The 144179-nt window shown below is 44.1% G+C and overlaps 1 long non-coding RNA gene across 1 annotated transcript; it reads left to right on the top strand.

The window, feature by feature from the left end:
- The first annotated feature begins 25290 nt into the window (after positions 1–25290).
- On the top strand, positions 25291–101555 carry LOC121143205. The gene is made up of 3 exons (XR_005880386.1): positions 25291–25539; positions 99006–99295; positions 100513–101555. It is a non-coding gene; the product is annotated as an uncharacterized LOC121143205 (long non-coding RNA).
- The last annotated feature ends 42624 nt before the right edge of the window (positions 101556–144179 follow it).

The following is a 144179-nucleotide window of genomic DNA, read 5'->3' as shown; positions in this document are numbered from 1 at the left end:
AGAAGCCCGTTTTTAATCTGATTGGCTTTTAATCAATGGGGCCACTGGTAAGGGATCTATCTCAGGGGTCTGGACCAAGGATGGGCTTTGCATTGGTGGAGATGAAGACTGTAGCTCATGGAGATTATAGGCTGGAGTCTCCAGTGTTCCACCTTGTACCCTTGTGGTACATGATGACACATCTCATCAATGGATCCTTCTTTTTATTTATTTATTTATTTATTTTTCAGTTTAAATTTAGATAAGAAACAAGGTTGCTTCACAAGTCAGTTCCAGGTCCCTCTCCCTTTCCCTCCCCTCCTTCTGTGCCCTCCCCCAACCCCCTATTATCCCCTCATTCCCCCAGGGAGGGTGAGGCCCTCCATGGGGGTGTCCATAGTCTGTCATTTCATATAGGGCAGGGCCTAGACCCTTCCCCAAGAGTTCAGGGTGAGAGTGCACCTCACATTGTTCTATGGGAGTCCAAAGTCCGTGTGTATACTTGGGATGGGTACTGATCTGCTGCCCAAGGCTCAATAGATTACCTAGGCCTCCTCACTGACACCCAGATTCAGGGGGTCTTGATCAGTCCCATGCTGGACTCCCAGGCTGATGCCTGGGTTTCAAGAGTTAACCTTTGTCTAGTCAGCTGTTTCTGGGGGTTAAACCAGCCCAATCTTAATCCCTTTGGTCATCAGTCCTCGTCTCTGTTACTGGCTTTCTTGAGTTCAGCTCAGTACTTAACCAAGGGAGTCTGCCTCTTCTTTGATCAGCCACTAAATGAAGTTTCTGTTTCCCAGACTCTCTGGCCATAGGATTGTAGGCTGGCACTCCCCAGATCTATGTCTAAAATCCATATATGAGAGAGTACATGCCATGTTTCTCTTTTTGTGACTGGGTTAGCTCACTCAGGATGGTTTCTTCTAGTGTCATCCATTTGCCTGCAAATCTCAGGATTCCATTGTTTTTTTCTCTGCTGAATAGTACTCCATTGTGTAAATGTACCACATTTTCTCTATCCACTCTTCGGTTGAGGGACATCTAGGTTGCTTCCAAGTTCTGGCTATTACAAATAATGCTGCTATGAACATAGTGGAACAGACATCTTTGTTGTATGAATGGGCATCTTTTGGATATATGCCTAAGAGTGGAGTTGCTGGGTCTCGTAGTAGGTTTATTCCCATTTTTCTGAGGAATCTCCATACTGATTTCCAAAGTGGCTGAACCAGTTGGCACTCCCACCAGCAATGGAGGAGTGTCCCCCTTTCACCACATCCTCTCCAGCATAAATTGTTGGTGGTGTTTTTGATTTTAGCCATTCTGACAGGAGTGAGATGGTATCTCAGAGTTGTTTTGATTTGCATTTCCCGGATGGCTAAGGATGTGGAGCACTTTCTCAAGTGCCTCTCAGCCATTTTAGACTCCTCTATTGAAAACTCTCTATTTAGTTCTGCAGCCCACTTTTTAATTGGGTCCTTTGATGTTTTGGAGACTTGCTTCTTGAGTTCTTTGTAAATTTTGGAGATCAACCCTCTGTCAGATGTGGGATTAGTGAATATTTTTTCCCATTCTGTGGGCTGCCTTTTTGTCTTGCTGACTGTGTCCTTTGCCTTACAGAAGCTTCTCAGTTTCAGTAGGTCCCATTTATTAATTGTTGATCTCACTGTCTGTGCTACTGGTGTTATGTTCAGGAAGCTGTCTCCTGTACCAATTCGTTCAAGGGTACCACCCACTTTCTCTTCTAAGAGGTTCAGTGTGGCTGGATTTATGTTGAGGTCTTTGATCCATTTGGACTTAAGTTTTGTGCATGGCGATAAACATGGATCGATCCGCATTCTTCTACATGCCAGCCTCCAGTTATGCCAGCACCATTTGTTGAAGATGCTTTCTTTATTCCATTGTATATTTTTAGCTTCTTTGTCAAAGATCAGATGTTCATACGTGTGTGGGTTAACATCCGGGTTTTCAATTCTGTTCCATTGGTCTACCTGTCTATTTTTGTGCCAATACCAAGCTGTTTTCAGGACTATAGCTCTATAATAGAGCTTGAGGTCAGGGATGGTGATGCCTCCAGACGTTGCCTTGTTGAACAGGGTTGTTCTGGCTTTCCTGAGTCTTTTGTTTTTCCATACAAAATTGATTATTGTTCTTTCAAGGTCTGTGAAGAATTGTGCTGGGATTTTAATGGGGATTGCATTGAATCAATGGATCCTTCTTGTACATCTGTTTATCAGAGAAACCACAGACCTGATATTAACTTGCAGGTTAAATGAGGAATAGATATTTGGGCACATGTATATGTGTATTATGTAGTTGTGAGAACTTACCACTAAAACTCCCTCATCTGATAGGAGGTGTCACGGCATGTTGATCACTAAAGTAGCCCAAAACTAACCACTCCTATTTTCCTCTAGATTTCTCATTCCTTCACTTTGTAGAAAAAGAAGGATGAGTAATTTATAAAGGAATTAGAGAGATGGCTCAGCAGGTAAGAGCTCTGGCTGTTTCAGGAGAGGACCAGAGATCACATCCCAGCATCTGTATCCATGACCAGTGACTCACAACCATCTGTAACTCCAGCTCTAGGGGATCTGATGCTCTCTTCTGGCTGGTGGGGGCACTGCACTGCGCGCGCGCGCACACACACACACACACACACACACACACAGGAGTAAATTCTAAGTAACTCACCCACTGCCATTTTTCTTCCCTTCTTTAGCTGTACTTGGGTTATTTATTAATTTGGAATTCAATGTATTTGTAAAAACTAACACAGCCTGTTCATCACTTTCAACAAAGTAATGATAAAATCCCACTTTTCTGCATCTGCTGAAGCTTCTGTCAACAGTGTGAAAACTGTGATGATGCCCTCCTTGCTGGCACTGGGTTAGGGAGACCGGAAGTGTTTGGATGAGTCCTGCTAGCACTTCCATTGAAGGGCAGGTCATAGCTTTCCAATTGGCAGCAGTGGTGATCCTGGGAATGGTAGAGAGATGTTCAGGAATTTGCCTAACATGGAACATAAATGGCCCTGTTGTGGCTTCAAAGTAGCTGGATTTGACTAATGTCTCATGTAGGGCACAGCCTGGGAAGCCTTATGCCCTTGTGTTTTCTTGTTTTTGGAGTAAACTGAAAGCATTCCTTCAAAATGAAAAGCTCCTAATTAGTGTATTTTCCATATATTCCCATTTTTGTTCACATAAAACACAGTTCTCAGTTTGACTTCCCAATCAAATTGCTCCAAATTTCAACTGATTTCACAGAAGCAGGATTTAAAGTTTGTCCACCTGTTACCTGTGGGAAGCTGATCGATGAGTGATCTAAACTGGGTGGGGAGTAAGCTTGTGTTCCAAGACAGTGTCTTCCCTACAGATGTCATAGTCTGCCCATTGTAGTACACATCCTCAAGTGCTGAGCAAAGGCCATGTTCCCACACAGATGGTTCCTGATGAATTCAGCCTCCCGGCCATTCCCACCAAAGTACATGACCCAGAAGTGAACTGTTCTGGACCCTTTCTACAAGTTAAGACACCAGAGGACTACCAACAAATTATCTGCATGATGCTGATGGGACAATCACCCAGCTGAGCCCTGCCCATGTGACAGATAGAACTGTGAGAGGTGAAATACCACTACTCTAAACCAGAAAGTCTGAAAATAAATTGGAAATGGATAGGCCGAGAGGATTTTGGTACCAGAAGAGAAGGTGAGATTTCTGAAGACTCAAAGTGTGAGGTAGTTAGGTATTCATATATTTGAGGGAACAGCTTGTGGTCTAAAGCATCTGAAAATGTGTGTGTTTGTGTGTGTGTGTGTGTGTGTGTGTGTGTGTGTGTGTGTGTGTATAGGTGGAAGTTTCTTATCCCTACCACCAGTTCCCAAATAACTGCTCTAAGGCTTAATATTAATTATAATTACCTGGCCAATGGCTCAGGCTTATTACTGACTAGCTCTCACAATTAAATTAACTCATTTCTATTAGTTATATTTTACCATGGGACTCATGGTTTGTTACCACTGGTCTCAGCATTGGATGCTTCTATGCCTGTTACCAATGGTGCGGACCAGAGATGAGTTCCCCCTTGTACGGGGGTTTATATACAATTCCATTCCCAAGACATTGCCACATAGATATGATCATTTTCATTGTGTAGTTGAAGATGAAGAGGCTCAGACTTCACGGGATTTGACTGAAGCCACAAGGCTCGTTAGTACCAGAGACCAGAGTTGTGAAGTCTGAACACTGGCTTTGATGGGATTCGACTTGGTTTCCTTGGAGGATGTCTCTGAGAGACACTGGCGGGCACAGACTGAGACAAAGACAGGCAGGAAGAACTTGGGGTGTGGGGGTGTAGGTGTGGGTGGGTGTCTATTGGGCCATGACCATGCTGGGTGGCAGGAGCTTAGACCTTGGGATCTCAGAGTCTTACCTAAACAGCAAAGTGAGGAGACTCAGCAGCTGCAGGCAGAGGCTGCTTATTCCTAAGGATTTCTGGGTAGTTTCACAGTGTGCAGTGGGCTCAGGCAGGCCCTGGCACTGGAAATCCAGCCAGGATTAAGGTGACAGAATTTGGGGCCCAGCAACATATGCTGTACCCCGCTTGCTTATGTCTTACAACAAAAGTCTTCACAGAGATGGGGAGGGGGGCATGCCTCTGCTGTTCAAGTGCTTGCTGTCTAAGCAGGACACTCAGGCTCAGTGAAAGGTTCTGTCTCAAAAAAGAGTGTGGGAAGTGGGAGGTAGTGGCGCACGCCTTTAATCCCAGCACTCAGAGGCAGAGACAGGTGGACCTCTGAGTTTGAAGCCAGCCTGGTCTACAGGCAGGTTCTAAAACAGCTAGGACTGTTACAGAGAAACCCTGTCCCCCCAAAAAACAACAAAATAGTGTGAGTAACGACTGAAGAGGACACCAGGTGGTGACCTTTGGCCTCCACATGTGCCCCCCACAAACACACACACACACACACACACACACACACACTATACCCACATACAGATTCCTCAGAAAGATGATTTTCTCTTAGTTTTTATGCATTGAATCAAATACAATTGCAGAGTTAGCTGAAAGATCCACAGGGTGCTTTGCTGCTGCTCAGATGTTTGAAGAATGACATCTAGGGTCTACCCTTAGCAGCACGAAGATTTTCTTCCTCTGCGTCCTCCAGCAGCATTGTCTTCACACACTGCTTTCTGTTTTCTAAACTTACTGTTCATTGCTACTTCCCCTGCGGCTACTAGTCCAACAGGATGGTTCTGCTACATCACATTCGCATGGAGATGCTGCTTATCCAGGTGGAGAAGTACAGCCTACAGAGCCCAGGGGGAGGGATGCTTCGGCGTGCTAATGAAACTGGGTTATTTAATGGCTGCTTGGGACTTCCTTGGGTTGTATTAGCGCTTCAGAAATATGCGTTAAAAGCTGTACTGCCCGACTTTGAGACAGATGCGGATTAGTTGATAGTGAGGCAACTGGGGTGAAATTAGACAGCAAATGACTACCATCAGGAGGAAGGTGATGCGGGGACTGGAGGGATGGCTCAGTGGTTAAGAGCACTAACTGCTCTTCCAAAGGACCCGGGTTTAATTTAATTTCCAGCACCCATTTGGCAGCGCACAACTATCTGTAACTCCAGTTCCAGAGCACCTTATCAAATAAATAAATAAATAAATAATAAGCAGAAAAAGATTATAGGTGATGTGCTGATGGGCCGTTTTCTGATGATCTTAAAAGTGTGGGTCATACAAAACGGCATTGAATTTGTGCCTTCGTGTCCTATATCCTATAACCCATAACAGAAACTATATTCAGAATGAGACTGATGACTGAAAATTGATCTTGGACCCTTGGCTACATATTAAACACGTTATTGGAAGTAATGAGGGAGATGTGGGGCTGGGTACTATATGACCATATAGACTGTGAGTGTCAGTCAGCTTCCTGTCACTGTGACAGTGTTCTAGACCATATAGACTGTGAGTGTCAGTCAGCTTCCTGTCACTGTGACAGTGTTCTAGACCATATAGACTGTGAGTGTCAGTCAGCTTCCTGTCACTGTGACACTGTTCTAGAGATAAGCTCGCAGTCAGTTTTGGCTCCCAGTTTTGGAAATTTCAGACCATGGTCTCTTAGCCTCAGTGCATTTGGGAGATCATGACAGAGCAAAAATCCACTCACCTCAAGGCTGATTCATGAAGGAGAGAGAAGCAAGAGGCCCAAGGATCCCAGTGGGCCGGCCACTTGGAAGCCAGATGACTCTTAACTCGGTCTTGTGTGGTGACTTGAATGAGAAATGTCCCCATAGGTTCACATTTCTGAACACTTGATCCCTGCTGCTTAGGGGTTGTGGAGCTTTCGAAGGTAGAGCCTTCCTAGAGGAAGTAGATCACGGGAGGAGGGGGTGAGCTTTGAAAGTTTATAACCTCATCCGACATCTTGTTCCCTGTCTGTTTCCTGTGTGCGAATGGGGATGTGGTGATTGGTCTACCCGCCTTCCTGGTTTTAGGACCATTCTTAAGCTTCTCTAGCTTTTATTCTTCCTCTGAGCGTTTCCTATTACCAAAACGAGCAGTTAGAATAGTGGTTTGTTTTAATGTAGTCTGCTAGCCTGATCTGACCTCAAACTTGTGAATTTCTAGCCTGTACTGCCTAAATGTTGAGAATATAGGTGTGTATTGACAGACCTGGCTAAAATGTATTTGTAAGTTGATTTTTATCATTAGGTCTGAGCTTCATTTTAAAAATGGTTATAACTGATATAAAATTGATGTTGTGTCATTGAGAGTGGTGGAAACTTTCTCAGCTCATGGGTTGACTTAGTTCAGGAGTTAGGTTCCTTTGGGTTCTTGTGACTTTGGAAATTCATGGACCACAGAGGGTGAGTTTTAGGAAGCTTAATAGGAAGAGGGAGAGGGAGAGCAGAGCTTCTGTTTTGCAGGAGGAATCCAAGGGAGTAGTATACCATAGAGCTGCTAGTGGGGATTTTAATTTTTAAAAAAATTATAATTATATCTCTTATGATTATATAGTTTCTCCTCTTCCCTTTTCCCTTAAATCCCTTCCATGCATCCCCCCTTCTTGTTCCTCTCAAATTCATGACCTCTTTTTTTTTAATTGGTGATATATATACGTGTGTGCACGCGCGTGTGTGTTTAGGGATATATCTATATCCCTAAATATATAAATACAACCTGCACAATTCTTACAATGTTACCTGTATGCACATGATCTCAGGCTGACCCCTTGGTATTGAGGAACCAATTGTGGGCTCTTCACTGGGGAAGACTATTTCTCCATGCACAGAATTCCCACTGCCCGTAGTCCTTTCTTTAGGGCTGAAGCTTTTTGGGCTTTCACTCTTCCATGATAGCATGTCCATTGCTGTAGGTGTTGTTCAAGTCTTGCTTAGGCAGCCATATTGATAAGACTTCATGGTGTATCCTTCTTGATATTTCTAGGAGATACACTCTTACAGTAAACTTCCTGTCACTCTGGCTCTTACACTCTTTCATTTCTATAATGAGCGTGAGCCTTAGGGGCAGGAGTTGTGTTGTAGAGGTATCATTTGGGACTGGGTACCACACTGTCTCCTGTTCTTTGCATTTTGATGGCTTGTGGTTTTCCATAATGGTCTATGTGCAGAGAGAAGCTTATTTGCTGAGGGTTAGAACTACACCTACATCTGGGAAAAGGGATAAGTATTTGAAGGGTATTTAGGGATTATGTTGGTTTAGGAAAGTGGAGGTTGTAGTTTCTGCTGGGTTTCTAGTACCAGGCATGATTTCCCTCTTTTTCAGCAGTTCTTAGTTCTAGCTAGAGAGCTGTTGGTTACAGCCAACGTATGCATGCCACTATTGCACCCCTATGACTATCGTGCCATGTGGGTTGTTTGTGGTTCATATTGTATCATAGCTGGGTAGGACTATTGTTTGCTTTCCTCCCTTGGAAGCTTGCATGATGCCTTCTGGTACTATGAGAGCTAGTCCTCGGGGGTGGAAGCTTTCAGGTCAGATTGGTCTGGGGGCTTTTTAAAGAACTCGGGGCAGACACTGGGTGAGATATGGGGAGGGGGATTAGCTCATCGGTCTGGTGGCCCAATCAGAGGCATTCACGTGCCTCCCTTCAGTTTTAGCAAGTATTCATGAACAGCTTCTAGGCAGGGGCACTCATTAGGAGCTCAAAAAGGAGAAGCCTCAGTTCTTGGCATTCCTGCCTCCAGCCAGGACATTCTCAGAATTTCCCCTTGGGGTCCTTGCCCTGCCTGGTCAGTTCCTATCTCCTGTTCTCATCACTACACTGTGAGTTGTTAGTAGAGGAATATTCAACCAATAGCAGTCAGTCTGTGTGGAGAGTCTCCTCCCATCCCCTGCCCATTGTTGTTCTTTGACTTTCACCCAACAGTCAACACTGCTTTGTAATGTTAGTACTTCATATTATTTGTAATGTTAGTACTTCATATTATTTTCTTCTTGTTTTTACTAGAAGAAATTCCCTCTGAGTGTGGCAACCATATCTGTAAAACTCACAAAATACAGCCCAACAAACGTAATACATTGCGATCCACACATACTTATGGATTAGTCCAGAGCAAATATACTTGAAAAATAATTGCATTTTAAAATTCATTTTTAATTTAATGCTTAATACTTCATTTTATGTGTGTGTGTGCATGTGTGTGTGCACCTGTGTGTAGGCAGTTTTGCCATACTGGCATCCACTTCCAAATAACCACTCTGAGGATTATATTGATTGTGAATGTTCAGCCAATGGCTAAGTCTTATTACTAACTAGCTCTTACACTTAAACTAACCCATATTCCTAATTTATTCTCTGCCACATGGTAGTACCTTTATTAACATTGCACGTTCATATCCTGTTTCCTCCGCATCTGCCGGAGACTCCTCTGACTCCACCCTTCTTCTTCCCATCATCAGTTTGGCTTTCTCGCATAACTATGAGTGGAAAGCTTTCTCACCTAACTGTAAGTGCAAAGAGCCCAACTGTGAAAAGTAAATGCTGTTATGGAAATAGCATGGAGGGGTCTCAAACACATTGTGTTAAGTGAAAGAAGCCATCCTCCAAAGGCTGTATTGCATCAATCCACGAATGCAGAAAGAATTATGGGACCAGAAAACAGTTGTTGCCTGATGCTGTGGTGTGGGGGGGCATTGACTCCAGGGCAGTGGGTATACTTTGGAAATGGGACCTTTCTCTATCTTGTAAGAGTCAAAGTTATCTGTAAACCCCCCTTGCCCAAGGACAGATAACTTCCTGGAATGTTGGGGCCTGTGATCCTTGGGGAATACAAGTCCCATGTTTTGCTCCCCTAACAAGTTTGTTTGCACCAGATATGCTTGATCAGATGCAGGCAGGATATACATTAGGATGTATGCTTGCTCCTGATTGGATCTGATAGGAAATATGGTAGCTGTGTGGGGCTGCCTTCTTAATCCCCTTCAAAATATGACTCAAGACCATTTCCTGGGAACCCACAAGTGGACCTGACCAAAGTCCATCTTCCTGACCAGAATTTAATTAAAGCTTGCTTCAAATTTGGTTCAAACTTTGTGTTATAAAAAGTTATGTTCTCGTATGCATTCATCAAAAGCTCACAGAACGTACATTACAAAGGAAGAATGTGATGTGCTAGTTCTACTTTACCATAAAGGAATTTTCCTATGGAGTGAATCATGTAAGCCGTGCGTGAGCAGGGGCAGGCAGCAGGACGCGTTTGTAGTGAGCTCTAACTGTATCCTAGGGTGCCAGAGAGAGGCTCACCATGGAGGAAAACCTTCCTCAAAGTTAGATGCTTGAGGGAGAGGGAGCAGACACTCCTGAAACATAGCCACCAACTTGGCAAAGGAGCCGCTCGCCCAACAAACAGGCAATGGTGGCTTTCTAGGCAGGGAACGGGTTAAATTTTGTTTATTTGAAGAAAGATCATGGCATTCTGGGAATCAGGCAAGTTGGCCGTTTTCCTTGGCTACCACCAACCATACAGACCTTCTTGCAGGGGCTTGGCTATCTATATACACCGTGACCAGGAGGGCACACCCTGCTTTAGCCCCAGGCAGAGAGATAATAACAGCATGCTAGCCTGGCAGTCTGTGTGCTTGGAAGGGTTTATGAGGAGGAAGTCCGCAATTACATATTTCTGGGCAAACATTAACCAAGATTGAAACCTAGATTTGAAGAGAAATAGCAGGCTGGAATCTTAAGCTGCTCTTGGTAGCTGTTCTGCGGATTGTGAACAGTGGTTAGATGCTACTATTCTTGCTCTGAAAGCTAGAGGGAAAAGACGAGCAGCTGCAATCTGGTGAGAACCTTTTATCACACCTGTCCCCAGCATGTGGCTATAACACACAGCCACTTTTGATAAGCAACGATGGGAAACTATTGCCAGTCCCATAACCAAGGGGAAGCCACCACACAGGGCCCATTGTTGCCCTCATACTGATGACCGAATCCATTCATCCCTGTGGCTTCCCAGCTGCCACTGTGCACTGAGAGAGGCCCCTTTTGGCAACGCCACCAAGAACATCTCAATCACTTCCTACCACCCTCTGAACAATTTTGGTTCAATTCTGTGGTTTTGTAATTTCTATTTTTAAAACTTCTTAGACCGAACCCTGATGTACCCAGTTGGGCTAGGCAAACTTAGAAAGAAACCAGGGAACTAAAATTAGCTCAACATCAAGATGGCACAGCTCATGTTCTTCCTATTTCAGACAAACCACAGTCATTACATGGAAGGCATCCTGTGTCTTGCTCTTACCACACACTTTAGGGAGCCGATGAAGGGCCAGGGTCAGCCATTAAATAAAGAAGCCAGTGTCATCCCAGACAAATGGCCCTAAATCCTCATAGCTTAAGTCAGTGCAGGGGATGGTCTCAGGGCAGCCATTGATCCTACAGTCCTTACCAGATGATCAAGCGTGATGGGACCTTCTTTCAAGGTTAGGCTTGGTGACCCAGAGTTTAACTTCTGTCACCACAAAGCCTCCTCTTATTGTGTCTTCACCAGGAACTCCTACGTGCATGGATCCAATGAGGAAAAAACCCTACTCACCACACAGGATGAAGGGGGTTTTGATGAAGGCAGAAGGTCAGAGTTCTAATTCAGTTGCAGTCTGTAGCTGGTTGTGTGGTTTCACCCATTGAATGCAGAGGTTTGAACTCGGATTCTACAGCTGAAAGTTCTGTCATTGCTCAACTCTTCTGAAGCAAGAGAATCATCGTCACTCTCATTGTACACCAAGTAGAAAGAAAGCCTCCTCAGAACCTTGGAGAAACAGTATTTTGACTTTTTTTCAATTCTGGAATATTATGAGTGAAACTACTATGGGGATAAATCTTGTGAGACAACATACTAATCATCTTCAAGGTACTTGATTTTGAACTTACAGGCCATAGAGTTATGGATGCTTTGCGCATCGAGTCAAAATTTCCAGAGGGAAACATAAACAGTATCTATCCCCCTCCATACCCTAGGTCTCAGTGACCAAGGGAGGCAAGATTCCACCAGAGTTCAATCTGGGGGACCTGTGAGTTTATCGGAATTCTTCATAGAACATAGCTGAAGGATTACTTACAGGAATGTGGATCTCCTCCCCCAGAAGGCTGCACCTATAAAATTCTACCCGGCAGGAATAAGGGTCTTCCTTTGGCCGTATAGATGGAGGCCCCACTCTAGTCTTCCCTGGCCTATGTACCCTAGGCCCTCCCCAAGGCCATGCGAAATTAAGGAGCGTTGCACATACCATGTGGAAGAGAGCACCTGGATACCCTGGTTAGGGTCTTGTAACCCTTCCTAGTTCTCCACAAAAGGGTGTAAACAGTCAATAAGTCCATTTGGGATAATTATTTTACAAGGGGACATAGTTGAATTCCCCAATATGGAGGCTTCACCTGTTAACCCTTCATTAGCTTGATTGGGATGGTAGGCAGGGCAGTCATAAGCCTATTTGATGTCAGGCTGTATAGTAACCTTTAGGTGTGTCATGGGGAAGCTCCATGGATTGTGTCATCTAAACTGGAAGTACAAGGTTCCTTCCAATCCCTGCTGCTAACTTCTAGGTGTGTCATTATATTCTTTTTATTACCGTTTCCCCGGAACATTCATTGTGTGTTCACTAGGAAGGGAAGACCTATGGACAGAGAGCTCTGTTACTTTGTCTGGATGACCTGTCTATTAGTGACAATGGAGACTGAGAGGTGGCTTACTGAGGGTGAAGAAACTTCAGGACACGTGAAACTGGAATTCTCTGAATTTCTCCACTGTCTGTTGTAATTTTGCCCTTTTAGTCTCCAATTTTATCAATTTGGATTTTCCTCCCTCTCTGCATTTTGATCAATTTGGCTAGAAGTTTGTCAATCTTGCTGATTTGCACAAAGAACCACTTCTTCGTTTCATTGATTTCTCTCTCTCTCTCTCTCTCTCTCTCTCTCTCTCTCTCTCTCTGTGTGTGTGTGTGTGTGTGTGTGTTGTTTCTATTTTGCTGACTTCAGCCTTGAGTTTGACCACTTCTTCCCTTTGGGGGAATTATCTCTGGTTTTTCTGGAGCTTTCAGGTGTGTGCCTCAGTTACTAAAATAAGATCTCTCCAATCTTTTGATGTAGGCATCTAATGCTGTGAACCTGTCTTTTAGCATCACCTTCATTGTGTTCCATAGTTTGGAGTATGTTGTGTTTTCATTTTCATCCAATTCCAGAAAGGTTTAAATTTCTGTCTTAGTCCAATTCTCATGCAATAGTGAGTTGTTCAGCTTTCATGAGTTTATATACTTTCTGCTGTTTCTATTGCTGATATCTAGCTTTAATCCATGATGGCCAGATAGAAGGCATATTGTCTTGGTTGTTTATGCTTGTGTTTGGAGCTGGGATCTGGAGTTATGATGTTAGAAGTATTTCTTGGTGTAGATTTCTGGTCTTTCTTTTATTGGGTAGGTGTTCCATTTTTTGGTTGCTGTTGCTCATTCTAGGCCCTTGCCAAATGTGGCGACTGTAGGGTTCCTGAGTCCCAAGCAAGTATGGTGGCTGTGAGTCCTTAGTAGATAGAGATCCGATCTGTGAGCTGTCGGGGAGTCACAAAGGAGTGGGTACAAGGAATGGCTAAAAGGGTAAGCAAGGAAGAATCAGGGTGCCCTGGATGCTGGGTTTACACCAAGAGGATCCCAAGTTCTTTTTCTTCTTTAATTTTCCTTTTCTTTGTCTCTCCGTTTATCTCTGTCTCTATGTCTCTCTCTTTCTCTGTGTAGGCCAGAGGTCAATTACAGGTGTCATTCTCCAGGTGCCTTGTTTTTTGAAACAGGATCTCTCACTGACTTGTAACTTGCCATGTAGGCCAGACTAGCTGACCACCAAGCCCCACGTTCCAGAAATCAAACTCAGGTCTTCACCAAAGGAGCTATCTCCCCAGCCCTAATTATAGTTTAATAACACTGGGCTCAAAAGCCAGTAATGTGTTAATTCTAGTTTTTTTGTTTTGTTTTGTTTCCCCCTCACTTGATTTATGGTCAACATTTTATAAACACACCACAAATTCCTGTAGAGCAGGTGTAACGAGCTCTAAGCTCTCTTACATTTAAGTTCATCAACTCTACAGAACCCAAATTTCATTCATCCTTTGTTTTAGCTAATGCTTGTCCAGTTGATTTTTGCTTTTAAAAATGTTTATTTTCTTATTTATTGTGCTTTGTAGGGGGAGGTACATGTATGTGGGAGGAAGAATGTGTGCCTTGTTGTGTAACTTGTAAGACTTGATTCTCTCTACTTAACACATGGGTCCCAGGGGCTGAACTCAGGTTCCCTATCTCGGTGGCAGGTGCCTTTACCTGCTGAGCTATCTCTTTAGCCCCAACTGGTTCTTTACACACTAATGGTTACAGGTCTTCTGGCCTTCTACTGTGTATCTTCATCCTGTCTGTGTGCTGTAGATTTTACTATAACTATTTTGAGCATCAGGGCAGGTATAATCTCACTATGATTTTCTTTTCCCTCCCTCTGCTTACCTCCTTCCCTTTCTGTCCCTCCTTCATTCCTGCTCTTCCTCCCCCCTCTCCCTCCCCCTTTCCTCTTTACAGTGCTGGTGTTCTGCCCCTGAGCCCCATCCCAGCTCAAGGAGTGCAACTATAACCTTTCTCACAAACTTTCCCTAATGATTTTGCTTGTTCAACAATAACACTGTGACCAACATTTTTGGTGATGTTAGGTGTAAAAATTGAGAGTTAGATGGACAAAGAAAAGGCACTACCCATAAAACATACTGTTGGTCACCTTTTTTTTTTTGTTAACCTCTAAGGCTAGCTTTCAATAAAAGCCATTACTGGGGTAGGAAGGCAGGGGGCTGCATTCCAGGTTCAGTCCTGGTATCCCAAAGGCTTCTGGATTGGCTTCCTTGGTCAGAGCTCTGATGTTCAAATCCCCTCCCCTTCTGGCGTCGCTCAATCAGACTGTGCCCTATGAGTTGGTTGACCTGTCACCTGGGGACCTATGCTGGTACTCCTCCATCCCTCTGTGGCCACTTATCAGTGGCTTCCTATGCTCTGGCCTTGTTCTGAGAGCTGTGCATATTTTGAGGTCTCTCTTTTCTGATACTAGGTCTCTGTTTCATTAGACTTCTTAGGTCTTTTGGGTTCTCCAAAGTGTCCAGAGTTCTTCTGGGACCCCAAGCTCATGGGCCTAGCCCTTTCCTTTGGTTAACCTATGCTGCCCATTTTTCCCCAGGCCATGTGACTTATTTCTAAAGGGATGAGAATGATCCACGAGAGTGTGAGCCTCTGCAAGCCAAGGACCATCCCAGGCCACAATGTTCTTAGGCTCCACGCTGACCAGCCTGTCTTTTGGTTCGGCCCTTTCCTTGTTCCTTTAAAAACTGGGGCTTTGGTAGATAATTTGTGCTTCAAATCAGAGACGAATCTAGAGCTCGTGTCAAAGCATGACGTCATCCTAACACCTTTCCTTCACCAAGTGTTGCCCGCAGTTACCTGTGCTGCTGATCACATCCTGTTGATTGTATCTTTAGGATGTGCCCTGGCTCCATCTGCTTCTTGTCTCCACCCTTCCTAACAGGAGCGCCAGCTTGTTTTGTTTGGATTTCCACAGGACTTTCCAGATTTATCTCCCTGACGCCTATCTCCTTGACAGCTGAGTGATTATTTAAAAATGTAAATGAGATCATGTATATTTGCAAGACCCAGCAAACCTCTTCACATGGGAATTAATACTGGCCATGTCTCCCCACTCTGCATGGTCTGTTGTTTTAGTCAGCCTTCTCCTTCTCAACCCCTCTCTTCCTCTCATTGTATAGCCGAACCACACTGACACTCTCTCTGCTCAGGAACAATGCACGTTTCGAACCAGGCTATCATGTAGCCCAGGCTAGCTTCTAGTTTGCTACATAGACAAGGATGGCCTTGAGCCCTCAATCCCTTTGCCACCATCTTCTGAGAGTGAGAATGGCAGTCACTTCTGGCATCACTGGTGTCTTACAGTACTGGAGATCAAAGCTTCATGCTAAGCAAGCACTCTACCGAGTCCCATAGCCAGCACGCACAGTACCACTCAGTTTCAACAACAGCACACGTGATTCCCTGATTAATCATGTTACTATATTTGTTTGCCTCTGCTTGAGAATGATGAATAAAGTGCCTGAATGTTTACATGTGCTGCTAAGCATGTGTAAATATGTTTAGATTTAGTATGCTTTTTAATTGCAGTCACAATCACCATAGTAACGCAAGGCAACCCCATTCCTCAGTCCCTGGCCTGCGGCCCTTCTCATGGATTAGGTCTTTAATCTTCAGGGCAGTCTTATGAGGTCGGGACTGTTATTATCCATATTTTATTGTTGACAGAATCAAACAAAGACTTACAATGACTTTTCCGGGTCCAAACCAGCTATTAGGTGGTAAAGGGATCTGTGTTCAGGTGAACTAAAGTCGGACACTGGGGGGGTTCCATGTACAGACTGAGCAGGGACAGACTCTTCAATGCTTAACTGTTGCGTAGACAGGCAAGTGAAAGAAAAGTCATATCCAAAAAGCAGAAAGGGTTAGCAGAGTGTAGGAACAGGGAACCTTATTTCACTATTTACAAGTCTCTTGCTATTCAAATGAGAAAATACTGAGTGGTCCTCGAATGCGCTTCTGTTTTTTGCGAAGGTGAATATTTGGCGTCATGTCTGTGCAAAGCAGGGAAGCGGCAGGTGAGGTGGTTTCATTATAAAATGTCCTGAAGGCTGGGGATTTGGGTCAGCTACTAGACTGCTTGCCTAGAATAAAACTCTGGGGTCCTGGTCACTGTTCCATTGCTGTGAAGAGACTCCATAACCATGCCAACTCTTACAAAAAGAAAGCATTTAATTGGAGCTCGCTTAAGTTTCAGAGGTCTAGTCCGTTGTCATTGTGGCAGGGAGTATGGTGGTATTCAGGCAGTCATGGTGCTGGAGAAATCCATGGGCATCAGGAAAAGAGTGACACTGGACCAGTTTGGGCTTTTGAAAGCTCAATGTCCGCCCATAGGGACACAATTCCTCCAACAAAGCCACTCCAATTAGGTCGTATCTCCTAATCTTTCTCAAGTAGTGTCACTCCCTGATGATTGAGCATTCAAATTTACAAGCCTATGGAGACCATTCTTATTCAAGTCACCACACAAGGATTCAGTCTCCAGCACAGCATAAACCTGGCCTGACGGTACATGCCTGCAATCCTGGCACTTGGGAGGTAGAGGCAGGAGGAACAGAGGCCTGAAATCATCCTTGGCGACATAGCTAAATCAAAGCTAGCCTGGGCTACATCAGAGCCTGTCTCAAAACCAAAACCAAACCAAACAGTGAAGAAAGTCTGTAGAGATGGATTTTTTTCCCCTGATATGATTTTTGTGGTTAGGCTCAGTTTTTTTTTTAATAGTAATTATGAGAAAGAATATTTAAAGGTGGTTTGCGGAGGACTGAAAAGTGAACCCAATGACCTGGAGAAAGCTGTGACCCGTTGACTTTGAAAACTCACTTTGAAATAATAAGACATGCCATGTCAGAGTGTGGGACCATGCAAGTGTGCAATTCCCATAGCCAAAGTGCCAATCTGACTCCAGGTCCACCAAGCCTCTGTGACACACCATGCGGAGATAGAGTAATAAATACGATGGCGTCATGGCTGCCATTCCCAGCATACTCTTCAATCCAGACAGGTGAGGTGGGTTTTGAGAGCACGGAGTCTTTTTCTGCTTCCAGTGAACTTAACTCAGGAAATTTGAGTGTTGGACAATCAGTGGTCACCAAAGCTGTCCGAAGCCAGGGGCTTCTGAGTCCATTGTCTCCCATAGGAGCAGAAAAATGAGACCTGGACAAGAAGTGAACAGTGTGATTTTAAGTCTGGTAAAGAAAAAAAGAGAGCTGTCTCTCCAACCCCACGGCTGGTCATTTTTGATTCAGGAAGTGGCTGCTATTCTCCCTTGCCTGACCTCTCCACTGAGTCAGAGATGCCATCGTCTCTTAACCCTCCTGTTAGCATTCAGATTTTTACACTGGCCTGCCCTTGGGGACCTAGCAGGACATAGCAGCAGCAGCAGCACCAAGACGAGACACTGTGACTACTGTAGCCATTGAACAGTACGCTCCCCATGCTCAGGGGCTATATCCCCTTATAAAAGGCCAGCCCTTCCCTTCTCTCTTACTTCCTTCAGCTCCTGCTCATAGGCCACCTCTGCAACCCTCCTCCCCCAATAAACCTCCATGTGATCTCTGTTACTTGGTGTGGTTTTGTGGTGCTCCTTGGCTCCAAGCCACCAAGGATACCTTTCACTGTTAAACTATTTACACTTCCAAACGGGAGAGAGGGATGGGCAGTGTCACCTTGATGCACTTACTCCCAACTTGTTTCTCTTATTGTGTAGGCTACTGATTAACTCACTTTTTACACCATCAACTCATGACCTGCTCACATTAGCTCATAGGTCCTGCGTTTCCAACCTGGGAGCTAGCTCCTGCTCCATTAGACACCAACCTGAGACCCTTCCAGGGATCATTGTATTTCATCCTCATAGCAGGCGTAGGTGTTATGATCCCTGGTGGGGGCTGTCCTTATGTACATATTTTCTCTTATTGGTTGATGAATAAAACACTGATTGGCCAGTAGCCAAGCAGGAAGTATAGGAGAGGCTATAAGACAAGGAGAATGCTGGGCAGAGGGAGGCAGAGAGAAGCCACCAGAGGAGACACCATGTAGTGGTTGGGAAGATAGGACACCGGATGTTCTCTGTAGGATAAGACCACATAGAAATACATAGATTAGCAGTTATAGGTTAATAATGAAGAGAAAGCTAGCCAATAAGAAGCCTGAGCCACTGGCCAAACAGTTTCTAATTAATAAAAGTCTTTGTGTGTTTATTTGGGGCAAAGCAGCTGTGTGACCAGGCCGGAAAGAAACTCCGTCCACAGATCCCAGTTGAGGAAATTGATACCAGAAAGGTTAAACAATCTGCCCCATCAACAAATAGCCTCACACTGGCAGAGCTTGAATTTGAACCCAGCCATACGCATGCATAAAACAAGAAAACGACAAGTGGAGTGACTGTCTAGCATCAGACGCTCCATGTGTCTGTCCCACTTAGTCTTCATGAGTTTAGCATTAGAGTCTTATCACAAGAAGCAAGGGCTCAGGTAGGACTGAGGAATCTTCCCTGTCTGACTCCAAAGTCTATATGTAGTAGTAACTCATTAAACAGTTAGCCAATGGGGTGCTATAATGGATTTTTCATAATTACTTTCACAGCTCCGCTCCATGTTCTTTCTCTGTGGTCCTTGGGTCTCATTCTTTGTGTTATCAGAAATTTGTGGGAGTCCCCTTTTGGTCACCAGATGACACTGGGGAGCTTAGTGTCCCCTTGTGACAGGACAAGACAGTGCAGAGGTTCCTTTATCTCGTATTCTTGCTGAAGCCGTGTTATGTTTAACTAGAATTTGGTGCCCTTGATGGAGAATCCAGTGGAAACTTTCCAAACTCTATTCTAGCAGCTTAAGGCCAAGACACCCCAGCTAAGTTACATTGGCTTCTGTTAAAATATTTGCTTGTGCAAGCCCTGCCTCCAGCTAACTACTTACACACACACACACACACACACACACACACACACACACACACACACACCCTGCTTAGTGACATACCAGGGTGTGGGCTTTGCCTTTAAAAGCCTTTTGCCCTGAACACTTGGTGCTACGCTTGGGTCCTGAATACCAAATGCAGTCCCTGCTGCTTGGAATAAAGACTTTCAATTGATCATTCGTCTTTGGTGGGTTCCCAGTAATACCCTCTTGAGGTTTTCAGTCTCATTAATAATTTAAGAATGAGCTCAAATGGAAGCATGAAGGATAATTTTATTTATAATAGAGTTTTTAAAACCTCAGGGCAGGCAAGCTGTAAATATTTTAGCCCATAGGAGGAGAATAGAGAAGAGAAGGAAAAAGTCTTGCTGTTTGTGTTAAGGCAACATGGAGGTCAGGTAGCTTGAAGTTTCATGGTGAGGGAGAGGAACCTACCTGTGCTTTTCCTGGTACTGAGGTTCTGGCCTGAGTATAAAAGAACGATAGAAAAAAGAAAAAAGAAAAGACCCTACTTTTTAAGTCAAAGAAGTGAGCAGATCCAATGGACCAAATGGTGCCTCCTAAGGTCTACATTAAGGAGTGGGAATTCTGGGAAGGAAAAGTACATTATCTCATTAAACAGCTAATTATTCCACCCATCTCTCTCCCTTTTTTTTTGAGACAGGGTTTCTTTGTATTGCTTTGGAGGCTGTCCTGGAACTCACTCTGTAGACCAGGCTGGTCTCAAACTCACAGAGATCCGCCTGCCTCTGCCTCCCGAGTGCTGGGATTAAAGGTGTGCGCCACCAACGCTTGGCTTCCACCCATCTCTTTAGTATGGTTTAAAGTAAGCCTTCCTTCCTTGGGTCCCTTAGGCAGGCCAGATAGAATGTTCAATTCTTCGCCCACAACAGAGATTTTATCCTCCAAGGAGGTGACCCTACAATCATTTAGGAGATGAGTTGAAATTGGGGAATAGATATAATCCATTTTTTAACCATGAAAATCTGGAGATTAGTTCTAAGTGTCTACCACAAGGGCTCAGGGTCTGGGCTAAAGTTCTAGTCTCCATCCCCTGTTCAGCCTTGAGGAGGAGGTAGGAAACCAGACCTCCCTTCTGGCATTCTGACCAGAGAAACAAATACATCGTGGGGTGGGAGCTGTTCTTATCTTTTGTGCTTTTATTATGCTAATATGTTCATGACATAAAATCAGCTGGCATTTACAGAGACCAGGTTGTGCTCTGGGGCACTATACTAAAGTCATTCATTATTCATTTCATTGAATCCTCCCAGCATCCTGTGCCACAGGTACAGTCACAGCACCTTTTCATGGAGGCGACAACAGAGGAAGAAAAAGGTACTCTAGTCAGTGGCTTGATGAAGCCCTTGTCGCAATTTTCTGGACAGAAGAAGGGATATTTTCAAGCCTCTTTGTCTTCCCCTGTGCTGGGAATATACGAACTGCAATCAGATATTTTTAAAAAATTGAATAGTAAAAAAATATGCTATCTAATTTTAAAATGGTTTTCTTTTGGGAGGAGTGAGTAGGTTGGAGTTGCTTGGTTAGTGAGGTAATTCTCCAAAAGGTCTGCAAGGCTAATCTGGTTAATTCCGGATACTTCCTCTTCCAGTCTTTCTGTGGCTTTCTTCTGTTCTCAGGACAGCCCCCATTAACATGTGTCTCCGGAAGGACTGAGTGGGGGGGGGCAGGGTGTTGGGTCCCTGAGCAACTCATTTGCATACCTCTCGTTACAAAGGCGGCCGCATCCTGGTTAAGACAATGCGCTGTCTGATAAACAGCGTCTGCTGGGCCTGCGCCAGTGTGTGGCCGCCTTTGATCCAGGTGCTGTTTATTCTTCCTGGAAGTCCGAGGACAGGACAAACTGTTACAGGACCTAGGGTCACAGCCTGTGCCCCAGTGAACCAGGTTTGGCAGCCGCTGGCCCCCAAGACACCAACTGAAAGAGCCAAATTAATAACGAAAAGCAGAAAAAGCAGACTTATTCCGTGCAGCTACATGGGGAAGGGCAGGGGAATCCAGGACTCCCCCTCCTCAACCTATCTTTTGGAGTCCTGACAGGAGGGTGAGTTTTAAATAGGAAGCAAGAGACTCGTGTAACTAAGCAGTCTGGCCAAGGTGTGGTCTATCTTTGTCTCAGCTTCAAGTCTGTCCAGCAAGGCCCCGGATGAGTTGTAACTCTCCTGGAGACAACTTTCCTTTGACTGTCCATAGGCTCCAGTATTTTCTTTTCCCCAGGAGGAGATCCCTGGGGCGATTCCTCTGGGTCAAGTGGGAGGGACACAGGCAGGCGGGTCACACACACATCCAGCAAAAGGAACCTCTTACCCCTCCCTTCTCTGGCAGAAATTCCTTGGGTCAAAAAGGTTTCTTAGTATCGGATTATGGGGGAAACATTGGAATTCCCCACAGATGCTGCCTAGCTTGGTGGAGAGGTTATAAATAAAAAGGTTTTGTCCTCTCCAGCTATAAATATCTTGGGGTTCGGGGAAATCAGGAAAACAGTGCAAGGGAGACGTACTGATCAAGGTTTGCCAAGCTTTTGTTGATAAACATTTATTTCCACATCTGTTTTCTGCATGTTCTCCTTCCCCCATCCTCTTTCCCAGCCCAGCACACACAGATAAAGGAAATGGAAGTTTAAACAATTAACTGGGACAGAAAACTTGCTGCCTCAGAATCCAGATAAAGTGGACCAGACCCGAGAGATGGCTCACCCGTCAAGGGCACCACTTGCAGAGGACCAGGGCTCTGGTCCCAGCACCAACATGGTGGTTTATGACTGTTTGTAACTCCAGTTCCAGAGGAGCACGCACTGGCTGCACATAGATACAGGGAAACACCATACACATAAAAAACGAACAAACTGAAAAGAATCTGGGTAGTGAAGAAATATTTCTGTCTTTTTCCCTACACACAGTGACTCCGAAACCCCATCCATTTATGTCAGTGAAGGTAAGAAATCTCTCAGTTCAGCTCAGCATTTCCTGTTCTACTCACAAGACATTCAAATATAAATGTGACATAGTTTAAGGCCCGTTTCAACCAAAAATTTGATCAGTAACTGTCACCCCTGAAAGAAGGGGATTGTGTGACACTGGGATTAATTAATCTCATCCAGTCAATAATCCTTACAAACCTGCATTTCCTCCAGGGACAGATGGCGCAGTGACTTCCTTTCCACACATACAGTGTCCCAAGCAACAGTCCCTGGATTCATCTGAGTCCAGTCATGCATGAGCAGGGGCCCTGCTGCCTCGAAGCTTCTGTGGAGAGCGTGAGGACAATTTGAGACAGGCGCCAGCTGGTCCTCTGAAGGAAGTCTCGTGCCTTAGGGCTGCTGAGGAACAGTGGTGGGTTGGAAGTGGAGCACTGTAGGGTGTAGGTGCTAGGCCGGGAGGATGAGAGGCTGTGAGGGAGGTCTGTGATGAAACCACGTGGAGAGTGGCCAGCATTGCAGGTAGTGTCCAGTCCTCTGCCACACCTGCTGGCTGCTGCTGCTGGCTTTGCATCTTTCAGACTGGCCTTGCCGGTGCCAGGCGAGACCTTGCAGGGGCAACTACCCCTGCTTCCAGGAGAGAAAAGCCTCTGCCTTTTAAGTAGCTGCAGACACTCACCTGGGTCATTCTCTTTTTTGTTTCAAGCAAGTCCCTCCAGAGAAACTAACTGTAAGAGCAGTTCAACTCCTGTGACTGGGACTCATTGTTTTTAGGTGACAGAAAGTAAACTTTGTTATTGCCAGACTAAATTTTCCTCTCAGAGGTGGTCCTAGTTGGCATTTTGGGGCCATGTAACCCATGAGCCAATCTGAGAATACTGAAGAAATATTTCCAGTTGGACACGTGATGTGGAAAGGCACCCTGTGTAAACTCCTTGCTTTCCTACTTAGGCCTTGCTTTGGAAAGTCTCTCCAGTGACCCTTTCAGGGGGAGAAACCTTCACATTGCTGACATCATTGAATAAATGAAAAAGAAAACTACCAGAGTCTAGCACTCATTGCTAATCTAGAAAAGCTGATGTCGCTTGACAGGCAGTGGCCACTTTGTCAGAAAAGCAAATCCTGCGTGTGTGCCATGTGTTGACTGACTGGAAGCTGGGGTCTGTAGCAGGACTTGACATACATTATTTTGTCTCATGATACAAATCAAGTGATTTTGCCCATCTACTCAGAAACAGCCGGAAGACGGTCTTAGTCACCTTTCTGTTGCGGTGATGTGATGAAACAGCGTACCAAGGCAGCTTACAGACAGAAGAGATTATTTGGGGCTCACAGTCCCAGATGGCTAGAATTCACCACCATCTTCATGGCAGGGAGCTTGGCAGCAGGCAGGGAGGCATGCACGGCCTTAGAGCTGCTGCTGAGATCCCACGGTGGTTCCACGAGCAAGCTGGAAGTAGAGAGAGTACTCTGGGTGGGAAGGTTTAGAGACCTCAAGCCTGTTCCAGCAACACACCTCCTCTGACAAGTCCACACCTCAGTCCTTCCCCAACAGCCACCAACTGGGAGCCAAAAATTCAAATGAGGAGACTCATTCCAATAGTACAACGACGGTCACCCCCCACTTGGAGGATTTCACTCTGTTCTTCCAGCTTCTGCTCTCTCTAACCCATTATCTTGGTGTGTTCTTCATGAATTTCTGTTTCAAGGACTATGAGAATGAAGAACAGGGCTGTCCTGTCTTCTGATATCTGATGTTATGACACCCTCTCCTCTGGTCCACTGCTTCAAGCCCCACTCTGGTTGTAGCCCAGCTGCTCTTGGGGGAAGCTATGTTCTGGTCCTCTGCTTCCCCGGGGCTCTCTCTCTGGCTATCTCTTGATTATCTGAAGAGAACAGTGTGACTCTGCTTGGAGCCACCATCTCAGAGCAGAGACATGATACAAAGGACAGAACTCAATCAGTGCGGGCTGCCCTTGACAGCATCTCTGTCCATGACTGCATAGGAGGAGAAGGAAGGTTTCCATAGCCATTTGGCCCATTTCCCAAAGGTTTTACTAGCAGGTGTTTGAAGACAGGAAGTGGCTAGGGTGTGGTCCAACCCTGGGCTTGTCTCATCAAAGAAGCTGGGAAGAAATCTGTAGGTCTTTGTAGGTCATTCACAGATTTGAAAGAGGCCTGGCATTCGTGCAGGGTTTGCAGGCCAAGCACATGTTTTTGTAAGGTCGAACACAGCACCTGGTTGGTCGGTTCCGGATGTTTTTTATTTAAGTTCTTTGACATTCAGGGCCTGGGAAAAAGTATATAGTTTTGGTTGGTGCTCCCTGGCCCTCCAGTTGGGTTCTCTTTTTTTTTCTTCTTCTTCCCCTTTCTTGAAGGTTTAGTTTTTCTTTTTTCTTTTCTCTCTTCCTTTTCTTCTTCTTTTTAAACCGCTGGATCTAATTTAATTGTGGTTCTCTTTTTTTTAGTGTACCCAGAGCTTTTGGGGTTATTGGTAAACTTTGAATAACACCACTGGGAATGCACACATACATAATTTATGAACCAATCATGACTGAAGCCCATGAAGCCCTTTGGAGAGGTCTTGCTTGGAAGGGATTCTAATTAACAAGGACAGTTTCTGGTCTCTGTCCTGCATGCTTTGTTAATAATAGTGTTCCTAATCAGGTAGAATCTCTTCCTCTGTGACTTAATCTCTCCCCACTCTGTTTCTCAACAGCCAATTCTACTGCCGTTACCTTTAATAAAAGCTGGGGTTAGCTTATGATAACAAAAGCTGACATGTCAGAGATAAGAGTGGTTGGACTCTTAGAATATTCCAGATGTTCTTATGTTCCTTTATAACAAATTCAGTGAAAATGAATTGCAGAGAAGCCTCGTTAAACGGCACTTGTTTATTCAAAAGAATTCTACAATTTAAAGAACACGCTCTTCTCCTCGTTAGTTGGGGCTCCTTCTTATTTATTTTTGTAATAAGGATACCGGGTAGCTGGCCTGGCTATTCAGAACAATTTATTTTTTCCTGTCATGTGAATTCCGGCTTGGGATGGTTTAATTCTTTTAAGTGGTAAAGAGATGAACGCTCAGATGAAACCCCGGGAATTTACGGCCACAGTGGATAGGAGTGGTGAGGGGGTGTGGGGGTGGGGCGCTAAAATTTCGTATTCATAAAGTATGATGACTTGGCTCTTTATTTGTGACCACATAAAAGGGCCGGTGAGGGTAGGGAGGGAGTGTGTCATGAGGTGCGTGTGTGCAGAGCCTCTTGACACACAAGTGTTAAAGTTTGTAGCTGACAATTTCTGACTGGGGAGTCACTCCGGAAGAACTATATAGATAATTGACTTCCTTAGTTGCTCATATCTTGCTATCAGTTAAGCAGCTGATGTTTCTTGGAGCTATTTTATGCTATGGCCTGGAAACGAAGGCATTCTCATTCAAGACAGCAGGGGCCAACGGCACCAGTGGGACAGCTCCAGGGAGACCCATGGAGGCTCCAAGGAACAAGTCAGCAGCAAAGGGTGAGTCTGCAAAGCTCGTAGAATCTCCAGAACAACTAAAAATAGGCAGGTCTCACGGGAAGATGCTTGTAAAAAGTGGTCTCATGAAATTCCAAGAAAAGATGGTGGAGCAGAGCCTGGAGAGGGGGAGAGAAGCATGCCAGGGATGAGGTGGCAAGGGTGGTATGGAACCGCTGCTGTAGCAGACAAAGGAGTGTATTGCTGCTGAGCATTGCTGGTCCTTGGTCCTTAAGGAGGCACAGCCCAGCTGGCCCAGTCTGCAGCATGGAGCAGCCACTGCTGCAGCTCTGATTGCTGGCCCTGCCTGGGGGAGGAAAGGGCAGGCCATAGTGCGGTCCTTGGGCTGCAAGTGCAATGGTTGTACCCCTAGAGCTGGCAGGGCAGATGGCACCAAGGGCAGACAGGTGTGCAGTGGCCTGGAGTTCTTGTGGATCCTGCCCCCAGATGCTCTGCCTGGCTGCAAGATCACCCTGACTCCGGGCAACAGCGGGATATCCAAGCGGAGTCTCAGCAGGAGTCCAGTATTTATGGTGCTTCAGAAACCTTGAATCAGACAAATGAGTCGCTGCAGTAAGCATTTTCATGTAAAGCTGTTTGGGCAAATGTACCGTGTAGCGCACAGCAGCTTGCAATGCTGCGTCAATCAACAGAGGTGATGGAGAGGTGGGAGAGATGGCGGGTTGCAGCAGCACCCGAGGTGGAGGGGGTGAAACTATAGACCGTGGCAATACATGTGGGAGGCCGCAGAGATGTGGCTGAGCTCTCAGTGCCCATCCACACCATCATCCTGGTGTTTGTCCGAGACGGAGAACGGTTCAGTTTCTGGGTTGGGCCTCCTGTATGGTCCATGCTGCTGCTGGAGGCCATGTTGATGTTTGTGGTCCAAGTTACCTCCAGAGACCATGTGGATGTCCGCGGTGTGTGCTGGTGGCGGCCCATGCTGCTGGTGGAAACCATGTGGGAATTCATGATCTGTTCGGTCACTGGCTGTTATAGGCAAAGAAGCTTCTTTTGCAGTGGTATCGATGATGGCACACTCATAATTGAGAATGAGACACTGAAGGCTTCTGGGTGTCCCTGCCCCTATCCCCCCACACCCTGCAAAAAGGAAAGAAAGAGTCCAGACTGAAGGCTACGGAAGAGAGTCCTTAAAAACTGTGACAAAGATGCAGGTGATGGCTTCTGGCAGGGGTGGGGGTGGGGAGGGACTTCTAAAGGGCTCTAAAGGGCTGGTCACTGAGAGTTTGACCATGCTCCAGTGAGTACATGGGGAACATAAAATTGGACTTGATGTTCTCTCTCTCTCTCTTTCTCTTTGGGGAGTATCAGCACAAAAGTGGGAGGGTAGACCTGGGAGGAATGGGAAGTGTGATGTGTGTATTGTATGAAATTTCCAAATAACCAATGAGAATATTATGTTGAAAACACACAGACACACACACACACACACACACACACACACACACACACACACACGCATTGGGGTGTTGGGGGTGGGTAGTATTAGTTATCAATTTGACAGAACCTAGAATTACCTAAGAACCTGGCTTCTGGACATGCCTGTGGGGAATTGTCTGGATAAGGTTAGCCTTTGGCCATGCATGTGGGGAATTACCTATTTTGTTGTTATTTTTCATTAGTTTGTTTGTTTTCAGTGCATCTTTGAATATTTACTGTAAGTCAGCCTGCACTAGGTCTCTGGTGAGTGAGCTCCAGTGCCTGCCAGGATGGGCATTTCCCCAGGGAAGACTCTCCAGGCACTGGCTATTTGGAAAAGTTAACGATACTTTGAGAGTAGTGCCTTGATGGAAGAAGAGGATTACTGTGAGTGGACTGTAAGATTTATAGCCCCACCCACCTGTCCCCTGTCTGGTCTCTGCTTCCTAATCTGTGGGAACATAACAAGCAAAGCCTCAGGCTGGGATGTCCTAGCCTTGTTCTTCCCAACACTGAGTCTATGCTAAAATTAACCCTTCCTTCTCTGAGTTGCTCCTTGTTGGTACTGGATGCAGTGACTGAGGCAGTAACACAGTGGCATTGACTGTTGTGGAATCACCTGTTGGTACTTCCTTGTCAAGGGGTCTTCTTACACCTCCAGCCCTGTGTGAGAAACCCTGGTCTGAGAAATCTAGCTATAACTGTTTATGGCAAGGCGTTATGAAAACAGGCTTGACCTTTAACCTGTGGTCTCTGTGGCCTTGGGCAAGTCCACTGTTTTATAAGGCTCATTTCCCTGTAATTCAGAGTGTGTTGGGACATAACTCTCCCCCTCTGGCCCACAAGAATAGCTTCTTCCTTCCCCCAGGGCTCAGTTCCTTGAGCTGTAATGAAAGTAATTCATGTTAGGGAATGGTTGTGAGAACTAACTTTGTGTTGATTAGGACTGGATTGGGTAATAATGCAATGAAAAAACCAAACCAAACCAAACCAAAACAAAACAAAACAAAACAAAAAAAACCCAGATCTTCCCATCTTGAAGCTAGAAACAGACACACTATGTCTATTCTTAAGGGCTTTATCTGCCAGACTTTTACCATCTAACAAACAGCTCCCTGGGGCAGCAAGATGGAGGTGGTGTTAGTCCCACTGAATGAGAATACCACTATCACAATTTTTGAGCCAGTTTTGAGGCAAATTTTATTAAATACCGGTTAGGACCATGGCAACTGACCAGGTCCATACCCAGGATTCCCAGAGTATGGTGCCAAATTACATTAGACAGGGGCTTATAAAGGCAAAACCAACAGGCCGTTTCCCACCATCATCCAATCAGGTGCAGGCATACATCCTGACTTCTGCCTACACGTTTTCCACCTATGTAGGATCAAGCATATATCCTGTGCCATTGGGGCAACCATGCTTGTTTATAGGAGCGAAAACATGAGTGTTGTGCCCAAATTCTGAACCCCAAAATCACCAAGAGGCCCATTACGATGCAAAAGCAAAGAGTCTTTTATTGTAGATGTTTAATGAGCTAACCCTGTTAGCTTGGGCCCTTCACCCCCCACCCCCCCAACCCCCCCACCCCCGCCCACCATGGTGAATGGCTGGAGAAAGACCCCAAGCAACCTCGAGGCAGGGATCTTAAAGGGCAGCGTAAGGGGCGTGTCTAGGGGTATGAAACAGTCTCAGGATTGGTGTGCTTCCAGGTTTGGGTGACCCATCCTGTGTTGATTGGTCAACTGGTTGCTGTGGCCCATAGGCCCTCCCAGGGCAGTTGCTATGTTCTGCACATCACTGTTGTGCACTGTCTGTAAAGCACACCCAGAGCTGTAAAGCACAGCCCGCCAGCTAACTTCTGATTGGTTCCTTGCCACGAGGGCATCTGACCTTAGTGACCAGGGCAGGAGCGGCAAGGTCACACAAGCACATGTTAGCCTGTAATGGCGGCTAAAATGGGGGACTGGTCACTACATGATTCCAGGAAATTAACTGTCCTTGGGCAAGTGGGACTTACAGGTTAGAGGCATTTTTGCTTTATAGGTCTCTTAGGTATAGTAAACTAAACTTAAAACGTAAGCTATCACAGTGGATCAGAGCCATCTTACAGCATACTCAGATACCAATGGTGGCCACACCACACCCTATGTCCCCTACTGTGCTCATATGCTGCCTGGAACAATAGTCAGTCCAGGCTGTCCAAGGTTATTCTGTCTTGTGACAAACTGACATTTACAACTAACCATATATACCTGGCCGTTTTCCTCCTGGTGCTGGGAGCAAGCTAGGTCTCCAACCCTGGGACCTGTATTTTGCTCAGGAAAATTATAGGTAGAATGCACCTAATGGATCAAAAAACCAGGATGAGGTCTCTAAAAGGGTCTGGCCACCCCTGCTTCATTTCCCTGGAAATGGACACCATGGACTTGGGGGCATTAGAAGAACCTGCTGTTGTTTATCTAGTATGCATTATTTTGAGACAAATTCTCTCTGTGTAAAAAGAATGGCCTCTCTCAAACCTCCTGGCTCCGCCTCCTGAATATTAGGATTACTGGCATCCACCATTGTGCCGAGCCAGGAAACCACTCTTTAAAAGTTTTGTCTGTTCTTTTGTAGGGCTATAGTGAAAGGCAGGGATTTATTTCTCATCGGTCTTAACCAACAGTGTGTGTGTATTGGGGGGAGACTCAAGCAGCACATTTTGGAACTCGGCCCAGCCTGGCCTCAGGAATAGGCCTGGACGCAACCCACCTGGCTTTCCAGCCCGTGCTGGAAGGGGTTGTTGCTACTGATTCGTTTTCAGCTGAGAGTGAACCACCTAGCGTGGGACCTGTTTTTAGCATCTCACCTGCCTTTGCTTTTTATGCTAGACCCTTACATTGTTTTAATAGTAAAGTTAGCAAACATAGATGGACAGAAAGAAAGAAAAAAAAAGCAAGCACCATAAAAGGAAGAATTACTCAGAAGAAAAGCATCGTGTTTCCCCTCTTGGGTTAATAGCTTTTAAGAATGCCAGACACTCTTTCATGACTGAGCGGATGTCCCTCATAGCATAGATCAATTAGCACGCTGTGTTATACTTTCTGTCACTACTTTGTAAATTTACAGATAGTAAATTTACATCATAAGCTTGGCCTGATGTTTTCAAAGAAATTCCTCCTTATTAAACAAATTTTAAACAATACATAACAACTGTCTTTCTCCGACTTAGAATTACAAACCCCAGATGCAAGCCGGCTTTTTAAGAGTCAGGAAAAGAAATCTTTAAGTAAACACCATGAAGTGGGCCACAAGTAAAGCCTTTCCGTGAGGCAGGAAGGGAGAGAGACATTCCTGAAAGCCAAGACACTCAGAGAGAAATGTGCCAAGGGGACGCTGACGGGATGCCAGCTTTGGAAGAAGCAGTTCTGTTGCTCTCCAAGCATTCCAAGGACTTGAGAAGCCGGTGTCCACATTCCAGGGAGCCACCACCTTCATGCATGTGTCGTTTTGCTCTGTTTGGTTCTCGCAATACTAAGTGCAGAACCCAGAGCCTCACAAATGCTTGACAAGTACTGAACCATTGAGCTACATTATACCGTACTGTGGAACTAGCCCTCTAATAGAGCTACCGCCTTGCAGGGGACAAACCATCTGCTCCGACTCCAGACTCCTTTCTCTTCTGGGTCACCTGTGCCCGACAATGACAAGGGTAGAGAGCTTCTAGCAAATGCTATCTCTATGTCTGGTTTATCAAAGTTTTTTTTTCCTCTCAGTACTTTCCAGAATCAAAATTAAGATCCAGATAAAGCAGGGTGGTGGTGGCACATGCCTTTAATCCCAGCACTTGGGAGGCAGTATGATCTGCAGAGCAAGTTCCAGGACAACCAAGGCTACACAGAGAAACCCTGTCTCAGACAAACAAACAAACAACAAACAATCAAGATGGAGAAGATCTGGCTAAAACCAGACTAACACCATCAGAATCCTATTGGTTTAGCACAAAGGGAAATGAGATCTAATAGCTTTGAGTATATGCCTTCCCTGAACTCATTCTCTTCTGCAACACAGGGGCACCAGCCTGGGTTTGCAACTGACAATAAAGGATATTTGTGTTTCACACAGCGTCTACTGCTTAGATATTAATGTCTCCAGGCCTATATTGAGGGGAGTCCAGGTATGGGAAATACAGATGGTTAGACCAGCTTTCTGGGGAAGAGTGGAATTTGCCTCTAAATGGTTCATTCCTTTAAATGGTTCTGGAATCTCTAGCTCAGAACCCAGATTGATAAAATCAAGTGGATGATTTTCTGCATCTCTGCTTGCCTGGAGTCAGGGGAGCCAGGCTTACTGTTGACTACCTGTCCCCTTGCAGCTGCTGTCCATAGGTGAGGTTCTGATGTCCCTGGGAAGAGTGAAAGAGGCCAAGCTAGGGCCCCAAAAGACGGAGCTGGTGGGGTACCTTTCCTGTAGACCAGAGTTCATTCTCTATAGTGGCTTTCTCTACACACTCCAGCTCATGGCCTAGGCATGTTTACAGATCTGCGTTTGCACACAGCTCTATCCCTGGCTGCCACAGAGCTTGACCAGAGGGATCTGCTTTGCAAGTGCCTTGTCTTGAAGTAACTGGTTACTGCATTAGGATGGAGACAGATCTTGTGGCTTAAAGCACATTGCCTGTTTGAGTGTGGATCCAAGGAGCCTTGCTGAAAGAGCGGTTGTTCTCACTTTATGTGAGTGATCTAAGCTTAATCTCTTTTGACTCTTCTTGGCTTCATTTCCCAGAGGCTCCACTTGCAAGTGCCCGGGGTACATCTCCTCCTGCTAGAGGAAGAATGTACAGGTACCTTCTGCCCCCATGCCCTGTCTGGAGGGAAAACCAATCTTCAGAAATTAAAATAGCAGTCCTTTTTTCAAGGCAATGAATATAACAGCATTGACAGTAACACTGAGGGTTTGTTCAGTGTAGCAGGCAAAGGAGGCTACCACACAGGAAAACAAAGTTCTTTGGTCTGGGAGGGGATCCTGGAAATAGGCATTATTCACTTGTAAAGCATGGTACTGCTAACCTGTCCCTGACTTCTTTCTTTCTTTCTTTCTTTCTTTCTTTCTTTCTTTCTTTCTTTCTTTCTGTCTTTCTTTCTTTCTTTCTTTCCTTCTCTCTCTCTCTCTCTCTCTCTCTCTCTCTCTCTCTCTCCCTCTCTTCCTTCCTTTTTTTTGTTTTCTTAATTTGGAGGTAGTTACCGATTTTAAATCACTTACTTTGTGCATAACCAAGCCCCAAACAAAACTAGGATAAAAAAAAAAAGATAAGTGCACAAAACTGGAATTATTGTTTTTTGAGCGCCCAGGACAAGAGAGAAGAAAGCTACTGGTTGTTTTGATGGAAGATGCTGCGCTTTAAAATTGAGATGAGGGTTTCTCCAGGAGGGTGCTTTTCCTCTCTGAAGAGCGGGTGTAGAGAGGGCTTTGCGAGCTGCTGCCGCCTGAGTGGAATTGCTAAGGGGTCCTCTCTGGGCCACAAGCTTGACACCAGGCTTCATTTGACTGAGCCAGAAAAGGGTCCTTTTGTTGCTGATTTTTTTTTCTTTCTTTCTTTTCCTCCCTAGTGTCATCTCTCATGGTTGCCTGGGCAACCAGTGTGTATCCTTTCAGCATAGGTTACTGGGCCCCAGGAAGGAAGTGCTCCAGCGCTGGCCTGCTATTTTTATAGAACCGTTACATAATGCAGTCTATTAGAGACTCCCTCTTGGCGTTTTATCGCACAAAGGGGAAATTAAGTTTGATGATTCCTAAATGTTGAATGGAGGATGTCAGGTGACTCTGGGATTATTTGGCTTAGGCTGTATAGCAACAATATTCCCATAAGCAATCCTAGGAGGACTGATATTCATTCGAGACCTTGGCAATGATCCCGTTAGAGGAAGCAGGACTCTCTCTCTCTCTCTCTGTCTCTCTCTGTCTCTCTGTCTCTCTGTCTCTCTGTCTCTCTGTCTCTCTCTGTCTCTCTGTCTCTGTCTCTGTCTCTGTCTCTGTCTCTGTCTCTGTCTCTCTCTCTCTCTCTCTCTCTCTCTCTCTCTCTCATAGTGCAGCCACAGACAGCCAGGCACTCTTCTCTGCTGACGCAGTGGGAAGCTTTTTTTTTCCTGAGACAGGGATTCTCTGTGTAGCCTTGGCTGTCCTGGAACTCACTTTGTAGACCAGGCTGGTTTTGAACTCAGAGAGCCACCAGCCTCTGCCTCCCGAGTACTGGGGTTAAAGGCGTGGGCCACACGGGGGTCTTTTAAAAAGACACAGCTCATACATCTTTTCTGCAGCTGAGTGATCACTGGCAAAAAGAATGGGGTTCAAAGACTGGGCTAGGTTGCCTCCCAAATACTGTTGAGGCATGGCCTGGAAGCTCCGGTCAGTTTTGCCTCCTCCGGGTAGCTCTGAAGTAGTCCTGAGGAGACAGGGCTTGGGAGGGGGACAGATTAAACAAGGAGTCTCTAGCAGACTCATCAGGCCTTTGCCGGGAGACCTGAGGTTTGACTCAACAAGAAGTGGAAACTGTCATCTCTGTTCTTCCCGAAGGACTGCCTGCAGTTTGGCAGCAACCTGAAATAAGGAAGTTCCATCGCAGAGTAGACACAAGCCACTTTGTCCACAGGGAGCCTTAAGACTAAAAGGGCCTGGGGTACTCTCCTTTCTATAGCCTCCTGGCCACTTTGGGGCTTCCCAGCATGCACTGGGGTCTGCCAGGACCTGTAGGCTGTTTTCCTTCTTTCTACTGCTTGGTAGAGGTCCTTGTTTACCGTTGTCTCACCACATATTGATAAACAGACTTAAACATTCTTACTTTTTCTTACGTTCCACCTCAGCAATGCTTACACCACATTTTTGCATTTTTTTCTTTCACATCAACCATTTCTCAGCAGACAGCTGGGTGATAGGTGTCTTACAGTCTAGTTTGAATCTAGCTGCTGCCTAGAGATGAGAATACCTTAGGTGAAGGCCTCGCTCTCCCGTGCTAGAGGCCACTTTTAGGTGGCAGGTCCTACTTCAGCCACAACTTCTGTCTGACCTTGCTACAAATCAGAGGTTTCCAGGGCTCTCTGCTGAGGTCTGGCAGTTTGAAAGGATGGCTGGCAGAGCACCAAATTCTCACCAGTGTGGGTATCTACCTCAGGCTCCACCCATTTCTAGAACTTACTCATGTAAACTCGGGTGTGGCTGGAAGGGGATCCTGTTTTTTTTTTTTTCCCTTCGGTTTTTTGAGACAGGGTTTCTCTGTATTGTTTTGGAGGTTTTGGAGGCTGTCCTGGAATACACTCTGTAGACAGGCTGGCCTGGAACTCACAGAGATCCGCCTGCCTCTGCGTCCGGAGTGCTGGGATTAAAGGCGTGCGCCACCACCGCCCGGCAGGGATTCTTATGAGATGGCAAACAAGCACTCTGTGAAGAGGGACACAGGAAAGTCCAGAGAGTTCCAGGCCCAGTGGCTTCTATCCTCACAGCTTACACAGCAGCTTCTGACTGAATTCCTTCCTGGAAGCAGGATTGTTTAGGTACATGCAATTTAATCATTGGAGTTGGCCCTCAAGTCAACTCTGACATCAACTCCCTTTCTAGGAGACCTGGGTGAGCCTGTTGGTTCCCATCCTCTGAGTGGTTGGCATGCTTTCCACTGTTAAAGGAATTTGCTAGGGGGAGCTGAAGATATCCCCACCACAGTATCGGTCTTTATTTCCACTAACCCATATGAAATGCCATTTTTTTTTGCTGCCCCTTCAGTGACTCTACTGGCTCCCTCATGTTTGAAAATAACTGAATGCAGATACCGAGTTTGGATGACCACCCGCACCTTCATCTCATAGCTATAGAAAATGGGCCTAAAGAAGTTAGGTGGTTGTTCTAAGTTACTTACACACTGGGAGCAGAGGAAAGTGCTCATCGAAAGAGTTCTCACTCTCTCCTCCTTGCCCCATCCAGGCTTAATGGGCTGGCTCTGCCCCCTAAGACTGCTGGGACATGTGCTTACACCAATAGAAAGTATTAGCCAGCTGGTGACCACACCAGGTGTTTGAGACTCCAGTGTAGCCCTGAGCCTTTCTTAGGGTGAACTTTTAAGCACAAAAACCATGTTCTGGATTGGCACATTTCAGTTAACAAGGATAGTTAGCCAGAAACTGCATGGAACTACAGAGACCAAAAAGGAAGGTTAATTTCTGTCTCAGACGGGAACTAGCCCCAACCGTCATCCTGTAGAACCTTGTGTGGACATTCCATGAAGATTTGCAGTTTAAGCATCACATTGGGTGTTTACACCATGCTCAAGTGGCAACAATAGAGGAGACAGTCCTTGCTGTCTTGGAGTTTATGAAGTGAAGGAGGGAGGTGCCACATAAAAATTACATGGCTATTAAAAATGCAATTACACAAAGAGTCAATTAATCACCAACTCGAAGAGCTGTGAAACAACCCAAAGTATGTTAGGGTGGTCATCAGCGGGGAGTGGAGACGAGAGTGGCAGTCAGTGGAGATGAGGATGTAGCGAGACTCCTGAGCCTCCAAGCCTAAAGAGATAGACTGGGGGAGGGGAGGAAGGGTAAGGCCACCGGGGCAGAAGGAACACAGACGTGAGAGCCAAGAGGAAGCTCAAGGTTTCCTGTGACCGAGGAAAGGCTGGGCTGTCCGGCATGAGGCCTGGGGGTGGGTTACAGAACTGTGTGTTGTTACTCTTGTCCTCGAAGCTGGGACATGAGCAGCTGTGACAGAAGACCAGAAGTGGGGAGAGGGCTCACAGTGTGAGGGAACAACCTGTAATGGTGGGGAAAGCGGGCGGCTGAGGTGGCTCATCTTCCGGTGACAGCAGCTGGTAGCAGCTGGTCTCTGGTGGCAGCAGATAACATGGGTGGAGATAGGCTGGCCTGTGGCCCTCAAGAACTGCTCTAGTGATCTATTCCATATTCCCAAAATAGTGTCACCAGCTGTGGGACAAGTGTTCAAGCCCGGGAGCCTGTGTTGGACATTGCTTACATATTTTAACCATGTGTGTACAATTAAACACACACACACACACACACACACATATATATATATATATTTACTGTATGTATCTATGTGAGTGTATGCAGGTACCCAGGGAGGGCACCCGAGCCCCTGAGGCTTTCATAGGTAGTTGTGATCTGCTAGACATGGGTGCTGGGAATCGAACTTGGGTCCCCTGGAAGAACAGAAAATGCTCTTAATGGCTGAGCTCCTCTCCAGCTCCTGCATGCTGTTTTGTTTTGTTTTCTCTCTTGAAGGAAGTCCAGCAGGATGGTACCCCATGTTTCCATCAGCTTTCTGTTTTTCACTCTGCAACATTCTCAGGTCAGTTTCCCACGTGTGGAGCAGGAGGACTATTATGGTATACAGTGGCTTCTTCCTACCCACTAGCCTTGGAAAGAGCTCTAGAGGCACCCCACTCTTTCTTCTTATTTTAGAGCACCCCTCTTTCCCTCTTTCCTTTTTCAGAGCTGAGGGTAAGGCAAGGGCCTATCATCATCAGAGTGAGGTAAGCCACAGGCTCTGGCTTCCCGAGAGTCAGTGCTCGGCTGCCAACCTAGTGGGCAGCAGTCATCTTCACGACCAAGGGGGCTCTTCCGTGGAAGTGTGGCAGGAGCCGGAAGTACTTCCCACTTCAGCATCCTGAGAAAAGATGCTGCTGGCCCTCCTTCTGCCCTAGCAGTAATTCTCTATGCACCAAATCTTGAACTAAACACTGAGTGGTGCCTTCTGAGGGTGCGAGATCACTGCAGTCTCTTGTTGGTGTTTTACTGTGACCCACCCACTACTTCTCTGTGGCTTCAGTAAGGACAGAAGTTCCCTCTTTTGCTAACAAGCAGAAAAATGTTTCATTTTTCAAGGCTTTGGATCCTGAAGGAGGCATTTGGCTGGTTGGACCAGACTCGGTTATTTGGTAGAAGTAGAACAAGAAGAAAGAGGGATAATGAGAGTTACTTACCCTGATACACATTAGTGAAAGAAAGCCCCTCAGATATGGTAGAGTTACGACGGCTTGTTTTTACTGGGAGAAGAAAGAGCTTTGTATTGGTGGACAGTTCTTCATGTGAGGGGAAGACCGTTTGTCTCAGGGCAACAGAGCAGAACACACACATCCACACATCCACCGTTCACACGCAAGGCTCTTGTCAGCGACCTTGGATTCTAAATGGCTGGGGACTTGCACTTGTCCTTAGAGCCTCTTGGTGGAGGGTTGATGCTGCTAAGAATGAGGTTTCTTCACAGCTTCTCGATTTTGTGAGGCTCCTGAGTGCTGCGGAAGCTGTTGCAGCAGAGATGGGAGGTGACACATAGTGGATATTCTGTGTGTGTGTATGTTCATGTCTATGCAGGTGCACAGCATGTGGAGATTAGAAGTCAACATTAGGTGTCATTTCTTAGGATCCATCCATCCATCTTGTCTTTTGAGGCAGGAACCTGGGACCAGGGTTGCTGGCCTCACTGTCTTCACAGTGTGGGGATCACAAGTACATTCCTGGCGTTCCACCTGGGTGCTTGGGATCAAAACCAGGTCACCATTCTTTCATGGCACATACTTTACTAGCTGGACCATCTCCCCAGCCCTGACATCATACACTCTATCTCTGCCTGCTTCTTTGTAGATTATTCAAGACTAATAATTCTACAGATTTTTTTGCTTTATTATCCATTAAAATGTGTGATTTTCCTAAGGCCTCATACTACAAACTACTTAAAGATTCACAGACTATGATTATTGGTGTTTTTTTTTTTTAATGTTGGCCAATCAAGACGATACAGGGATGTTAGCCATCTTGAATTCCAGCCAAATCCACAGTTTCTAAGAGGTTCATGCTTTATTCTGGGTCTCTGGAAACTTTTGATTAATTATTACTTTTCTCTATTCTATTTTATTCTCTGTAACTATAATGCTCTTCAATGATGACTTTTAAAAATCCCTAAAAAAAACCATCCATTCTTCAGGAGGTACTTAATATTCAGTATCATAATAGAAGGTTGCTACGAAGAAAATCTTTCGGTAAAGTTGATTCTTAGACTTCAGTTTGCCAAAATATCCCAAGAAATATTGTGGAGGATTTGCACTGCGGCAGTGTCTTTGAAGTTTGGTTGCCTGCCTTTAATTTTGCAGCAAGCCCTAATCTCATTAGATTTCATACAGTCAGTGTTTGTACTGGCACAAAAGCTGTCCAAACAAAGCCAAAATGTTGACACCACCATCCTCTGATGGCGTTTAGAATGAATACATTAAACACACTTGTGATAGCATTGCATTAAGCTAAGGAACAAAATTTTGAACTTTGGACTCAGCAGGATTAAAAAAAAGCTTTGCTTGATAGCTGAGCAATTGTGTTGTGGTGTTGTAGAGGAATCCACTGTGCTGTTGCAAGGGTCCAAACAGGCCAGCGTTCACGTCATGCGGCAGGTGCTGTGTAATTAAAGACTCCAAGCATCCATTAGACCTCAGATCCAGTTGTGAGGGGAAGGGAAATTAGGCTGGTGCGTTCACTCTGAAATCCTCGGAATAAGCTTCGATTAAATTCATTCCGAAACCATACCTCCTAGTTAGGTTGTGCTGCCGAGTCTGTCTTCAAGCTACATTGCTGGTTTACATATTTAGAAATTTTCTTTACAAACCTGCTAGTCATCTTCCTACTGGTGGGATGGAAGCTGAGAAGTCTCAAGATCCAATGGTGGGAGGTTTCTCTGTGGCTTCCCATGAAAGGTAGGCAGCCACAATTCTAGAAATGAGCATCAACTAAATCTAATGGCTAGAGCTGTTTATGGCTCCTATATATACCATGTAAAATAAAAATATTTTACCCATAACATGTGCATTGACCTACATGCTTAGAATGTGACTATTAGGAAGCCTGTACCTATATATGGCCTTCCATTGGGGAAAATGTTGACCATAAGCCCATGTGCTAAAATCTGTGCATGTTACCATAGGAGCCTTGTAACCCTCAGTCTGCCCACTTCCAGTCTTTTGATGCTATTTGCTTGCACTTGCTTTCAGCTCGCCCTGAAGGCATCCTAAGGCATCTTTTTAGAATCTGTCACACAGCGGTGGCCAAAGTAATACTGAGGGCATGATCTACGGAGTCCCTTTTTTATGACTGCCATGAAACGCATTCTTTTAGGTCTTCATGTCAAGAAAGGTAGTAGGTTTTCAGAATAGCTGGCCTGTTTTTATTTATGTCTTATGATCCTGTAACTAATTGTCAACTCTTTTATCTTTGTGTTTTGTTTTCTAGGAACCTTAGAGTGCTATTTCCTAATGCTAGTAATTAGGGAGGGCTATGGGGGATGTAGGCTGTGTGTATTATTTTCCCATTGTTTAAATGCTCCCCCAGATCAGTGTCTTTTTAACTGTATAATTTTTTTAAAGCTGCTTTTAACCCTTTTTGGAAAGGCATAGAATTGCAGGTATCCATAAATTCATACAAACACACCCCAATTCATGTTTGCTTACCACAGGAATGGGTGTATTCTGGGCTAGAGATATGCACATCTATAAATTCATACATAAATGCACCCCAACTCACACTTGCATGTGGCCGTATGAGTGTATGTTTTCTAAAACTGTAGCAAAGGAGAAACCACAAATTAGGAGTATGATGTTATCTTTAGAAGGGACAATGAGAATGTCAGCTGACACCACAGCCCAGCAGCTCCAACAAGGACCTTGGGAACTATCATAACGACAAGTGTGTGATCACAGCAAGGGCAGCTGCTGGAAGCCAGCTCAAGCAGGGCCAAGGAACCATTCTCATCTTTGCAATCAAAAGTTTGGTAACTGACTGCAAGCAGGCAATGTTCTGGACACTTCAGCGTGTGGGACCTCAGCACTCCACAGACTTTGTCCAACAAGCCGTGCTCTGCTTATTACCAGTTAAAATTAGGAACCTCCCCCAAACTCAACTGTAGGTATCAGAGCACTGGGTTAGCAGAGGGAAACCCTTACCTTCTCACCAAGGCCAAATTGACATCCTTAGAAAAGAAATTGGGCGGGGGAGAGGGGAAAGGGGGGAGAAGCTGCAGTATCACTGGGCTTGAGGTTGCCACGTGGCTTCTGAAGAGCTGGCAGGTGTGGGCATGAGGATGGTCTGCTTTTCCGTTTTACTTGAGCTCAGCTGGTGTCAAGATCTTCAGCGGATTCTCAAGGGCAAAGATAAGATGTATCTTCCATGGACAAGGACTAGTGGTCATGGGCTAAGTGGAAATTTGTTTCAGAATAAGGGATAGTAATATTATGTGATGGGGAACTAATGACTCCCTGTTCTCCATTGGTTCTGGCCTGCATGAGGAGGGTGCTCATCAGGGAGAGGGATTAACCTAGACAATGGGACCCTTACCTGAGTCAGTCTGGCACACAGCCTAAAGGCAAACCCAGTATAAGTCCTAGCTTTAAGACTCTGCCCTGCTGACGTGCAGCTCTCTGATCTTAGGCAAGCTACTTGATATCTTTGGGTTTTAGTTTTGCTGTCTTGGAGATGGCGTTAACACGAAATCGTATGTGAGAGTTCATTGTGTTTCCAATGAATACTTACGACTGTGGTGACTGTATTAACATTATATAAATCGCAAAGATTACATTCATCATTAAATATACTGATGTCAGAAGAAGGAAGAAGCCAATTCAATTTCTAAGGCAATGTGTATGTTCAATCGCTTGAGACAGGCAGCCCTGGGACTCCATATATAGTCCAGACTGGCCTTGAATTCACAGAGATCTGCCTGCTTCTATCTTCTGAGTGCTAGATTAAAGGTGTGTGCCAACCATACCCTGCTCCTTTTCTTGATATTGTATTAAACTTATCCTTACATTAAATTTAATTTGCAGATAAATTATTTTTGAGTATCCTTCCTTTGGTATTTTTACACATCCTAAAATATATAAGTGGGAAAAGGGTTTAGGAAAAACAGATTTGTGTCTTGACAGTTAAAGTTTCGGAATCTACTGAGAATTATTATATAGGAGAGGGAGTGTGGCTCAGTGGGTAGAATGTTTTTGTAGCGTGTATGAAGCCCTGGTCCAGTCCCCAGCACTGCATAAACCAAGCCTAGCCGTGTGGGCCTGGAATCCCAGCAATAGGTCGGTGGAAGCAAGAGGATCAGGAATTCAAGATAATCTTTGGCTACATAGAAATTTGGAAGTTAATCTAGGCTATATGAGATCTTGCCTGAAAACTAAAACAAAACAATTTTATGGCCCGGATTCTAGGCCTCCCATTTTAAAAAGACTTACTTTAAACACAGCTTCAATTCAATTAAAAAAGTTTCATAACAGCAACACTTCAGAACCAAGTCTCCTTATTAAACAAAACAATCACCCACGTGGAGTAACTGTGTGGTGTGTTTATACAAAACACCACTACCTTCACAGAAGCCTCATGTGGTGTGTTAGACTAGCCTTTTTTGGTAGGGCTGCATGCATTTATTTTAACAGTGCTTATTATACATGTCTTTCTGTAATACATAATGAATGCTTATTTAAGATGCTCAAACTATTGCCATGAACATTTCCTGGCACATTGTCTTCCAGTCCTCATGGAGAGCAAATTTGGACACCTTCATAGCTTCCCTGCCACTGTAGCTGGGACCAGGGTGTCTTTTGTGATGTGCAATGGGCATACTTGTGTTCCATCTTCTCACTCAGAATGGTCTTTGGAAGTTGGTATTGTGACTATCTTTCTAATACACATAAACAGGAAGACGGTAACAGCCAACTCTCATCAGATTACATGACTATCACATATGTTGCCAGCCTTGCCTTCTTGTGTCTTTGCTCGCTCTGGTGGAAGCTTGCCAAAGCAATTGCCATGTCCTCTCTAAATACTTGGGTGTGAGTCTATACGGAATAAAGTAATTTTACCATGTAACTATCATAATGTTATCAGGATCAGCAAAATTAACCCCTAACTTCAGTCATGGTCAAAGTTCTAGAGGACTCATGTGATCCAAATCCATACATTGCCTGTGGTTGTCTATCTCTTCAACCTTTTCAACCTAAACGTCACCTAATATGGTAACCCCTGGCTACCAGTTAATTTTAAAACTGAAATTGGACAGGATGAAGAAAATCAGATGTGGTCACACTTGTCCCCTTTGTAGAGATCAGTGTGACTGTTGTGTTGACAGGGCAGGCACGGGGGCTTTACTCTTACACTGGTTAGATTTTGTCAACTTGACACAAGTTAGGGCCATCTAGGAAGAGGGAGCCATTGAGAAAATGCCTTTATAAGATTGGTTTATGGGGCATTTTCTTCATTGATGATTGATGTGGAAGGACCCAACTCACTGTTGGTAATGCTACCCCTGGTTGGGTGGTCCTGGATTGTGTGATAAAGGGGGGGGGCAAGTCACGGAGAGCAAGGCAGGAAGCAGCTTTCTTCCACAGCGTTTGCCTGTCTGCACGCTCCTGCCTTGCGTTTCTGCCCCGACTTCCATCAATGATGGAGTGTCACATAGAAGCATAAGCCAAATAAACCCTTTGGCCAGAGTGTTTAGTCAAGCAATAGAAAGCAAATTTGGCTACTTCTTCATAGGAGGTTCACTGCTTTGGGATAGGCAATGGCTCCTTCCTCACTGTTACTGTTTGGATGTAAAGTGTCCCCTGAAGGGTTCATATGTTGAAGGCTGCTTGTCAGTGGGGCATGAAGAAGGCAGTGGCTTCATCAATGGCTAATCTATTGATAGACTCATAAGTTGATAATGTTGTTGGGAGGTGGTGGAAACTCTTGGAGGTGGGGCTTCCTTGGAGGGAATAAATACCTGGGTTGTTCTTATTCTGCCAGCCTCTTGTCTTTCTGGCTGCATTTCTGAGCAGCTCTACCACCAGTGTCTTCTCTGCCACCTGGTTCTTTCCATAAGCTACAGGAATGAAGCTGTCACATGGCATGGTCTGAGAAATGAGCCCAAATTAAGTTGCCTTTCTCAGGTATTTTGTCACAGCAATTTAAAAATAAATGTGCCACCACACCTATTTCTCCTTGATTACTAGGTAGATGGGGCTTCAGTTCTGAGGACTCCTTATTCATGCACAGGTTAAATGTTGTTTCTTTCATTTTTATTAAAAATGTGACTAAAATTCACATTTAAAAAAGGTTTATTTTGTAATTTCTCTCTTTCTCCTTTTTCTTTCTTTCTTTTTTTCTTCTTCCCCAGAGCTGAGGCCTGAACTCAGGGCCTCGTGCTTGCTAGTCAATGCTCTACCACTGAGCTACATAAATCTCCAACATCCCAAGAAAATTTATTTTGTTTTGATGTGTGTGTGTGTGTGTGTGTGTGTGTGGGCGCGCACATGAGTGTTTGGGTACCTGTGAAAGCCAGAAGAGGCTACTAGATTCCATGGAGTTACAGGAGGTTGTGAGCCACCCTATACATTGGTGCTGGGAACTGAAGTCATACCCACCTGGAGAGCAGCAAAAGCTCTTAACTGCTGAGCCATTTCTCCAGCCCCTAAAGTCCAACCCAGAACCTATTTCTAGAGGAGCAGAGATGTGTGCCTGTGCCTGCCTGTACTTAACCAGCATTTTCACTCTCGCTTGGCATTTCATTGAGTCTGCTATTGGATGCTTGCTATGCTCCCATTCATTCACCTGACATCCCATCTTGTCACAGTGCCCCTGTGAGTAGTTTCCTGAAGAACCCCCGTAGACACCAGTGAAAGGAGGGGCCAGCTTTACCACACCTCCCAGCATCAAGCATCTTGGAAATGCCTATGTCCTTCAATTTAATACTTCCCTGCAATTTGAATAATCTTTTCTTTCATTTGTTCTCACTTCTTCACGTGCAGGGTTTGCTGTGCCAGCAAGGCCTTGCTGCAAACAAGAGAAGTTTCTATTGTCTTGGGCTTGCAAGGAGGATGTGAGGCAGCTTACTCAAGGCCTTCCTGCCTAGCTCCTTCAAGCCTAATAATCCATCTTTTCCCACTATGATTCATGCTGGGCTTAGTGGTTAATCTTCTATTTCTAGTTTTATGTCTGCTCCTCCCTCTTGCCTGGATCTGAGGCATCCTTTCCTTCAACAGTTCAAATGTCTTGCCTATTCATTTTCCCTTTTGGTTTGGAAGGCTTTAGTTGTCAACTCTATTCCCTTGTCAGCAACTGGTTTTATTCTTACTGGCTTAGTCAGTCTGTCTGCCTTGGCTTTCTTTATAAGCGTTCATGGGTGGAATGTTTGCCTCCTAGGACGCCCACTGTAACACGGCACCATTAAGTGACAATGTATGAGGTGCCAGGTCTTTATGAGAAATTTATGACTACTTGCAAGATTTATAACCGAGAGATGAAATCGAAGAGAACCAAATGCTCAGGTTCTATGATATTAATAATAATACTGCTCACATTATTGTTTAACAGTTACTTGAAGCACAGCACATGAACGTGTGAGTGGTGGCTGTGTGCTGTCCAGCACAGCTCCATTTGTGCTGCGTTCCTTCCCTATGTCCTAACCTCCTCTGCCTTCTATACCCTCTTCAGTTTGGATTTTCCAGCCTGCTGGTCTTGGGCCCTGCTTTGACTCTTCTTTAGTCTCTTGCACATTCACAACAGGAGTGAGGTCAGAACCTGACTCATTCTACATGAAACCAATGTGCAAGGTGCTAACGAGTTCAAGCAATATCTGTCACAGGAGAGTTGGAATTGCAGAGAGAGACTTAGTTTTGTTTTCCTGCCCATCTGACTCTTGGTTATTTGACATAATATTCATATTTGGATTGAAAGGAAAAAATAGGGTTGAGGTGGAAAGGAATTAGTCAACAAGGAAACACAAAAGCCCGCAGCAACTATCTTAGCCTGTGATAGAGGAGGGCCATAGAACAGTACAAGTCACAAAGAGTGCCCTGTTGGTGTTTGCAGCAAGGTCATGGGGGATGTCTTCTGTATACTTTGAATATATGTTTCTCCTATTGGTTGATGAATAAATGCTGACTGGCCAGTAGCTCAATGCCATTTGTGGATGGAAGTTTCTGTCCTGCCTGGTCCTGCAGCAGTTCAGTCCCAAATAAACACATAGAGGCTTATATTAATTATAAACTATTTGGTCTATGGCTCAGGCTTCTTATTGGCTAATTCTCTCTTAATTATTAGCCCATTTCTATTAATCTCCATATAGTCCTGACTTACTGGGGTGCCTGGGCCTCTTTCTTCCGTGGCAGCTACATGGCATCTCCCCTGTGACTTCTCTCCGCTTTTCCTTTTCCCAGCATTCTCCTAGTCTGGTAGCTCCACCTATACTTCCTGCCTGGCTACTGGATACTGTATGTTATTGTGTTGTCTTTGAATTATTTGATTGCTGAGGAAGGAACAACAGCTGCTAAAACACATTTAATTATAAATGCTGCTGGTTTAATCCAACATATATGTTTTAAAAATGCCTTGGCTTCAAAATTTAAGTCTAAGGACATGTTACTTTGGAGAAGAGGTTCTGTTTTTGTTTCCACAGAAGATGAAAAGCTATGGATTCCTTCCAGACTAATATGATTTGATCAAGCAAGACCAACTGAAATAGTAGCCCAGGGGATTCAACATACAAAACAGCTGAGATGATGCAGCCTCTAAGACTACTACAGCCAGGATTTGGCCATGCTTCTGGGTTTTTTTTTCAGGATTCCTATGGAATTGACAGCTCCCTGAAACAGCAGGAAGCATTTTGGAGAAAACTATGCCCACATTCCCAAATATTGTTTATAAATGTTTGTTTTCATTTAAATGGGCTTGGTTATAAATGGTTAATAATCACAGTCAATATATTTCTAAAGAAAAAAGGGAATATGATATAGAAATGAATACTTTGCATTGGTATGGATTTTGGTTTATTGATACAAATTTAAGGTCAATTTTGTTAATGTATATTGCTACTCATGTTTAGGTATTGTGTTTATACAGCTCATCTAAAAATGTAATGTATACATACAGATTACAGATAGTCACTTCTAATAATCAAAACTTATGTCAGTTAGGTTTTCTAGATATACAGAGATATAGTTCAAATGGATAGGTATTCTTTAAAACCTTTCAAAGACCTTCAGAATATGGCATTTAAGATGGTTTATTAGGATCTTTCATGACAATAAGACACATTTGCTCCTGGCAGCACCAATCTGCATCAGTGAAGATGATGGGCATCGAAGAAACTCCACTTGGAGTTTACTTTCTTTGTGGAAAAAGTAACCACTGGGAAAGAAAGTGCCTTTGCCTTGAACTGCTGATGGTATGCTGTCCAAATTGGGTAAACATGACACCAAAGAAAGTGACTGCAAAACCTTGCCAAGACAAGGTGGGACAGCCCTTCAGAAAATCCTGCTTCACAAAAAAGTCTGTCAGAGATGCTAGGCTTATGGGCTAAAGATGGATGCCCCAACATTGCAGAGGAACTTTGAGTAACTGTCCAGGCAGTGAGATGTCTCTGTTAGTTCTAGAGTTTATATATTATCCTTATAAGGAGTTGAAGACAGATATAGTTATGGTTTTCCTTAGTTATGATAAAAGATAAGTTACATAAAAGACTTTAGATTCACAAAGATAGGAGATGTGCTAAAATATTTTCTTTACATTTTGCCAAATGTTAGTGGACTAAATATTGTTAGCTATAGCTCTTGCTTGATAACTGTTTTGTTATATATAATTTTACTATGTTAAATTAAAAACTTTCCTTTTTTATTTAGACAGAAAAGAGGAGATTATGAGGGAGGTTCTTCTGTATGCTGTGGATATATATTTTTCTTACTGGATGATGAATAAATGCTGATTGGCCAGTAGCCAGGAAGGAAGTATAGGTGGGGCTACCAGACCAGGAGAATGCTGGGGAGAGGAAAGGCAGAGAGGAATCATGGGAGAGACGCCACTTAGCTGCTGATGAAGAAAGAGAACCAGGCATCATGAATAAGCCAAGACTATATGGAAATAGTCTATAAATTAATAGAAATGGGTTAATAATTAAGAGAGAACTAGCCAATAAGAAGCCTGAGCCATTGGCCAAACAGTTTATAATTAATATAAGTCTCTGTGTGTTTATTTGGGACTGAACTGCTGCGGGACCAGGTGAGACAGAAGCTTCCATCCACAGCAAGGAATGGGCTTTATCCTACAAAGTGACTTCTGCATTCTTCTTCATTGCCTTGATCAGCAGGGTGCAATGGGGGTGGAGCCCACGGGAACCTAAAGTGGTGGGACAAGAGATACAGAGGATGGACAGCAAGACAGACTTTCTGATAGAGCTGCATTTAATGAGAGTTTTGTGCAGGCTTACATAGAGGGATGTGGCAGTGGCCTTGGGGCAGAGGTTGTTAGATGGAAGATGCTGGGGGGGGCTGTTAGGAGCAGGGAGAATTTGATAAGTGATGAACAGGAGATCTCATCAGGGAGTGCAGGTTTTAGGGAAGCATTGTTAAGCCAGGGGTCATCTCTATGGCGCCAGGCCATCTGTGGGAAGGTCCTGAGTTTTGGGAAGTGCCTTGGGGGGAGAAATAGAGATTTACAGTGACCTGATCCTCAACACTTCATTGTATGGCAGTTTAAGGTTTGTTTTCCATTTCCCCAGAGCATGTAAGTAAGCCTGTGGAAAGTTATATGCATTTAAAAAATAAACAGTTAGATTGGTCCTCTGTATACACAACTCTGTAACTTATTTTCTCTTCAAGAATGTATCTCCACACCATCTGGATAAGTGTAAAAACACTGAACAACCCCACTAGAAAAGCAAAAGAGTTTTATGATTCTAGGATGAACCAGTTCCTCCCAAGGCTTATTGGGCAACAAATGAGAGCAATCATGGTGAATAAAGCTGAACAGGCGATAGGATGACATACAACTCTTCTATAGTATTCTAGAATCCCTCTTCCTTCCCTTCAACCTAAGGCCTTGCACATGTTAAGCAAGTACTCCACCCAGAGCTACACCCCCAGTTCTCTCTCTCTCTCTCTCTCTCTCTCTCTCTCTCTCTCTCTCTCTCTCTCTCTCTCTCTCTCTCTCTCTCTCTCTGTGTGTTTGTGTGTGTGTGATGTGCACATGTGTATGCACATGCTCATGGAACTCAGACGTTGACACTGGGATGTCTTCCTTAATTACTTACTTCTGTGCCTTAGTTCTTGAGGCAGAGCCTCTCCCCGAATCTGGAGCCTGCTATTTCTGCTAGACTAGCTGTCCACTGAGCTTCTGGGTTGTCCAGTCCTGGGGTTACTGTCAGGTCTGCCTTTTATATGAATGTTGGGTAGCAGAATTCAGGTCCTCACTCTAGCACATCAAATGCCCATGGAGCAGGCTCCCAGGGCTCTTGATAGTCTTAATTCAGAATCCAATGCCCCAGATTAAGTTGCCAGAGTCTAGTATGAGATCACACTACTTCCTACAGAATTCAAGAAAGACTCTGCCATTTCACGATACTGAAATGATTGCAAAATATAAATACATAAAACTATTACTTCATCTAACACAGAAGGCTATCACTTTTGACCTGGAGATTCCTTCTTGATGGCCCACATTTCTGGGCATCTTTTTAATATGTTTTAAACATGTTTTATGGAGAGATGTCTCGGCTTTACTTAGTTCCTCACTTTCAACTGTATCAGTCAATAAGAAAGAGGAAGCAGTTAGCCTGCCCAAAGGTCAATTCCCCGGCACTGGAGAAAATTAAAGAAACGAGTAAGAATAGCAAGGGTAAGAAACATACATGGCAATGGATTCATTATGACACTTTCACACCTTCTCAAGAGGTAAACAGGTGGGATTAGTCTGTATCGGGGTGTCAAGCCCAAGGCGTGCCAGAGAAATTTCACTTGATGTCATTTAAATATATACGTATATACTACTTTTTATTAATCTTGAAGAACGGCATACATATGACAGAAGTATTTTGATCATGTTTGCCGCCCCCTTTTCTCCCCTAGTCCTCCACCTCACAACTTCATGTCCTTTCTTTTATAAAACTGAGGCAAGCTCACAAAATAGAGGAAAATACGCACTGCAGCCCCATTCCAAGTGAAAGCCTCTCATCCCTGACTGCTGGGAAGACAAGTCATGGAGAAGTGGTCTGTGTCAGAGAAACTCAGCCGAAGAGCCCGGTCTGCTCTTGTGGTGGGTATGAGAGCTGCCCCCAGTGGCTCCTGTGTCTGAGCACCTGGGTTCCTGCTTGGTGGCTGTTTGGTGTCTGGGAGGTGCAACCTTGCAGGAGGAATTGTGCCACTGGGGGTGGGGTCTGAGTGCTCTCAGCCTTGAGGACTCTCAGTTTGCTGGATTCCTGCTGCCTCTGCCAAGCCTGCTTGCCCCAATGGACTCCAATGCCTCTGGAACCCGAGGCCAAAACAAACTCTCCCTTTCCTACATTGCGTTTGGTCACAGTGTTTTTTGTCACAACAACAGAAAAGTCATAGGGTCTCTGACAGCAGGAGCTAGAGCAAACAATGGTATGCTTGCTCTGGGGACATGAATAATAGAACTGAGACCTAAATGTCACCTGAGACATACTCCTGCCATGCCCCTGTCACCCTGAGGCCTGCCTGTGTCACCCTGAGACTTTACCTTGTCACCACCTTGTCATCCTGAGACTTACCCCTGCCACCCTAAGACCTGTCCCTGTCACCCTGAGACCTGCCCCTATCCCCCTGAGACCTGCCCCTGTCACCCCGAGACATGATTTTATCACCCTGAGTTCCTCCCCTGTTCTCCTCAGACTTGCTTTTGTCACCTGAGACTTGCCCCTATTACCCCCTAGACCTGCCCCTGTCATCCTGAGACCTGACCCTGTCACCCTGAGATCTGCTCCTGTCATCCCAAGAATTATAAGCAGGCCCTGCCCTTGTCTGGCTCTCAGGTGTCGCTGGGATGTTGCTGAGCACAGGCGAGCACATGCACCTTTTACTCTTAGAAACCGAATGAACCCTGAAATTAAAGAAGCAACAGATGCCTCTGTGAAGCTCATTTCTAGTCAGTGTGACTTCTCCTTACGGAATATGTGCCACTGCCCTTGTGAACACATGTAGGAAGAGAGGAAAGGAGGAAGGAAGGAGGAGAGAAAAGGAAATTGGGGTAGGAAGGACAATAGGAAGAAAGGAGGAAGGAAGGAAGAAAGGAAGGAAGAGGGAGGGAGGAAGGAAACAAAAAGAAGGAAGTTGGGAAGCTTGGAAGGAAGAATGAAGGAAAGAGGAAGAAAGGGAGGAAGAAAGGAGGGAGTAAGGGAGGAGGAGAGGAGAAAAGGAGGAGGAAGGGAGGAGGAAGGGAGGAGGAAGGGAGGAGGAAAAGAGGAGGAGGGAGGAGGAAGGGAGGAGGAAGGGAAGAGGAAGGGAGGAAGAAAGGAGGAGGAAGGGAGGAGGAAAAGAGGAGTAAGGGAGGAGGAAGGGAGGAGGAAGGGAAGAAGAAGGGAGGAGGAAGGGAGGAGGAAGGGAGGAGGAAGGGAGGAGGAAGGGAGGAGGAAAAGAGGAGGGAGGAGGAAGGGAGGAGGAAGGGAGGAGGAAGGGAGGAAGAAAGGAGGAGGAAGGGAGGAGGAAAAGAGGAGGAGGGAGGAGGAAAAGAGGAGGAGGGAGGAGGATAAGAGGAGGAGGGAGGAGGAAGGGAGGAGGAAGGGAGGAGGAAGGGAGGAGGAAGGGAAGAGGAAGGGAGGAGGAAGGGAGGAGGAAGGGAGGAAGAAAGGAGGAGGAAGGGAGGAGGAAGGGAGGAAGAAAGGAGGAGGAAGGGAGGAGGAAGGGAGGAAGAAAGGAGGAGGAAGGGAGGAGGAAGGGAGGAAGAAAGGAGGAGGAAGGGAGGAGGAAGGGACGAGGAAGGGACGAGGAAGGGACGAGGAAGGGACGAGGAAGGGCCAATGGAGGGAGGAAGGAGAAATGTGCTCTTGAACTTCCTGCTGTGTTTTGCTCATCCTGCGCCTGCTTAGCCCGATCTGGAATTGAAATGTGGTAGTTGATGGCACCAGAGGCTGAGCTTGTGGTTTTTATTTCCTGCTCCAGCTGGAACCCAGACATCCCTGAAGTGGGTGTTTGGGATCTGGGACACAGCCTCTCTGCAGAAGAGCCTTGGACTGCAGGATCTGCTCACATGTAGCTATTTTCACAGGCTAAGTGGCAAGCTCTCAGAATAATCATGCCTGTGAGGTGTAGCTGGGACATCTCTGTTCCCGGCTTCACATAATTGCATAGACTTGAGGACACTTTGAAGGGTAGCGTCCTCGGCTAGTTCCTGGTGGTGTGGAGTAGTTGGATGGTATGGAGTAGCTGGGTGGTGTGGAGTAGCTGGGTGGTGTGGAGTAGCTGGGCTGCTACTGAGTGGTGGATGCAGGGAGGTTTCTCTGGCCTTTTCCTTCCAGCATTTTAATTTCCTTTTCTACCATCCGAGAGGCATCACAGAACACTTCAGTATACTATATTCAATACAGCTGTAAGAGTTTTGTGTGTAAGCCTGAGGACCTGAATAGGATCCCTGAACCAACTTTTTAGAAAGAAGCCATGTGTGGTGGTCCATCGCCCTTGTAACCTCATCATTGGAGAGTTTTCCACAGAGGGGTCTCCAGGGCACACTCGGCAGCTAGCCTAGCCTGATGGGAAAGTCCCAGGTCTCCACCCCAATAAACAAGGTGTCCTGACTGCCAGGGCACAACAGGATTGGAGCCCATGGGAACCTGGAATGAACGAAACAAGAAACACGAGAGAGATGAACAGTAAGACAGACCTTCTGATCAAGTTGTCGTTTAATGAGAATTCTGTACAGGCTTAAATAGGGGAATGTGGCATTGGCCATGGGGCGGAGGTTGTTAGACCAGAGACACTGAGAAGTGAGGTGGGGGGACTGTTAGGGGCAGGGAATGTTTGATATGCGATGGGCAGGAGATCGCACCAGGGAGTACAGGGGTTAGGGAAGCATTGTTAAACAATGGGTGATCTCTATGGTCTGGGCCTTCTGTGGGAAGACACCTGAGTTTTGGGAAGTGCCTTAGGGTAGGAAGTACAGCCAGTGACCTGGTCCCCAACATCTCCTCCCTTACTTTTTATTAATGAAGGAGAGGGGTCTAGACTGTAGGTCTAAGAGTTGGTAGAGGAATAGGCAGTAGGCGTTAGTTATTAAGATCTTAGTGGGAGTATTAAGATGGCTTTTTATGATGTCACCCTTATATTAGGGCCCTTACAGGTACGAAATAAAAAGGCTATGGGTGGAGACATCCATGAGGGGACCGTGTCTGTCTTAGGTCAGGGAGTCTCATGGACCAGGGGTGTTTAAAAGCTTCTCCCTGTCATTGGAGATGACATCATATGATGAATATTACTGTCTATCAGCTATTCCTGTGAGCCCAGGTTTTACTCATAGGGGGCTGGATTATTCTTTAAAAAGACTAACAATATTTACAAGAGGTTCTGAATAACAATGATTGCTCCCAACACAAGATGCATACTGCTTGATGAAGGACACCCGAGGCTGACCTTTGATTCCCATGTGTACACGTGCGCTCATACACACACACACACACACACACACACACACACAGATGAGCATGCGCATGTATGCACACTCACACTCTGAAACATGGACTCGGAGTACGAAATTGTGGTTGGAATTTGTTTTTATTCTTTGGGGGCTCCCTGTAAGTTTCTGGGCTCTGTATACGTGGTGAATTACTTTAGAGAATGGATCCCATGGGTGAATTCCCTTGGCAAAGTGGCCTTGCTGCTTACCGTGTTTGTTGGCTTCCTACCTCTCCTGACTCAGGTACTGGCTGTTCAGACAGCTGAGCATCTAGTCCCTCATCCCATTTTCATACACGCCAGGGGTGCAAAGCGCCCAGCTTAGCCTGTCAGAACCTGATAGCTCTGCAAACACTGAAGCTCTTGTTGCCATAACACAAGGGAAAATAATATGGGATTCTGTGTATAAATATAGTGGAAGCCCCTGGGGAATGGGAACAGTTCGACATGACTTGAAGCTGTGTCACAGCCTAATCTCTCAGAAATAAATGTCAGTGGAGTCCCTGAATTCAGAATGGGTTGTTGCCTGACTGTAGTGCTCAGATTCCTAGGCAATAGTTATGCTTCGGGATTACCTTTTACTGTAGTAAAAGATAAAAGTAAATCTCTTCTGTTGGTTTTCATTATTATTATTACTATTCTTCACATAAGTCTTGGGAAATGACAAGCATCTTAAATTGGGCACAGGGGCCTGGGAATGATTAACTCCTGTTCCACGGGTGGGGACTCCACACAGCAACCTCTTGGCTCACACGCCTTTGGTCCAGCCACAGCAGCCCAGGGCTCTGTACCAGCTCTCCCCTTGGAGACTGGGTGAGCTTTGCTGAGGTACACATGGTATTGGCATGGCATTTACAGGCTGTTGTCTCTGTTGCCCACTCCTAGTGTTCTGCATGTGGCAGACTGCATTTCTATCTGTGCCGAGGTGCTTGCCTGATCTTTGCTTTCGTATTTATTTTTGCCTTTGAGAATCCAAGTTAGACTTGGCCATGGTCATGGCTAAATCTGGCTTATGCCATCAGATTTTATGTGTTTCTCCAAAATACCACGAGAAACCAGGCAAACCTTGGCAAATTCCATATTGAAGAAATTGGAATCAATAGAGAGCTCCATAATGGCCTAAGTTTTAATTATAAGTCAACTCAAATTGTGTTGGCAATCTCAGCAGTCTTAGGATGAAAAATATAAGCCATTAGATAAAAGGTGGAAACCCCACCAGGCCTACTAAGTTCACACCTTCACTTCCAGCACCAGAGAGGTAGAGGCAGGCAGATTTCTGTGAGTCTGAGGCCAGCCTGGTCTACATAGCAAGTTCCAGACCAGCCAGAGCTACAAAGTGAGACTGTCTTAACCCCCTTCCCACCAAAAATCCCACTCAAATCAAAATAACAACAGCAAAAAACTCAAGATGTAGCAACAAATGGTGTGGGGCTATGAGCCCAGTTAGGAGATCAAGAATATGCTCAGGGCCCGTATGTGTAAGTAGAAGGACCGAAATCAAGACCAATTCCATATGTTGTTGCTTCCCAAATGCCTATGTAAGAAGATCTACTTTTGTGGAAAAGCAAGATGAGTTAAAAGTGTCAGAAGAAAATGAAGGTATGCTAAGGACACAAGGGACAGTGGGGTTGTAGGAAAATGTACCCTAGTTATGATTGATTGAGCTGGAATACTCAGGGCACTTAAATTTAGATTCAAGTCAGTCCAGATGTTTGTTTATTAATAATGTCCCCAGTATTATAGAACCCCAAATCCCAGGAGCTCTGCTTGAAATATAAAGACAATGCATGGTCTTTATTCTTTCTCATCTGGTTTAATTATAGGGGTTTTTCTGTAGTCCTGATTTTCCTGTAAATGTGTTTGAAAAGACTGGCATTCCCCATGCCTAGCAGAAGATCTGCCCTAGGAAAGCTTTCCCCTCCTAACATTTCTCTTCTTGCTGCCATGGCAATAAAGAAAGAAACTTGGCATCAGGACATAATCTCTCCAGCGTGTCTCTCCTCTGAGGTTCTTAGCTTCGGCCATCCCACCCAAGACTTAGAATTCAGCTGGCACAGAACAGCTGTCTGTGTGCAGGTTTATTCCGGTAGTAACAAAAGACAAACCTATTTTAGTTGAGCACCCTCGGCTGCTCTCCAAACCCTCACAATGCTTGGGTCATCCCCAAGAAGAAACTTTTGAGGAAAGGGTGAAGGCGCAGCGATTCTTACAGTTTTTGACATGCTGCGCATTTACAGAGTTGAAAAGGTTTTGCACTATTGATTTCTCTAGGTTGAATGCCTTGGAGGCAAGGAGGGGTGCAGACTCCAAAGCTGGGGAATTCTGAAACAGAAGCTCAGCAGGAAGGGGTGGGTGGGGTAACTGGCTTCTGTGTGTTGGGTGAGCCTCACATCTGCCTCTCTGGCTCCATTTCGAGTATTGGCATCGTGTGGGAGGGGGTCACCCCAGCGCCAGAGATCCTATTTTGTCAATAACATTTCCAATCTTGCTATTTATGTGACTCCTGCGTAGTTTAAAAAGCTGGCAATTAAGATGAGTTAAAGTCAAAACATCTGGATGGCTGGTCCAGACAGGCTCTGGTATGAAGGCCTTCAGTGCCCGACCCCTAGGCTAGGCTGTTTCCCACTTCATGTTTCTCTGCTCTCCGGGTTCTAAAATCATCAACTGTCCTTCCCCAACTCCCATGCCTTAAAAGCTTGGTGTGCTGGTGGTGCTATCGGAAGGATGGACCTTCAGAGGTGGGGCCTCGCTGGACTGGGAGGCCTTCTGGTCAGTGGGAGAATGACCTTAAAAAGGGGCACTGTGGGACCCTGGTCTCTTCCCCACTTTTTTGTTCCATGACCCTGAAGGGACCAAGCTTATGCTATCCCTTTCTCTCACCATGGTGTTCAGTCTGACTGCAGGTCCTAAACAAGACCAGTCTATCACAGACAGAGCCCTCCAGGGCTATGGGCCAAAACAAACATTTTCTCTTTCATGCGTGGATTATATCAGGTATTTGTCACAGGGATGGAAAGCTGTGTAATGCATGGCATAATTTATCTATACATTTTTTATTCTGGATGAGTACCACGTAAAGCACATAGGTTTTGGAGGCAGACAGATGTCAGCTTTAGTAATTCCAGATTTTAGATAATCATGCTTGTTGAAGCTCGGATGCTGCGCATAAAGGACAAACCTATTTCACACGGTGCTTAGCGGATTCAGTCGACCTCTCCATGTGTCGCGTAAGGCTAGTTTGGTGCTCTTTGGATGAGTGTTACCAACTGTTCATTACTCTCCTGACCAGAGCCATACAGTTCTGAAGACACAAGTCACTACCACAGGGTTTCTCTCAGGATCAGGAGACAGCTCTCTGCATTGCTTATCCATCACTGTGGCAAAATGCCAGACCAAAGCAGCTTGAAGGAGGAAGGGCTTGTCTTGGCTTACAGTCTGAGGAGATGCAGTCACTCTGTCATGGAGAGTGGAGCCTGAGCAGCTGATCACAGGGCTTCTCCAACCAGGTAGCAGAGTGGGGTGGATGCTGGTTATCTGTTTCAGAGCCCCAGTTCACAGAGCTTAATGTGGGTCTCCCCATCTCCTTTACTCCTCATGGATGTGCCCAGAGGTGTGTCTCCTGGGTGATTCCAGATCCCACTGAGGTGATGATCACTATTAACCATCATAGTCTCTCTCTCTCTCATTTTTTTTTTTTACTTAAGCATAAGATGCCACTACTCCTGCATCTTCTCAGTAAATTTTCCTTGTATTTGACCTTGATCTTTTTCTTTTCCTACTTGCTGAGACTTGGCTCTCCTTTCCAGGATTTTTTTTTTGTGGTCTCTGTCCAGTGTTAGCCTGGTGGTAACCACCTTGCTGGGATGGATGCCCACATGGACAGTTGTGCACTCATTCAGTGTAGATGACATATTCATGTCTGTACACCTGGACCACTGGCCAATCTGCTGGCCTTTGTGGTGTCCTTTTGTTGGGTGTAGATCAAACATGATACGCCTGTCTCCACTCTTCCTCTGAATGTGAGAAGGTGTATTGAAATACCGTTTGCAGTTCTTGCTTCAATCAGAAGTCACAGGGGGTCTGAGCTTCATTTTGGTGGCTGTCCATCCAGCAATGGTAGATAGTCTTCTATCGAGGACCATCTGTGTGCGGCCTTCAAGAAACTCAGAATTTTGGAACCAGAAGACACCAGGAAGAAACAGAATCTCTGAAAGTAAGGCACATCTGTTTTATCAGAGGTGTGATGAAGCTGGAACGTGACAAATGAATGCCTTCATTCATGCAGTGTGACTGAGAAAAACATGACCTCTTACAAAGGTCAAGCTGAGGGCTCCACCTGCAGCAGCGTTGTGAAGGGAAAGGATCGAGGCCACATTCTTCCCGTCTGTTTTGCAGGATTATTGACCTTGGAATTGAATAAAGGAGCACTATGTAAAATATTTCCTTCTTTTGAATCCAGGCAGGTCTGCTGTTAGCGACGACGTCTCCTCTCCTAGCTGGAGCTGACAGTAGGAAGGGAAGGGTGGGCATTCTGCCAGCGGGGGCGCACAGGGCGGGGTCTGAAAAGACACGGCTGTTTCCATATTGCTTTCTGTTCAGATCTGACCTGAGTAATGCATTGATTCAGAGCAAAATCCTTTCTTCTTTGCCTCCCTTTCCTTCCCTTTCTAAGAAGTAGAACTCTGGGTTTGTACTTTTTCAAATGTGTCAGGAGGGTGTCCTCCCTCCACATCATACAGACTGTCAAACAGACATGGATTGTTTCTGGGAAAATATTCGCAGAAGCTATCTTCTACCCTCTTCAGCAAGCATTTAAACATATTTTACTAGGTTTATTCACTTCACTTTATGTGTGAATGCTTTGCCTCCATGAATGTGTTTGCACCACACACATTCCTGGGCCTGCAGAGGTCAGAAGGGGACGTTGGATCGCCTGGAACCACCATGTGGGTGCTGGGAACCAGGCTTTGGCACATGGTAAGAGTGACAAATGTTCTTAGCTCCTGAGCCATCTCTTCAACCCCCAGCAAGTGTTTTGTAATAACACTTAATCTACAGCATGCAAACTTGTGGAGTTGTTTTAGAATTTGTAACTTTATTTTACAGTTTATTTGAACTGGCTTTCAGTAAGCACTATGATTTATAATTGTTTGGGATATTCAATCTTGGAACTATTAATTTTTCCTTTTCAATAGTTTTGTTTATAATATTCTCACCATTTCCATTTTGTAAAGCATTTCCACAACTTGTAATCTGCTCTATGGATCCCCATGGTGTTGTGAAACATTCTCCCCTTCCTGGCATTTCCTATAAGCTGGAGTTAGACCCAGAGGCCTTGTTTTTTTGGGTCTGGAGCAGTTCAGTTCTTTCCTTGGCATGGAGCAGTTATATACTTTCACACCCAACACTGGGTGGGAGTTGACACCTGCTGTGTGACTACACTATCCTACAGAGGTCTCCATGGTGACATGACTGATCTAACATGGTTACCATGAGCCTGCTGAGCTGCTAAGCACTTAGAAAGTGGCTAGCATCACCAAGAAAGGGATCCTTTCCGTTTTTATAATAAAAGATTAATTTTATGTGCATGAGTGTTTTGCTTGAGGGTATATCTGTATTGAACGAATCCTATAACTGGAGTTACGGACGGTTATGAACTACCATGTGGGTGCTGAGAATTGAACCCAGGTCCTCTGCAAGAACAAGTGCTCTTAACTCCTGAACCATCTTTCCAGCCCCAGAGACTGCTTTCTTAAAGATTTCTAGTTATTTTAAATTTAAGGAGCTATATGGGACTAGTGGCTACCTATTTGAAAGTGGGCTCCAGACCATGGACCCAGGAGAGGCCACGAGGTGATAACTTGTTTTTCTCTCCTAATCAGAAGCTTTCTTCATGAACTGTTTTATGCTGTGAGGATTGGTTCATGTGAAAGAGAAAGGCAGGATGCACACAAACCCAGTGTTCGTTTGTCTGGGGCTTCTGTCAGTTCACAAATGAAATAGGAGCCAACTTCGGGTCTACATCATAAAGTGACTGGGAATGCAACAAGTAATGAGGGGAGTGAGGCCTGGTGGTTAGTGCCCACTGCCTGTTTGATGGGGTTCGGGATCTCCACAGAAGCAAATCTGGGTGTGTCTGTGAGGGTTCGTCTAGATTAGGTTAGCTGAGTTTGAGAGTCTCATCCTCCACGTGGGCTATACCATCCCAGAGGCTGGAGTTCCCTCTGAATAAGAAGGAAAAGCCCAGTTGTGTGTCACCATTCATCTCTCTGCTTCTTGATGCAGTGTGACAGTGGCCTTGAGTTCCTGTCATGAGGAACTGTACCCCTAAACTGTAAGCCAAAACAAACCCACTGATCCACCCTTCCTTCCTTCCTTCCTTCTTCCTTCCTTCCTTCCTTTCTCCCTTCCTTCCTTTCTCCCTTCCTTCTTCCTTCCTTCCTTCTTCTTTCCTTTCTCCCTTCCTTCCTTCTTTCCTTTCTCCCTTCCTTCCTTCCTTCCTTCCTTCTTTCCTCCCTTCCTCTGTCCTTGTTTTTGTCACAGCAAAAAGACAAGTGACTAATGCAGTCACACAGCTCTGAAATGTGTCACACAGGAAGATGTCTAGGGAAAGCACACAAGAGAGTGCAGACTAACCTGCAGTTTGTTTCATGGGGTTTCTGTTAGCCCTCCAAGTCTCAGCTATCTGAATGGAAGTCTCTGGGTCTTGACTCTCTCTTCCTATTTCTTTTTGTGTTTTTGGTTACAGGATCTCATTACATAGTCCAGGCTGACCTAAAGCTTACAGTCCTCATGCCCCAGTCTCCTGAGTGTCAGGATTGCTGGTGTGTACCACCATATCTGACCTTTTGGTGATGACCTACTCCTGGAGGGTTACCATAGCTCCTCATATTGAACTTTCCAATGTAAGTTCTTGAGGTTGCCTATGCCTCTTCTATTCAGAATTTTGTATCCCAGAGTTTCAGTGTGACATTAGTTCCTTTCCTGTGAGCCTCCAGGGCTGTCATCCTTTTCTGATCTCACTTACAGAAGACCAGGGCTGTGGGTTTTCAGTCATGAGAGGATGCCGAGAGAGCTGCTTTTCTGCTGTGGAGCCTGATGAGCCACATGAGAAATCTTTGGCAATATTGGGCATATCTTCATACAAGGGGTAGAGTCCAGATCTGGGTGGTGTTCCTAGATAAATGGCTTTATCAGTTATTGTAAGGTGTGTGTGTATGTATGTGTGTGTGTGTGTGTGTGTCTCAGAGGGAGCTGGTCTTATGCCAGGAAGGAGAAATACTTTGGAACAAGGATGGATAAGCTTTGCCTGTAAAGGATTAGGTAGTAAATATTTTGACTGTAGGAGGCCATACCATCTCTACTCAACTCTTAAGCACAGCACTAAAGCATCTACAAACAACTGTTCCTCCCCCAGTCATACAAATAAGCCCATAATTGTGATTCAGTGACACCTAATTTCCAAAATGAAGCAGTGGGCTGAATTTAGCACAAGGCTCCGGCTTGGCACACCTCTACTCTAGACCATCTTCTTCTTGCTTTTGAATTTCTAGGGTGATGTAGGTGTTGGGGGACTAGAAACTCACAGTTCTTGGGAAGACCTGAAGTAGACACAGGCCTAGGCTGAGAAATTTGGGTTGGAGTAAGAAGGGGTATCTTTAGTTCCCAGGGGTTACTCATTCATGAGTCTTGTTCTCTAAAGTCTACTGTGTGATAGGTTTCAGAGATATGAAGATGAAAGATTCTCCAGGAGATCTCTTCTCATAGGAGAGAGCAGCTAGTCACAACACACTACTTGATGGAAGCAGCCGGCCATTTGGGTGTAGACAAAGTAGTCTAAGAACACAAGGCAGGTGATGCACACTTGATGGGGCCAAGCCTAGGAACAAGTGTTCTCTCTCTCTCTCTCTCTCTCTCTCTCTCTCTCTCTCTCTCTCTCTCTCTCTCTCTCTCTGTCTTTTCACTTTTTGCTGAAGACATCCACGTGTCTTGAGGTTTGTTTTCGTAACTTGTGTGGTTGCTATGGGGATTTTGTGTGTCTCTGTTAAGAAACATCCCTTACAAGTTGCTGGGGCTCAGCCAGATTTATCAGGGCTAAGGACACTTGCTGCCAAACCTGAAGACCAGAATTGGTTCCCTGGGACCCACATGGAAAAGGGAGAGACTCAACTCTTGGAAGTTGTCCTCTGACTTCCCACTTAGGTGCCACGGCATATGCTTCCCCCCAAAAAAAAGTGTAAGAAAAGGTTGTTGATGTCACCTTCTTCATTAAGGCACACTCATCCATTGGCAGCCCTGACAGTATGCCCAGAGACTGAAAAGAAGAATTTAACAGACTTTAGCCGGGGCCTCAAACAGGTGGACAGGGAACAATGGAAGCATATCTAACTCTCAGTCTCAGATCTCAGAAACTCCCACATTCTCTGCTGTGTGTTAGGACTTAGACTACCTATCTATCCACCCGGTCCCTGGCTGTGGCCTGTAACATAGGCCCTTGCAGGGCAGGGAGAGTTAGCTCAGTAAAGAGAAGAGCCCAGGAAGCTCAGGCAGACTCTTACACGGAACCAAGAGAACTGGCTCTTTCAGAAAACACCAAGTTCATCTTGAGTGTATGGGAGATACATAGGTCTTTCCAAGGGGCTGAACTCAATGCACGAACAGCAGGTATAGACTGATGTGTCTCAGTTTGCATTTTCCAACACCCTGAGATCTGGCCATGAGACGACCGACCAGACTAAACAGAGTGTAGTCACATCATGAAGGCAAAGAGCCTGAGAATGGGCTGGTTCTGGGTTTGTCAGGCTTTTATTAATCCATTCTTTTTTAACCATGGTGTGCCACCCTTCCTACAGAGACCACTCTCTCACTGTCTTTGTAATCTCAGCTTGCCAGGGGGACTTGTGCATGTCATATAAAATTTAATATCTGCTAAGCATTAAAGCTGCTTGCAGGATGCTAATTTTAATAATCTGCCATATATGAATTGCATGGTTTCCTTGTGTTTTATTTTTTATTTCCTCATGAGGCTGAGTGAAATGAATGAGTTGGACACAGAATCAAAGAGAGCCCCAACAACTTGTTGGGAAATTCGAATGAAGCATTTTGAAGAAACACCAAAATGAGCAAAAATCCTTCCCATGAATATTATACCAAAACTTCAAGGAAGACTAGCAGGATGGGAAGAGAAGACAACAGAGGGGACATCATCGGGAAGAAAGAGAAGAAAAACGAGGAAATGTGGGAAGGGAAAGGGGCCCTCCCTGGGGGTCTGATGGAAGCCCCTGACCATCCAGGAGTCGGAATTCCAGCACAGTTAATGATTGACTGTGTTGGGGTCAACACACAGACAATACTCCTTTCCAAGGAGGACGGCAAACCGTGTTTAAGGCCTTGAACATGGCCTTGTTCCTCTCCCGTTATTTTCCAGAAAACTCAAAAAGATTAGTAACCTTTTCACAGTGGAAATTAACTAACTCTCAGTGTCATGTCCTTGACCTTTGTTTCTACCTTATTGGCTACAATCCTGTCTTCGAACCCTCAGGAGCCATCCCATAATCTCCTTTACACTCCTAAGCTACTGAAGCTGTGATTTCAGAAGCCAGCGAAATCTCATAGGCAACTGTCAAGAAGGTAAGGAGGCGTGGTTCTCTCTGGAGAAGGCCACACCCTTTCCCGTATGCGCTTTATTCTTCCTCTGGACACCTCTCTTTCTAGTAACTCCTCAGAAATCTGTGATAAAATATTTTCTTTTAACAAAGTCCAACTCTGCTTCAAAGTGGCTCAGCCTGAAATTCCTTCCTTTGATCAAACCAAGAACAGCTTCACCTGAGTTGAGGTCTCTGAAAGGACTTCTGGCTGCTCCAGCATGGGGCTTCAGGGTCTGCGCTTGTGTCCCACAGGCACTGACGACACCTTCTGACCTTGCCATTGGGCATCTCTTGTTTCTGGTTCTCAGATACGTTATTTTCAAAACAAGCAGCTAGGACCCACAAGATGGCTGAGCCGTTTAAGGCACTTGCCGCCAAGCTGGGTGACTTGAGTTCAGTCCCTGGGACCCTCATGGTGGAAGGAGAGAATGAGATTCTGCAAGCTGTCCTCTGACCTCTATGTGTGTGCAATGGCACACATGTGCTCCCATGCATGCACACACACACAAATAAGTAGATCCATAAATAAATGCACTATTAAAAAATGAAAAATAGAAACGAAGACAAGCCGTGGCTCGTTCATGAAGGCAGAGTCCTCATGACCTTATCAACCTATAAGTGTGCCACCTCCCCACACTGTTGGCTGCACATTAAGCTTCCAACACATGAATGAACCATTGAGACACAAGCTATAGCATCCGTTCCTATCCTCTACCACATTCTTTCCACATATAAAACGCATCCACACTAGACCAATAGCCCCCAATCTTAACTTGTCCCAGAATCAATGGAAATTTCCAGAGACCAGTTCTAGGGAAAATGAGGCAAGAGTGACACTGAGACATGATTCACTTTGAGGAAAATTCTCCAGCTCTGAGTCTGTGAGATCAAAGAAAGACAATTGCCTCCAAAATACACTAGTGGGGCAGGCCCAGGACAGAGTGGGGATAGAAGAGGCCCTAGACAAGGCAATCCTCAACAAAGCAGACACAGAATCTTAGGACTCTAGAATGATCTTCCAGGATATGAGCTCGATGGTAGATACTCTGGGAGAAGGGATTGGGCCCCAGACCTCAGCAAGCTTCACATTCACCGCTTTCTTGGCCTTAGCCTGTGCTAAGCTCTGGGGCTGTGGCCTCATGTCTGCCACCTTCCCAGGCATTGCACACTGGTGGTTTTTACAGTTCTGAAATCTTAGGACACGCATGCAGTAATGGTTCCATTAGATTTTCTTACGGGGTCTTAAGGACCACTGTGGATGGAACCCTCCCTAGTGGGATCTGCCCCTGGCCTTGGGTAGAGATACAGATAGCATTCTGATCTCCAAAGACTGGAACATTCCATGTTGTTGTCTGCTCTTTTAGGAGTTACCTGGAAGCAACCTAGATACCCCTCAACTGAAGAATGAATAAAGAACATGTGGTTCATTTACAAAATGGAGTATTATTCAGCAGAAAAAAAAAACAATGGAATCTTGAAATTTGCAGGCAAATGGATGGAACTATAAGAAACCATCCTGAGTGAGGCCACCCAGTCACAAAGAACAAACATGGTATGTACTCACTTATATATGGATTTCAGACATAGAGCAAGGATTACCAGCCTACAATCCACACCACCAGAGAAACTAGAAAACAAGGAGGACTCTAAGAGAGACATACATGGTCCCCCAGAGAAGGGAGCATGGGGTGGGAGAGAGGAAAGGGAGTTATGAGATAGAGAAGGGGAGAAGAGGAGGGGGAGGAAGACATGAGGGAGCAGGAAGATTGAGTTGGGGGGAAGAATAAAGGAGAGCAAGGAAAGAGATACCTTAATAGAGGGAGCTGTTATAGATTTAAAGAAAAATTTGGCACTAGGGAAATGTCTGGAGAGCTACAAGGATGACCCCAACTAAGAATCTAAGCAATAGTGGAGAGTCTACCTTAAATGCCCTTCCCTGATAATGAGATTGATGACTACTTTATATGCCATCCTAGAGGCTTCATTCGTTAGCTAATGGAAGTAGAAGCAGACACCCACAGCTAAACACTGAGCCGAATTGCTGGAACCCAGTTGCAGAGATGGAGGAGTGATGAGCAAAGGGGTCAAGACAAGGCTGGGAAAACCCACAGAAACAGCTGACCTGAACAAGTGGATCTCATGGACCCCAGACTGACAACTGAGAAACCAGCATAGGACAAAACCGGGCCCCCTGAATGTGGGTGTCAGTTAGGAGACCTGGGCAGTCTATGGGAGCCCACTCCCCATAGAGGGATACTCTCTCAGCCTAGACATGTGGGGTGGGGGAGCCTAGGCCCTGCTCCAAATGGTGTGACAGACTTTGATGATCCCCAATGGAAGACCTCACCCTCCCTGGGGAGCAGAAGGCAGATGGGATGGGGGATTAGTGGGGAGAATTGGAGGATGGGAAGGAGAGGGAACTGGGATTGATATGTAAAATAAGATTATTTCTAATTTAAACAAAATAAAACAAAACTGAAAAGAGTTCAGCAATCACCTGGCAAGAGACCACCCCTCAGGAAGAGTGCCATGTGATGGAGGGAGAGGAATAATAATCCCCTCAGTGAGATGTACTTTTCCTACTCTGTCACTGGTGCAGTAGCTTACAGAGCATCCACGGGCAGCACTGTGGAGTGTGCACACTTTCCTGAGTTCCAACTTAGGAAAGTGTTGTTTCCCATTTCCTCTTCTTTCTTCCTACCTCTTTCCTTAGCAGACTTTCCTGAACACCTTGGGCTTCCTCGATCTTTCTCTAATCTTTCTCTCTGCCCCTTTCTGCACATGGTCGTGTGTCTACCATGTAGATACTTACCAAAGGCCAGGACTTCCTTCCTTTCAAGATTTTCAGCTGGCCTTCCTCGTTGTTCCCTATGGGTCTGTCTTCAACAAGACTAAGAATACAAAAGATTGAACCTCAGTTTCCCTAGTAACAGCGCTGCCCTGATGGGGACTTGCTGTGACAGCTGACACTGTCGCAATTCCTGCCTGGACTCCTAGGCTACCTGCAATACTCTAACATGGGGTGAAGCCCATGGTGGCCCCCATAGCTTTCAAGTCTGTGCCCCTGCAGAATTAGTGTCACAAGACTACACACACAAAGCCTACCAATGTGCTGTCTGGATCAATGGCCAGAGTCACACCTAGGCCAACTTGAGCTATCGTGGACAGTGTTGTGACACATGGCAGGTCAGACCTTGATACAGAACCACACATGTTGGTGCCTGGTCTCATGATTGTCTTGGATAACTGTGTGTGTGTGTGTGTGTGTGTGTGTGTTTGTAGGTGTGTCTCTCTGTACCTGTCTGTGTTTTTTAATGTGTGTTCTGGAGATCAAACTCAAGTCCTCATTGCTTGTACAACACACACTTTCCTGACTGGGATACCCCCTTCAGCCCCTCTTACAACCTTCAACATTGATGTTCCGTTATCTGTTTGCCTGAGTTTAAAGAAAGGCACTGTGCAACCAGCATTTATGGAACCAGGGGGCCGTGTTTCTTCCTTGTAGGAAAAGGTAAGAACTTAGCATCACCAGCACGAGGCCCAGGGTGGGGGAGGGAACAGGAGGGAGGGAAGCACAGCTGTCTTGTGTGTTTTCTGGTTAAACCGAGAGAGAGCCGTGAGATCCATGTCGGTCAGCTCACATTACTCTTACTCCCATTGATTCTGATCCACGTGGTTTCAGTTTCAGACTTTATGGAATGAAGCAAAGCAGTTGAAAATGTTGACAAGTTTGGAAGCAATTGCTAAAGTCTTATTTTCCCCACAGTTAAGGGTCCATGGCTAGCTGTGGCAGCAGGAGTTCAGGGAGGCTGGTCCCACAGCATCCATGGTCTGCAAGCAGAGAGATGGTTGCCGATGCTCAGGTGGCTTTCCTCTGTCCCCTTTTATAAGTCCAGGTCCCCAGTTCATAGGCTGGTGCTGCCCATCTCAGGGTGGGCCTTCCCTCCTAGTTAAGCCTCTTTGGAAATACCTAAGTGACCCTAAACCCAGTTAAGTTGACAATGCTGCTTATTTGCTTCACAGGGACAACATAAATTTAACCCTTTGACTAGTCAGCTAATTCCATGTTTAACCCCAGCTATCACTTGCATCATATGTACTAACTTGTAATAGATGTTGATTAACTCCTTCAGTACCCACAGTGTACTGATGCTTTAGGGCTTTTGTGGGATGTTTTACGAAAGGAAAACAAGAGTATTCATTCAACATCAGCTTATATTGGGGTTCCTGGCACCTTGGCAGGTTCCAGGTCCTTGGGTCCTGGATCACAGGATTGAACAAAGATGCTCGGTTATACCAGAGGCAGGGCTGGTTTATTAGGAAGAAACGTGTACCTGGGGGAGGAAACAATTTGGAGCAAAGAGGGGCAATGTAGCTTCAGAACTGACCCACAGAGCAACGAGTTGGGATTTCGCCACATAGTGGAGGCGTTTTCACTCATTTCTATAGCCCAGGCGTTCTCTCTCTTGCCTTGTATGTTACATGCAGTCCTACTCACAACCTCAAACACTGCATATCCTTAGCATCTTAAATTGCCACCCAGGGGTTGTGTTTGAATATTATAATGACCCAGTGGTCACCTTCAGACACCAAAGTACCCCATTGCCTAAGCTGTGGTGAGGATTAGTTGACCTGATAGGGGCTTGGGTTCCTGCTTTCTTCCATGTCAACTGTTTTTTTTTTCATGTGCTAATTCTGTACTGTGGTGTGTAAGGCCTTCTGGGTTCTCTCCATAACCCACTTCCCTTTGTTTTTCTTCATGTAAAAAATACCATCTTGAAAGAAAGACGTAGGTTAGGTTTTTGGAGGTTTTAGAAGAATCGGGAGCTCCACCGCCTCCCTTTGTGGTTCACAAAGTCCTTCCTTGCCCGACAACTGTTGCACTGAACCCTCTGTGGAGGCACCAGGCCTTCTCTTCAGGTTACATTGCTGTTGGTCTCCTCTCATCCCTACAGCCACATCCCCAGGCTTGTTTCTGTGGACTGTGTCTTCTCACTTCCTACAAGGGCTCAATTACCAGACTTCAGTGGTTCATGGGGGATGAAACCTTCAGGACTAGAAGAATTTTCAAATTTGCCAATGGCCTCCAAAGTACGTCATTTTCTCAGTAAACTATGGTGTTCAGGCAGAGGTATTGAGAAGATGAGACACTCTCATCTTCACCAGGAGGTCTTCTGTGCTCATCCGGACAATGTGGACACTCAGGCAACAGGTGCCCCTTAGTAGGATATCTTCGTGCTCATCTTTTAAGCTCTCTGCCTGGAAGTTGGTCACTTGTGACTCTGAGGACAGGGACTGTTGCAGGGATCCACAGCTGAATTTCAAACTGTGCTGTGAGCTCGTTTGCTGTTTATATTGTTAGGAGCATAAATTTTAAGTGTACTCTTTACTGAGAGGAGACACCCTGTCTCCGTGTGTGCGAGGTCTCTACACTGTACGTCTAGCTGTGTCCTGTGAGAATTCACCTGCATATGATTGTAGTGACCAGAGATGGAGAGAGAAGAGCTGGGTTTTAGAGCAGAAGGGGCCATTGACCCTCCCTCCGCCTTGCACCTGGAGGAAGTAATTCTGAGCCATGTGTGTGTTGAGCTGCCCTGTTTTCTGCCTCCAGCTCAGTGCAGCGTGCGGGAGGGTCCTGGCAGTACTCAGCCACACTGAGATCCGTCTTGGCTTGTGAAGCTGGCGCTGATCCAAAGTTTCTTCCTTTCACGCTCGGCGGGAAAGTACTTCACATTCACGGACTCTGACTTCACATTTGGAAGAGTGGTCAGAAGAGGGAACCAGGCTCACTAGATGGCTCAGTGAATAAAGGGCTTGCTGTGAGAAGCTGGCAGCCTGAGTTCGAGTCCAGGAAACACGGTAAAAGTGGTAAGAACCAGCTCAGTTCACAAAGCGGTTCTGTAACTTCCACTCCAACTGCGTCACACGCACAGCAGCATTCACTCCTCCCGCAGATGATAACAAAAATTAAAGCAATGCTTTAAAAAGGACCCTGCTTATTGTGCACGAGTATGGTATTATTTCTGTAAGGGTATCTAGAGGGGGATGGTAGCCCGAGTACCACCTGGATTCACACTTCTGCTGAAGTCAAATTTAATTGCTCTTTCAAAGGCAGGAAAATATTCCATTGCCGGGAAATATGGCATAAAGGATTTCTGCAAGCTTCCTCTGGATTTTTCTTACAAATTCTAAATGAGAATTTTCTGCCAATTTCAGGGCAGAAGCAGAGGGGCTGAACCGTTTTGCCAATGGTTTTGATTATGGATTGTCTATACGACATCAATAAAAATAACAAGACCTGGGTCTGATGGGCACTGAGCTTTCTTAAAACGCCAATAAAAATTATGGGCAATGGGAATTCATCTCAAGTTTTAGATGTTTTTCTTACACGACATATGGAAAGTCTATTTCTCAATATTTTAGTGCTAGGAGCACAATAACCGGGGAAGAGTATGTTCTCTTCAAAGTGCCAATAAGAATTCAGAATGTCGTTTTCCAGCACAACCCAGCCCGAGATCAACCTGTTTTATGGTAATTATGGGTTCTGGCAGCAGAACACAGCGGAGGGAGGGTGAGGACTGGACAAGCCGATCGGGTCTCAGCCTCCTGAAATGTGCACCACATGGGCTAATTCGTGTGAAGGGAACGCGGGAGGCTTCAGTACTGGGCTGGGTGATGAGAGGAACTGGCAGCTCTCGGAGAAGATCCGCAGGTGGACATTTGCTATCAGGTGGTGTCTTGGGAGTCAGTGAGGAGTGCCCTGTACAGGGGATATCCTGGTGTCAATGTGAAGGGAAACACACATGTATTTCTCATAACCACTGTGGCGTCAGGCGTGAAGACACAGGAAGATGACAGGCCACATGGCAGTGATGGGGAGCAGCTGTTCTAGCCGAGCGAGCACTTGGTCCTCACCTGTCTCCCTTTCCAGTGTAACCAGAGCCCCTTGTGACACAGGTGTCCTGGCATGGGGTTGCCTTAGACGACTATTAAGCGTGTCACAAGAGGGGAGAATAAAAGAATTTAAATCCTTTAGTGTTCATATGTCTCATATTATAGACCCACATGGAGTGGTAGCCAAATCTTCTTAAGTTCCATTTTTTTTTTAAATCTAAATTTAGTAGTTCCATAACCATCAAAGACACTGAGCCAGTAGCTAAGACATTTTCCTGCAAGGAAAACTTGGGAAGTAGATTTTTTTTTTAACTAAAGAGTCTCCCAAACACTGAAGTTATAATTCAAATTTGGCACATTTTACCCCAAAACATACAAAGGGAAATCAGTTACTAACTTTGCGTGTTTGGAATAGTCTTGACTCAAAACAAAACAAAACAAGTAAGAAAAAAAAACAGAAAATGAAAAACAGCAAAAACAACACTCCACCATTGAGGAAGAATTCAGGGAGTACTCTTCTGAGGAACACATTTTTCCTGAAAATAATTCAATTTTGTGTTCCGTCTCTTTAAACCTGTTCGTCAGACCTACATTATCATTTTTAATATCCTGAATATTTTCTACCAACCCTTTCTTACTCTCCTGCAATGAATTTTGCATTTCCTGAATCCTTTGTATTAAGATTTCAAAACTATCCTGCGATGACTGTATGACCTGTATAAGTTTATTCCTATTTTTGAGCCATTTCATTAACAAAATTATATTGATTATGAAGCTAATAATCACCATCATGGGTAGGAAGCACCTTTCAGGTAGGTCCTCAACCCTTTCTAAAATCCCATCCATACAAAAAACAAGAAAATTCTTAACATCCTGCATCATAGTGTTAGCTGTTGACATTGTATAAAGCAGTTACGTTTGTTACCAATGGAGTAATTCAGGCCGAAATCAACAGGCTGCCAGCGAAAGAGCACGTGGCCGGAGTCAGCTGGCCGCCAGTAAAACAGCACGTGGCCGCGAGAGAAACCTTGGAATTCCGCCTAACCTTACCGGCAGGTAGAAGGTGCTGGTTCCTGGCGGCAGGAATCGTGCCTTGCCGAGCGAAGTGGTGAGGAACTTAGCGAAAGGAGAGTCCACGTGTGCCTGGTCAGGCCGAGAGAAGCGCCTGGGTCCCGATTCCAATCCCGCTCCGACACCAAACTGTTGGCTTTACGGACGCTGTAACGATACGCGACACACAATTAAGGAAAGTGAAGCTAAGTATTTAATTTAGAAAATTACTCACAAGATACCAAACCCCGAGAAGCCCAGCAGATCTCAGCTAGCGACTGGACCGGAAGCCGAACTCCAGGAAAAGAGAGCGAGACTTCCTGTGCGCTGTCTTTTATGCCTTCCCCCATAACGCCCCTAGCCATGCCCAAAAGTGGGCTTGGCTAGTGACGTAGTTCCGCCTACGTATGTATACGTCTTCACGTCCAGCCGTATACGTCTTTAGTCCTGCCTAAAGTGGGTGTGGTTAGCGGTGTGGTAAACCGCCCTTTTATTACCTCATCTGAATGCGCCTCTAGTAAGTCACATGTTTAATGGCGGCATAGACTTAGTAAGTCACATGTTTAATGGCGGCATCAGACTTCCTCCTACATTTTCTCTTTTGTTTTCTCTCTGTCTCTCTCTCTCTCTCTGAGACATGGTCTCACTATGTACCCCTGGCTGCCCTGGAACTATCTGTGTAGATCAGATTTGTCTGGAAATGATAAGATCCCCCTGCCTCTGCCCCCCTAGTGCTGGGATAAAAGGCTTGTACCGCGACACCGGGTAAAGGTCAGTTTTTTAAAGGATGTGGCACCTGGTAGATGATTCTCCAGTGATGGCTTTACATGCATGTGTCTACAGGAAACATAGGCAACACAAATTGGACTCTGTAGGTTAAAAAACAAAGGACACAAAATTGGGAGGTAGATCTGGGAGAAGGTATGGGGAGGAGCGGAGGTGAATGTGGTCACAACACATTTCATGCATGAATCTCAGAGTATTAATAAAATGCATAAAAGATAGCTGGATATAAAATCATTTAATACATGGTTTGCCTTGGGGAGCCTGGGAGATGGCTCAGTTGACAAAGAACTTGATATATAAGCTTGAGAACCTGGGTTCCATCTCTAACACCCTCCTAGGAAGCTGAGTGTCCTGTATGCTCCTGTAACCCCAGCACTGGGGAGACAGAGACTCCTGGGACCTGTTGGTTGTCTTTCCTAGCCGAATCAGGAAGTACTGGGTCCACGGAGAAACTCTTTCAATAGGGTGGAGAAAGACTGAGGAAGATGCCTGATGTCACTTGTGGCCTGCACACACACACACACACACACACACACACACACACACACACACACACACACACACACACACAGAGAGAGAGAAAAAAAGAGGTAAAACATTGCTTTCCTATCAACTACAAGCAAGTACTTATCAAATGGAGTTAAAATGTCCTTAGTGATGTTGTGAACTTCATCAAGGTCTGCATAGGAAATTTATAGAATTACATAAAAAGATGTAATATATCACAATAAAATGAGACATCGATATTCAAGGATCGAAAAGGCCAACTTTGCAATACTTTGTTTTTTATTATTTTAAATTTTTGCCAGGCAATGGTGGTGCATACCTTTAATCCCAGCACTTGGGAAGCAGAGGCAGGCAGATCTCTGTGAGTTCAAGGCCAGCCTGGTTTACCTGGTTTACAGAGTGAGTTCTTGGACAGTCAGGGCTACGAAGAGAAACCCTGTCTCATATATATATGTATGTATCTAAATATATATTCATATATATGTGTGTGTGCACACACATGTTCATGTGTGTTCACATGAATGTGCTATAGTACACCTGTGGAGGTCAGAGGATAGCTTTGTGAAGTCAGTTTTCTCTTTCCAGTTTTGTGTGGGTGTTATGCTTGCATCATCAGGTAACAAATGCCTTTACTTGCTGAGCTATCATGATGGCTCCTGCTAGATTGTTTTTAATTTGTTAAGTTGATTCTAATATTTATATAGAAGTGCCAAGGTCTAGAATTTTGTAAGAAATGGTGCTTTGTTTTGCTAAACATCAAACTTATTATAAAGTGCTGCATTGGTTTAGTATAGTCATAGAAATAAACAAATATAACCATGAGATGAAAAGAAAAACGACTGACTTAGGAGTTGTAATAGTTTTAATTATCAACTTCACAGTGTAAATCACCCAAGAAGAGCTCTCAGTGAGGGATTATATGCATCAGTTTGGCCTGTGGGCATGTCTGTGGGATGTTATTTTGGTTCATGGGAGTCCACCCACGGGAATGGAACAGTTCCCTAGGCAGGGGACCCAGAACTGTGTAAGCATGGAAAAATCTAGCAGAGCATGGACGTACATACATTCATTCCTTGCTCTGGCTTCTTGAGTGCAGATTCAGTGTGACGGCCTGTTTAGAGCCTCTTCCCTCCAGTGATGGACTAGGCCCTGGAAATGTCGGTCAAAATAAATCCTTTCTCTCCTAAGTTGCTTTAATCAGGTTATTTTAACACAGCGAGAGGGAATGAAACTAAGACAGATGTATAACATAGGACAGACAGATGTATAGCATGCATGGATATTTGAGTTTTGATAGCAGTGCTTAGCTGACTAATGGTAGAAGAATTTGCCTTTCATATAGCCAAGGTAAGGTGACAAACAATTAGACTGAAAGAGGAGGCTGTAATATTACCTCACACCATGAAAATCAACGACAGGACTGTGGCGGTCCAAAAGAGAAGTCTCCTCTACAGGCTCATGTATTGAAACATTTGGTCTCTGTTGATGGCAATGTTTTGGGAGGTTATGGAACTTTTAGAATGCGGAGCCATGCTGGAGGAAGTGTCACTATTGGCAGGTTGGAGAGTTTATAGCCTTCCTCTACTTCCTGTTTGCTTTCTCTGCTTCCTTTGAGTAGTTGAGGTATCATCTCTCGGCTCCCTGCTCGGGCTGCCTGCTGCCATGCCAGCCCCACATTATGGACTGCCCCTCCCCCTCCTGTGGAGTAAGCCAGAAGAGAACTCTCTTTCACACTTCACACATTGCTTTTGGCTATGGTGTTTTATCACAGACAAAAGGCAACTAGCGGGGACACCTGCAATCCCAACGTCTAGTACAGATTTTTTTTTTGAGACAGGGTCTCTTGTTGCCTTGAAGCTTATCAGGTAGCCTTGCTGGACTGTCCAGGAAGTCCCAGGGCTTCTTCTCCACAGGTCCCTATCACTTGGATGGCCAATGTGTCACCAGCCAGGCTTGGCTTTTTGGCTCAGGTTTTGGGGCTTGAACTCAGGTCCTCATGCTTGTAAGACAAACACTTCATGTGTCTCCATGATCTGGCCATGGGTTTTATTTATTCTGTGAGAATTTCATACGATATATTTGTATCATACTCCTTCACCTCCTCCAACTTCTCCCTCATACTTTTCCACCTCCCACTCATGTTCTTACTTAAAAAAAAAACACAACAAAAACAGAGGAACAAGGACAAAAGCACAAGGAGACATGGAGTCCGTTTGTATGGCCCAACGACTCCAGCACCCAAGCCTTCCAGGGAGTGTGCTTGAGATACCCAGTGTCACTCTATGGAAGTGAAAACTGATTTTTTTCTCCTCTCTCAGCAGCTATAATTAGAAATACCTTCTTGGCTAGCAGTGGGAGTTTGTGTCTATGTCCCTTCGTGCCCAGGAATTTTTGTCTGGCTTGAATTTGTGTAGGTCTTGTGCGCGCTCTCACAGTTCTTGTGAGCTCGTATGTGCAGCGGCCCTGCTGCATCTGGAAAACACTGTCTCTATGGATTCATCCGCCACCTCTGGCCCGTCCAATCTTCCTCTTCCTCAAAGGTCTCTGAGCCTTGAGGTGGGAGGGGGGTTGTTAAAGACATCCCATTTACAACCGAGTGCTCCAAAGTCTCTCGTTCTCTGCACACTGTCCCAGCTGTGGGTCTCTGCGTCAACTCTACTGCAAGAAGCAGCTTCTCCGAGTGTGGAGTGAGGCTCTCATCTAAGGGTATAGCAATATTAGGGGTAGTTTTATGCCTATTGTCATTTATCAGATAATAGCAGTAGGTTTCCCCAAGTGGCCATGAATATTTTTAAGGATTAAGTATTCACTGCCCATTTCTTTGCCATTAAGTTTGTGCTAATCTTCTTTTTGGTCCAAAGGAGCATGGGAATGTCAGTCTACCAATCCATGCACTAGCATGTTAAAAGGATTTGCCAACTGAAATAACTCCCAGAGGCCCCTTGTTTTCATTAGGACCAAATTGATCTCTATTAAAGAGCTTAAAGTTTTCTCACAGCTTTATTAACTATTTGACTCTCCTCTTTTGCTCTTGTTTCCATTATAGTGTCTGTGCTTTTTCTGTTCTCATGGGGGATATGGCTGCCAGATGCTTTTCTTACAGAGCATACCCTCTTCCCCAGGGACACTGGCAGTAAAGGAGAAAAGTGACGGCTTTTCCTTCCACGGCAATCAGTCCCAGGAATATAGTCTATAACTGTATTGTGTTGCTGCCTGTAAGTTATCTGGGCCATGCATTGTTCCGGTCTGCAGTCATTACTGTGGTAGTAACATAATTTAAAGAGTCCTCTGGGTTGGACCTTGTTTCTTCTCCAAAGCCCAAGCACTGAAGGCTTGGTCTGTAGTGTCGTACTTTTGGGAAGTGATGGAAACTGCTGTCTGTGTTTGTGGTACACCTGCATATGGGAAGACAGAGGCCAGTCTCAGTTGTCACTCATCAAGTATCTATCTTATTTTTTGCAACAAGGACTCTCATTGGATTGGAATTTATAAGCCCAGTCATGCTGGCCCTTGGTTCCCAGAGACCTGCCTGTCCCTAGAGTTGGGATGACATGCGTGATCCATTATGCTTGCTTATTTATTTTTAATTAATATTTTAATATAGATTCTGGAGACTGAGCTCAAGTCCTCATGCCTATAAGCCTCTGACAGCGTTATCACTTCAGCTCAATAGATGGAAACATTTAAAAAACGGAATGTAGTAAGAGACTCCCCACCCCCATTTCCTTCCTTACTTTCCCTCTCTTCTTACTCTCTCTCTCTCTCTCTCTCTCTCTCTCTCTCTCTCTATCTATCTATCTATATATATATATATATATATAGACACACACACACACACACACACACACACACAATCTTCTAAGCAGTCTAGGCTTCTCCCAAACATGGAAGCTATAAATGCTGTCATGATTTGGATTTCATAAGCTCCCAAATCAGAGTGCTGCTGGCTTCATCCCCAAGGCAGCAATGTCCAGAGTGGGGTGTTTGGGAGATGAATGGTCATCAGGGCTTTGACCCAAATTAATCTGTTCATGGAACCATAGCTTGACAGTCTGTAGGAGGGAGGCGGAATCTTCAGGAAATATGGCCTCGTTGCAGGAAGTGGTTCACTATTGAATGCTGTCAAAGGGTGCCTTTGCTGTGGGCCCCTTCTTCTGTTTCTCCTCCTTGCAGCCAGAGTGAGAAATGTCTTTGGCACGTGCTCTGCAGTAGAAGTAGTTGGCGTCTTCCCTTCCTATTGTTATCTCTTTTACGTCTCTCTTGTCTAAATGCTATGGCTAAGACCTCCAGCATTATATTGAATAAGACGGGAGAGACTGTATCCTTGTCTTGTTTTTAATTTTAGAAGAAATGCTCTCACTTTGTCTTCATTTAATAAAATGTTGCTTATAGGTTTGGTGTATGCAGCCTTTATTATTTTGATCTATGCTCCACGTCTTCTTAAAGTTTTCAGAACTTTCATCATGAAGACACGATGAGCTTTGCCAAGGAGTCTTTCAGTGATGATTGAAATAGTGATGTGATTTTTGTCATTAAGTTTATTTAGATGGTGTATTATATTTTTGATTATGTATGTGTTGAATCAGCCTCGCCTTTCTGGACTGAAATTCACTTGGAATTAATGTATAATCTTCTTAATGTGTTCCTGAATTTGGTTGGCAAGTATTTTGTTGACAATTTTTGCATTTATGTTCATCAGAGAAAATCTTTCGGACCTTGTTCTCCCCTATCCCCCCCCTCCCTCTCCCTCTCCTTCTCCCTCTCTCCCTCTCTCTCCCTCTCTCCCTCTCTCCCTCTCTCTCTCTCTCTCCCTCCCTCTCTCTCTCTCTCTCTCTCTCTCTCTCTCTCTCTCTCTCTCTCTCTCTTCCCCTTTCTCTACCCTCTCTTCTAGCATTTTTACCTGGTTTTTGTGTTAGAAGATTATGGACTGGCTTCATAGAGTTAATTTGACACTGTTTCTTCACTTTCTATTTTATGGAAAAAATTAATAAGAACTGAGCTGAGCTGAGGTATTGACAACTTGGTAGGATTAACAGCTGGTCCTGGGCTTTTCTTTGAGGTGAAGCTTTTAATGACAGCTCCCATTTCACTGCTTGCCATTGGTCTGTTTAGGTTATTTATATCATCAGGGCTTAATTTGGATAGATGGAGTGCATTTAGAAATTCTTCAATTTCCTGGGTTTTCCAGCTTTTTAAGAGTATAAGTTTTCATGGTAACTTCTAATGATGGTTTGTATTTTTGAAATAAAAAAATGAATTTGTGGACATCTTTGCTATGCAAGGTGTAATACTAGATATTTCACATCATCTGTTTTTGAAAATACAATGTTCTTTTAATAAAAAAGACTTGTTTACAGATTTTGTGTCGCATTTTGGATGTTAAATATCCCTCCAAAGACGTAACAAAAGACTTGGTTCCTGACCCGTGGCACTACTGGAGGTGACTGGATTATAGGAATTATAACTTCATCAACAGACTCGATGAGTGAGAGGAAGCAAGCCATTATGGGATGTCCTGGAGTGATGTACTTTGGTCCTGATCCCTTGTCCCTCTGCCACCATGGTGCTCTGCTTCAACACAGACCTAAGAGCCAGCTGAAACCAGGAGTCAAACCAAGTCTTCTCTCTTCTCCCCTTGTTCCCCTCAGGGTTTTGTCACAGTGAGGAAAAGCTGACACACATCATGAAAACCAGATATGCCTCTTGCCTTCTGATTCATCCTTAGGACCACAAACATCACTGCAACCGCAGAAACCTTTGTGTGGAATGGATCGATCAAATGTATGATGTGTTGCTCATGTCTCCTCATTCTCCTGATCACTGTCAGTATGCTTCCCTGTATGCGCGCATGCGTGCGGGTGTGTGTGTGTGTGTATGTATGTTAGAAGCAAAGGCTGAGTAGTTTACACACTGCAAAAAGGGACACGGCTTAGGCTGAGTGGAAAGAATGATTTAACCTCGGAATCACCGAGCTGAGCTGTGGTGCTCTGGGGAGCCCTGGGGAACATTTCCATACTGAAATCAGGGCTGTGGGCTGCGAGACTCTCCTCATCAAGACATCATCTCATTGGCCCTACAGCTCTCCCCAGCTTTCAGCTTAATAAGCTTTCTGGTTGGCCAAAACATGAAAATCTCCTCTCTTCACACATCCTTTGAGAGGTTTCTAAATCACACGACATATGAAATGTACATAGCTCTAACACACAATTACTGGGAAAAATCAAGTTATAGTCATTAGGTAGCTCCAGCTAAGGGCAATAACTTTTATGACAGTTTTCCTGGGGCTACGCATGTGGCTTCTGCATCTTTGTTTCCCTGTGCCATTTAAAATGGCAGGATAGGACACAACCCTCATGAGACCCATTAGGACACACGTAGCTTCTTCCGGCCTTCATGAGGTCATCAGGATTGGCACTCATAAGACCCCATAAAGCAGACACAGCTTCTGGCAGCATTCAAGGATTCACTAGGATTGAACAGTCCGAGTGGATTCATGACAGCTTTGAATACCAGTACTCGTGTTTGATCCCTGTGGTGGTTTGAATGAAGATGACCCCCATAGGGAGGGACACTATTAACAGGGATGAGGTATGGCCTTGTTGGAGTGGGTGTGCCCCTGTTGGAGGAAGTGTCCCACTGGGGATGGACTTTGAGGTTTCAGATGCTCTAGCCCAGACCAGTGTCATTTTCTTTTCCTGGTGCCTGCCGACCCAGATGTAGAACTCTCAGCAGTATCAGGTCTCCCTGCATGCTCCCATGCTTCTCGCCATGACAATAATGGACTAAGCCAGCCCCAATTAAATGTTTCCTTATAAGAGTTGCTGAGGTCATGGTGTCTCTTTACAGCAGTAGAAACCCTAGCTAAGATAATTTCTCACTACTGGGGCAACTCAGGTTTTTGACATACACTGTATTTTAAACTAAGCCTATATAAACACCACCAACAGGTCCCACTGGACACCTGAAACTATTCCATCTGAAACTGTTCTGTGGGAACTCTGACTTGTGGTGACTATAATGAAGTACCATTGAAACATTTTGTTAGCCCCATATAATCTTTAAATATAGGCAATAGATTGTAATATTTAAGAAGAGCTTACCTTTAATCCTACTATGTTGCTTGAATTTCTGCCCAGGGATGGAGGGTATCTTTATTGTTTGGGGCTTTTGTTTTTGTTTTTCTTAGTTGGTAATTCCAGGGGCTAGAGAGATAACTTAATGGTTAAGAGTACTGGCTACTCTTGCAGAATGCACAGGTTCGGTTCCCAGCACCCACACAACAGCTCACAACCATTTGTGACTCTCATTTCAGGGAATTTGATACCGTCTACTGGCCTCCAAAGGTATCAAGTATGTACTTGGTATACTTACATTCAGGCAGACACACTTGTACAAACAACAAAATAAATCTAAAAAGGTAGTAGTTCTAAGATCTATACATTTTGAATAGAAATCATGATTATTTGCCTGAGTGGTGGAAGCTTCACATTAACAATAACTTTTCAACCTTTGCACCAAGATCTTAATTTGACATGATAGTAAATTTCAGCGTTGTTTGCCTTTACTGTCAAACTTTAAGGATGTTAGTACATGATACCCACACGTAAATCATAAAAAGAAACCTAGATTTGTTTGCAGTTTTTTAATCTGTTGTTAATAAGCTTGAAGGAACACAGCCTTGTCTAATAAACACATCAAGCTAATGGGTACCAGAGCCCTTCAGAGGGGTGTTTGCTGTTTGCTGTTTAGATTTCAGTCAGAATTAATCAACAATGGATGGGGCCTGCTGCATTTATTAGCAGCTCAAATCTCTGTGATTTAATGCCAGGTCCCTTTGACTCACTCCAGTGAGCGCTGGCAGGGTTACAGCGTGGATACATACATCCTCCAGCCTTAAAAAGAAAAGGAAAAATAGAGCCTACACAGAGAGACCACAGGATTGGCAAGCATTTCCCGAGAGCCATTTTGAATTTAGCCCTGTACAGTGAGCCTGTGAATAGGAAACAATTGATTCAGAAACAGTGGGGCCTTTTTTTTTTTTTTTTTTTTGCCTGAGGAAGCCTTCAGCTGTGCAGACGGCTGGCTGGCATATCCAGTCTGCTTTTGTCTTTTATTTTACATGTTGCGCTACTTTCTTCTCACACTTTACATTGCTTTTCTTTTCTTCTCTTTGCTCTAAGCTTCCAAATTTGGGGGTACAAGGAGAGGTTGCTGGGCTTGGCAAAGAGGCTGGACCAGCCACAGACTTTCCCACAGGTTGGTGACCTGCTGCTAAGAGGCTGGCAATGCAGCCTGCTTGTCATGGTCAGCACCGGATGGTCTTTGCATTTAAGTGTCAACTTTTCAATGAGTTCTCTGGAAGCAGATGCAAAGATTAATCTAGAGAATACGTTTATACCCATGCCCCCAGAAATTCAAGAAAAAAAAAGGAACCTCCTTGTTTAATAGCCCTGTTTCAGGACATTTACTTTTCAAAGTAGCCTTATTTCTCAGTCACAAAGACTGGCATTCTTTACCAGAACCTTCTACAGCCTGTGGCCAACTGTCCTGCTTCTCAGACGTGACTGTGTTGCCAGAGCAGATTATTTGTAGAAAGGCATTATTATTAAGGAACTCTTCAGTAAAAATTGGATGGAGCCTTTGCTATTCTAGAACTGTCTACTTCCCTCAGGGGATAAGACTTCCCATGGCTTCCCTCATACTTCTTGGGTCATGGACTGTGGGACTGATCAAAGTCTCATGGATCCCAGGCTGGCCTTGAACTCACTATGTAGCCAAGGACGACCTTGAATTCAAGATCTTCCCTCTACTCTCTACATGCGGGGATTACAGCTGTGTCCTAGCATACCTACCTCTGAGCTGTGCCCAGACCCAGGAATTGCACGTTGAATGAGTTTGAATAAGTCTCTATTCTTGTCCCTAGAAACAAAATTTTCCTTCCTACTGTCTTGCTTCATTGACTGTAGTCTTTTGCTTTCCCTCTCATATAGGAATACATTTTGAAGAACACTACGGAAAATGGACATTTGTTCAAATATGCTATTGTTACATATTTAAGGTGTATCTTCAGGTTTTAGTTTTCATAGCAAATCTATGTGAAGATGAGAAGCTGCAGTCTGTGTGCCACCTGCCCGTTCCCCTCCCCCAGCTCTCTGTCTGCTGACCTGGTTCCTTGCAGCACACAGAAACTTGGTGGGAACTTCTTCCTTCTTCTCTTTCTCATAGTTCGTCCAGAAATGGGGAATAAGTATGACTTTGGAAAATCTTCCATTTACATGGGAAATGTATGCAGACAGCCCCTCCTTTCTTACTCGTTAAGCAGCGTGTGTGATGCATTCAGCCAAGGGTAGAAAGGGATCTTGTTCCGTGAATACTGGCATACCATCAGCAAGCTCCGAACACAGGGATGCTTTCTCCCTGCTCAGTCATTCTTCGCAGACACAGCACTTTGGTTTGCAAAGGACATTCATTTTGGCTCGCTACGCTTCGTTTTCTTACTAGCTCTTTTAAATTGTGTGTCAAAGGCGTTGCATGTAACAAACAGCTGGGCTCTCTAATGAACAATGTTTCAGTTCAAGACCATGAGTAAATTTTTGGCTAAAAATATGAGTTTGTTATATCTTTGAAATAATAGTAATAGTAATAATAAAAACATACCCAACAGTGGAATTGTGCAGCAGTCACAAATGCAGCCATGGCAACACGGTGCAGGTATCTGCAGTGGGGGACCAGGAAGATACTGCGATCCAATGGATGCTTTTGGACTTTGACATGGATTCTGATTGACACACCAAGAGAGATTAGGTGCATACAGAGGATGGCTGATGTGTATGTAATGTGCTACTGCATGCTGGCCATTGGGGGCGGAGAACACAGTAGGGGAGAGAACTTGCCAGGGAACCACAGGCAACTGAAAATTCATTTTCTTGAGCTGGCTCACACCCCTACTCTCTAGAGCTCACCTGTACATTTGGCAAGATTACAAGTTGATCATTAATGCAACCATTATGAACACATTACCTGACAAATATATAATGTATTGCATTAAAAGCAAAGGCAGTTCCTAGGAATGGTGGCTTACACCTGGAATTCCAGCACTCAAGACATAAGATTATTGTAGCGTGGGCTACACAGTGAGTTCCAGACTTGCCTGAACTATATAGTGAGACCTAGACTCAGTTCCCACATCCCCAACTCACAGACTAGCAAAGGCAGTAAGTTCTGGATGCTCATCACTCTTCAGCTTGGAGCTGACATTGTTAACTATGCTCTGTCTTATGAAATGTCAATTTCAAATGTATTTCTAGGCACCTGAACTGGAAATCAGTAGGTAGAATATTTGCCTAGTGTACACAGAGTCCTGAGTTCAATCCCAGCACCACATAAACTGGACATGGAGTTGATTGGTTGTAAGAGGTAGAGACAGGAGGATCAGAAGTTCAAGGTCATTCTTGATTATATAGGGAGTTTGAGAACACCCTAGCTGCTAGAGACCCTGTCTCACAAATAAAAGGTGGTCTTTTTGTCAATTCTGATATATCAGGTTGATAAGAATGTTACCAATCAGTACCAGAGTACCATATTTATTTTTACATTATCTATCTATCTATCTATCTATCTATCTATCTATCTATCTATCTATCTATCTATCTATCTATCTATCTATGTGTGTATGTGAATATATGAGCATGTATATGTGTGTGCGTGCATGCATGTGTATGTGTACAGGAGAGGATTCATGTCACAATGCATGTGTGGAGTTCAGACAACAACTTTTATTGGGCCTCTATCATGTGGACCCCAGGGTCTGAACCGAAGTTGCCAGGATTGGTGGCAAGCATCTTTACCTGATGTGCCACCTCACCAACCCAAGCCATTTATTGTTTGGTTACTCAACATGATAGAGACTATGCTAATGATGCAGAAGAAGGTCAGCACCATAGACCATCCTGTCAGATGGACCAAAAATTAGGGAAAGATTCTTCTAGTATTTGAAACTCTGCCTGAGGCACAAGGATGAGGGAATGGATTCCGAGATGCATGTTCTCTGTCCTCATGGCTTCTCTTTCATCTTTACTAACACTACTGAAGATCAAGTTGAGCATGCATGATCTGAAATCTAAACTCCAAAATCTGAAACTTGGCTCTCACATGTGATACATACATATGCAGAAATTCAACAGTGAACCTAATCGGATAGTTCAGAACTGAAATTTGACAGCCCAGTACATAGACTACACAATGCATCCAGAGAAAACTGTCCTTGCAGCCCATCAGCTAAATCTCTACACATATCGAGATCCCCTGTGAAAACATGTGTGAATATAATGAATCAGACACAGTGGTGTGTGCTTGCCCGGTGCTGCTGATATTGGAAACAGAGGCAGAGAGATCCCTGGAAGTTCTGGGGCCAGTTGGCCTCCTTGGTAAAGATTCAGGCCAGTGCAACCCTCTCTCAAACAAAAGATGGAAGGGGACATCTTAGGCACATACACAGTACCCTGAGTGCATACACATGTGCACTCATATTGGCACACACACACACACACACACACACACACACACACACACACACTAAAAAAGAAAAAAAGAAGCACCTCTCTTTCCTACTTTTGTATGTTACAACCCTTGACTTTGCTATTCAAATAACATGTATGAAGTTTCAGAGACTACTGGCTATGCACGACTTATATTAACTTTATAAGTACTTGAGTGCTGTGGAGACATCAGCAGAGGGTTCAGGTCTTACGTAGTCTGTCATGTGATCAGAGGGCATGTGCAGGTCAAGCAAGGCTTGTCTTAGAGGAGGAGAAGAAAATGTTTTAAAACTGCGTGTGTGTGTGTGTGTGTGTGTGTGTGTGTTTGTATGTGATGTTTGTGGGAGTGCAGGTGCAATGAGTATGTGCACATGTGGAGGTCAGAGGACAATTTTGTGCAGTGAGTTCTCTCCTTCCATGTGTGTGGTGGTGGCGGTTGGGGGTGGCTTCTAAGGACTGAACTCAGGTTGCCAGGGCTGCATGGTAATTGCCTTTATCCATCAAGCCATCTCACTGACCAAGAGGGAGTATTTTGAACTGTGTTAGGCACAGACAATAAGAATGTTAGCATGCAGAGAGCCAACAAGACCAAGAGACTGCAGAGGTCAGTTCTAGACTTCTGGGACATATGTTGCCCAGGTGCTCTTAGACCATGCTGCTCTGTCAGTTGGATATTAAATGTGTTCTTGCCCCTCCGTTTCTGTCTAGGAAACACCTACTCAGATCTCAGATGCATATTATTTTTAGGGCTTACTGACCACTGACCACTGAAGCAGGTAGAAGAAGTAGAGGAACCCACAGCAGCAATCTTTGGTCTAGGACTCTCCAGCAAGTCTCTGGCTAATGAGGTGTTAATGGGGTGCTATTACTGGCCACTAGACTGAGGCATCAGACAGGCTGGTAAACACACTTTGAAGTGTGCCTCCAATGGTAAGATAAACACATTTCCTGCCTTGGCCTTAGTGTTGTGTCTTAACCTGGGATACAGACTCTAGAATAATACATTGGCTCTTTGTTATTTAGGGAAGAAGTCACAGCAGAGGGTGGCTTTAAGGAGGCTTGGCCTTGCTGTGTTTGATGTGTTGAGTAAAGCTTCACATAAGCAGCCTCTAAATAATTAATTGCAAACCTGCTTAAGTGATCCTTTTCACACTGTCTTCAAAGAGACAAATAGAAGTACAAGTCACACCCTGTGAGATGAACTTGCTACCATTCTCAACTTTGCTCCTGATTTACTGTCCTGTATTCTGCCTCGCCCCAACACTGTAAGGTCAACCACCTCTCATTTTTTCTGAGTCCTGGTCTGCAGTGTGGTAAACACAGATTAGAATGTTTAGTATGGAGACATGAACAGACATCCCCCCTCCCGTGTGTGTGTGTGTGTGTGTGTGTGTGTGTGTGTGTGTGTATGTGTGTGCATGTTCATGTGGGTGCACATGCGTGCATGTGTATGTGGAGGTCAGAAGTCAACCGTAGGTGGTGTCCCCCAGGTGTTGTCTATCTATGTATCTATGTATCTATCTATGTATCTATCTATGTATCTATCTATGTATCTATCTATGTATCTATGTATCTATCTATCTATCTATCTATCTATCTATCTATCTATCTATCTATCTATCGTGTGTGGGTGGGTGGCAGCTAGTTTTTACATCACTTGACACATGCTAGAGTCATCTGGAAGAAGGGGCCTTCAATTGAGAAAATGCCTCATAATACTGAGTTGTAGGCCAGCCTTCAGAGCATTTTCTTAATTGTTGATGGGGGTGGGTTCAGAACCACCCTTAGCTAGTGGTTCTGGGTGCTGTAAGAATGCAGGCTGAGCAGCTCTCTTCCATGGCTTCTGCATCAGCTCCTGCCTTCAGGTTCCTACTGTGCTTGAGTTTCTGCCTTGACTTCCTTTGATGATGATGATGCCCTGTGATGTGGAACTGTGAGCAAAATAAACCCTTTCCTTGCCAAGCTGCCTTTGGTCATGGTGTCTGAGTACAGTAACAGTAACTCTAACTAAGGCAGCATATTTTCCCTGCATACACCACATTCGTGCTTGCTGCCCTCAAGAGGCCAGAGGAGGGTGTTGGATGTGCTGGGACTGGAGTGACAGTGTGGGTGCTGGCAATCAGGTCTGGGTGGTCTGGAAGAGCAGCAAGCGTTCTGAAGCACTGCTCTCTCTAGCCCCCACCTCATTCCTTAAGATGGGGTTTTCATTGACCTGGAGCTCTTATAGGCTAGGCTCTGGCCAGGTAGCCCCAGAGATCCTTCTCAGTGCTAGGCCTACAGCTGCCCTACTATGTTATGCAGTGTGGTGGTTTGAATAAAAACACCCCTCCCCATAGGTCCATAGAGAGTGGCACTATTAGAGTGGCCTTGTTGGAATAGGTGTGTCACTATGGGGTAGGCTTTGAGGTGTCAGAAGCTCAAGCCATGCTCAGTCTGGAGTCTCTTCCTGCTGCCTGAGGATCCAGATGTAGAACCCTCAGCTGCCTCTCTAGCACCATATCTGCATGCATGCTGCCATGTCCCACCATGAGAATAATGGACTAAATCTCTGAACTGTGAACCATCCCCAGTTGCCATGGCCATGGAGTCTTACAGCATTAGAAACATGCAGGAACCTGACATGAGGGTTCCAGTGGACCAAGTCATTCTTGTATGGTAAGTCCTTTATCATCTGAGCCATCTTCTCAGCCCAGGTTAGCTTCTCACACACAGAGATCCCCAACAGGAGTCTTAAAACTGAAAAGACTTGTGCCTTAGCTCTATGCCAGACACGGGCCAGAGGACCCTTACTGCCTTTCAGCGTTTAGACTGTTTGCAGCTCACTCACCTCAAATGAAACTTGATGGGAATTCTTCAGACAAAGCTTTGGGGTGTGTCATGCTTTGAGGGCCAGCTGTCCCCAGCGGCTCATGCCTGTGAACTCTTGATATCTTCTTTTGGGACATTGTGGCCTTTGGGTACCATTGTCTAGCACCCTTCTGTTCTTAGCGCTCTTGTTTGCAAATCTATCAATAGTGGGCAAATTGCCCCTCAATTGCCACCAGTGCTGCCGCCAGCACCACCACTGTCATCGCCACTGTCACCCTAGGGTCCACGCTTTCTTGCCACGGTGGACTGTAATCTAAAAATTTAAGTTAAAATAAACTTCTCCCTTAATGCGTTTCTATCACAGTGTCAAGAACATTAACTAACACAGAGTGTGAGTGCCCAATGGGGAAGGGGACAGAAGTCTCTCCACCAGTTGTGTGTGAGTGTGTAGGGTGTCATTCCCCAGATACCATCCATGTTTTTGTTTTTGACACAAGGATCTCATTTGCTTAGATCTAGTCAAGTAGGCTGGGATGCCTGGTCAGGGAGTCCCAAGGATCCTCCTACCTCTGCCTCCCCAGTGTTGGGATTACAAAGGTATTTCTCTATCATGCTTACCTTTTTTTAAAAAATAATTTTTATTTTGTGTACATTGGTGTTTTTTCTGCATGCATGTGTATGTGAGGCTGTTGGATACCCTTGAATTGGAGTTACAGACAGTTGTGAACCACCATGTGGGTGTTGGAACTGAATCCAGATTCTCTGGAAGAAGAGCCAGAGCACTTAACCACTGAGTCATTTCTCCAGCCCCCATGCTTGCATTGTGTGTGTGTGTGTGTGTGTGTGTGTGTGTGTGTGTGTATTTGAGAGAGAGAGAGAGAGAGGTCTTAATGCTTGCCTTGCAATCACTCCACAAACCCAGTTATCGCTCCAGCCCAACTGTGTCTTTATTAGTACAACTTCCTTTACATCCATCCAAATGACAGCTATGTCTGGGATATTTTATTAAGGATAGGGCACTGTCCCTATAGATAAACCCTTAGCAGAATTCAAGGCATTCTTTGAATGTTTACATTTTACTTAAAAAATAGTTTAACCCCCCCTAGCAGGCTCATAGTTCACAGCTGAACTAAAATAAAGGTATGGAGGTTCCCATCACCCCTACACCCTACACCCACATGTAGCCTGTCTCAACATCACCTTCCTCACACCAGAGTGGCATATTTCTTACAACTGGTGAGCCCATGGTGGTTTTCTCTGGGTGGTCTATGTGCCGTGATTTTGACAAAGGTCCACTGACAGGTGTGTACACATAGTGTCATGCCAATCAGCTCCTAGTCTTAAATATCTACTCTGTTTGTTCATCTTCCCAGGCCTCTCAAGTTCAGATACCATTCACTGTTGCCATGGTTTTGCTTTTGTTCAAACTGTTACATGGTTGGATTCATACAATAACTAACATTTTTCAGACAGTTAATTTACAGTGTTACCTTGCCTGGGTGGAGAGATGTCTAGAGATCTGGAGGTGTCTGTGAGTGTTTCCATAGTGTGGGTCGATGAATGGAAAAGGCTTACTGTAGCATGAATGGAACATGGTAGCCAACCTTGGTTGTTGATTTGACATACTTAAAAAGAAAGACCCTGACATGGATCCTGGAATTGCCTCCATTAGGTTGGCCGGTAGGCATGTCTATAGGGGCATTTCCTTGATTTCTGGCATAGGGCACAAGGGTAGCAGCTTTCCTAGACAGGTAAGTCGGCCTGTATAAGACAGAAAGTCAAGTAAGCCAGAGGGGAAGGAAGTCAGTAAGCAGCTTTTCCTCATGGTTGCTGCTTCAGTACCTGCCTTGGCTTCCCTGGATGATGGACCATAACCTGTAAGTCAAATAAACCCTTTTCTCCCACAAGTTGCTTTTGGTCACTATTGTATCATGGCAACTGGTGAACCAGCCTGCCTCCATCTTAGGCTTGAAAGTCATCTTATAGTAAAGACAACTAGGCTCATTTCTGTTTATGATTAAACCTCTCTTTCTCAAGGATTGGACAATTCCCCACCTGTAACTTCAACTACAAATAGTTCTGTACTGCCTGTTCCAGGAAATGGCAACCATGTCTTTGTTTCAAAAGTTATTATAACCATTTTGAAACCCTATCTTTGTTTTAAAACATTATGATTACCTTGTTATAACTACTTTGCTATGGCCACCCTGTTATGACCACCTTGCAATCATGTCTTTGTTTTAGGAGGTTGTTACGACTAACTTGTTGTGCTGATATTCTGCTCCTGTAACCCTGACTATTTTGCCCACCAAATCTCCCATTTGGAAACCCCATACCCCTGAGCTATAAAAGCCTTGTCTTTGATGCTGACCTCTCCAGCTCTGCCTTAGCGAGAGGCAGACCTGGTAAATGAATGCAATAGCTTGTTTTAATTATCTTCTTGTTTTGATTAATTTGGCCATGCTGATTTGGACTGGTGGTCTTTCTCCTCAAATCTGTGTTATTAACAGCAACAGTGAAGCACCTGGGACAGGCACCATCAGACCAGCCCCATCAAGAGCACAATGGGAGGGCCCGGGCTTCTGAACCAGGTACATGTCTCCATGCTTCCTGTGGACATCAGGCTTGGGGGTCTTCAGCCTTCAGAATTTGCATTTGTGGTAATTTTTGGATTCTTAGGCCTATCAATCTCTTTCACTCAGTCCTTCCTCTGCTCACCCCCAACACTCTCCTCTCAGGGTCTTACTCTCTTGTTTAGGCTGTCTTTGAACTCATGATTCTCCTACTGTCATCCAAGTGGCTAAAAATTCAGTGTTCCGTGTCAAATACCACATGACTGAGAGGATGTTGGGGCAGTCCATTCCTTTGAGGGGAGCCACAGCTGAAGAGGAGGGTGGGGCAGTGGAAAGACTAGAAGTCCCTAAAGAGCCCCACCCCTGTCCTGTGGACAGAGAGGAAGGAGGGAGGGAGGAGGTGGGCTGGCTGCTCTAAGTCACTCAGTTACCAACCTCTCACAGAGCTAGCCACTGTGTGTGAGGAGAAGGTCATTTCTGGTAAAAATAGAAAAAAAAAACCCAAACCAAAAACAGTTAAAGCTCTTTAAGAACAACTGTGGGGAGTTTTAATCACAGGGTGGTGGTTTCTTCCTGAAAGAAGAAACAGACATTTCCATTTTGTAGTTAGTGGGTTGAAAGGCTTTGTCCTTCAGTCAGTGTGGGACATGCCAGCCCTCTTCACCGTGGAAATTATGACCTGACAACGTAACATTTTCACTTAAAAAAACAACAAACCAAACCAAACCAAGTGTTCCTGTGATTGGTTTTTCACCTCAGAAACTTAGGTCATTGCTGCATTTAGAAAGAAAAAGCAAAAATACCAGGCATAATTTCTATCTTTGTCATAGAAATAGAAATCTTATTATGGGCTAGATTTCTTAGTTTGGTTAAGTTTTATTTATTTATTTATTATTTGGAATTAATTAGTCCTTAGAAACAGAAAAAACCAGCTTGTTAGTTTATTTTAAAAATTGTTGCTTTCTCCAGTAGCTGATAGAAGCAGAAGCAGAGATTCACAGCTAAACACTGAGCTAAACTTCTGGAATCCAGTTGTAGAGAGGGAGGAGTAATGAGCAAAGGATCAAGACCATGTTGGGGAAACCCACAGAAACAGCTGACCTGAGCAAGTTGGAGCTCATGGACCCCAGACTGACAGTTGGGAAACCAGCATAAGACCAAACCAGGCCCCCTGAATGTGGGCGTAAGTTAGGGGGCTTAGGAAGCCTATGGGGCCTCTGACAGTGAAACCGATATTTATGCCTTGTGCACTAGTGAGCTTTGGGAGCCCATTCCCTATGAAGGGACACTCTGTCAGCCTAGATACATGGGGGATGACCTAGGCCTGCTCCAAATGATGTGACAGACTTTGAGGATCCCCCATGGGAGGCCTCACTCTCCCTGGGGAGAGGATTGAGGATGAGATGGGTGGTTGGTGGGGAAATGGGAGAACAGGAGGGAGAGGGAACTGAGATTGGTATGTGAAACAAGATTGTTTTTAATTTAAATGAAAATAAATTTAAAAAATTGTTGTTTCCAGGACCTGAGAGCAGGATCAGCAGTTAGGAGTATTGACTGCTCTTGCAGAGGACCCAAGTTCTGTTCCCAGTACCCACAAGGAACTCCAGTGGGCAGGCACCACATACTTGTGGTACATATACATACGTGCAGGCAGAACATGTATACACATAAAATCAAATTGTACAAAAACTTAATAAACAATTATGCTTTGTCTATGAGAGTTTCAGAGGAGGGGCTGACTAAATTGTAAGATCCTATATTTCTTCTTAAATTGTGTTTATCATTTAAATACTTTTTACAGACATTTCATAAAGTTTTGCTGGCTGAATTTTGAGATGTTTAGAATAAAACTACACATTAATCACTTAAAATTTATTACATATCCATAAGTACTAATTAAGATAATAAAGACATTATTCCCAAAAGATTAATAAGAACAGTAAGGGTGAAAACTATGACTTCATGAGCTCTCCTCTTGAAGCTGACAGCACTATATTTTGGATCAAGTGACAAATCATGTCAAATAATAATACTCAGGACAATATATTTCATGGAATAGCCAGACCAACAGACACAGAGAATTTGTATTGGTAAGGATGTAAATTGTAATTCATGGCAAAGGGGAAATTATTGACAGCCAGAGAAGAGCAAGCAGTCGAGAGTCTGAGCACATGGCGTATCTACGGGTAAGCTGAGCACAATCTGGATACACAGATGTGGGTCACATCTTCCATGTGTGGTACCTCTCTTCTGAACATACCTACTTGCTTCACATGGTCTTGGTTTCTTTTCCTGTTTATTCTGTTCTCTTTTGTGGGCAAATATACTATGCTCAGTTGTTTTCTTTTTTTAACTCTTTATTCTTTTGACTTTTTTGTTCTTTGCTCTTACCCTTTGGCTCTTTTGGGGGCCTGGCCCCTCTGTTCCCAGATAAATCACATGGAGGCTTATTATTTGGCTTATTGTTTGGCTTGTTTCTAGCTAGCTTTTCTTATATTAAGGTATCCCATCTATCTTTTGCCTCTGGGCTTTTATCTTTATTTCTGTATCCCTTTCTCCGTGGCTTGCTGTGTAGCTGGGTGACTGGCCCTATGTCCTCCTCTCCTTGTTCTTTTGCTCCTCCTTTTCTTCCTTTCCTCATTTTTTCCTCTCCTCCCAGATTTCTTCTCCTGTTTATTCTCTGCCTGCCAGCCCTGCCCATCCTTTCTCCTGCCTCGCTATTGGTCGTTCTTTACTAGACCATCAGGTGTTTCAGACAGGCAAAGTAACAAGACTTCACAGTTAGACAAATGCAGCATATAAGAATGCAGCATATAAGAATGCAGGGCATCGAGCTGGGCGGTGGTGGCGCTCGCCTTTAATCCCAGCACTCGGGAGGCAGAGGCAGGCGGATCTCTGTGAGTTCGAGGCCGGGCTGGACCGATAGCCTCCAAAAAAACAATTCAGAGAAACCCTGTCTCGAAAAACCAAAAAAAAAAAAAAAAAAAAAAAAAAAGAATACAGGGCACCTTTACATCATTAAAACAAATGTCCTACAGCATAAACAAATGTGACACACCTTAAAACAATACTCTACAGCAATGTTCAAGCTAACGAGGCCACACAGTTGAGTTAACCATAACTCAGTGAGGGTAGCTGGGTAAGGAAACCCAGACCAATTCCTCCCCTCTCCTGGCTCCTTGACCTGTGTGCTGGTGACAAGGGACTGGAGGGATTCTGTTTTCCAGATTCTCCCTAGGACGTAATATGACCATTGGTCTTCATTGTCAAATTGATGGGCTTCAGAATTACCCTGGAAACACACCTCAGGATGTGTGAGTGAGGGTGTTTCCTTCTTTCCCGAAGTTGCCTTTATCAAGTATTTCCTCACAATAATAAGAGAGGTAATGAATACGCCCACTGTAGAGAACACCCAGGATCTTGACTGTGGGGTACATGTTCCCGCTTCCTTGGCCCATCAGCTAAGTGGCATGGCTCATCCTGCTTCTGAGCCTGGCTTGGTTCACATGTTTCAAAATATTCTTCAGTCCATCTTCACTTTGTGGGTTCTAGGCCTTGGATTCAGCTCGGAGTTCATCGGCCCTGGTAAGCCTCCTATGATGGTACTTTCTTCTCTTCTATATGAGCAGTCTTCTGTTCCTTTGTGCTGTCTGTGACCATGGCCTTCACTACGCAGGGCTAGAGGGTCTGCGTTCTCAGTGGATTAAATTCCACGATGGCGGGATTGCATAGTATTCATCTGTCAATGCCACACATGTATAGCGCCTTGTGCGGTAGGGTATATGACAGCCAGAGTCATTAGGGGAACACGTATACACTGACTCCACTAGGATCCTGGGCCTGGTGCAGGAATCCTTGTTTCCCTTAGTGGAATTCCTGCACTGGAATCCCTCCCAGAAAACTTAGCCATCCAGATAGTCAAACTTGCAGTATTTATTTATTTATTTATTTATATTTTATTGTATGTGTGTCTGCGTGAAGCAAGTATACATGCCATGTGCTTGTCTGGTGCCTATAGAGGCCAGAAGTGGGTGTCAGATTCCCTGGAATGGAATTCAGGTTGTTGTGATCTGCCGTGGGCATGCCAGGAACCAAATTCAAGTCCTCTGCAAAGGTGGTAAGTAGACTTAAACATGGAGCCATCTCTCTAACCCCATGTGATGTTATTCCAAAGAATAACTGTTTTCTAACTTGGAACTCATTCCTTTACATTATTTACAGGCTTTTAAAAGAAGTTGTAATATAGCTTGCAAGCTGGCCACATGTATTTCCCATTTGATCATTTTTCCCCCTACAGAACATTTATTAAGATGATGAACTCTCTGAATACGTGGGGCAGATGGTTATGAGGTGTCTGTAGTAAAATGGGTCAGGCTGTGGATTTTCTCATAGAAACCCATAGGCATTTAATAGATGCTTCTGAATACAAAGCATGCAGCGGTAGCTCATTTGCTTGCTGGGAGAATGCAGTGTGCTGTCATCCGTTTGAAGGCTTGTGTGATTGTTTCTGGAAGACTGGGTTCATTCTACCATCATCCATTTTGCTTTCCTAGGCAACTGCATATTTTATTTGCGTGGACATAAAACAAAGTGTATGCTATTTTTCATTTTTACTTCATGTCTTTGGTTTAAAAAGATGAATATTAAAAAAATAACAGTATTTAAATATTGTACTGAATATCAAGTATAAGCGAGTGAGGGTCATGAAAACCTGTTACATGAGGAGGGGGTAATGGGCTCCTGAGACATCTGGAAGGTTTGGCATGGAGTTGGCTGTGTCATCTTCCCCTGTATCAGCATTAGGCAACAGCTTCTGGAACCCTCTTGAGCCAGGAGAGGCTTAGACTACAGATGCCATTGTTAGTCCAGTAGAAATCACACTTTCAGACTAAAATTTGGCCATCGGTGGTTTTCAAGTCTGTAAGAGAATCTTAGCCCCTTCCTTTCTGTTTTGGTGGAAAATTACCCATTTTAATGAAAACTTTGCAAGTTTTATCCCTAAAATTGTATTTGTTCTTTCAGGAATGGTAATTTAGTCTAATGTAATTTAAAGCAAGCAATTGGTGACTTAAAAATGTTTATTCTAGATACACGAATTCGAGATAAATTATGAGGTACCATGTGCCTGTTAACCCAAAATGTCAAGACCTTAATAGAAAAATTTAAGTTTCTGATTTTACTTAACATTTTCCCCGTGGGTACTGACAGCTAGCTGTCTTCCCAACACTGAGAAGGAAACGGTTGGAGAGTGCAAGGGCTTCTCTTGTTTCTCCCTATTGTGTGGTCTGTCAGCATCCTCCTGGCTCCTCAAGGGGAGACGGTAGGATTCTTTAGCCATGAGGTTAGCTACAAACAAGCTCATTCAGCTTCTGCTTTTAGAAATCAGACAGACTAGGCAGCCTGTAGGAGGGGTGGGAGTGGTAAATTGGAGGTTGCGGGGCTGGCCGGTTCCACGCTGGCGGAGGGCCTGGAAGCCGCTCTTCCTCTCTTCAGGAAGTCACTGACTTGTGCTGAAAGATGATGGAGACAGATCTCCCAGTCCCCCCACCCCCACCCCACTTCATGTTTGCTTAAACCCCAGGCCCAGTAGGAAAGGGCTTCCTGACTCCCTGTTCATCAGGGGCTGTGTGTTTTCTTTGCAGACTGTCAGCGGACTGCTCAGACTGAACTCACCGAATGTTTCAGGGCAAAGGGTGACCATTCTGGAACAGTGCAGACCTTACACACCACCTTTTCTGTTGCCTCTCTATAGAAACAAATTATATTTTTAATTTTACTATTAGTATTTTAGGAGACAGGATCTAGCTATGTAGCCCATGTTGGGTTCAAGTTCATTATCCTCCTGCCTCAACCTCCCAAATCTTGAGATTACAGACACCCTTATTCATTTAAAAGGCAACCGTATGCATTATTTGTTTTGTGTGCAGAGCTGAATTGGACACCACGAAGACCTAAAAGAAGAAAACATAGCTGTGTCCTCAGAGTTCTTCCTAAAAAGCTATCAAGCCCCAAACTGGCTGGAATAGAAATGGAAATTTAAATGGAAAAGTGGTGATTTTTCAGAATGGTTAGGCTGTTCCCCTTCTAATGGATACTTACGCAGAGGGAATTTTAAAAGGTTTATGAATGAGTTGGAAATATCAAACAATAGGTGGAGGAAGTAGAAGTGTCCAGCTGCCGTGGAAGCTGATAGCCAGCCCGAGTTGAATGCCCATTTCACTAAACTGCCCAGCCAGAGGCCAGCCCTCATGCTCACACTCTCCTGGAAAGGGGGCAGAGGGTTCACATAGTAGGTGGACACAGGGCTCACACAGTAGGTGGACACGTGCCACAATAGTAGAGGAAATTGGGGCAAATTTGCTCTAATGGGTTCAGGCATCACCCCCCAAACTCCTGATCATGCCTTAGTTCAAAGGAGTGTTTTCACATCTTCTTTTCCTCCATGTGTTTTCTCCCCCTTCCCCATCGTTCTTGCTGTTTTTCTCCTTTTATTTTTGCCTGCAAGTGTGTCTATGCACCACATGTGTGCCTGTTACCATGAAAACCAGAAGAAAGTGTCGGATCCCATGCATGCAGAGTAACAGATGGTTGTGAGCCACCACGTGGGTGCTGGGAATTAAACCTGGGACACCTGGATTAGCTGCCAGTGCTCCTAACCACTGAGCACGCTTTCCAGCCCCTTCTTTTGCTTTCTGACAGTTCTGATTGCCTATGAATCTTTTTGATTGGCTAGTAGCTTACCATTAAGTCCGTTCCACTCAGAATCAAGTGCATGGGTAGTCATGCTGCCACTTGTATAGTTTAATGTAGATAATCCTGTGGTCTGGTTAGGAGTTGAAGCAAATTTATTGTGTTTTGTGAAAGTGAGAGAAGAAATAATGGAATAAGACATTTATTGCAGACATATACACATAAACACAGACCATAACACACAGATATGCACAGAGACACACAAAGACATAGACACACAGGACATACCAGACACATAAGCAAACATACATTCATGGAGACATACATGTATGGGTTTTTTTTTTTTTTTTTGGTTTTTACGAGACAGGGTTTCTCTGTATTGTTTCATGTATGGGTTTTTGACCATAAGAAATGGCATCATTCTGGCCATATGGTGAAGTGGAATTAGCACTCTGTGCACAAAAGGCAACTGCTGGGATCCAGACTGTTCATTTCCATCCATTCTACCAATGTAGAGTGGCATATATCTCCAGAGGTCTCAGGCCGTTCAGGCTGATAGTTGTTCCACCAAGAACATTAGAGAGCAAAGCCCTGGAACTTTGATGATCTGGGGATTTGCTCACAGTCAAATCCTTAAGCTAAGAGTCTGGATGGGGCATACTTTCCTGTTCATTCTTTACAGCTGTGATTGGGATGAGGCCTGTTGCTATGATCTCATTAGGAAACGATGCTCTGTCCAGCTCATAGTTCCAAAGATGACTGTGTCACTCAGACTACAACCCCTGCTACCACGCTGCCTGCCCTCCCATGCCTCCTGAGATTGTTCTCTCTGGGACTACGTGCAGTTTGGTGTACCTGAGTTTTCTTACGAGGCCCAAGAATCACTAGTTGTAAAGACCTTTCAGGGTTAGGAACCAGAAGGGAGCAGACTGGCAGGAAGTGTATTTCTTAGTGTCTGACCCTGACCAGTGCCTCACTGATAACTTTGCCCAACCTGGAATTCTGAGCCAACTGATTGCGCGTCTGGCTGCATAAATAATTTACCTTATGAGGTAATAAAATGAACAAGAATGCTTTTAATCCAACAGCCAGCAGCATATAATGTTGCATGCTCATTAGAAATGATACAGGAGAAAAGGGCAATCAAGAACATTGGCTATGCTCTCACTGTGCATTCATGTGTGTCTGTGTATGTGCATGTGTGTGTCTGTGTGTGTATATGTGTGTCCATGTGCTTCTATGTGCATGTGTATGCGTGTTTGGATGCATTTGTATATGTATATGTTTATGTCTGTGTGTATATATAATGTAAGCATACATGTATGACTATGTACATATGTGTTTTTGTAAGTATATATTTGTGTATGTATATGTGTGTTTTTGTACTGTGCATGTGTATTTGTATATGTGCGTGTCTGTATGTGTGTATATATATGTATGTATGTTGTGTACTTATATATGTAAGCTAAAAACTGAAAAATGCACACACAGAAGTATGGGCCCTCTTGCTCTATGGGGCTGAATCTCAAAGGTTACAGAAAGAGAGCCTACACATTGCTTAAGAGGATAATTTATACTAAAAAGTAAACACAGGCATGAGAGCGGTAAGGGAAATTGCTTCATTAATTACCTGGTTATCTTATCAGGGCTTTAATTTTCGGGCTTCCTGGAATGTGCAGCAGGGTCGTGTTGCTTCAGCGGCCTACAGATGATCATGGGTTTCCGGTGCCTTGCTCAGTCTGCCCTCAACTTGATGATGTCAGTGGCTGCCTGAGCTGTGGCACACCTGGTCGAGGAGGGCTCGGTGGCTTCTCTCGTATTTTCAGTATCACTGGGGACATACTTCCATCTTTCACAGCAAAGACAGCTGCTGATTCTTTCTGAAGCAAACTCTAGACTCTGGCGTTCCTGAAAGGGGAAAGAAGGGTTGGGCCTTGGAACTTTAAGACTTTAAGAGTCACATTAATACATCAGGGAATATAGCAGTTGCTTCTCTATTCCTGTTTTGTTTTTCTGAGATGGGATCTTCTGATGTTGCCCAAGATAGCCTCCATCTTGCCATGTGATCAAGAGTGACTGTGCATTCTGGATCCTCCTGCCACCACCTCTGAAATGCTAGGATAACTAGGCTGCCATCATGCCTGGGGTTATTTTCTTCCAAGTGTCTAAAAATGTTCTACCTCCTTGTGTGGATTTCATAAAAACATTAATTTCAAATGTGACTCCGTATCTGTAGGCTTCTAGTCCCTGGGTTTCAGAAAAAATTATCAACTGTGGTCAGATGTCACTGTTGGCATTCTCCCACAGCCCCCTGCCCACGGTCACCTCCCTGCAGCCACAGCCGGCCCTACTTTGGCCCTGGCTGTCAGCTTTTTCTTTTCTTTTCTTTCCTTTTCTTTTCTGGTGAAGAGGGGCCGCTGATGAAAGACGGGATTGCAATTGCTTTCTTGAGAGAAGCATCTTCTTTTCACACTACACAAGACTGCTGGGTGGAAAATGAGTGTGACTATCCCAGCTGCAGGTGACAACACAGTGCCTCACTAAAATCTACTCGCTAAGGCATGTAGATTTTAGAATGCTGGCATTGCAGTGTACAGGCCTATTGAAAAGCAGACGGGAAACAAACGTGTTCAAAGGCACAGGGGGTGAACCCTTGACCCCAGATGGCAATAAACAGGCAAGAGATTATCAGCCTAGGACAAAAGTTCCGACCTGCACATGCCCTTTAATAGGGCTTCACATATATGCATCTTGTTATCACACACACGGCCTCTGAGATAGATGGACAGAAGCTGAATGCATTTATAGAGATGCTGGGGAAACTGCTTGGTGGCTTCTCCACCATCAGCACCACTGCAGGTCACCTGGTGCTGGGATGAGGACCAGGCTCTGGCATTTCTCAGTGCATCCCGCACCTGGTGATCCTTGGCTGAGCCAGGGGCTCTACTTCCCTTGTCCTCACCTGAGCCACTGTGTGGTCCCCTGTATCCCAGGACAGCTTCATGTTCCTCTCTCCTCCACGGCAATCTCGTGGATGGTGGAATGAAGAAGCCTCTTTACAATCCCTCTTTCCTAGCCGACTCCTTTTTAGACAAGAAGCTGTGCTCTAGGGGCAAAGTGGGCTGGTCTGACATGCGCCAGCCTAGCATGTACGGAGTCCTGGGTCCTACGCCCAACACAGCTGGTAGAACACCCACGTAGTATGCATGAAGTCCTGGATCCTACCACAGCACCACACAGAATCCAAGTGTGGTGACACACCACTGCGATTCTAGCAGTTGGAAAGTGGAGGCTGGATGGTCCAAATATTCAAGCTCATCCATGTTGGGGAAGTCCTGTTATTTGTCAATAAAGTACTGTTGAGCCTATAGAAAACCTAGATAGGAGGGACTAGGAGTCGAGGAGGATTCTGGGAAAGAAAAAGACAAGAGAGTTCGAGATGTAACCGCGATTGGGGTAGGAAGCCTGGAAACCTCTCCGGTAAGAGACATACTTAGATTAACAATTATGGGGTAATTACTTAAGGCAGAGCTAGCCAGTAAGGGACAAGCAAGGCCAACAGCTTCATAATTAATATAGCCTCCTGTGTGTTTATTTGGGACTCATGCGGATCTCGAAACAGGCTGGCGCGGCAGAGCCCAGGCGACTGGCGGGGGATAAACCAAAGCGGCTAGCAAGGAAAAAGCTTCTCTTAACACATCCACAGTTAGTCTGTGGCCAGCCTGGGATACACAAGAATCTATGTAAAAAAAAAAAGGTGAAAATTAAAATGAAAAATTAGGGCTGGGATGTAGGCCAGGTGTTTTTTTTTTACTCCATCAGATTAACAAACATCATCGTCTTCAAGAGCAACAAAAACAGTTTTTTGTTTGTTTTTTGTTTTTCAAGACAGGGTTTCTCCATGGCTTTGGTGCCTGTCCTGGAACTAGCTCTTGTAGACCAGGCTGATCTCGAACTCACAGAGATCCACCTGCCTCTGCTTCCTGAGTGCTGGGATTAAAGGGATGTGCTACCACCACCACCCAGCAACAAAAGCAATTTTTTTGAAAATCAACTGATTATAGCTACTTCTTGTTTCCTTTAGCTGGTGACAGGTGATGGCCTTTGTGTCGAAGACTCGTCTCATTGGAATGAACAAAGACAGGTGTCCCTTTCCCTGCCCTACCTGTGATGGAGTTCCAAGTTCTGAGTTACAAGGTGGCAGCAGAGGATCCCTGAGACAGCACAGCCACCAAGAGCAGAGTGTGGGCTGGAGTCAGGGAGGACTACAACACCAGCTTGTTTGTTGAATGCAGACTTCAGTAAATTGGCCGCATAGACATCTCGTGTCCACTATGGTGCTGTCTGTGGAGGCTTGGGGAAGACTCAAGACAGGTAGGTGAATTGTGTTTCCTTAGTCTTCATTGGAGAACTGGGAATGGCAGCTGCTGGACATTGAAGTCTACCCTTCAGTGGGTATGAGAGAGAATGATATATTTTCTGCATTCAGCACTTGGGTCTGCCCAGACTTTGAGAAGGCAACAGGTTTCTGTTGAATGTGTTTGTCCATCCAGGCAAGTGTCAGAGGTCTCTGTGACTTTGAGTGATTTAGTGATTTCTTCCTCTCACAAAGAAGAGGGGATAAGTTATAGGTTACACTCCTGACACCTGAGCATAGGACACAATAGTCAGCTTTCTGTAGTTCTGTCAAAAAATACCTGAGGTGAATCAGCAAAGAGAAATAGAGATACATTTGGTGGGTAGTTTCAGCCATAGTTTCTTGGCCCTGATTCATTGGGCCTGTGTTGAGAGGCAACAAGGGATGAAACGTGGGGAGAGGCGGATGCTGATCTCATGGTGGCCAGGCAAGGACAGAGGGGAGGAGGGAAGCTGGGACTGGGATCCTAAAGTCACACTCAGTGACCTGCCCACAATGCCCTAGCTTCTCACCACTGGGTCCCTCCTCCTCCAGGCTCGACAGACCAAGCCTTTAGCTTAGGGGCCATTGGTGAACATTTATGATTCAAACAATATTAGTGTCCCCCAAAAGGCTTTTGGATTTATGGAACTGGAACTTCAAAGTACCATAAAGAAATCAAAGATCCAGATGGGCCACCTAACATATCAATGCTAAATAGCACGTGGGAGTTTGTAGCCATAGGCTGATAGCCCTCGATGCACTCACCCATAGCACCTGAAAGGCCAGGGATCTGCCCCACACTGAGCATGGAGAAGCCACACCTCTGTCAGACCATTATGAATAAAGCACACCTTTTAATCTCAGAGCCAGAGCCAAAGCAGCTGGGCAAATTTGCTGGGGGCTGGCAGCAGATCGGTTAGGCAGGCCATCAGTGCTTCCAGATTCGGTGTGACAGGAAGCTGGGGTTGCCATGGTCATGAGCCAGGGATAAGTAAGACCAATGATTAGGCCTTGAGTGGCTTGGAATGTGTAGGTTTCTGACCCAGGGCGCAGAGATTCCCCAAGCACTCAGACATTTGGTGAGCAGCCCTTTCTTCAGTCAGTCAGGAAGTCAGATGGAAAATAAAAACAAGTAAGAAAATTAAAATCACCGAGTTGTTTCATTCATTTCCCATTTCATTCCATAACACAGCTTTTCAGCATTTAAATGAGGAGCCAAGCGGAAGGTAGGAGAGTGCACAGAAGGTAAGCTAAGCCTTCCACACACAGCCAAGATCTCTGACAGAGCAAAAGCAAGGCGTCAACCACAGACCCATCCAGCTTTCCCAATACAATGTGTAACAATGAAGTAACAGTGAGTTAGGGGACTTGATGCCAATGAGCAGCTTCGACAGCGGGCAGGTGACAGGGAGAAGGCTCTTCATGGAGTCAACTTAGAAACAAGGGCTAGCTTTTCTCCTCCTCCTCCTGCCTGTGGAACTGTGCTCTGCAGACATCTCAGACTCTCCAACACTTCCAGGGATCAAATGACTGTCCTGCTGAAGGATTAAGGGCCATCCTATCCCCTTGGCTTGGACATTGGAATTTTCATCAAAATGACTTTGGGTGTGTTGAGCAGGGAATTGGGCAACAAGGATTAAGTTTTAAACAGTTTACCTGGAGAACCGACCAGAGGGCCCCCTGGGGAAAGGCTTCCTTCCAGACCTCCAGCAGAGTCATAAGCTTCTTCAAGCTTCTCTCACATGGGATTAACCTCTAGGGAGACACTAAGCAAGGACTTCAGGGGTCTTAGGTAGGCAGAATGGGGGAAAATAAGATAAAACATTCTCTTGCCAGCCAGATTATTGCCTCTTCCAAGACTCTGTCTGCTGGACATGGAGCTCTCTTCTCCCTCCTCATTGGCCATCCTCGAAGGAAGGGGCAGTGTCCCCTCTGTGCTGTGTGATTTTACTTTTCTTTTAAAAAGCAGGCTATCCCAGAACTAAGTAGAGAAGGATGGCTTTGCATGCCTGACCCTCCTGCCTCTGCCTTCCAAGTATATGATCAATCATTTTAAGGAGCTTCATCCATACACAGAGACAAGGCTGCTCTTACAGGGAGGCTGAAGGCCGCAGCCTAACTCAGATGTGCCTTCCAGCAAACCTGAGGGGGGCAGCAGCCTTGAACGTTCATGGGTACCCAAACTCTGACAACTAATATAAATGTGAGGAGAACAGGTTTCTGAGATTGGATAGATTTTTTGAGGTAGACTTTGGGGGGGTGTGGGGGGCAGAGGGTAGGGTGGAGGGGGAATTGGGGTCAGGGAGTGGGAGTGGGGGTGGGGGGTAGAATCACAGAAAGGTTCCCTTGTAGGATTCCCTATTTCTTTTTTGAGACAAGGTCTCACTACATAGCTCTGGCTGTCCTGGAACTCACTCTGTAGACCAGGCTGCCCTAGAACTCATAGAGATCTGCCTACCATCACTTGGTTGTCTAGGATTCTTTTTTAATAACACCAACACATGCAGCACAAGAACTAGTGATATCTGAAACCTGTGGTGAAATTTGGCAGGAGTTCTCTGCCAGGCAACATTGACAATTCCTCAAAGGGTATGTCTCTTTAGGCTCTTAAAACTCCCACCGGTCATTTTCAGTTCCTTGTTTTGAGATAGTCACTCTATGTAGCCAGGCCAACCTGAAACTTCTAGGGAGCCCCTTGCCTAAGCCTCCCGAGTTCTTCTGTTGCAGGAGCATGCTACCATGCCTGGCCAAGTCGGGTTCTTAAGAAGCCAGATCACAGGAAGAACTCTCTTTCCCATTGGTGGTTAGTGTGTGAAAAAGCAAGAGGTGGTTGTGACCAGGGTGCTCTTGAAACCTGGGTTGTGAGATTCACAGGTGACCACAGGCCCAGCTTAGGGTTCCCATCCAGCCACCCCCCACCATTCATTCTGGTAGCTTCTATAGGGCCAACTTTACACTGGACAATTATACACACTATTGATGGATTATTATGTTTTCTTTTTTGAGAGACTAAGGAGTTGAGTATTCCAATGCTGGAGTACAGGAGATTTTTGTGGCCAGATGTTCAGCCTGAGAGATCATTTTTGGGGGGTATGAGAATGAAAGAAGACCATTATGGAGAAAGGCAGGGGAAGGGAGCTAGAGAATAGTGATGGCTTTTGACATTCCTAAGGCAGCTGCTTGAAGCATCCTGTTTTTTGTTTGTTTTTGTTTTTCACAGCAACAAAGAATAAGATGATGGTAAAGAGTTGACAATAAGAGGGTGTAGGTGAAAAAATGCTGATCCGGTTGGGAGATTGTTGTGGAATATTAGTTGAAGACATGTTACATTCATTTATGCCATAGAATGCTTGTTTAATGTTGCAAAGATGTGTTGCATTTTTTAGGTGGCATTTATTTAACTCTATGAAGCTGTGTTACTTTGCCTGCCTAAACACCTGATTGGGCTAATAAAAAGCTGAATGGCCAATAGCTAGGCAGGAGAGGGATAGATGGGGCTGCCAGGCAGAGAGAATAAATAGGAGAAAGAGAGAGAGAGAGAGAGAATGAGAAAAGGAGAGAAATACATCAGGGCCCAGGCACCCAGTCACAAGCCAGACACAGAATAAGCAGTAAAGAAAAGATAGACAGAAATAGAGAAAGGGAACAACCCAGAGGCACAAGGTAGATGGGATAAGTTAAGAAAAGCTGTCTAGAAATAAGCCATGCAAAGTCATTCGTAAGAAAGAGAAAGTCTCCATGTATTTATTTGGGATGTGTGTGGCAGGCCCCCAAAGAGTAAAAAGAAGTTGAAAAGGAAAGCAGCTACAGGAGATGGACCCACAACTTCATAAAACCTGGTACTGGGAGCTGGGGCCAGACAGGTCCTTGTGACTTACTGGTCAGCTAGTCTAACTGGTGAGTGACAGGCCAGTGAGGTCCCTACATGTGGACACACACACAGAGAGAGAGAGAGAGAGAGAGAGAGAGAGAGAGAGAGAGAGGGGGGGAGGGGGAGAGGGAGAGACAGAGAGAGACACACACACACACACACAGAGAGAGAGAGAGAGAGAGAGAGAGAGAGAGAGAGAGAGAGAGAGAGAGAGAGAGAGAGAGAGAGATTTTTTTAGGAACAGGCATTCTCAATCTGGGTTGGAATGAGAAAACTGAGTTGTAAACCGAATTCAGAAGGTTCAGAAGGTGCTCAGCTGTGTGTGGCCCAGGGTGATGTGCAGAGGGCTTGCTTTTCAGAGGCTTCTGCGTGTCTATTGCGCTCTTTTCTTTTCAGCAAGTTTAGAAGAGGAAATATTTGACCCTTTCCATACTATATCCTGCATCCAAAGCCCACAGGAAATGACAGTTGGATGAAATAATTATGCTCTATTTTTATCCATCTGAAGACATCAAAATTTCTACTGAAAGAAAGCCAGCAGGTGCGTAGAAAGTCTGAGACTGAATGCATACGCTGTCAAAACATACGGGAACTACCACAATGCACACATACATTATTGTAATCTACGCATGTGCCACTGGAATCCGTGCATGTAGTACTGTAATCCATATATGTACTATTATAATCTATATGTGCACTATTGTAATCCATGCATGAACTGTTGTGATACATACACAGATGTTTGTAATCTATGCATGCACTACTGTAATCTATGCATGAACTGTTGTGATACATACACAGACGTTTGTAATCTATTCATGCACTACTGTAATCCATGCATACACTATTGCAATTGATGCATACACTACTATAATCCATGTGTACACTATGTATTGAGACTGATATACAGTGGTTGCTGACTCTTTAGTGAGTTTCCCTGTTGCACATACTTTGAGTGTGTCCTCGATGTTCAAGTCTTGTGAGAGTCCTCTCAGAGATTGCTAGCCCCTTGATTGTTTCATCTGCTTGAGTTTATATTGTATTCATTTTTAATTTCAAACTGTGACCATAGCAATGACCATGTACTTTTCTTCCCTGGAGTTCACCTAATGAATCATTAAGCATGAAGATGGCCTGAGCACTCAGCTACAACTTATTGTTGTTATGAGAACCATAAAAAACGGACGTTGCTGTGCAATACAATGTTGCTATGTGGTAACTTTTAAATATCATTGAGAACAGTTGAAAAAGATCCAAAATAAACAGCATGCCTATGGACTAGAAGATTCAATCCTTAATGTTCCAACTTCTGCTGAATTTATGAAGTCAATGTTATAGTGAAATTCTAGACTTTTTTTTAGGAGGTTAGGTTGGTAAGATCTTTATAAGGTTCACATAAAAATACAAAAGGCAAGGAATAGAAAGGACAACCTTGATGCAGAATAAACATGAAGTGTTTATACTTCTGACATCAAGATTTATGCAGATACTGCAAAGTAACTGAGAGAATATGATACCAGTATAAGAACAGACAGGTTTCCTACTGGAACTGAGCAGAAAAATTACAGCTGAACACTCTTCCTACTTTAGGAGGCAAACTTGTTAAAGACAAGAATCAGTCATGTAAGGTAACAGTCATACAGTCATTAAAACAATATAAGTCCTCTGCTTGTCAAAAGACATAGTCGTAGATCGAGAAAGTGCTTTGAAACAATTGTCTGCCAACGGACTCATATCCGCAATGTAGGAAATCCTTCAGATAGTAAGAAAGAAGCAACTCAAGAGTGGGTGGAAAGGCCACCAAAGGGGATGTGCACAGAGAAGATGAACTTGGGTTCTGGGGATCTGAATTCAGTCCTCAAGCTTGCATGGTAGCTGTATATACCCGTCACATTGACATCTGGATGTGAGAGGTGTTCATGAGTGTGTGTACTTTCTCTACATGAACATTAAGATTTTGGACACATGCTTCCCACATAATTAAAAGTTTGCTTAGTCTAAAAGATAAAGGAGAAAATGGATCATTCTTAAAGGACAAAACTATTTTTTATGTTAAATGTCAGTAAAAAAATTATGAAACCTTAAATCAGCTTTATTCCTTCACATCATACTGTTAAACCAAGAAAATAACATCACATTTGCTTGCTTTTAAAATAGGTTCTTTCTGACATTTATGTTATTATCTATTTATCTAGTTGTGTATGCAACTACCTGTAGAAGCAGAAGAAGTAATCAAATCTTGTGCTGGTGTTACAGGTGGTTGTGAGCTGCCCCACATGGGTGCTGGGAACTGAACCTGGGTCCTCTGAAAGAGCAGTGGGTGCTTTTGATCAAGCCCTGAGCCTGTCCTCATCCAGGAAATGTGCTTTTACCCTAAGGGGAGTCTCACTTCCCTGGAATTTGACCCTAAATTTCAAGCATCTTTTACAAAAAGTAGAAAAAAAAAAACAGTAAGCAGAAAACATAATCTGTAATTTGAATTTTTGTTTTGTCCTCTGTGTGAAGTTTATAAAAACCCTTGTATGTGCTCAAGTCTGCCTCCACACCTCCTCAGGTATGTTCCTCTGTTTATTTATTTATTTTCTCTCTCGCCTTCATTTCTTAACTTTCCCATGTCTGTTTACTCGAGAGACAGTCCTAACCGTTTCTCACAGTCAGAGCGTTCTCCAGACCGGATGATTCACCAGTTGGAAACTGTCTCAGGCTCCCAGGATAATTGTGGAATGTTAGCTCACTGCGCAGAGTGCACGTTCAGCTCGAAAGGGTGTGAGACATGAACTTCAGAAGGCGGCGAAAGTTAAAAGCAGTTAAGTTCAATTACAGGAAGGATTCTCTACCCCCAAGCTGGCACACATGAAAGAAAAAACAAAAGACAAAAAACAAAAAACAACCCAACCTAATCATTTTATGTTCCAAACATTTGAAGATCTTACAATTTACCTCTAAGTTCACAAATAAAACAAATTAACCTGTATTATCTGCTCAAGAGGCAACATAGAAACACGATCTGTTTAAAAAGCACATTGTGACGATGATAAATTAGATTTATAAGTTATACTCAACATTAGGGGATTCTTGACTTTCATTTTTGGGGGGGCCTTCATTTTTGGGGGGGAAGGAGGGGAGGAAATTGAGTAGTTACACCAGCTGAGAGCAGTGTGTTTTACTCACGTCAGTACTTAGAATTCATTCCTTAAGAAGAAATCATAAGCTTTATGGCACTATGGGGGTCTCTAAAGATAAACACTTTATATTGCCTTATATGGAGGCCTACATCAGAAGGCTGCTATAGTAAGGGGTGCCTGGTTACAGTGATTTGAATAATCTCAAATACAAAACAATCATTTAAAATACAAGTTTCATTTAAGATCTCATGGCTGGCCAACTGTATGCAAAGACATGATAATTTCAAAATTTTGAAAACAGATAGTTTTTAAGTGTTAATGAGTCTAATTCCCAAGTTTTGGGGATTTAGGAGTTACTTGCTAAAGATTATGTGGTTTAAAAGTTACAGAACAATGTAAAAATTATTTTAATTCTGTTTTAAATGTGTATGTCTGAAAAGTGTTGTTTTTTTAGTGACCCAAAAAGAGCAGTCACACACACACACACACACACACACACACACACACACACACACCACATACACAGTCTTTTTCTTTATAACCCTGGGTTCAGGGTTGTAAATCTGAATGGATAAAAATGTTAGTGTGCTGGCCTGGTGTACTTCACACTTCTTCGTGGTAAAAAGGAAGATTTAGCAGCAAATGAGGGCAGGGGACACCCACACTCCTTTCTGAAGGGACTGTGGCCTTGGAGCCAGGGAAAGCACTATAGCAGTGCTCCTCAACCTTCCTGAGGCTGCAACCCTCGTGTTGTGCTGACCCCCAGCCACAAAATTATTTTCATTGCTACTTCATAACTGCAATTTTGCCACTGTTTGCTACTGTTATGAATGTAAATATATGTGTTACCAGGTGACCTCTGTGAAAGGGTCCTTTGACCTCCAAAGGGGTTGTGACCCACATGTTGAGAACCACTGCACTATAGGACTCTGGCCACAACTAAACTCTGATAATGCTGCCAAAGAGATTCCTCGAAGTGTGTGCACAGTTGTTATTATATATACCCAGCTTTGGGCTTGACAGTCGACCGGTAGTGACCCTAAGGAAACTTACATGGATGTCCATGACCATAAAACAAGATTGTGACGCTATTAAGTGGGCAGTTATCTCTAAACATGACCAGGGAAGCTTCTCAGGGACTGTTCTTTTTCATTCTCATAAGAAACAACATAGAAAAAGACTTGAAATGCACCACGAGGAACTTAATATAGAAATCATGACTTCCTGACATTGGGTTGAATGTTCACCAGGTTCCGGAAGTTGGCATAGATTTCTTTGCAGAGGTCTTAGGGCTGGATCATCAGCAACACTGAAAGGAGACCTTGAGGGATAAACACTGGCAATTTCGATGAGTGCAGCTTGGGGGAGAACTGTTGGCCAAGGGACTGGCTGTGCACCTCCCCTCAGCTGCATAGAAAGCCTCTGGCCTGCCGCTTGAGCTGATTGGACACAAAGTGATTGTTTGTAAGCCCCAGAGAGCCTTCCCACATCCCAGCCCTGGGGCTGCTCCTGGTATTTCCTCTGGCCTTCAAGCTTGGACCCAAGAAAACTGGAAAAATCCATCTGGTGTGGGCTGATTGTAGAAATCTGGAATGTATGATCATTTTGACAAAAGCAGAAACCAGACTTGGACTCTGAGTACTAATATGTCCTGGGAAGTTCTGAGGCCCAAGACACTATTTTTCTCCCAAATTGAATTGAGTTGAGGGGGAAAAAAGGGAAGTGGATAGATGAACTATTCACTGTGCAAAGTTTAGCCCCTTAGCCCAGCAGCAGCTTGTATGCACCTAATATGGTTTTGTGTTTTTGTTTTTAATGAGAAACTACTATAAATTAGCTATGCTATCTTGACTCAAGAGCATTTCAGTCTCTTAAAAAAAACCTATCCTGTGTAAAAAAATTTCATAAGTCTTATTTTAAAACAATAGCTTTATGAAATGTCTCTACAAGGACACCATCATATTTTAATGATTTTTGTAATATTAGAAATAGTATGTCTTTGAATGTCCATGCGAAAATGGGTAAAAACAGATATTATCAAGCACACATCCTTATAAAACCCCAAAATAAAATAAAAGCAAATAAAATGAAAGTTTTTAGTTAGTATGAGCTTTGTTTCATGATTGTCTCTAAGTATGAAACTGTGGCAAACTTTGGAGGGTATTGATTTTTGTTTTACTTAATGTAAATTGTTAGTGGACAAGTGAGATAAGTAGCTATTTCCATGGCTAATTATGTATATCTGGGTATATTCTCTACTTCGTCTAGCTTATGTAAATTAGTTATGACCAGAAACAATGGCAATACTATGGTTTTGGTTAGATCAAAAACAATGATTACCACTGGTAGAATAATTGGCTTCATGTTTGGGTTCATTGTTTTGTGGTATAGTTACTCAGCTCCAGTACCGACGTATTCTCTTGTTCATGTGATAGACAGTTGATGTCAAGATCCATGATTTGGGGGTTTGGATGAGAATGGTCCCCATAGGCTCATATGTTGGAATACTTGGTCCCTAGTTAGTAGAAATGTTTGGGAAGGATTAGGAGGTGTGGCCTTGTTGGCAGAGATGTGTCACTGGGAAGGGGCTTTGGGATTTCAGAAGTCCACACCAGGCCTAGTCTCTCTCTTTCTGCTTGCTGCCTTTGGATCAGGATGTAAAGCTCTCAGCTACTGCTCTAGCACTATGCCTGTCTGCTTCTTGTCAAAATGATACTGGACTAACCTTCTGAAACTGTAAGCAACCCTCTCCCCTGCCTTCTTTTATAAGCATTGCCTTGGACATGGTGTCTCTTCACAGTGATAGACAGTAACTAAGATACATGTTAAGCATTGGAGATGATAGATTAGCTACTTCTCTGGTTATCTGTGATCAAATACCCAAGGAATACAACTCCAGGAAGGTCTGGTGATTTGTATTGTCAGCCGCACAGTAGATAGTCCCTGGATTCACCTGTGTCTGGCACCAGTCCTGGACTGAAAAAAAGTGAGCTGAGCACTAGCATTTGCTACCCACTGATTCCTGATTCTGTACCCAAGGTGACTACCTCATATCCCTTCTGCTGTGACTTCCCCAAAATGGTGAATTCTACCCCAGCCTCTGAGCCGAAACATGGTCTCCTTCAGTGAGTTGCACTTGACATGTACATTGCTATAGCCATGAGGAAAGTAACCAATGCAGCAGGGAGGGAATGTTGGCAGGGGCATGAGGCAACTAGTCACTTTGCACCCATACCCAAGGAGCAGGGAGTGAATAGGAAATGCACCAGGCTGAAAAACTTCAAGACCCACACTCAGTCATCTACTTTCTCCAGTGAAGCTTGACCTCCTAGAGGTTGTATAACCTTGACTTTCTGCAACAGCATGACCAGCTGGGGACCAAGTGTTCCAAAGCCAGAGCCTGTGGAGGGCATTTCACATGTGAACTGCAACAGGTGGTGCCACATGGTCCCTGCATTCCAGAAGAGAACAGTCTGTTATAGGAGATCAGACTCATGGGGGACAAAAAGGAGAGCTTGGAAAACTCTATTAGTTAGACTGTATTGAGGGTTGATGTGATTCAGACCCAAATTGAATGAGTTTAAGAAAAAGGAACTTATTGCTTACAGAACCCACTCACCCGGTGCCCTGCTCGGAGCTACCTGAGGCCTGGGGACTGTGCACGGAGGAACCCGTCCCAGCAAACCAGCCCATCCAGAGTCTGCCAGCATTGCTGTGCTAGTCCTGCCTCCACCCAAGGGAAGAGGAGAGCCATCAGAGTATTGGATATGCTTGCACCCACTGGAAGAGAACCTTGGTATTGTACCCACCAGGAGAGGGAGAGACCCCACTGGTACCCACTGGAAGAAGGGATGGAAAGACAACAGTATAAGAACACAGTCAACAACAGAAAGATTAATATGACACCACCAGAGTCTAGGGACTCCACACCAGCAATACCTGAACATCCCAATGCAGATGAATCAGAAGAGAACGACCCTAAAAACAACTTTATAAAGATGATAGAGACCCTCAAAGAGGTAATGAGAAAAGAAATGGAAGAAAAACAAACAAAACATTCAAGAAATGAAGGAAATGAAGGCAAAGACAAGCCAAAAATTGCAAGAAACAATTCAAACAGTGCAAGTTTTGAAAGCTGAGACACAAAAAATACACAGTATGAGGGAATGCTGGAAACTAAAAAGCTGGGTAAACGATCAGGAACTACAGATGCAAGCACAACCAACAGAATAAAATAGATGAAGGAGAGAATCTAGAAGATACACTAGGAGAAATAGATTCATTGACCAACGAAAATCTTAAGTCCAACAAATCCCTAATACAAAATACCCAGGAAATATGGGACACTGTGAAAAGACCAAACCTAAGAATAGAAGAAGGTGAAGAAACCCACCTCAAAGGTGCAGAAAACATGTTTAACAAAATCATAGAAGAAAACTTTCCCAACCTAAAGAAAGACTTGCCAATGAAAATACAAGAAGCTTATAGACCACAAAAAGTTCCCTCATCACATAATAATTTAAACTCCAAACATACAGAATAAAGAAAGAATATTAAGAGCAGCAAAGGAAAAAGGCCAAGTAACATATAAAGGCAAACCTATCAGAATCACACCTGACTTCTCCAGGGAAACTCTGAAAGCCAGAAGGTCCTGGATAGATATTCTACCAACACTAAGAGACCTCATATGCCAGACCAGACTACTATACCCAGCAAAACTTTCAATCACTATAGATGTAGAAAACAAGATAGTCCATGACAAAACCAGATTTGAACAATACATATCCAATAATCCAGTCCTACAGAAAGTTCTGGAAGGAAAACTCTAACCCAAGGAAGTTAACTACACCCACAAAAACATAAGCAATAGATAATCCCACTTGACCAACAGCCAAAAGAAAAAAAAGGGGGGATTCACACATAATACCATCACCACTACCGAATCCAAAACAAACAAGAATTAACAATCAGTGGTCCTTAATTTCCCTCAATATTAATGGTCTTAACTTGCCTATAAAAAGACACAGGCTAACAGAATGGATACTAAGACAGAATTCATTCTTCTGCTTCATATAAGAATCATACAACTTCAAAGATAGATGGTACCTCAGAGTTAAGGGTTGGGAAAAGATTTTCTAATCAAATGGACACAAGAAACAAATAGGAGTAGCAATCCTAATATCTAAAAATTAGATTTTAAGCTAAAATAATCAAAAGAGATGAAGAAGTTCATTGCATATTCATCACAGGAGAAATCCATCAAGATGAAGTCTGAAATCTGAATATCTATGCCCCAAATACAAAGACATCTATATTCATAAAGGAAACATTACTGAAACTCAAGTCACACATAAAACCTCACACACTTATAGTGGGAAATTTCAACAACCTACTATCACCAGTAGACAGGACCACCAGACAGAAACTTAACAAAGAAACAAATAGAAGTTATGACCCAATCAGGTTTTAACAGACAGCGATAGAACATTCTATGCAAACAAACAAAAAAAAATATACCTTCTTCTCAACACCACATGGAACCTTCTCTAAAATCGACCACATACTTGGCAACATATCAAATCTCAACAGATACAAAAAAAATTGGAATAACCTCCCATATATTATCAGACCACCATGATTTAGAGTTAGAATTCAACAACACAAATTGCAGAAACTGTACAAACTCATGGAAATTGAACAATGTGCAATTGTACCATTCCTGGGTCAAGGAAGAAATAAAAAAGAAAATTTAAGACTTCCTAGAATTCAATGAGAATGAAGATACCACATACCCAAACTTATGGGGCACTTTGAAAGCAGTGCTTAAGAGGAAAGTTCATAGCATTAAGTGCCCACATGAAGAAACTGGAAAATAGCCACACTAGAGAATTAACAGCACAACTGAGAACTCTAGAACAAAAAGAAGCAAACTCACCCCAGAGGAGTAGATGCCAGGAAATAATCAAATTGAGGGCTGAAAGCTGTAAAGTAGAAACTAGGAAAATACAAAGAATCAATGTAACAAAGAGTTGGTTCTTCAAGAAAATCAACAGAATAGACAAACCTTTATCTAAACTAACCAAAAGGCAGAGAGAGAACATGAAAATTAACAAATCAGAAATGAAAAGGGGGACATAATAACTGACACTGAGGAAGTCCAGGTCATACTTTGAAAACCTGTTTTCCACAACATTTGAAAATTTAAAGGAAATGGACAATTTTATGGATAGATATCACTTACAAAAATTAAATCAAGAACATATAAGCAATTTAAGCAGCCCTATAAACCCTAATTAAATAGAAGCAGTCATCAAATGTCTCTCAACCAAAAAAGCCCAGAGTCAGATGGTTTCAGTGCAGAATTCTACCAGAAATTCAAAGAAGAGCTAATACCAGTATTCCTCAAATTGTTCCACAACATAGAAGCAGAAAGGTCATTGCAAACTCTTTTTACGAGGTTATAATTACCTTGGTACTCAAACCACACAAAGACACAACTACAAAAGAACTACAGACCAATATCCCTCATGAACATTGATGCAAAAATGCTCAATGAAACAATGGCAAAATGAATCAAGAACACATCAGAGAAATCATCCACCATGATCAAGTAGGCTTCATTCCAGGGATGCAGGGATGGTTCAACATACAAAAATCCATCAATGTACTCCATCATATAAACAAACTAAAAAAGAAAAAACAATATGATCATCTCACTAGATGTTGAAAAAGCATTTGACAAACTCCAACACCCCTTCATGATAAAGGTCCTAGAGAGAGCAGGGATAACAGGAACATACCTGAACATAATAAAAGCAATATACAGTAAACCAACAGCCAACATCAAACTAAATGGAGAGAAACTCAACGCAATCCCTCTAAAATCAGCAACAAGACAAGACTATCCACTCTCTCCATATCTCTTCAATATTGTACTTGAAGTTCTAGCTAGAGCGATAAGACAACAAAAGGAGATCAAGGGGATACAAATTGGAAAGGAAGAAGTCAAACTTTCACTATTTTCAGGTGATATGATAGTTTACATAAGTGACTCAAAAAACTCTACATGGGAACTCCTACAGCTGATAAACACCTTCAGTAAAGTGGCAGTATACAATCTTAACTCAAAAAAATCAGTAGCCCTACTTTATACAAATGATAAATGGGCTGAGAAAGAAATCAGAGAAACATCACCCTTTACAATAGCCACAAACAACATAAAATATCTTGGGCTAATGCTAACCAAACAAGCGAAAGACTTGTATAACAAGAACTTTGAGACTTTAAAGAAAGAAATTAAAGAAGATATCAGAAAAATGGAAAGATCTCCCATGCTCTTGGATAGGTAGGATCAACATAGTAAAAATGGCAACCTTGCCAAGAGCAATCCACAGATTCAGTGCAATTCCCATCAAAATACTGGCACAATTCTTCACAGACCTTGAAAGAACAATAATCAACTTTATACGTAAAAACAAAAAACCCAGGATAGCCAAAACAACCCTGTACAATAACGAAACTTCCAGAGGCCTCACCATTCCTGACTTCAAGCTCTACTATAGAGCTATGGTCCTGAAAACAGCTTGGTTTTGGCACAAAAATAGACAGGTTTTCAATGTCAATTGAAAACCTTGACATTAACCCACACACCTAAGAACACCTGATTTTTGATAAAGAAGCTAATATTATACAATGGAAAAAAGAAAGCATCTTCAACAAATGGTGCTGGCATAACTGGATGCTGGCATGCAGAAGACTGCAGATAGATCCATATCTATCGCCATGCACAAAACTTAAGTCCAAATGAGTAGTGAACAGTATGGGGCTACAACATTTCTCAATGATCCGGGCGAAGGGCTGAGGATTTAAATGAAGACAAAAGACAGCAGCTCATTCTTGCAAGGAGAATGGCCTTTACTACCAAGGTCCAGAGCTCACGTTTCCAGGGCCCTCTGGCAAAGGATGGGCAGACAACAGGAACTTGAATTTAGAAAATAAGGATGGGAAGAAAATAGAAGGATGGAACAAGAGGTATTTGCTAGAAGCTCCTAGTCAAAAGCTGGTCAGCAGACCCCCATGGGGGAAGGGTGCAACACAAATGGATCAAAGACCTCAAAATAAATCCAGCCACACTGAACCTCTTAGAAGAGAAAGTGGCAGGTATCCTTGAAGGAATTGGTACAGGAGACTGCTTCCTGAACATAACACCAGTAGCACAGACACTGAGATCGACAATTAATAAACGGGAATTACTGAAACTGAGAAGCTTCTGTAAGGCAAAGGACAGTCACCAAGACAAAACAGCAACCAACAGAATGGTAAAAGATATTCATCAACCCTACATCTGACAGAGGACTGATTTCCAAAATATACAAAAACTCAAGAAGCAAGTCACCAAAATACCAAATGATCCAATTAAAAAGTGGGGTATAGAACTAAATAGCTAATTCTTAACAGAGGAATCTTAAATGGCTGAAAGACACTTAAGAAAGTGCTCAACATCCTTAGCCATCAGGGAAATGCAAATCAAAACAACTTTAAGATAGTTTCTTGCTCCTGCCAGAATGGCTAAAATCAAACCACCAATGACCGTTTATGCTGGAGAGGATGTGAAGAAAGGTGAACACTCCTCTACTGCTGGTGTGAGTACAAACTTGTACAGTCACTTTGGAAATCAGTATGGAGATTCCTCAAGAAAATGGGAATCAGTCTACCACAAGATCCAGGAATTCCACTCTTTGGCATATGACCAAAAGATGCACATTCATATAACAAGGACATCTGTTCAACTATGTTCATAGCAGCATTATTTGTAATAGCTAGAACCTGCAAGCAACCTAGATGCCCTTCAACTTAAGAATGGATAAATGAAATGTGGTACATTTACACAATGGAGTACTACTCAGCGGGGGTGGGGGCTGGAGTCTTGAAATTTGCAGGCAAATGGATGGAACTAGAAGAAACCATCTTGAGCAAGGTAACCCAGTTACAAAAAGACAAATATGGTATGTACTCACTCATAATGGATTTTAGACATAGAGCAAAAGTTTACCAGCCTATAATCCACAGCGCCAGAGAAGCTAGGAAACAAGGAAGACTCTAAGAGAGACATACATGGTCCCCCAGAGAAGGGGAAAAGGACAAGATCTCCTGAGCAAATTGAGAGCATGGGGGGGGGAGGGGAGAGGGAGTTAGGAGAAAGAGAAGGGGAGAAGAGGAGGGAAGAGGAGGACATGAGGGAGAAGGAAGACAGAGTCGGGGGAAGAATAGAGGAGAGCAAGAAAAGAGATACCATAACAGAGGGAGCCATTATAGGTTTAAAGAGAAATCTGGCACTAGGGAAATGCCCAGAGATCTACAAGGATGACCCCAACTAACAATCTAAGCAATAGTGGAGAGGCTACCTTAAATGCCTTTCCCTCTAATGTGATTGATGACTGACTACCTTATATGTCATCCTAGAGACTTCATCCAGTAGCTGATGGAAGCAGAAGCAGACACCCACAGCTAAACACTGAGCTGAACTGCTGGAATCCAGTTGTAGAGAGGGAGGAGTGATGAGCAAATGGGTCAAGACCAGGCTGGGGAAACCCACAGAATCAGCTGACCTGAACAAGGGGGAACTCATGGACCCCAGACTGACAGCTGGGAAACCAGCATAGGACTGATCCAGACCCCCTGAATGTGGATATCAGTTAGGAGGCCTGAACAATCTATGGGGCCTCTGGTAGTGGATCAGTATTTATCCCTAGAATACGAATGAACTTTGGGAGCCCATTCCACATTGACGGATACTATCTCAGTCTAGACACACAGGGGAGGGTCCAGGCCCTGCTCTAAATGATATGATAGACTTTGAAGATCCTCCATGGAAGACCTTACTCTCCCTGGGGAGCAGAAAGGGGATGGGATAGGGTATCAGTGGGGGATAGGGGTGTGGTGGGGAGGGAGAAGGAACTCTAATAAAATAAATATAAATAAAAATAAAGTACTCACTTAGTTTCAGGACAAACAGAAGAAGACAAGCCTTGGAGACAGTGGACAGTAGGAACTTCCCACAGGTTCGGGAACTTTCCATGGGCTCAGGTTCCTATCTTTACCTCTGTGTTGGCCTTCATTGTCCGTTATCACAGTGTGTGTGTGTGTGTGTGTGTGTGTGTGTGTGTGTGTGTGTGTGTGGTCAGACACAATAGGCTGACTTTCACATTAGCACATTAGTAGAGGAGGGACAAGGAGGAGCTAAGGAGGGAAGAAACTACTGGATATCAGGAAGAAGCTAGAGTGAAAGGTGAGGAAGTCTGGCCTAAAGTCCAGGTCCAGATTTAAATTAGAAATGGGAATCACTTGCTGGAAGAAAAACTTCTAGAAAAAAAGACAAAAAATGAATTTAAGGATGAGCATAAAAATTATTTCAGAACCATGGAACTTCAAAATTGGATTTGACAGTCAATGACATCAAATTGCTTCTTATTAAGCTTTTGACTTGGGGTTCTAGTCAACTGCCCAATTAATTCTTTGTTACCTAGGGTAACAGAAAGTGGATCCTTTACATCTTTTTATATGACGGACTTCATGTTGAGTTCATAGAAATATTGCCCTGTTGGTTGATTTGCTAATAATCTAACACACACACACACACACACACACACACACACACACGTCTTTCAAGAAATAGCAGTTGTGTGCTAGGCAAAACACATTTAAGTGAACTGATCTTCTGACTGGAAAATTACATTTATGCGATGAAGATTCTCTGTAAGTAGCAAGATTGCCTTTGCCACCAATGTAGCAACCCATGGCCAGTCATCACATGTGCAGTTGGAGATCTATTTCTGATCTGGGGAAGATCTGTTGTGGACTGAAGCAAGCTTCAAGCTCACAGCATAAGCTCTCCGGGCTTGCTCCGAATCAGCCTTTTGTTTTGGTACACATGATTACGATTTTGGCTGAAGACACCAAACATAAGTCTCAATCCAATTTAGTTCCTGCTCCAAGCGGTTCTCCTTATTTGTTCAAGAATTTCAGACTGATTTTTCCCCCCACTTACTCTGTTCACTCATCCTTCCTGTATTTCATGGAGAATAGGCACCCAGGGTTTTGAGTTTGATTCACAGCATGCATTGTTAAAGAATAGTCTGTGCTTGTTCAGCCATTCTCAATAGGGACAAGTTAGATAGCTGATATTTCACAGGAATGAGTTGTTTGTTTGTTTTCATGCAACACAAGAATGTTCTTAGTCTAATGTCATTTAGACTCTGCTTGTTGTAGTTTCAAGAGATGGCTCCTGTCCACTGTGGATCTTTCTGATAACCCAGGTCCCTCGTTCCAGCTACAGTTCACTTTGTATAAGCAAAACAGCTCATCAGGCTCTCAGTACATGACCTTGGTTCCATCCCCAGCCTTGTAGAAAACGAAAGTGGCAGCACACACCTCTAGTCCCAGCATCTGGGAGGTGGAGGCCCGAAGGTCAGAAGTTCAAGGTTATCCTCTGCTTCAGAACAAGTTGGATGCCAGCCTGGAATTCAGCAGACCTTATCTCAAAAACGCTTTCCCCCACAAACAAAGACTGGATTGTCTATTAAATGCATTTATCTGTTTATGGAGAGTCATGCAATCCTTTGGAGGTACTTCTGTTCCTACTTGCTAAATGGCTTTCTCAGCAGTACAGCTGATGACGTGCACATGAACTTCAATATACTTAGACTTGACAAAAGTCACTCTGCTAGTGAGTCACAAGTCAGAGATGTCAACACAAATATGCAATCTTCCCTAAATTCCCATTTAGAAAAAAGAATTATGTATTTTTTCAATTGTTTTGACAAAGACTCATAATACCAGATGAATAAAATGTTAGTTGGCTAAGAGATCCTAGAAATGACCTAGCCCAAAGGCTTTGTTTTTCAGATTTGAAGGCTGCCCAAGAGAGCTGGCCTTCAGCTGGCCACACCCAGAGTCAGCCTTGTGGCCTCCACTGGACAACTCTCATAGGACATCTCCATTTGCTTGTGCCTGAGTTCTAAGTGTCAGGTTTCATACAGCATGGAGAGAGAGAGAGAGAGAGAGAGAGAGAGAGAGAGAGAGAGAGAGAGAGAGAGAGAGAGAGAGAGAGAGAGAGAGAGAGATTATTAAAGGGGTGGGTTTACTTCTTCAGCTAAGGGTCTTCAGTTTTAATTGAAAACAAATTCTGTTTCATCATTTAAGGAAGCACAGAGCATTACAGCAGTCAGAAAGAGAGAAAGAGGATCCCGCTGATGGGTGAGATCTCTAGGGGTTCCAAACTAGATGAGAGAACCAAGACAGAGACAGTTGGAGAGGAAATAACACAGGGAGGAAGAGGGAAGAGCTGTTTACTTGGAGGGATGATCTCATATTGCTGGGTTGGGTATGCAACTCGAGAGGGACAGAAGCCATGTTCATGACAGACTCTAGTGGGTAGGAAGTATGGCTAATTTTGCACTCTGTGAGGGCCATTTCTCTACTTAATGTGCTCCTAGGGTCTTTTCACTTCTCTCTGGTGACTTAGAAGGAAGTGGAAGAAATAAACAATAAATAAATGCAGCCCAGGAAGTCATCATCACACTGACTTCTGCCAGTAGTTAGTAAGAAATACACACAACAGACACTATTTCTGACCTTATAAAGCTTATGTGGTAAGGCACACATGAGTGTGTATGTGCACAAACATATGTGTGTGTGTGCGTGTGTGTGCTTGTGCACATGTTTGGTCATTGATACTCTTCCATGATGCTATCTCCCTACACTAATGAGCACTCTTGCATAGACTTTTGGCTTTTGTCCTCACCAAATTTCCAGTGAATGTAGAGGTTGAGTTGGATCCTGGAAGATGCTTGTGCCCTAACTAATCAAAGGCTTTGTATTTAAAGGAATATTTTTTTAAAAAGTTTTCAAAAATCGCTATAGCCATAAGAGTGCTATGTTTTGAACACACACCATGCTGTAGCTGTTTGCATGAACATTAATCCTGCAGATGGGTGAGATCTCCCAGGGTTCCAGACTGGATGAGAAAACAGAGACACATGGCAGGAGAATAAATAACCAAGGGGGGAAGAGGAAAAAGCACTTCGTTTTCTTCTGCCTGGAAAATAAATATGCAGGACATTTTAAAATCAATGACAGATGCAGACTATTTTTACAGTTAATAGCCATGGAGATAGCTGAGAAAACAAATAAACAAACAGAACCAAATTGCATCTGGAAGCATTTTCAGTAGAGGCTCGGTGAAGATGGGGTTGGATGATACATCCAGAGAAGGACTGGGTGAGAAGAGCTGAGGCTCAGGATGGGATGTTTTTGTTTGCAGTGTGTCTAGAGAGAAGAGATAGAATGCTAATGGGAGAGCTACTCCACCCCCCCCCGGCTTGGTACTCCACTATCCACAAGACCACCTGGTGGCCAAGAAGGCTGGGTAGCTGTAGCATAGCAGTTTCCAGGCAGTGGAAGAAAGAAGGAGGTGAGCTGACCACTGTCCCTTAAGGACATGCATCATAGATTGTAAGCACCGCTTTAGTTCATATCCAGAAGTTAGACAAATGGCTACAGCTGGTTCCAAAAAAGTTAGGAAGTAAGAGTATTTCAGATGGCCTGGTGCCATTACTGCAAAAAAAAAATCACAGAACAGGCAGGGACAGCTATTGGATTTCAACCGCAGATGACTCTCCCTGCTGTCTCCCTGAACCCTTGTAAGTCTATAATTTTAAATCCAGTACCAGCACGTCCTCAATGGGACCTATTCTTTAACTTCCGAGTTGTACAAACACCTCTCAGTGCTGTGGTTGTGGGTGCAAGCTAAGGATGTTGGGAGAAGAGGAAAGAAAGCCAAGTGGATTTGAACTTGGCTGGCTTCACTGAAGTGCCACAGTCACGCTGTGTGATCTCACCAGGGCCCAAGTGCCTCACAGTGAGAAATTCACAGTCACAAAACAACTCCCTCTAGCACTGGGGCGTGTGGAGCAGAGGCCACATTTATTGCAAACCTCGAAACCGTTGGGACCACAGTCCCTGCTTCATTGCCTCCTGAGGTTTGTCCCTTCTGGAGTTTTAATAGGTGTCTTTAGCCCAGCAGGGGAGACTTGGCAAACCTGAAGCTTGTTTCTTCCAGAAGCTTCCTGATCCTGTCCTTGGCTAGGGGCCAGATTTGCCAATGGGAAAATAATCTTTAGATGTATCATGAACTAAAGTGTTTTGCCATGCTCTGAACACTGGATCTCAGCAGTGAAAACTTAGGCTTGCAAACAGGGCACAGAGCCGCCTCTTGAAATGGTTAGCAGGTGGCAGTGCCCGCGGCAAGAATTCATGTAGCTCTTTGGAAAACTTCAGTGGACTTAGGCACACTGGGAAAAAGTGAGTCAAAACAGAGGCATGCCCAAGATTTCATAGCAGCATGCTGAGGTAATTTCCCCCATGATCCTGTTTGTGGGTTAAAGAGAAGGCCATGTCTTCAGCAGCCTGTAGAAACGATACTTTTCACAGACACTCTTCAATCTAAATATTGTTTATGTTAGGGAGCTTCCCTGCTCTTCAACCATGGTTTCTCATTGTCTTCCTCCACATACTGCAAACATGATCTGTATGTTCCACTCAAAGAGTAGGGGAGACACACGCGGAAGGGGAAGAGTGACAGAAACACACAGCAGGCCACCGGATAGCCTTGCTGTGAAACGGGGTTGTGAGTGGGGGGGTAGAACCTGAACACTTGCTCCTGCCCCAATGTCAAAGACAAGCAATTACTTTCTGTTTGGTTCAGGACCTGTGTTGTGACTCAAGATTGTCACCAGCTTTTCTTGTCCTTGAAAGATCAGGGGAGACAGTGTTAGCTCTCAGATGTTGGACAGTGTTCTGAGGTTTGAAAAGTGTCCCCATCTATTTCTGTGCAAGCTCCATTCTGGGTCCTCAGCAGCTACAGCTGACATCATTTTTCCAGAGTCAGAACTCTAGACTCTGCCCTGCTTGTTTTACAGCCTGTCGCAGAGGAGAAAAAGACAAATAACAAAGAACAAGATGCCTGGGGTGAAATGGGAAGGTACCTCCTGTCTCCTAAACATCCCCTAACCTGGAAGAAATACCCCGAGAGACAAAGGCATAAGAAGGTCACTGTTTCTGGGAACTACTTGCCCCATAGAATATGAGCAGCGCTGTATGGGCCGGCTCCTGAAAAATGCTCTCCCTCTTGAGTCTCTTGGTCCATGACTTTCTCAGTGGTGCAGGGCAGATCCTGCTGTCTGTGCAATTTCAGTGAACAAGGTTCATCTGGTTCTTAATCTGCAGCAGGTTGGGAGCTGACTACAGCTGTGTGGGAGTTGCCTGAGAATGCCACTGATCACGGAAGGTGTTTAATGTTTGCCAGTGGAGCAGAAGGCTTGGTACCAGGCTCAAGGAGCCACTGGCTACTGGGAACTTTCGATCTGTGATATGCTGGTCACTGAGAGGAGCCATACTGGAAGAAGACCATGCCCTACGGTGATATGGCTACAGCCAAGCCTCAACCCCTTCGTACTCAAAAATGAGCATGTAGAGCCGTTCTTACTGAGGCTTTCACCACAGCTTCTCCTGGGAGGCAGCTCAGTAGGCCCATCACATCTATATTGGCTTGGAAGTCAATTGTGGACTGGTTAGATACTGCAATTGATTATGAAAGTTGTCTGTTGTCAAGGAAAACATCTCCTTATGGTGTGTGTGTGTGTGTGTGTGTGTGTGCAGGTGAGAAGACAGCTTTTAGGAGTGGGTTCTCTCCTTCCATCATGTGAGTCCTGGGAATTGAATTCAGGGTTTCAGGCTTGGTACTGGCACATTTACCCACAGAGCCATCTCTCGGATCCTACTATAACTTGTGATGCTTAAGTCTGATCACAGCAGTGAGTGGCTCCTGCGGATCAAAGACCAGGAAATCTATTGCCATGAGACTTGGGAAACTGGAAACTCATTACTGTCTGAACTCAACAATGTGTATTTACACCAAGATCATCACAAAACTTCATTTACAATGCTTGGTGAACATAGTCCACAAGCTCTGGTGGCTATTAATGGTATATATCTAGCAGTCACAGGTACCATTTATTATAGGCAGACTATGTGCCTGGTGCTTTTAGGCAGATATGTTGCTTTCTTCTCTCATTTGAACCTTTGTCTTATAAAACAATGCTCAAGATAGTCCCTTGCTGGAGCTTATTCATATAATGTATACAGCACCTCTATGTTTCTACCAATTTATTTAATTTCTCATCAAGAAACTGGTACAAATTTCTCTTGAGAGTTCATACAACATGTCTACTACAGGTTAAGCATGTTTTTTCGTTATGAGATGGAAAGGAAAGTAAAAACAGTTTTGTCTTTCTTTTTTCTCAAAATCTGGCTGTGAAGAGTGAGACAGCTGTGTAGAGCCCTTGATGCGAGAATGTCAGCAGCTAAGGCCTCATCACCAAGGGGCCTGGGTTCATGTCCTCATTTTCTTCGTTCTGCATAGCCGAGAGGCTTGATTCTCTCTCTCAACATTGCTTCTGTTTTGTCACTGAGTCTAAGCCGGTGATCTGGCTTAGGCCTTTCGAGCTTGACATTGTATTTTCCACCATGTTCAAACTCTGCTGATCTAGATGATAAATGCCCATTATAAGTAACTAATGCCTGTTAGGTATGTTACTGAGAGTCTCATATCTGCAATAACTACCTGCCATGTTTGATCATTCTGTGGCCAAATGCTCACCAACAATTAAGAAGTAGAAGAGGGCTATTTTCTTAGTTTTATGGTGGGGAGAGTATGTCAGCATCCTCTCCCTTTACTTTCACCCGGTCCCAGGTATTGAACTCAGGTCTCCAGGCTTGCACCACAGGCCCCTTACCTGCCAAGCCATCTCACTGTGTTCCACAGTGGCATGATTATGAAAGGGCCTGAGAATGTGATCCCACCAAGGTTTACTTTCTGTTCCACTTTTTATCTGTTAAAAGAAACATCACAATTCTAATCAGAACATTAAGTGGCAATCACTTTTACACTTCTACACCTTGGCATGTCTCTTGTCACTCATGTAATTTAGAAGGCAGCAGGAGCAGGTTACTGTGGCTTTGCTGCATTTTTCTGATGCTGAGCATCTTTGGATAGACTCACTGGCGCCTTTGTAGAGATTTGTTCAGATCCATGAGCCGTTTGCAAATTGGGCTTCTGAGATATTTTGTGTTGAGTGGTAGGAGAAGCTGTCTCTCTGCTTGTTCCTTCCTTTGCTGGGAAGAAGCTTTTGGATCCGACGTGGCCTCACTTGTGATTTCTGCTGCTGTTGCTTTGTTTTTGGTGTCACCAGAGAAATCACCCTTGGGACAAGTCAGAGTTTTACAGCTTAGCACTTAGTTTTATTTTTGTGTGTGGTGTGAGATGGCTCCAGTTTTATCTTTTCACATGTCAGTTTCTGATTGTCCCACTGTTTTTCATCAGTGTTTCCTATGCTTCAATTTACAAGTCTCTCACCTCAGTAGATCAGCTCAATTCTAAATATTCATCATTTTTATGCTTTTGTTTTCTACGTCCTTTCTAGAGACTTTGGTATCAGTGTATAGGGAGGCAGATAACTGCTACCAATTTATTGATTCTGTTTGTCAACTATGTTGAACTTGCCTTTAGTGTGTTTTATTTGTTTGTTTTAGTGGAGTTCTTAAGATTTCAGTATACAATGCCATGTTAGTAGAAAACAGAAACCATTCTATTTCTCTTTCTCAGATGTTTAGAATTCCTTTTCTTGCTTCATTTATTTGCCTTGAATGTCATCATTTTAATGAAGGAAAATTACAAGGGTTTGTTTCATTTCATCTTCATTCAGGATTCCAGGGGGAAAGAGTCTAGCTTTGCATTGCTGAGATTGATGTTTTCTGTGGGCTTTTCAAATATGGATTTTGTTCAGCTTTTCTCTTTTTCTATTTTTTGACTTTTATCAGATACTTTTTATACAGCTAGAGAGATATCATGTGATTTTTGCATGCCATCTGCTAATTAGAGCATCACTTTAACAAATGACTATTATTATTTGTATATTGAACCATCCTTGTATTCCAGGAATAAATTCTATTGGTCATTCTGTGTGGTCCTTTGAGTGGCATTAAATTTTCTATGTTTTTGTGAGAACTCTATGTTTCTCAGGGAGACTGGCCCATTATTTTCTCTTGTCTTTGTCTGATTTGGGACATAGTATAAAATGCATTTGAAAGTAATCTTGAATTTTGAAAAGTCCAAGGACTATTGTTAATTATTCAATTAGTATTTGGTAGGTTTTTCCAGGGATAATATTTGGTTCTGAGTTTTTCTTTGTTTTGGACTTTTCTTCATCTTTAAAAGAGGTTTTTATTTCTGACTCAATCTGCTTATTATTAGATCTAGGTCAGCTAAGACTTCAGCGCTCTGATATTTGAGATTATAAGTAAGAAAACTGTGTTATCTGCTGTTCCTAGGTTGTCCTGTTTGTTGGTATGTAATTGTTTGTAGTAATCTATGTTTTTAATGTTCATGGTATTGGTTGTAATGTCTCCTCTTTCATTTTTAGTCTTACTCATTTATGGCTCTTTCCTTTTTCTGTAGTTTTTTTTTCTTTTTAGCTAAAGTCTTGTTAATTTTGTTTATCTTGCCTAAGCCAACTCTCAATTTTATTGACTTTTTTCTATCCTTTTAGCTTATTTCTGTTCTAATCAATATTATTTCTTTCCTTCTGCTAACTCTGGCTTGGTTTTGTTCAGCTTTTCTAAGTCTCTTATAATGTAAAGTTAGATTGTTGATATGAAATATTTTTTCTAATTTCTATCCATATAAAGTAATGTGTTTTGCTTTGAACTTTACACACATACTCATTATTAGTTTGTTAGTATTCACCTGCCCACTTTCCTCCCTGCCTCCCTTTCTGATCTCCCTCATGCACTGCAATAGTCACTCCCCTCAGTTTCACATTATATATATTCTTGTATATATCTCTGTGACAATTCCATGTCATATGTATTTATATGTAAACCCTTCCCTGTTTATACCTTCCTATCCCTTTAGACACCTTTCTTCTCATATATGCTCATGTTCATAACCTATACACAGAAGCAGACACACGCACGCCTAGCTTCTTTATAAGAAAAAACGTGTAACATTTGCATTTCTGGGCCTGGCTTCTTTATTTTACACATCAAACTTTGGTTCAAACTTCAGTTCCTCCTGAGTTTTCTCTTTACTGCCGCAAGCTTCCCTCGTATTACCCATATCTGGTGCTTTATTTCTCTCAGTGCGTTCTCTAATATCACTTTGACTTGATTACTTGTCCATCGGTTCTTCAAAAAAAGCATAATGTTAAACTCTATACTTTTTGAGTTTTCCAGTTTTCATCTCATTATTGCTTTCTAGTCTGACAACCTGTGTCCAAAGAAGATGCTAATCTTGAATTTGCTGAGATGAAAATGACAGAGAGAGCCCATGGCCACGGTGAGAATGACTGGTTTTCCTTGCTGTCGATTTTGTCTTCTCACGGTGTGCAACTTTTCCCCCCTTGCCCCTGCTAGGACTAGCTGGTTTCCTTCTTGTCACTCCCCTTGTTGAAGGCGTCTGTCCATACAGAATGGGGCAGGGCTATGCACCCACAGAGGCATACAGTTGTTTCTTTACATCTTCCTTTCCAGATGTTTAACTTTATCTCATGTTTGTTCTGGAAACAATAGGAAGTTTCTGAGTAAATGTGTGGAAAGGCAGAACAAATACACAATGTAATTGTTTGCTAAAATAACCTAAGCTGTTTTCATTTTACGGTAGTAGGGAGTTGTTGCTCAGAAAATATAAAATATATACTTATGGAAAATGATTTTTACACTCATCTATACTGAACCTAGAGCAAGTGTCAAAATAAGAATTGCAATCTACAAACATAGTAGAAGTTTCTTTCACAAAGCTATCCAAGGAAATTAATGTAAACCAATATACCGGTCAAAAGGTACAGAGTGACAGGACCGGAACTGGGTAATCAATGGTGAGTTGATGACTGAAGAAGTGGAAGCCATAGCTGCTGGGGACAGTGTGAGCTGGGACAGACAACAATGGCCTTGACTATTAGTGACTGGCATATCAGAAATGCAAACCACAATGGATCATGCTTCACAGGAAATGAAAATGTAAGCTCATACAAGAGAGCATACAGGTCTTTCTCCAGCCATCCACCATGGTGGCAGGGTAAAGGGCCCCAGCCAATGGGTTTAACTCGTTAAATAACTTTAATAAAAGACCCTTTGCTTTTGCATTGGGAAAAAGAGAGAGAGCATACATAAAAGGATCTCTCCGAGTACAAAGATTTCTCAGAGGCAGCATTAAAGGAGTGCCCTATAAGAGAAAATATTGGTAAATTGATAGCCATCAAAATTAAATGCTTATGTTCTTCAAAAGAAGGATGGTGAAAATAGTTGCAAACACACAACTGTCAAAACAAAAGCAACAATCCTGTGTCCTGAAGAAAGAGTGATAGACACTTCTATGCAAGTAAGTGCCCCGGTGAAACAGAAAATAGTTGAAGGGAATATTTTGCAGGACAATTACGGACAGCACGTAAGTGATTACTACCATCAGGACTTGGAAAGTGCAAATGCAATGTCTAGGTGCTGCTGGACAGTGGTGGCACACACCTTTAACCCCAGCACGTGGGAGGCAGAGGAAGGCGGATCTCTGAGTTCAAGGCCAGCCTGATCTACAGAGCGAGCTCCAGGACAACCAGGGCCACACAGAGAAACCCTGTCTTCAAAAAGCAAAAACCAAACCAAACCAAGCAATGCCCAGGTACTGTGAGGAAGGACCACAGTGGGAACACTCACCCATACCCTGATGGTTGGAATAAAAAAATTAATTGGTTCATTAATTGTTTGAGACAGGGTGTCACTTTATAGCTCTGGCTGGCTTGGAATTCACTATGTAGATGAGGCTAGCCTCAAACTCACAAAGCTCCATCTGCTTTTGCCTCTCAAGCAGTGGTATTAAAAGCCTGCATCAAGCTCTAGCCCTGGGCCGTGATACAGCAAGAGCTACAGCTCCTCACCCTGCCATGCAGATGGCAGGGTCAGCAGTCACCCAGGAACCACTAGGGAACTCTAGCCCCAGCTGCAACACAGCGATAGCTCCTGACCATGCCATGAGGCTGAGGCTGGTGGGGGGGGGCGTTAGGTCTCAGCCAAGTGCTGCCTGGTACCTATGGTGGAAGAGAGAGGGGGGGGGGGGATGAAGCGGGGAAGCAGTTCATGGGCTGAGAGTACAGGAAGATCTGAAGAGGTGAGGGTGGTGAGGAACAGGTTAATGTGAATGGCCTACTAACTACCTGAGTCCAGGTAGTTTCCCAGCCTGAGCCAAGTGCCAATATTGGTCCAAAGCCCTGAAGCAGCTTAGGATGCATGAGGTGATGTCTGTGACACACATATATGAACACAGACATGTACAAATGAACACACACACACATACACACACACACACATGAACACAGAAACATGAACACAGACACACTCATGAACACACACACACTTACTGTCACACATGTGAACACACACACACATGCACTGTCTCTTACTATATAGGGTCTATAGACAGTGATGGATGTATTGCTGCCAATATAATCCTCTTTGGCACAAAGTAAGTTCTTCTATTTTTAAGTGTTTATTTACTTATTACAAAATCTGATGCAACCCAGGCAGCTTCTAACTCCTGTGCAGACAAGGATGACCCTGAACTCTGAATCCTCCTGCCTTTACTGCTCAAAACCTGGCATCACAGGTAGGCAACATCTCTACATCTGGTTTTATGCGACGATGGAGACTAAAGCCATGACTTGCATTCCAGGCAAGCCCTCTGCCTACCAAGCCATAGCTCTAGCCGTACGGTGTAAGCAGTTTCTAAACCCGTGAAAATTCCAAAGAAGTGGCAGAAGGACCGATTAATCGCTTCCCACATCACCGTCTCCTGCTGCGTTAGGAGTGTGCTGACTTCTCATTGTCTGTTTGAAGTCAAGCATGATCATCAGCTCGTGTTGTGAGCACATGAATGGGGAGGTGGCTGCCTGCCAGGTAGCCTTGTGCACACGGCTCACGCCCACACACCTTTACAGCTGTGTACTCAGGCGGACTCAGGAAGGTCTGAACCATAATGAGGAAAGGCAGTTGAACGGAGCATGGCCCGGAGGTGATACTTAATCTGTCTTTCTTACAACAGATGTATATTTATGTAAATTCCAAGAAACTAAGTGAATATGCAATGCTGTCTGTGTCTTAGGGTTGTTTATATAGGTGAGGAATTCCAATGGGAGGCAGCCCAGTCATGTCCTGTCTTGGTTCAAACACACCTGTCACTCTAGCCGGAAACACCAACTGCCCCGTTTTCCCTCCTGATGGCTGTTTTCTCACCCTTTGCCTTTGGATAGCTAATACTGGTTGCTTGTGTTCTTTGAGAGCTATCTTATAGGTAGCTCTTTCTTTTTATTTTTTCACTTCAACTTCCCAGACTTTTCCTTTCTCTAGACTCACGATTTCTTATACTTCAGATATTCGCTTACTGTGGACATGTGAGGTCCTCTAGATTCCTTGGTTATTGTGAGGCCAAAGGTGGCCCTGCAGCAAGCTCCTGCCTCACTGGGATCTTGCAGTATAGACCACACCAATCGCGTGCAGCTGCACCCAAACCCACACAATGGAAGGGGTTATAGAAGAACAGAAATGTCTGAGCTTTATTTATAGTATCATTGTGAGGAAGAACAGCTCTAAGTCAGCTTTGCCTGGGTGTGGGCTTGGAATAATGCACTCAGAGCGCTGTTTGTTCCCTTGACTTTGCCTTGTTCAAGCTTCCGTGTCTCCTGTGGCTTATTACTTCACAATGTTTGGACAAACATCAATTACCACGCACCAAAACGCTTCCAGTTGTGTCCCGCTACAAATAGCAGAGACCAGAAAGACCCAAGAGGCCTGGAAACGGGGGCACAGAGAGTACCAGAGGCTGAGGAGGCTGGTGGCAGAGGTGTGCTATGCTCTCTGGTTGGAAATATTGGGCTCCTTTTGGAGTGTGGAGTAATTATTAAGTGGAGTGATAATGACCAGCTTGTTGGAACCTTTAGCTATCATAAGGAGGTTTTACTTTAAACATAGGAAACTGGGTGAACTGAGATAACCTGTCAAGTTGGCAGAGTGGGTGGCAGGGTCTGCTGCCAAGTCTGATGACCCCTGTGTTGGAAGGAGAGAGCAGACTCAGTTGTCTTCTGACCCCTACACTCAAGCCTTGCCCCCCCCACCCACATACAAATGAATAAATCAATGCGTTTTGTTGTCACTTAAGAAAAAGAAAGCAGGGAGAGCATGCAAATCTGGCTGTCCAAATCCAAATCGTAACCGGCAGAAGTTCCAAAAGTTTTCAGTCATTTGAGAACTTGTAAATCTTTTTTGAAATTTTCTCAGAGGGCTAAAGACATCACTAAAAATTATTTATTTAATATAAATACTTTTCTTTTAGTTTTGAGGTTATAATTACATCCTTTCCCCTCCTTTTCCCTACTCCAAAAGCGCCCATCTGCCTTCCTTGCTCCCTTTCAAATTCGTGGCTTCTGTTTTCATTAACTGTTGATGTGTATATGCACATACGTGTATATGTGTATGTGTAAAGAGAAGCTTTTTCCTTGAGAGAAGCCTTCCCGCCAGCCTGGTTCCAGAGCCGCATCAGTCCCAAATAAACACACAGGAGGCTATATTAATTATGAAGCTGTTGGCCTTGCTTGTTTCTTACTGGCTATCTCTGACTTAAGTAATTTCCCCATAATTGTTAATCTAAGTATTTCTCTTACCGGAGAATAGTTCTGGGCTTCCTACCCCATGGCATTACATCTTGACTCCTGTGTTTCTCCTTTCCAGAGTCATTCTGGACTCCTAGTCCCACCTATCTTGATTCCCTATTGGCCAGCAGTGCTTTATTGACAAATGCACAGGACTTCCCCCAACATGTATGTACATACATTATTCGAAATATAACCTGCTCAGTCTGTATACTTTTACCTGTGTATGTTTTCAGGGCTGACCTTTTAGCATTGGACAACCAGTTGGTGTGTTCTTCCTTGGGGGAGACTATTCTCCCACTCTTATCATTCCTTGGTTTCGGTTGCCTGAAGTTCCTTATGTAGAGGTGAGGGCTCGTGGTCTGCACTCTTCCCATCCACTTTAGCAGGCCTGTTGTTATTGTCCTTTAGAACTCATGTTTATGTCATCATACTGGCTAGACTGTGATACTTGTGTGAGACAACACTCTTACAGCAGACTCCCTGACCCTCCGGCCCTTACAGTCTTCCTTCCCCTCTTCTGCAGTGTTCCCTGAACCTTAGGTGTGGGAGATGTTTTGTAGACATACCCGTTGAGACTAGGCTCTGAAACTCTACATTTTGATAGGGCTTGTTTTAAACAATATGAATGAGAGACTGATTCTTTAATGTGCGTGTTTGAAAGGATTTATATTTGTGATTAGTGATACCCAAGAAAAATAATGGCAGAGCTGTACTACACTATGAATATGTGCCATCTCTTACTTTGGAAACAAGTCTACTAGGGTGTCATCTACCACGAAGCCAGTGCCATGCGAAGCTGGAATTAATTCATGGCCAAATTCATAGCTGTTGTTGTCACTGATTACTGTGAAAACAGAACAGAGGCTCCAAATGTCAAATGTCACTCAGTACATGTTTGTCTGATAGTGTCCATCAGGGTGGAACTAATATACAACCATTTTCTTAAATGGCCTTATAAGTTGGACAAAAGCCAGGCTTTTTGGTGATTTTCTTTCATAATTTTTAAACCTTTTTTTTTAGAATTTCATACATGAATACTGTAATTACATCATTTCACCCCATATTCTTTCCCCTCTAACTTGTCGCATGCTTCCCCCACAACTTCCTCTCAACTCATGACCTGTTCTTAGTTATCGTCTCTCTCACACACACACACACACACACACACACACATACACACACACACACATACACACACACACACGTATGTAGAAGTATAACATGTAGGATTGGATAACCTGTCAGGGGCTTGTCCTGGAAAGGCTGGCTCTCCCTCTCTTAGTAGCCATTAACTGCCTATATTTCTTAATCTAGGGGTGGGCTTTGGGAGATTTCCTCAATCCACATTGGCATGCCATCTGGTGTTGCCACTGTGTAGGTCTTACTATGGTAACCATATTGTTGAGATTTTTATGGGTGCGGTTCCCTGTCATGGACAGATGACACTAGCTCATAGCAGATGTCCTGGTCTTCTGGCACATAATCTGCCCATGCCATCAATGCTTCCCTGAGCCATAGGTGGCAGGGTTGTTTGTAGATGTATCAAGTGGGCACCCCACACCTAGTCATTTGTTCTCTGCTTTTGACCAGCTGTGGATTTTTGCAATGATCTCCATCTGTTGCAAAATGAAGCCTTCTTGATGAGGGGTTGAGAGCTACATTTAACTGTAAGTATAAGAACAGGTACACAGAATGTAGTGGAAATATACTGCTTTAGGAATATGGCAGTAATAGGTTTTCCTCTAGGGTTCCTGAGTTGGCTAGGTTTGCAATAGCACTCTTTCTTATCAGGGGGGTCTTGAGTCTAGTTAGGTGGCTGCTAGTTATCTCCACTGTAACTTGCCTTAAAAATACATTGCAGTGTCAATGAAATTATAGCAAGTGGGATATATTTTTTCCTTAGTTCACAAAGAACTTTTAGAAGTTCAGGAATCAGTTTTGTCCCACTAAGCTAGGTTAATTGTCATATGACATTTCTTTTTAAAAAAATAATTTACTTATATCTGCATTAGTGTTTTCCTGCATGTGTGTCTGTGTGAGAGTGTCAGATCTTGGAGTTACAGATAGTTGATAGCTGCCATGTGGATGCTGGGAATATTCTTAACCACTGAGACAGATCTCCAGTCCTATCAGATGATATTTCTTGTATGCATGGAAAACAGTGACCCTCTGAAGGGGAAGCCATGAACAGGACTACACAAGTGTGGTTTGTGAATAGTGATGATTGGTCTAATATTCCAGATGCATCTGGTTATATGGGGTGAGGAACTCTGGCGTATTTCACTTTCAACTGATATTCTTGGGTGTGTGTATGTGTGTGTGTATCTGAATGCATTCATGCCACCGTGAATGTGTAAAAGGAAGTCAGAAGACAGCTTTTGGGAGTTGGTTTTCTTGGTCCACTTTGTAGGCCCTGCAATTGAACATCAGCCTCAGCAACAAGTGCTTTCACTGGCTGAGCTACCTGGCTGGTAGTCAGTGGATATTCAACATCAGGAATGGGTGAAGCTGAAATCACAGGTTTTGGAAACATAAGTTGTTTTCTTAGTTATTGTTCTATTGCTGTGAAGAGACACCATGACCACCTCAACTCTTTCAAAGGAAAGCATTTAATTGGAGTTGGCTTACAGTTTAGAGGTTTAGTCTATTTATCCTCATGGTGAGAAGCATGGCAGCATGCAGCTAGACATGGTGCTGAAGAGGTAGCTGAGAGTTCTACATCTGAATGGGCGGGCAGCAGGAAGAGAGACACACTGGACCTGGCTTGAGTGTTTGAAACCCCAAAGCCCACCCCCTCACCCCCCCCCCCGTGACATACTTCCTCCAACAAGGCCACACCTCCTAATCCCTCTCAAATAGTGTCACTCCCTAATGACCACACATTTAAATTTATGAGCCCCTATGGGAGCCATTCCTATTCAGATTGTCACAGTTGCCCACCTATGATGGGTGATTGTTGCTGTCTCCCACAGTTGTTTGTGCACCCATGTCTTCCACATCTCAACACCAGACATTGCCTTTCTTCTTCCCCTTCATGCATACAATTGCCACCACAGAGGTATCTTTACCTTGATTTGGAAAGTCAGTCACCCCTCCCACCCCCTACCTCCAATGTGTGGCAGGTATCCCTGGTCATAAAATCCTTGTGGGACATTTTCACAGTGTACAAGTGACATGACAGCCTGCGCTTCCTAACCGGCAAAGGCCTGGCTCCTGCCAGAGTGGGAAGAAGGCTCTGCTGCCTCAGTTTAGCTGGAGAGCTCTCTTGAGAGCCAACTTGGACCCAAAGGAAGGGAATTTGCAGAGATGTCATCAGGGACGAGAGGATCTGTGCACGGCACCTCACTTGGAATTTATAGTTTATAGAGACCCAATAAAGAGAATGTTGTGGAAAAACAGCCCGTTTTGCTATTTTGCCCTGATTATACACTTTTGGCTCTGTTCTACTTGGAAGTACCATGTGGCTTGGTGCCTCATTTAGCTGGTCAGAGCCTTAGAAGTAGACCAAGTGTAGAGTGAGGTTTAGAGACAATGTAGAGGAGTGACTGTCACCAGAACTAGCTACCTACTCAAGACTCTGGACAGGTTTATTGGAGTCACCTTGCAACAGATTGTGTTTCTTTTTTTTTTTTATACTTTTGCCTCAGCATACTTACTGCATGACAAGGGTCTGCGGTGATCAATGCAAACTTGGCAAAATCTTTCCCATGTGGTCCCAAGAAAGATGCCCCGACCTGGTTCAATTCAGTTTATTTTTGGTGAAAAGCAGGCTTCCAGTATCTTTTTCCATCAAATTGTTTTTTATTGGTTGCCTGTCACACAGCCGTGTCACTTTTAGATGCTAAATGAAAAGCATATGTGGGAAAGCACAGAAACACACTCTAGTCCCTGCCACCATGGGTAATGTCCAGCATGAAATGTGGGGTTTTCTTGAAGTAGGTAGAACACACTACTTTAATTATTACATGCAATTTGGAACCACATGAATATTTATACAATTAGAAACTTGGAAGCCTAACACGAATTCTTTCTCGTTGGACTCTGACACACACATTCTTCTCATGATCCAGTCTATAAATGCAGACCCTGAGATGGAGGATAGTCTTGAAGGCATTGATCCGAGAGAAGCACACAGCAGAATTGGTTATGAGGCATAGGACCATTTATCTGCTGCGGGATTGTCATTTCAGGTCTGTTTGCATGAGTGACACTAGGTCTTTTGTCACTTGTGTTTGAGCTGCTCAGGTCTGAGTGATCAAAATCAAACCACTTAGGGAGTATATAGCTTATTAGAATATTCAAAGAACGTATTTAAAGTTGTTGGTCAGCATCTCTTATAACCTCTTTGTTGATTTTTTTCGTATCTGCCCTGCTGTAATTTATATGTACAAAGATGGATATTCTTATATATTTCCAAGTTAATTTAACTCATGTGGAAACGAATTAAACCTCTTAAAATTTAACACACACACACACACACATCATGAGATGTTTCAACTTCTATTGTGCACATGTACTAACATATCACATGTACCCCATAACATGCAAAATTACTATGTGTTTGTAAAAAAGAAAGCAAGTAAACACGTGCCTACTTCTGGGTGTTTATTCCAAAGAAATAAAAGTGCACCCAAGATACCAAGGAAAACGGGCTTTGCCGGCTTTCACGTTCAGCTTTCTAGATGAAGGCGGATGTTTGATGATTTGTTTTTCATTTTCTTTTTTAGTTTTGTTGCTCTTATTTGTTCATTCATTGGCACTAAGTTAAATTTACTTGAATTCTTGTCATATATGCTGTCGAACTTTTACGAAGGTCTGTGCTGTGCTTTCAGGTTAGTGCCCAGTTGGTGGCGCTGTCTGGGGAGGCTGTGGAGCCATTAAGAGTCACAGTTTTGCCTCACTTTCCACCCGCTCCTTCTCTTTTTGTGGATGAAATGTGATCTCTTTGCTTCCTGATGTTCAACTCCTGCTGCCATACCTCTCCCACTGTGATGGACTGTCCCCACAGAAACTGTAAGCAAAATGCAAAGCCTTTCTTCCCTAACTGCTTTCTGTTGGAGTATTTTTATCAGAGCAACAGATTGTAGGAGACAGTCTCTGCAGTTGTGTCTGCTCCAGGGAGTGGCCAGCTCGTATGGGGAACAGGTTCTGGTTTTTTTGTGGGGTTTTTTGTTTTGTTTTGTTTTGGGGGGATCTAAATAGAATCTGTAACCAAAGTTGGAATTGGGAACTTTTCAATCACATTGCTCAAATACAAATCCTACAAACATATTTCATAATTCTCATTGAGTCAATGGAAATCAAAAGAATAGATACATGAGAAATTGTATAAACTCTGGTCATTCGTCCTCCTAAGGCTGGATTGGTTGAACAAGGGAATACATTTTCCTGGGAAATCACTTACAACAATCAAAGCAGGTGTGGCCTTTTGATATCAAATCATGTGTGTGTGTATGACTTGACTGCATGTGGAGGAAAACCTTGTGATGGGGTCCCAGGACACAAAGGACTGCAGTTCCTTAAGCACTCTGAGTAAAACCTTCTATTGTCATCAATGTTTTCCTCTGTCATCATATACCTGCCTGACAAAGAGCTTAAAAAGATGGGGAGAGGACCGGAGATGCTCACATCTGTTCCCAGGAACTTTGTCTTCTCATATCTATCTCCCAGCATTACAGAGATGATGGTCCAGAACTTTCCAGGTAGGCTAGGCTGTCCAGGAGGCCACAGGCTCTGCCTGCCTCTGCCTCCATACTGCTGGGATCACAAGGGCATAATGTCACACTTGGCTTTTTAAAACTGAAATATAGGGACTGAACTTAAGCTCTCATGCTTGCATGGTGAACATTACACCAACTGAGCCATCTCCCTCAATCAGGGATTTATTTATTTATTTATTTATTGTAAGGACTTTTGAGGAAAGTTCTGAGCAAAATGATAGAAGAGATATAGCATGGAGTGTGTTTGTGTATGTTGGGGGGTTGCTGCCATGTCAGGGGGCTGGGGCATGGAGTCCCTGGTTTTAGTTGATCTTGTTTTCCTTACATGGGGGCCTCAGGAGTGTAGCATGCTGTTCACCTTCCAGAACCTGCCAGGACATTCTGAGAGTGAAATAAAAGTCCTTTCTACTTTCTCATGGCATCTGTTTCTTAACTTTTTGACCACACCTTCTGAGTTCTTCTCACACTCACCTCAGAGTGATCACAGCTGCAAAACCATACAGCCCAGCCGGGGACACAACACACACACACACACACACACACACACACACACACACACACAACCAGTATGTCCTCTGCCTGTTTTCATGGCCTACTACTTGTGATAGATAAACTGGATCTGCAATCAAATAAAATATAAGTCTGGTATGGGAATTCCATCAGACTATTTGAAGGAGGAAGACCCGCCCTAAATGTAGGTGGCACTTTTGATGGCAGCCAAGGCGAAAGCATGTGCAAAAGTGAAGCTTTGGCTTTTGGCCTACTTGTGTTCATTCCTGCATTCCTTTGGGGTTTGAACATACATTGAAAACTAGGATTTCTCTAGGAATCCTCTAGGCTTTGGGCTGCAGAGATGTCCTGTCTGATGGACCGAGTAATTATTGGGTTCTCAGGTTCTCCAGCATGAGATAGCCATTGCTAGGCTACCATAACCATACCATGTAAGCCAATCTAATAAATCATATGTGTGCATACATTCTATCAGTTCTGCTCCTTTAGAGAACTCTGACTAACACATGTATGAATGGCCTTACTTTGCCATGGAGTATGATTTCCGTAATCAGGCTTAGAGCAGACCTGGCCTGGAGAAAGGGAATCCATGGCTTTTACTTGATTAAAAACATCTGAAAGGGAGAATTTCAGAGGGATTCTGATTTTGCCTCTTTTCCATTTCTCTGTTAGTTTTTCTATGCTGCATTAATCTGATTGTTAAAGAAAATGGAGTGGATTCTATTTCAAAAATTTTTCTTTTACTTTTCATTTCTAGAATCAGTTTTTTATAATTACAAAAATAAATCTTAGTTCAAAGATGCATCCTGTAGCCACTGTAAGAAAAAAAAAAGCCTGATTTATTTATTTCAGTTGAAACTAAGAGTAGAGTGGTGGCTTCTGAGGGTGATGTTCATCTGTCTGTCCGTCCATCTGCCCGTCTCAAGAAGTAATTTGTAATACTTGGCTCCAAAAAGCTATATTCTAGATGGTAGAATTTAAGCAGAGATTAAAGATCGACACATAGAACCTGCTCACTTATTCTGGAGAAAGGCATTAACAAAGAATTACAAAGTTAAAAATAAGAATAAGTGCTATAAACACATATTTGCATGGCTAGACATCAGCCTGTAATGGCAGACTCTGAGAGCAGAGAACCATCCTTATAACCCCAACATGTGACCCTTCACCCCTTTCCTCTTACTGAGTAGTCAGGAGGAGACATCTGTGTCTCAGTCATTCCACCTGTCACATTCATCTTTTTCTCAACAAAAACCGACCATAGGTTAATCTCCATCTTTTATATCCCATTTAAAGCTTATCAGGTGCATGGCCTTGCTGGCGAACTTGGATGTTAGTGATTTTTCTTCTCTAAACTTCTAGTTTGGTGTGGAGTGGGGGCAGCTTAGCAGAGTTGGGGAGGGTAGCCAGACTAGCAGGCATTTGCAAGGTCTAGTGTTTTCTGTTCATTGGTAGCTACTCTTAAGCTGGCTAAAGGCACCTCAGAAAATGAACCATTGGATCAAGTCGCTTACATGAACATGGCTTTCACGGCGGGTGGAGGGGAAGGGAGTGGTGATGGGTCATCGGCTTAGTTTCAGGTGAAATATGACTGAAAGGGTTCAGAGGACATAAGAGATGTGGGTGGGAGTTCAAAGTGGGGGTGGGGTTGCTCAAAGACTTTTGTTTGGTGCTCCAGAGATTGTGAGAATGCCAGGCTATGTGGGGACAGCCAGGAGGTTCCATCTACTTCCTGCCTATTACTTCTACAGCAGTGGTTCTCAATCTTCCTGATGCTGTGACCCTTTAATGCAGTTCCTCATAGAGTGGGGAACCCTAACCATAAAGTTATTTTTGTTGCTACTTTGTAACTGTAATGAATCATAATATAAATACCCGTGTCTTAGACAACCCCTGTCAAAGGGTCATTTGACTCCCAAAGGGGTTGAAACCTGCTGTCCTACAGGAAACAGCTCTCTTATTCCTGGGAACCACGTGAAACTGACTTTAGAGCTTAAATCTGTCCTTAAGAAAAACGTTTTAAAGTACAGAGTTAGGGCTATCGATGCAGTCAGGGTCATTGAGAATCTGAGGGCTTCCTAGTCAGTCAGGGTAGTTGCATTTCCTCCTTTGCATCTGTGGCCAGCCTGACTCACAGGAAGCCAGGTCAGTAGGGTTGCAAGGAAATGGGAACACAAGTGTCTAGTGTCTGGTTCTGGGGGAAGGGAGAAGGATGACCATTGTGTAAGAACCAGTTTGCTCCCACAGGTGTCTGTAGGTGGATTACTAATGCACAGCAGAGGGACAGAAGCATGCAGCAAAGTGGTGACTAGAATGCAGTGGGTTCAGGAGTCCCACCACCATGTCCATCTAGGATCAAACCGTAGGTGTGGTCGTCATGCGAGCACCACCATGTCCATCTAGGATCAAACCGTAGGTGTGGTCATCATGCGATCACCACCATGTCCATCTAGGATCAAACTGTAGGTTTGGTCGTCATGTGAGCACCACCATGTCCATCTAGGATCAAACCGTAGGTGTGGTCGTCATGCGAGCACCACCATGTCCATCTAGGATCAAACCGTAGGTGTGGTCGTCATGCGATCACCACCATGTCCATCTAGGATCAAACTGTAGGTTTGGTCGTCATGCGAGCACCACCATGTCCATCTAGGATCAAACCGTAGGTGTGGTCGTCATGCGAGCACCACCATGTCCATCTAGGATCAAACCGTAGGTGTGGTCGTCATGCGATCACCACCATGTCCATCTAGGATCAAACTGTAGGTGTGGTCGTCATGCAAGCACCACCATGTCCATCTAGGATCAAACCGTAGGTGTGGTTGTCATGCGAGCACCACCATGTCCATCTAGGATCAAACCGTAGGTGTGGTCGTCATGCGAGCACCACCATGTCCATCTAGGATCAAACTGTAGGTGTGGTCGTCATGCGAGAGTGAGTGCTGATGAGCTGAGCACCTGTGCTTGCCCGGTGAGACTCACCCGGATTCTTCTTCCACTTAGGTGAGGTGCATAGACATGGCAATTCTTTCTGTGCATCTACAATTGCAGACAGTTCAAGTTACCTCATGAGAGAACCCATGGCATCCTGAGAATTTTTGGTAGGAAGTTCTTTTCTTTTTGAATGGGTTCTCCAGTCCTAAATTATTTTTTAAATATTACACGTGTGTTTTACTTCAATTTAATATGTTGATAATACAATATTAATCGCACCAACAATTCTTTAGTTTTCAGGCCCCACCTAGGCAAGCTATCATGGCTAAAGTGTAGCATATGCAGCCAGTGTTGTGGGGCAGTATGTAGGCAGGCAGCAGAGACCTTGTCTAAGTTGTATGAAGGCCCAGTTCAATGCACGCGCATGCGCGCGCACACACACACACACACACACACACACACACACACAGAATCTGTTGTCATTACTGACACAAAACCAGTATGTACTTGGGGTTAGCTAGCAAGTAAAACTAGAAGAAAAAATAGAATTGTTTCCAAAGACAGATTTTAACATAGGCAATATAACAAATATCCTAGGCTATCTCCATGCTTACAAATCTGCTTACAGGGTATTTGAGTTTCCAGGTACCATTGAAGTCAAAGTTTCAAGATAGAGTTTCTGAGGTCAGAGTCAGCTCTGTAGCTGTGTGTCTGTTACCTGGCTGTACAGAGGCAGGCTTGAGCTATGTCCACCAGCAGCTCCTTCTCTGATTATTTTTGCTGTAAGAGCAAATAGTGAAGGACCTCAGCATAGAGGTTTCACACCCTCAGTGTCAGAGTTGGAGCCTTTGGCACGAAGCAGCCTAGAGAAGACGAAGTCTTTGCCAAGCCTTCTGAGCACCAGCTATCCTCCTGACCAGGACTTCAGACACCAGTGTGCTTTAGGCTGCTTCTTGGCTTCCAACTGGGTCCTGGATCTCCTTCAATGCCCTGTTCTTCAGCATTATGAAAAGTGTTCTGTTGCCCATCCCCACCCTGCTGCTTCCTTTCACAAAGAAAGAGAGGGCATTATCTATAACTCTCTGTTATGAAGAACACAGGAAATTGATGGAGATAAGACGAATCCAGCTCCAGGGTATGAGAAATGAGTGATGTGAGCACACACACACACACACACACACACACACACACACACACACACACACACACAGATACAGAGAGGCAGAGAGACCGGGAGAAGGAGAGGGCACAACGGTGCAGGGTTATAAGTCCTGCAGTTATTTCTAGCTTTGAATTGTGTCCAAGTCTCATACATTCACAGACGGCCTCGCCAAGGCCCACAGCTGTCCTGCATTTTCAACAGATCCCACAGGGCCTCGATGAGGCTGGGAGACATTCCTTTGCTCTGACATGGGGGCTAGAAGAAAGGCCGTAACATCTGAGGCTGTGGAGGTGGAAGCCTGCAACCAAGACGGCCTTCCTGAGGCGCCTGGACATACGTGTCCCAGAGCGCGCTAGATGGTACATCCTGGGAAGGCCGCCAGGCCTTTAGGTGGCTGTAGAAGCCCAGACACCCAGTGTGCTCTGCTTTCTGTGGCCCTGGTGGACAAACACATGTTCCTGTTGCTGTTTGGGATGTTTGTCACAGGAAAGGCATGTTCCTCTGGAGATCTTCCCAGCTGTCAGTGGTGTGCTGATAGACCACGGCCAATCCTAAGCAGGCGAGCCAGATAAACAGGATGTCCACAGTATGTGAGAGCGCATGAGTGTAGCAACCCTCTGCCCTTCTCTCAGCCCCGTAAGGGACTGACATGCCTTGCTCCATCTGCCTGTGAAAGGGAATATAAGCACAGAACATGTGTGAGAAAAGCCCTCTCACTAGCTACAGGGGTCATTGGTATGACTGGGAGAAATCTGGCGTGAATGGGAAGGAACATGGCTTTCTTGTGAGTCGTTTCCTTGCTGGGAAGCACTGTAAGACATCCTAACACAGAGGGGAAGACATGATTAGATCATCAGTGGCTATTGTGGGAGACACGTGGGCCGGTCTGCAGGAATAGCTCTGCATGCCAGTGGAATCAGCTTCATGTTTTCTTCTTGTCAGACACACATTAGTTATTTATATGGATGTACAGAGACAAGCGGTGGTTATGTCATTGCCCTTCGTGTTTGGAGACGCCATGTCTGTGGATGATTAGTGTGTAAACACATTCTCAAGGAGACAGTAGGAGGCACAGTGGCCCCTTCAATAGCCCTTTGCAGGCTGGGTCCTGGGAGGAAGAATGGCAGACATCCTGGTGGGGGCTCTTCTGTAGCTGAGAGAGTCCAAGGTGAACCCCAGAGTAAGGACATTAAAGCTGAAAGGGAACGCAGCGTCTCTTCCAACATGAGTTTACAGATATGGGAACCATGGTTGTTATTCCCCAAGGTCTCCCAGAAATGTGGCCAGAAAGTTGGATATGTGATTATTATTTTCCAAGACTCTGTGATGCTTTCCATGGCATGGTGCACACATCCTACTTTTAGTACACCGGATGAAGCTGCATTTGCGTGGATCCGTCAGTACACAGGATGAATTTGCAGTCACATGGGCCCATCAGTACACAGGATTAAATTACATTCACATGTATCCATCAGTACACAGGATTAAATTGCATTCACATGTATCCATCAGTACACAGGATGATGAAATTGCATTCACATGTATCCATCAGTACACAGGATGAAGCTGCAGTCACATGGGTCCAGTGTTATAACTAACTGCTTTAAACCAAATGTTGATTGTTTTAATTCTCTGTACTCTGTATTTCAAGCTACCATAGAAAGAACAAGAAGAAAATACCCTTTCACTTTTTGTTTTTTATTACCTCAAAGCTTAGAATGTAAAAAATTTTAATGATGAAAGAGGTTAATTTAATAAAATAGAAATTTTACGTAAGGAAAAAGAAGAGCAAATTGAATGATGATATACATCTACAGAGAGAATTAATATTTTTTCTTCGTGTATATGTTTGTACCTGGTATGCTGGATTACATTTAAGAATTTTTTATGTGTATGACTGTTTACTTACATGTCTGTATGTGCACTGTGTGTATGTCTGGTGCCATGGAGATGAGAGGAGGGTATAGAAATTGGAATTACACATGACTGTGAAACAAAGCCAGGTCCCCTGTAAGAGGAGCTAGCACTCTTGCACAGGGTCATTCCTCCCGCTCTGCAGAATCACATTTAACCTGTGTTTTCTAGCTTGCATTTTCATATACACATAGATGCACATGTACTCCTTCCCTCCCCTCTCCCTACTCTCCTCCCCCTTCCTCCCTGCCTTCCTCCCTCCCTCCCTCCTCCCTTCTTCCTTTTTATTCATTGTTGTTTGGAACAGGGTTTCATTCTGTGGCCCAAGCTGGTCTGAAACTTACTGAGTAGCTTAAGCTAGCCTCAAACTCCTCCTGCCTCAGCCAAAATTGAATTACAGACACCACACCCATCACTGTAAGATGAACATTTGCAATGTGAACAAATATATATATGTGATATCATGCTTGTTGGCACAGCAAATCCATTCTCTTTACTAGTTTTTTATTTTAGAGTATTTGCTTATCTGTAGTATTTGAGTGCTTGAGAACAATTTTTGTCAGCTGTAAATTACTGTACTATGAAGTTTCAGTGAATTATATATTGGCTCTTCTCATAACCCTCATTTCCATGAGTAGGGTTTCTGGGTCAAAGGCTATGCAGTGCCCACCTCTCTTCCCAGGGTCAACACCTCTGTGGTCTTCATGTGGGGTTGTGGGACCCTAACATCCACTAAGACAAACAACTAATAGAAACAAGACAGTCTCTTTTGCTAGATAGGAGCAATGGTTGAGCCCCCACCCATCAAGGCTTTCAGCTTCTAAAATACATTGACTGAGAAGACAAAAGGCATTGCATAGGCAAAGAAGACACATGTTTGTGGCAGGAGTCCTCTCATTTGTATCCTTCAAAGACAAAGAGGTGGTAAACTTCAACTCCACAGAGTCCTCAGAAAGAGTCTTGGTTCCATCTTGGCTGTTGGTAACAGACCTGAGTCACGTCTGTTTAGTGAGAAGAAGATTGAACACAATCTCCCACAGCCTGGAAGTTGTCAATTAGAAAACAAGAACACTGACTGTCTTGAGACAATTAGATGCTCGGCTGTGACTTACTACACTCACTTCTGATGAGCAGATGTGAGAATAAGTACTAGCTGTTATCATTTTATGGCTTGGCTTACAGGTGGATAGAAAATGAGACTGTTAAATTCAGAGAGATTTGCATCTATCTAAAAGAAAACAAAATGAGTATGGTGCTAAGAAAATAACTTCAGAGAGAAAAGTACCTCTGCTTTTCCTTTATGCTGTGTGAACCTGTGACATTGTGCTGGCAAGTTTTCTGGAGTTAGAAATGATTATGGACACTTTTCGAGAGCGTGTATAGTCTTTACACACGACCTTAGAGCCTAGCTCCTCATCTGTAACTGGTTTCCCTCGTTTGATTGTTTCACGTCACCTGTAGCAACAGAATACAAAAAAAAATCACTGTATCTTCAAAGGTAAGATATCTTTTTTTTTAAGGTAAGATTTCTTTAGGTAGGTATTTCATGATCATACAAATGTTGGTAGAATTTCAGATTATTCTAAAACTGAATTATTGTTCCCCATATAAATAAGCAACAAATTTTACTATTGTTATTTGGTCATTTAGTTCATTTTTTAGAAAGTAAAAATTGCAGTTAAAATGCTTACTTTGACTGTGGAGTTCTAGAACATTCCAGTAAAGCTTCATGAGGTTTTTATTGCCAGTGTTTTGGGTAGTGAGGATTTTAATTTTATTAATACACACAGCTCATATTAATTAGTAAATATGC

Source organism: Mesocricetus auratus, unplaced genomic scaffold (assembly GCF_017639785.1).
Source record: "Mesocricetus auratus isolate SY011 unplaced genomic scaffold, BCM_Maur_2.0 Super-Scaffold_100011, whole genome shotgun sequence".
NCBI classification, from domain to species: Eukaryota; Metazoa; Chordata; class Mammalia; order Rodentia; family Cricetidae; genus Mesocricetus; species Mesocricetus auratus.
This window is presented reverse-complemented; position numbering and strand designations above follow the sequence as displayed.